Consider the following 113,764-nt stretch of genomic DNA (forward strand, 5'->3'; position numbering starts at 1 on the left):
TAGCTTGGACCCTAGGACATATGCCTGTGGTGTTTATATACTAGGATATGCTTAGACAAGTAAGTTATAAGGAGTATTTTAAAACTTGGCAACTTAGATCAACTGATTTGGGATTGCCAACTGAAAGTCCACAATAAAGAGCAACCTAGCTACACAACATTTAGTGATCCAAAGAGATGCTGGGCATCAATGATCCTAGGAAGAAAAAGGTGAGCCATGTGTCTGTGGTGAAGAAATGTTGAGTGAAATTAAGCCAAAGGCCACTGCAACATTTGCCACCAAGCCTTCAATAAATAATAAGCTCTTTATGCAAAAGAAAAAAAAGAAAAAAAAACTAACAAGGGAAATGAGCAAAAAGTGAGGAATTATAGCAGCAACCTTGGTGAACCCTTAAGGAAACATTATTTGTTTTGACAGCAAGTAATAAATGGGCTACTTTTGATCTGCATAAAACCCCATAGACCAAATTCAACTATCTGCTTAATAAGAACATATATACTTATCTATTTCATTCTATCTTCTCTTGTGTTTGATGCTTGCTTGGGGACAAGCAAGTTTTAAGTTTGGTGTTGTGATGACAAGTCATCTTAGCCTAGTTTCACTAGTCTTTTTCTTTGTTTTCATTAGGTTTTATGCACTTTCTTGCATTCTAAGTAAGTAATTTGGAATGAAAATGCATGACTTCTTTGAATCAAACAACCACCATCTAATTGATGCTAAATCATGAGGTTTAGGCTAAATTTAATTGATTTTTAATGATTTATAAACCTTGTGAATTTGGTGATACTTTGATTGGTTATTTTGATTAATTGTAGGTGAAGAAAAGAAGAAAAGAAGAAAGCGTGGCCTAAGAAGCGTGGCCCAAGGAAGAAAAAGTGTGGCCAAGGAAGGAAGAAGTGTGGCACAACAATGAAGGAAAACCATGAAGCTCTCTCCAAGAGCACCATGCTCACCAAGGGAGCGCTACATTTTCCCTCAAGGGACCAAGGCACAATGCTCTGCTCACTTTGTGAGTTGAGCACAATATGAAGCCAAGAAACAAGGAAAGGAAAAACAATGCTCAGCTCACCAAGTGAGCATTATCGGGCTCTCACAAGAAATAAATCAAAGAAAATAAGTTACCAATGCTTGCTCCAAGGATTGAACCCATGACCAAAGGGGGTTGGGGGAGCGCTACTCACAAGGGAAAATGAGCCAAAAATGGCCAAATGCATCCTCCAAGGTTCGAACCAAGCACCTAGAGGAAGCAAGGAGCAAGGCGCCACTTCCTTCACCAAGAGAAAAGCTTCAGCGCATGCTTCCCTCAAGTTTCGAACCAAGGACCTTCCCTTGGATGCCTCAATGCTCAGCTCACTTGGAGAGCTGAACGCTACCCATGGTGCATCACACAAGCATCTTGACACGGGCCAGGGAAGTGGAGCGCGCATCTTGACATGGTCCAGGGGCACAAGGCGCGCAACAATTTTCAATTTCTTTTCATTGCTTCTTCTTCTACTCTTTCTGCAATTTACTCTCCTTTATTTCCTTTGCAATTGTTCTTGTTGGATCAAGGAAGAATTTGAGATCTAGACTTGTTATCTAGTCTCTTCCACTCCTGAGATCTCAACCTCTTTTAAATTGCTACAAATTAAGCACTGCTCATTTTCTGTTTTAAGCATTCAAAGCATTTTTACTCTTCTGTTTAAGATCTACTTCACTGCAATTCAATCTTCTCTTTTATGTTTAATACAGTTTACTTATTCTTGTTTAATTTCTGCAATCCCAATTCCCAATCCCTTTTACAATTCAAGCAATTTACATTTCTTGCACTTTAAGCTTCAGCCATTTATATTTCTTGCAATTTAAGTTTCTGCACTTTATATTACTTGCACTTTAAGATTCAGCTTCTTTACTTTCTTTGCTCTTTAGTTTACTGCAATTCTTCCCTCTCCCTTTACATTTCAAGCAATTTAGCTTCTGTCAATTATAAACCACTCAACCAATACTTGATTCGCTTGACTAAATCAACCACTAAACTAAAATTGCTCAATCCTTCAATCCCTGTGGGATCGACCTCACTCATGTGAGTTATTATTACTTGATGCGACTCGGTACACTTGCCGGTGAGTTTCGTGTTGGATCGTTTTCCACACATCAGTGTGCAGCGCTAGTTAAATTGGTTTTTACTTGATCTGATGTTTAGGCAGTTAGGAGGGTGACTCAACCCGTCCAAGTAACCGAATGATTGAGTTTTTGGTAGAATTGGCTGGGTTGAGTCGCATCTGATCATTAAGTTTGATAGCATAAAAAAAGTTTAATAGAGAGGAGCTCCTCCAACGTCTATCTTATTGCACCAGAGTCATGTGCATAGTTTGATTTCGTTGTACATCTAATAATTCAAATAATAAAAATAATTTGTCATTCTTTGTCCTTACAATTTGTCTTTAATTTATTTATTTATTATAAGTATGCGCTTTTTCATTTTCATATTGACTCAACGGTGATATTTTTCATCATTATTGGAGTTCTGTGTGTAATCTCAAGTGTGGAAGAAGAGTTAGAGAAAAAATCGGAGATTCAAATTTAAGTTTTTCTAATTTATTTTTTTTTAAAATCACAAAACCTACTTACTAATTTGGATTTTCAAAATTTTTTTTAATACAAAATTAATCATCCGATTTATACAAAATGAAAAAAAATTCACCTAACACAAATTAAAGACTCCAATTTGTGATGACTCCAAATTCGAATTTTTTAAATTCAATATCGGAACCTCCATTTTTTTCCAACCCCAAAAATGGACCTTCTAATTTGCACTTTCAAATTAAAAAAAAAGGTCCATGTCCATAAAAAATACGCAATCAATCCATAACAATAGATTATACGATTTTTCAATCCATAACAAAAAAAATTAGTCATAAGTACGAGTTTTTTAATGTGTTCATAATGTATTATTACTAGGACAGTTGTTTATGTTGATGAGTGCCATAATTTACAGATTTCAAACCAAAATTTCATATTAAACATTGCAACTAATATAATTACCAATTCCTTCAAACTAAATTAAAAAGGAAAAAAGAAAGAGAGAGAGTAATGCTCCATACTATTTTACAATTTTAAGTTAATGCTAATAAAAAATATCTTTGTTGACTGTGCATTCTTTAAAATGTGTATAACTTGTTTATGTCCGTTATATTATTTATCTTTAAAAAGCATTTATTGGCAATTTAAAAAGTTTGTACTTTTTTTATACAAAATACATATAAGCAAGAGCTCTTAATTAAAAAGTCTTATTCACAAATTTAGTAAGATACAAAATGAATTTTGTTCATTCTATATTTTTACGAAATCATTCATTTATCTTACATTTTTCTTCTTTTGTACTAGTTCATCCTATATATTTTTAATTACATACCAAAATATTTAGTACTAAAATTAGAGATTAAAAATAGTCATAACTTGTCTCTTTTGACTTTTGTTTATATTTATTAATTATTGTTTAAATAAATATATAATATTAGATATAATAAATATATAATTATAAAGATTGTATACATAAAATTATATATATTTTTTTAGTTAGATATTATAAGTGTTAAGTTGAATAAAGTAATTTTATTCAACTTAACACATACAATAATTTAATTTAGCTCAGTATAATGCTCAATGTTATGCCATATTTTTACTTTTGACATAGAAATATAAAAGTAAGAGTTTAATTTTAATATACTGACAGTATAAAATATTTTATATAGTTGTACAATCACATTTGTTTTTTTGAATGACCATTCATACGATCAATGAAAATAGTAAATTTTTATGATGTGATGTGATTAGATGCACATGTAAAACTGTTTTATGACGATAGTGCATCAAAATTAAATTCATAAGAGTATATATACTAAATAATAATGCTTTACAAGCCGTGAGTGCACTTTTATTTATCATAGTTTTTCTTCATCTCACTTACACACTCTTGCTTCTTCTTCTTCTTCTTGTCCTCCTCCTCCTTTTTTCTAATCTTTCAATTTCGTTATTGTCGATTGTCGTTGTGGTTACCACCTCATCTTCCGCCTTCTTCTTTTTTCATTTGATTTCTTCTTTTCCTCCTCCTCCTCCTCCTCCTCCTCCTCATCCATCGTCATCATCATCATCGTCATTGTTGGCTTCTTCTTATACGTAAATAACACTGTTCATTCTCTTTCGATTTTTTGTACTTGTTCATCTTAATGTCGCTGCGTTATCTACTTATTTTTTCACTTATTTTTTCTCTCTTAAAATTTGTAAATATGCAACTCATTTCTTCATGAAATAAATTTTTACTGCCATCACATCATTTAGTTGAAAATTTTAGTGTTAACGTGAAGACATTTCGTTATTATTCTTTAAAAATTTATGTGTTGTTTTATTTTATCTTCTTCTTATACATAAATGTAAGAACCGGATTTTTTCACGAATAAAATAATTTAAATGCCTAAAATAAATTCCAGAAAGTTAGGATGAGAACTTGGAGATTTAAATATGATTTTTGGACTCAGTAGGTCCTTCCGAGTCAAAAAATGTGTTTTCTGTGAAAAATCGTGAAAAACTGCGAACCGACAGTCGAACCGGTTCAAGTCTGCCCAGTACTGTGCGAGGAAAAGTGAAAATAATTAAAAACCTTAGAAAAATATTAGAAGTCGAAAACCGGGCGTTAATTTTAAAGGTTTGGCCCGAAGTTGGGCCAAACAGGCTAAAAACGATAACGGGTTGGACCGGGCCAAAGTTGGGTCCAAGTCCAACATATATAAGGGTTCATTAATGAACCCAAACACCCATAACACACTCAAACACACACACACACCCAGCCGAAGAAAAGAGGGAGAGGAGAAGAGAAGCACTATTCACTTCAATCTTCCCAAGCTCATATCTTAAGCTACAGAGCTCTGATCGCCGCACCGTTTGCGGCTACGCGTTCCTTGTGAAGAGTTCTACAAAACCCATATAAGAGACTGGTAAGTAAAGCTCGAATCTCTCTCAGTTCTTCTCCTCAAAGTTTTGAGTTTTAGGGTTTTTGGCTAAGTGAGGTTTTGTAATTTTTTGGTGTTTAGGTACACTCTAGCCTTTGATTGATGTTGGTTTTGGCTTCCAAAACTGTTGGACAAGGTAAGAGGCATTGAAACTATTGTGAATTTTTAATTATAATGAGTTCTAGGTTGATTTGTGATGATTTATGTATATATAGCTTGATTATGGTGAGTTTGGAATTTGTTGAGGATTGTTGATGCTTGTTGGAGATTCTTGGTGGCTTAGATTGTGATTGAAAGCTTATCTTGGGCTCAACTTGGGGTTTTGGTGCATATTGGGATCGGCTAAGGTATGGTTTCGGTTTTCTCTATGTAGTATATAATATTCATGGACACTTAGGCTAGTGACCCATATGATAGGTTTGGATTTGAATGGTTGTTGAGTTGTTGATTGATGGTATGAAATGAATTATGATAAAAAAGATGATTGTTGAGTTTGATAAATAATGATTAATAATGATACGATGAGGATGAATGATGGGTGAAGTTGGGAAGTGAATTATGTTGCTATTATGATATTGATGTTGATGAATTGGTAATATAGTTGGAAAATTGTTAATGAGGTTTGATGATAATGTGATATATTGATGTTGAGATTGTGTATAAGGAAAGGTGAAGAAAAATGTGGTAAGTTTGGTGTAATATGACATAGAGGGTTGATTTGGGTGGAAAAATGGAGTTTGGAATGTGTTTGTTTGGTTTTGGTTATGTTTTACAAAGAAATTGTGAAAAGTTTGATTTTAGGTAAAAGTTGATTTTTTGTGAACTTTGTCTGATCATAACTCCTGTCTCGGTTTTCAAAATTGATTGAAATTGGTTTAGAATTAAAGTTTATTGAAAACTCTTCAAAATGATATAAAGTTTGAAAATTTTGAAATTTTGTAGAGGAAGTTATGATCATTCAAAGTTGTGTAAAAAAATTGAAATTATGCAAAGTTGCAGAATTTCAGGATTTCTGATATGTGCGCATGCACAGCCTTGTGCGCACGCACAATCCTGCAAAAATCTTACTATGTGGGGACGCACAGACCTGTGCGTATGCACAGGCAGGAAGGGGCTCTCTGCTTGTAGCGTTAGCACAACTTGTGCGCGCGCACATCAATAAAGAATTTCGACCTGTGCGTACGCATAAGTCACAAGTCGGGAAGAGTCGTCTGTTGGGGGTGTTGGCACATCCTGTGCGAGTGAACAGACCTTACAAGTTTTAGTACCTGTGCGTATGCACACCCCTGTACGTACGCACACCCCTGTGCGTACGCACACGCCCTATTTCACAAATTTAAACTTCGTTTTTAACTATTTCACCTTCCCAATAAGGTCTTAAGCTTCTATAACACCATTTTAAGGCTTTTGGGCTAAATTTCGAGTATGAAAATATGGGAAATAAGCTAAGGGTTTCAGTTGATGGTTATTATGAAAATTTAGCAAACGGAGGTTTAGGTTTCAGGTGTACTGAGAATGGGCTTGGTGGAGTGAGAAAGACGAATGGAGATGTTAGATTGACAGTGGTTGAGATGAGTCGAGGACTCGGAATGAGATGACGGATCCATGGCCTACTGAAAATGTTTTCTGAAAAACACTGATATATCATTGTATATTGAGAATTATGAGACGCTATGCGCCCGGCAGGGATGGCGGTTGGATCCCACCTGTCGAGGTAGCGGCGGCGGCGTAAGGACGGTGGTTCGTCCTGCTTGCGTTGAGATGTGAGGTCAGTGGCAAAAGTATCCCGCTCACATCCCTTCGGATCTCTAGAGCGTATAGGCGCAAAATCCTGGATAGTGATTCGAGTACTATATCTCAGAAGTTCCCAATGACGATTCCGAAGGGCGACATCTCCATGGAGATGTGTCGGGTTAGCAGTTGAACCGACAATATGATATCACAACCAGTAGGACAGGCATTCATCATATGCATTTTCTATCTGTTTGCTTGCTTTTTTCTGACTTGTAACTGTATGCCTATTTGTATAACATGTTTAATTGCTATCTGAGTTACTTGCTTTATATGCTTCTACTTGTGGTTTACTTGCATTGTATATAATTGTGATTTCTGTTGGGATTGAGGAGGTTCGGAAGGCGGTGGCGATGGGATCACACGGAGGATAGGTTGGTGAAGGCTGTGGGACAGCAGAGATCTGTTAGACTAAAAAATCCTTTAAGTTAGATTACCCCTTTTCATACTGCTAAGGTTTTAATATTATGTTGAGGTTTATATATGTGCTCCAATGTTTTAGTATGCCTTAAGATTGAATCTTGTGATGGATATGAAGTCTAGGATTGCCTTTGGTGTCCTGGGGTCTTATATCCTACATCACTGAGCACTGTTACCATACTGAGAACCTCCAGTTCTCATACCATATTTCTGTTGTATTTTTCAGATGCAGGTCGCAGCCCACCTCAGTGAGTTGTCTGGTTGGTGACAGAAGCGGAGGATTCGGATACTTCTTTTTGAGTCTTTTTTATTTATTTTGTATATGTCTCTCACTTTTGTATTTTGTCTTGCCTAGAGGCTTGTATTTGAGAGAACAAAATTTGTATAAGCTGTTTTACTGTTAGGTTTCTGTTGGTCTGCATATGGCTAGCCGGCTTAAACTCCGCGAGCCATGACTAGATTCCTATGATATTCTACTATTATATTTTGATATATCTTATATATATCTTATGCTTTAAGTTAGTAGCTTCGTTAGTACGTTTTGCGCTTTTGAAATCCTGCTTTGTGCCATATCTTTCATCGAGCTTCTACAATGTATTATTTCCTTCTATATATAAATATGTATAAGCCTTAGAACTGTCGTAAGTTCTGATTAACCTTTGCCTTACGGCTAGAGGTAAGGTTTAGGGTAATTAGGTTGTTACAATAAATGCCGCTGTTCATTCTCTTTCAAATTCTTGCACTTATTCTACATAATTTCGCTACATTATCTACATATTTTTTACTTATTCTCTTTTCTATTAAAATTTGCGAATCTGAACTGAAGTTTTCATGAAATAAGTTTTTAGTTTTATCACATCATTTAATTAAAAATTTTGAGACTAGAGTGTAGACATTTTGGTGTTATTTTTTAGATTTTTATGTTTTGTTTTATATATGAGATCATTATTCAATTCATTAAATGTGTAATATTTTTTTAGAAAGATTCAATATTTTTTTTGCATCGTATTACTTAACTTTTTATGTCAATTTTAAGTACTTTTAGTGCTATCAATATGATCTTTAGTATTTAATTTATTTTCTACACACTCTATCATTGTATTTTGGTACTATCTGTTTTATTCACTTCACATCATAGTTTTTATTTTTTTTAATTCAATATTTGAACTCAAAATTAATTGACTAAGAAAATAAAAGTTTATATTTTAATATTTTTTTCATGCTCATTTATAAATGAACAACTTAATGCTTTCTATTTTAAAATACACGATGTATTTTAAATAAAAATAAAGTATATTTTTATCTTTAAAATTTGTTAAAAACTTAAAAAATATCTCTAAATTTTATTTTATTTTAATTTCATTCTTAAAGTTTTCAATTTGCATCATATATACTCCAAGTGAGCGGTGACTAATTTTTCAAAAACTTTTAAACTAATTTAACAATAATTTGACAAGAATAACCTTTAACATAAGCAAATCAGTCATAGTTAAATCACAAAAAAAGAATCAGACATAATTGTTATGCATTATTACTGATTAGTTCTAAACTTTCTAAAAATTTACTAGAGATATACTTGATACAAATTAAAAACTTTAGAGATAAAATTAAAACAAAATAAGATTTAAGAATATTTTTAAAATTTTGACCAAAATTTAAAAGAAAATTTTATATTTTATATTTTTCCCTTTAAATAATTAATTGAACTTTTCTCCTATAATTTTCCTGTCTTCAACCAATTAACGGGTTAGATAAGGTTGTAGCATTTGTTACTCTACTTACTACAACTATCACATCTTGCCCATTCATTTTAACTCCATTCTCCATATCAACGTCATCAGATCTTAAAAGAACTTTGATTTGACAAGAATGATACGCTCACATTGCACCATGCTACTAATTCTCTTAAATTCCGAGAAACTGAAGGGAATTATAGGCAACCCAAATTCAAAAAATGCGTTGATGTATTCTAATGGCATCTGATACATCAGATGAACATCATTTCCCTCAAGTAAAATTATAATTTTGCTCATAGTCAATTTATTTAAAGCCGCTATCGATGTTTACTTTTCATTTGCAAATGAACAAAGAGCATATGCCCATATATGATAAAGGAAAGACGGAAATTATAATGGGCAAAACAAAAGGATAAACAAAGACAAGATACAAACAAGAACTTTGCTACGGCAAGCCTTGCGCTTCTAGCAGCAGCATCCATCTCCTTACTTGATTTTTTCTTCTTCACAGATGCAACTTTCTTATGCCACTCTTTCACGTCAGTTACAGGTGCATCCTCTGCCTTCCCCGTTCCAGCAGTTTCCGTAGTTGTCTTTCCATCAGCCACAGAATCAGGCAGGTTTTGGCGATTCTTTCTGCTCCTTTGAAGATTTGTTCTTCTTCTTCTTCTTTGCATTTTTGCTATCACCGGTGGCATTCTCCTTCTTTTCTAACTCACCGTTGCGATCCTCAACCTTCTTCCTTCCAGGACAGGTAAAAGATTCCAAGTAAGAAATTTCTATATAATCAGTCATCTTAGCAGGGCTTGCAAATGTATTGGCGAACGTTTGCATGAACAAATTCAAGCCTCAACTTAATACTTTAGATATTTAAATAGCATTCTTGTAGCCAACATGGTTAAATCAATAACAAATTCCGAAAAGATAGATACCTCCTTGAAAGAACTAAGATAATTATAATATCTTTTTTCCTTCTTTTTTCTTTTTTTTTTTTCACAAGATCAAAAACATCATATTACCATGGGAGTCAGCCTGGCTTCCAGGTTCTTTTTGCAATCCTAGCTCTGCTAAAACAGCTTCAAGCTCCTCAAGCTCTTTTTTCTTCAATTCCTTCTTTGAAAGTTGCTCTTCAGTTTCCTTGGTAGACAACGAAGGTTCACGAGGTTTCTTAACAACAGTTTCAGGTTCTATTGGCGCTTCTAAATCATTTTCATGTTCATCCTCAGCCTCATCAAGGCATCATCAAGGCCTTCTATCTCACTATCGCTTTCCTGCTATTAAATCATTCACATGTCTTGCAGTTAGTCAATGTGAAGCTCAATGTTTCAATGAAACAATAATAACCATCTTCTATGTTATTAATTTGCCACTAAGGCCAAAACAAATTAACAATTAAGTGCCCAGTTATGCAGCTTTCAGCTTTCACTACTCCAAATGGGACGTGAAGGGCAAGTCCATGAAGAATAAAGGCTACATTATATCATCTACGTTAAACATTATAGTTATGGGTGAAGGCACAATCATTTTAACTATGCAACATTGAACACGTGGAAACTTGAGCTTGAAGAACCAAATTGCAAATCCGGAAACAAGAATAACAAATTGGCAAACCGACCAATAGCCATCAAATGCATATTAATCAGATTCCAAATCATTAAACCGAATAAATGACAACTCAACAAGAACATAGATATTCGAATTAGCAAACCTACAAGCACAACGTCATCACATCCAAGCATACCAGATTACAGATCGTTAGACCATTAACACAAATCACATAAATGACAATTCAACAAGAATCATAAATACCTTCCCAGAGCTAGATATCCAGAACAAGACCAGAATCCAGGATCCTCATTATCAAACAGAATATCCAACATTATATCTTTAAGATATAAAAAGAAACACTCAGCTTTCTTTCCAATCATGCATGCAATAACATTCAACACAACTCTTTCTCCTCAAAGACACCATTATCAACCCATCCAATCCAACCTTCAAAACAGCATTGCCTAACACATCCAACTTACAGAACACAGACAACACAATCAAAACACCTACTGAATAACATCCATTCCAGTTCGGTTCACCTCGTGGCAAATAAATGTGAGAACATGAACAGCTCAACTAATCCACATTTTCCAAGTCTAGTCGCTATCCATGCCACACGACTAACGGATTCAAAAATAAAAAACACAATAATAAAAGAAAAAAATTACACACTCTCGGCTTCAAGCCAACGATCATCGCCATCCACAGTTAAAAAATAAACGATTCAAGCCATTGCATATCAAGTTTCAGCAGTAGTGATCCAACTCACATAAATAGAATAATCCAATTAAAAAATAAATAATGCTCAAAGTTTTATGTTCACCTCAGCATGGGCCTCGGATTCAGCTGCAGCAGCAACAGGAGCGCCCCAAACGGATTGAGGTGGAGCGGTGATGGCGTAGTAGTCGTCATCATCCTCGTCGTCAACGTCAGCCCATGACTTCGACGTGAGTGGCGCTGGGGCCAGAAAACCTCCTTTTTCTCCTGCTGTTGTGCGGCGGAGGAAGCGGCGGTGGAAGAGGACGAGGAGGCTCTCCCCTTGGATGAAGCCTGTTCCTTCTCAGAATCTCAGGCTTCTTCTTCTTCTTCTTGAGGCTTCCGAGCGTTGCGAACACGTTGGAGCTGTTTATGACCGGCGCCTCCTCCCTCCTGCTCCCTCCTCCCACCATTTCCAATCTCAAACTCAGCAGCGACGGCCCCGAAACCACCGCGTTTCAACAGCTCCAGTGAAGGGACAAGATCGGAAATAAAGGAAAAAGGGAGAAACTCTAGGGTTTGTTTTTGTTTGTTCCTTGTCCGGGAGAATGGTGATCTGAGAAGTGAGGAATGTAATGTGGATGATGGAGTTATAAAAGGGTGCGTTAATTTGAGTATAGAGATTGAAGGGTGGGGCATGAGGGGCGGGGTATCAGAAACGATGATTATGTGTGTCTTCCTCTTACTCTACAATTTATATTACAATGATTACCGAGTCACTGGATTATTAGTTTAACCGGTGAATCACAGATTTAACCGGTTAATTCGATTATAATTAATTAATTATATAATATTTAATTTTTTATATCAAATTAATTTATTGACTAATTCATTAATTAATTAGAATCTATTATATTATTTAAATATATGTTAAAAATATTAATATTAATAGATATTATATAATTATTAATAACAAAAATATGTCATTGATTAATAAAAATTTTTTGTTTATCTTTTTTAATTTAAATATATTTAATAAAGTTTAATTTTTATTTTAATAATTATATATAATTAAAAATAATTCTTTTTTAAAAAAGGTAAGTATAAAATAAAAGATAAAATAAATTAATATAAATACTATTCATTATAATAAAAAGATAAAAAATATCTTAAATTTACATGACTAAAAGAATTAATATACAAGTGGTTAATTATGATATATCTAGTAGTTAGTAATATATTTATTTAAACACACCATATACCACAGAGAAAACTTGCCCCAATGGTTGCAAGGGCTCTTTTTCAATTTGAATACCTCAAGTTCGAACAGCACCAGTTCATTTACTTATTCGGTTTAAATGTAAATGTTAACCTGGATCGGTATGTACACCTCTAATTACAACAGTGTCATCCTTTTGCTAATTTATAGGGCTTATTTGAAAACAAAAACTAATAGGCCTGGAAGGATTTTAAGTTTTAACCTTACACTAATAAACTTTTCGAACAAAATTAAGTAATTTTTTATTTTCATTTTATGAATTTTTTAATATTTTTTCAGTTACATAAGTTTCGGATAAAAATATTTTTTACATTTATTTAATAAGTAAGATCTAACTTTTTATAAAAAATGTGAAATATACTTTTTATAGTTTTATATATGATTTCTTTTATTTTATTATATGTATAATACAATCTAATTTATATATGCTTCAAGAAAAAAAAATATATCGATAATTTAGTTATTGAATTAAATTGGAATGAAACTATATACTTTTCAAAAAAACGAGTCTTTTAATTTAACAAGTTTTTTTATATTAATTTTATAATGAAATGAGATGAGACATTGAAATAATTATTATTTAAACTGAATTAAATTATCTCAATTAATTTTTTTAAAAATTTTGAATTTTGATAAAAATCTTGTTTTTTAATTAATAGTGATGTGGTGTAATATATATATATATATATATGGGCATTTAACCAAAAAAGAAAAAGATGAATATTATAACAAAAATGAAAATTCATTTTCTAGAAGAAGGAAGATAGAAAAATAATTTTTTTTATGTCGTAAATATTATAACAAAAGTAAATTTTTTAATTGTGTGAAAGATATAAAACTACTTTTTTTTATATTGTTTAAAGAATTTAGTTATACACATATTAATATATGATATAATTTTTTATATTTTTATTTAAAAGTGCTATATTTATATAAATTAAATATTTTAAATAAAATATAATTAATAAGACACATTTTTTTTATATGTTACTTGAACTATTAAAATATAATTATTTTTTTATATTTTTTAAATTTTTATGAGAATTTTTTTAAAAGATTTTAAAACATCATAAAGCAAAGCAAAAAAACTTCGATTTGAGAACATCTTATTTTTCACAATTTTTTCTACTTCAACTACAGTCAGATACTTGATTTTATTTTTTTTTCACGCATCTCTTTCCTTCAGAAAGATATTTTTTCACTCTATTTTCATTCGACTTCAACAACTTAAGACATTCACTGGATTTTGAAAAAAAATCTTTTAATTTCAAACACTACATCCTAAATACCCCAAATAAAACATCCATATCACTGCCGTTGACACTACCATTATAACATTTTACACTACTTATAAGGATTCCATTAAAAATCAATTCATCAATTCCAACGGCCAAACTTCTCCATATCCCCAACAAAAGCCCGGCCGATGCCATTTCCGCGGACTTCATCATCCAATTCGGTGTGTGTTTGGATTACAGTTTACAAATGGGAGTTTTGCATAAAATTGATTTTGCAAACTTGATTTTGATCAAAAGTAAGTTTGTGTTAAAGTGATTTATGTTTGGTAATTTTTGTATCAAGATGGATTATAGTAAAATAAATGTTGTTTGGCTTATACCATTTAAAATCACTTTTAGATAAAAAATTACTAAAATGGACATCAACTTAAATTTTTTTTTATATTATCCTATTATTTTAATTTAGATATTTAAATACATCTTATTAGTTAATTTTATAATAAAATTAATATTTATTTACTAAAATAAAAATAACATATAAAAATAGATAAAATATATTTTTAAATAAAAATAAAAGAATATTTAATCAAATATGTTACATTTTTAAGTATTAAATGTTACTTTAGTATTTTTTACATCGTACTCTTGTTCTAGTCCTCTCAATAATCTTATTCTTAATATTAATTTGGAATTCAACGTTTATGATTTTATTATTATCTATGATTAATTTTTTATTTAATTTATCTTTTTTAATGGAATCATAATCTATATTATAAAAAATTACACTAAAACATAGTATACGAGAATTACAATTATAAAAGAGAATACCAAAAATAATAAAAAAATTAAATATTTACTTTATAGTGATCGAAACAAATTTAAAAGTTCTTGATGATCTTTTTATATAATATATTTTTAAGTATTTTTGGTACTCATTTTTTAGTATGTTATAATTTTTTACTATTATTATTTACAGTTAATTTTTTGTTTAATTTACTTTACCTAATAGAATTAATAAATTATATTATAAAAAGATAATAACAAACATAATACAAAAAAATCACAATTATAAAAGTATATAATGTCAAACAAATAGTTGAAAATAAAAATAAAAATAATAAATAATAGAAAATAGAACTCATATAAATAGAAATAACAAGAATTTTATAAATAATACGATAACATTTATAAAGGATAAAGTTGGTAAAAGGTAAATAAATTGTTAGTATCTATGGCTAAAAGCCAGTTAAGAAAACACAGAAGTTACAAATAGTTGCTTCTTGTAAACGTGGTTTTGGCAGCAAAATCACCTCTGCGTTTATGAGAAAAAAATTTGCCAAACCAAAAGTTGAAGTTTTCAAGAAATTTAAACGTGTTTCTTCCCTTTCAACGGGTTTTCCAAACACACCCTCACCCATCTCAAAGAGATTTTGGCTACTATATGATGGTACGACCGTCATACCTAATCACACTAAGAGACGTGCATTTGAAGGGCGTCCCAGAACCACCAGAATCTAGACTACAATGGACGAATCTGACCCAAACAGGTCCAAAAGATATGGGTTTTGTAGATAATCCAGCCACACATGTAGGAGGTGTCCCCAGAAAAGAGTGAACATCGATTCTACATCTGCCAGTAATATATAAGGTTGTGGTTATTTATTGTACTTTCTTAACTTTCAGACCCATGTTGCTTTATTTTAATTCCGTTGTCCATTATATAGTTTAGTTTAGTGTTAGTCTCCGTTGTATGGTTTAAGTTAAAGTTAGTGTCCCTTGTGTGATTTAATTTAAAGTTAGTGTGCCTTGTGTTTTTTTTTTATGTTGATGTTAGTGTACCAGTGATGATTTATTTTAATGTTAGTGTTACTTATGTGGTTTATTTTGATGTTTATATTCACTGTTTATGGACTCGTGTTATAAGATGGATTCACCGTATATTGTGAAATACAGAATATCAATAAAAATCATCTGAATACAAAACATAACGAAAACAGTCACATGGGCGCAATACGACCAACATAACATCACTACATGAAATACATAACAACAAGAATTATATAACTACAACTGAAATACATAACACAAAATGAAATATGCGCTCCTCAAAATTCAGAAGAGATGTGATCCAGTAAACGTCTGATCTGTTATGCTCTCTGAATTAGAGAGATCTCGTTTTCGTCACCATCTTCGTCTCCGACCTGTTCCACCTCCTCCAATATGTATTTCGATGATGTGGATGGACCAGGTGTGAACTAAGAGGTGTCCCACCCAACACAAATATATCGTCTATAAGTTCAATAAGAGACTTATTTAAAATCTACGTTTGGCCAACTCATCTTTCTGCATGATCATGCTAATCTCGTCAATAAAGTGTGACCCATAAACTACGCACTAAATCCCTCGCTGCCGAGTAAATTCAACAGCATCTGACCTGGGCTGATGTCCGGCTGACTCTCTTGCATAGCCTCATCATTCTTAGGAATCCGACGAAATAGTCACCAAATCCTCGTCCGGACACATTCCCGCCTGCCTCAGCTCCTCCACACACACCACCGCAACCATATACATGGCTCTGGCCAACTGCCTCACCTCTATCAGCCTGGCCCTCACCTCCTCCAGGATGACCACCATCACCTCTACCATAGTGGCCCCCGTAACCACCTCCACCACCTCCCTGATCTCCCGTCACCACCGTTGTACCCTCCTCCACCACCACCACTTCCCTGACCCCGTCGTCACCTCCATCGTCTCCATCATCACCACTTTCGTCCTCACCGCTACCCTCATCCTTTCCGCCTCTGCCTCCACGTCGGCCTCTGCCTCACCACCACCTCTAGCTCCTCTACGGCCGCGACCCCTCCCCCCTCGGCGTCCAACCATTCCCAACCCTTCCCACCAAACCCCATTTCCGATTCCCATCCTCAAAACTTAAAGTTTTTATCTTTTCTTCATTTCATGTTGTTTCCCATTTTGTATTTTCTAGCTTTGCTTTTCTTTTTGCTCTTGTTGGGTTAAATTTGTCTTTTGGTGTGTGGGTAATTTTGTTGAAGGAGCAATGCTAGGGAGTCAGCAATTTTTGTGATTGTTAGCCATCAACTAACCATCAATGATGATTTGATGGTGTGAGATTTCATCCAATGGCTCACCTTTTTCTGCTGGTTACATGCTGGCCAAAATTCAATAAAACTGCTGGCCCCCTATACTTTTCCTTGTTGAAGTGTTGTTCATGAGTGTGTATCCCTCATTTTAATGTTAGAAAACAAAATAATGCAGAAGAATCAAAAGACGTTTGCTACTATAGTCTTTAGTATTCTTCCCTGTACCCTGTGGTTCAGTTTCTGGAAGGAGAACTACTCATAGTGTGTTTGTATTGCAACCCAGGTGGACGCTTTGCCTCAAGGGAAAAAGTATGCTTCTTTCCTTCAAAACCTTAACATTTGTTTCAGTGTCATTGTTGATGGCTGTATTACTTGTCTCTAATTCTAATTATCTACCATAAGAAAAAATAATAGTTACAAACTTAGACGTAATTTCTTCGGGTTTTGAAATATCATTTGTTGATATATTGGCATTTGCTTTGGATTTTGGCTTTATATGTAACCAGATGAGCCTTCTAAAGAACTTCCGAAGTTTTCTGTCAAACTTTTTCTTCATTCCAGTGGGCATGTTGCAGGTTTCACATGCTAACTTCATCAAGAGTATTGAACTTTATATTTCTATTGAAAATTTTGAATTTTCCATAATTAGGGGCTATGTCTTTGACCTTGAACAAGTTCCTGTATACTCATGCTTTATAGGCTATGTTTCATGGCAGGCAATAATTTCTGTTTTTCGGAGAAAGAGAAGGTTCTAGGAGAAATATCTAATTATAAAGTTCAGGTGTTCTTGCCTGGCTTTTCCGAGGTATAGCTCGTCCTTTGATAAGATCGGTAGACTCCTTGAGTGGACCAAGATATACGTCGGCAGTGGATGAACGGAGAGGGTGGGTACCTGCAAAGGCATTCCGACGCTCAAGTTAGTGTCAAGTGGATTATAGATCTTAATTTGGAAAATGTGACGTACCTTTCTTAGCTTCCTCGTCCGCTTTATATTTAGCGGAAAAAGGTCGGCCGTTTTCCCTAGGTTGTAACGCCTAGGAAGAGGATTAATTGTAAATCCGACGTTATTGATTTAAAGTTGTTTATGGTTATTACGAAATCGTCGGTTATGATCGGGTTTCAGGCGTTACCGAGCTATAACTTGAAACCGATGTTTACTGGTCATATCACAGCCCCCAAGCTTGACCTGACTTTAAAGAGATAGGTTGAGCTTTATGAGAGGCGAGTTATAGCTCGGTACCCTGTGCCCTCAGATCAGCATATCTCTTTTAAAGTTACTAATAGGTAACTGAAAAGACTGGTTACTTTAATTATTACTCAAGTCTTTGAGAGATGTAAAACTTTTAATTATTGCGTTTCCTAGATAGGTTCAAGTTCCGAGACTTAGTTTAAACCGTTGGTACTGTGCCTCATTTAATAGTATTGATTTTCATCATAGGTTGAAAAGATTTGAAGAATCTGAAGGGGTTAGCACTTTTCTTCTTTCAGCGTAGTGGATGTTGTGATTCAGAAGCTTTTAAAAAGTATGAGTACCAGAGGTTAGTAACATTCCCTCCTCTTTCATCTTATGTTCACTTCTTTCCTTCTGAAAAATTCATGGATGAGAAGAAATTAAAATTGTTGCCCAAGTTTGGAGAGGAAGAGTCGTACGACTGGGTCGATGATGATGTCAAAATAAGGGCTTCTTTGTTTTTAGATAAGGATAGTGTGAATGATGTTAAAGTAGCTAGGATAGTGAGACCTGGTTTTCGCTTGGAATTACTGCCAAGCAATCGCTCTGATCGCGTTTTCCATAGGAAAAAGGACTTTGAAAACTTTTTTATGTATAGTTGTGTATTAGAAGAATTAAGAGTTCGACTCCCATTTAGTCAGTTTGAATGTGACATTCTGAAACAGATGAACTGCGCTCCTTCACAGATCCATCCCAATGGGTGGGCGTTCATAAAGTGTTTTCAGATTTTGATGGATTTTCTGGAAATAAAAGCGGAGCTGGAGTTGTTCTTTTCATTATTTCAAGCAAAAGGGGTATGGAAAGGATTGTGGGTAAATTTGAACAGCACACCTGGTTTCGCTATTTTTAAACTATATAAATCTTCCTTCAAAGATTTTAAGGAGATGTTTTTGAAGGTGAAGTCAGTGGATGAGGATTTCCCATTTTATCTAGATGAACACCTTGGGGAGAAGTTCCCCTTGTATTAGTGTTGTCAGCCACAACACATCTTGGGTCCTGAACTGATATCTGGCCGGAACGAGTGTATTATTTCTTTTCTGATGGAAATGGTAGCTAAGGAGGGATTGATGTCTGTGTCAGGATTGCTTCCTTGGGAAGACGATAAGTCTGCTGTGATAGATTACTTGGGTGAGATCATCTAGGTGTACCTTGTTTTGGTTTATTTTTGGTTGAATAACTATTGTTCTGATATTATGTTTGTTTTTGTGACAGCTGGTAGATTTTTTGGAGTATCGGCTTCTACTCTTAGGGCTCGGCTTAAATCCAAGAATTTTGAAGGTTCGTCTTCAAATGCTGAAAGAATGGATGTTGGGGGTGAAGTTGACCAACCTCCACCTAAGAAGAAAGGGATTGTGTTTAAGAAGAGAAAAACAGAAATGACTGTTACTACAGGGGAGCAGGATAAGGAAGGTATTATTCATCTTGACGACCTATCCAATTTCAGTGCAAAACAGGATAAGCTTCACGTCTTTGATAACGATGGAGATGGATCATCTGTTTGGTGTCGTGGCTTTCCATTCAACGTCGTTGCAGACGAGGTTGTCCAAAGTTCTTCAGATATATCTCGGCTGGAAGAAGCCGGGGATGTGGGAGTTGATCAGTTTCTTCAGGTTAGCCTATTCTATTCGTTTTGATCAACTGTCTATATTGTAGATTTTTATAAAGCTAAATTTGTAATTTCAGGTATTGGGTTTTAGGTTGGCTTGTATTGGCCGAAGTCAAGAGAAAAAACACAAGAAAATAGTTACTGAGGCTGAACAGGGTGCTGTTTTGAAGGAGCAACTGTCCTCCAAGGAATTGGCATTGACTGAACTAAAGAAAAATTATGCTAATTTGGAAAAGGAATTGAAGGTTGAGAAAGAAAGTGGTGAAAAGGCTGCTGAGTTGTTGAAAAAGAAAGATATTGAGCTTGAAAACATAAACAAGCGAGTTATCGAGCTAACCGCACAAATGAAGGAATTTGAAGCAAGTAGAGAGGGTGACATTCTTGACGCCCTTGCTGAAGGCTTTGATCGTGCTGTAATTCAGGCGAAGTTTCTTATGCCTGGTGGTGATTTTGCACCTATGGATCCGAGTAAAGTGGTTCGGGATGGTCAGCTTGTGGATGATGAAGAAGTGATCGAAGAAGGCGGTGATAACTTAGCTAACTAGTTGTTTTATGTACTTTTCGGTAGTTTTTGCTTTTGTTTTGGGGACCATGGCCCATGACTGTTTATTTTGTTTAAGTGGTCTGCATAATTAGGTTTCGGACGACCCTAATTATTTTGTCTGATACCCATGACAGGGGTTTGTGAACTGTATGTTTAATCTGTTGGGAGGAGTATTTTGTGATCTGATGACAAATTTCCCCCATGATAATTATCGGCAAATTGAAATTGAGTCTTAATTAAAAGGAACATGGTAAAAATACTATAAATGTAGTTAAGTTTTATTCAAAGCAATACCTTAAAAACTTAGCTCAGGCAGGCTAGCCTCGTTAAAACCTCCTTGAGCAAAACCCTTTTTAGGAAAAATCTCAAGTGAGGAAAAAGAGTACTAGCATTCTGCTTTGCCTTAACTAAGATATTGCTTTAAAGAACTAACATTCCATGTACTTGGTAGTATAGTGCCATCCAATTGTTCTAGTCGGTAAGCTCCTCTTCCGAGGACTTCAAGTATGCGATATGGGCCATCCCATGCTGCTGCTAGCTTTCCATGGGAAGATGGTCGACGAGCTTCCTCAGTTTTTCGCAGCACCAGGTCGCCAATGTTGAAGGATCTTGGTTGCACTCGTTTAGCATGTCGTCGGCCAAGTTGTTGTTGTAAAGCTCTGAGGCGAATGGCTGTTGTATTTCTAACTTCTTCTATTAAGTCGAGCTTTGCTTGTCGGGCTTGATCATGATTCTCTGCTTGTGTTCTTAAGGATTGTTGTGAGATTTCCAAAGGAATCATTGCGTCAGACCCATATACCAATCGGAATGGGGTTTCTTTAGTGGATGTGTGTACTGTAGTGTTGTAAATCCACAGTACTTCTGGAACCAGCTCAGCCCACAGTCCCTTGGCTTCGTCGAGCTTTTTCCTCAAAGCGTGCAAGACGACCTTGTTGGCGGCTTCAGCCAAACCATTAGATTGTGGGTGTTCCACGGAGGAGAAGTGTTGTTTTATCTTTAGGTTCTGCAAAAAATCCTTAAAATTATGGTCGGTAAACTGTCGACCATTATCAGTGACAATATGACTTGGGATTCTAAATCGACATATGATATATTTCCAAACAAAGGATATCATCTGCGAGGATGTGATTCTTTCCAAGGGTTGTGCTTCAATCCACTTGCTGAAATAATCGATAGCAACTACCAAATACTTCATCTGTCTAGGTGCAGTGGGAAATGGACCGAGGATATCGATCCCCCACTGGTTAAATGGCCAACTCACTACAGATTGATAAAGTTGCTCGGCTGGGATGTTGCTGATCGGTGCATGCTTTTGACATTGGTCACAGGTTCGGACCTTCTTTCTGCTATCCTCCCACAAAGTCGGCCAATAAAAACCAGCTCGAAGAATTTTTTGCGCCAGGCTTCTTGCCCCCGAGTGTATCCCACAAATTCCTTTGTGAGCCTCGGCTAACACAAGGTCGGCATCATTCCTGTCTAAACATTTCAAAAGTGGTCGGGAGTAACTCTGCCTATACAGAACATTATTAATTAATGTGAAGAAAGAGGCTTGTCGTCGGAATCTTTTCTTATCTGTGATTTCATCCGGGATAGAGCCCTCTTTTAGGTATTGTATATAAGGTAGCTGCCAACTTTCTTCAGTTAGGGTGTTTAAGATGCTAATAGTATGTATGCTTGGTTTATCTAAAGTTGATTGCAGTAGTGTTGCGGTGTGTGCTTGTGTAGTGGCTAACTTTGATAGAATGTCAGCCCTATTATTTTGGTCCCTGGGAATGTGGTGAATTTCTATGTTTGAAAAATTGTTTACCAACTTTTGGACAATGTCTAGATATTTTAACAAAATCTGGTCTTTGGTTTGAAAGACTTGATTTACTTGTTGGACTACTAATAAGGAATCACAATAAACCTTTAAACTGGTAATGTGTAAATCAATGGCTAACCTGAGCCCAGCGACGAGGGCTTCGTATTCGGCCTGGTTATTACTGGTCTTAAAGGAGAACCGGAGAAAATGCTCGAGGATTATACCTTCAGAACTTTCTAGTAATATTCCTGCCCCTGACCCATGGGGGTTCGAAGCTCCATCAACAAACAGGCTCCAATCTGAGTTCTTTTCTTCCATACACGGCTGAGTAAGTTCTGCCACAAAATCAGCTAAGTACTGGGACTTGATAGATCCTCTCGGCTGGTATTGGATATCAAATTCGGAAAGCTCAATGGCCCATTTGATAAGTCGTCCTGCTAATTCTAGTTTTGAGAGGATCTGCCGAAGAGGTTGTTCGGTCCTGACGATTATGGTGTGTCCCTGGAAATATGGTCGGAGTCGTCTTGAGGAGAAGACCAAGGCCAGCGCGATCTTTTCCAACCTTGGGTAGCGAAGCTCCGCGCCTTGCAGTGATTTACTTACAAAATAAATCGGCTGTTGGACTTTCTCCATTTCTGTTACAAGGACAGAACTAATTGCCACATCAGTGATAGACAAGTATATATACAAAGGCTCATTGGGCTTTGGCTTTTGTAAAACAGGTGGTTTTGAAAGGAATTGTTTTAAATGTTGAAATGCGGTTTCACAGCTTTCAGTCCATTCAAAATGTTTTGTGTTCTTTTTTAAACATTGGAAAAAGGTAAAAGACTTTAATGCCAAACAGGGTAAAAATCTGGATAAAGCCGCGAGTCGCCCTGTTAGCCGTTGGACCTTCTTTAGTGTTTTTGGACTTTTCATATCAAGAATCGCCTGACATTTCTCGGGATTTGCTTCAATTCCTCGGCTGCTGAGGATGAATCCCAGGAATTTTCCTCTGCGGACACCGAAAGCACACTTTTCGGGATTCAATCTAATATTGTAACGTCGGATCTGCCCAAAAATCTCAGCCAAGTCGCGGATATGAGAGTTGCCGACCATGGTTTTGGCGACCATGTCGTCCACATAAACTTCGATATTCCGACCTATCTGGTTCTCGAAGACCTTATTCATTAGTCACTAATATGTTGCTCCTGCATTCTTTAAACCAAAAGGCATGAGAATTTGATTATAACCAGAATAAGCGTCCATAAAGCTCAATGAACCATAACCACAAGAATTGTTAACTAAATTGTCAATGCAAGGTAAAGGATAAGCATCTTTAGGGCATGCCTTATTTAAGTCAGTGAAATCGACGCACATGCGCCACTTACCGCTACTCTTTTTTACCATAACGACATTGGCGAGCCACGTTGTGAATCTGATTTCGCGGATGAAGTTAGCAGTAATGAGCTTTTTAACCTCCGCGAGGGATGCAAGGCGTTTCTCTGTGCCGAGGTTTCTCTTCTTTTGCGAGATTGGGCGAGCTTCTGAATTAATTGCCAACCTGTGTGTTATAACGGATGGATCTATTCCGGGCATGTCTGCGGGGGTCCAAGCAAATAGGTCGGCGTTCTCACGCAGAAATGTTACAAGTGATTCTCTTTCCTCTGTACTGGCCGAAGTTCCTACAAAGGTGAATTTCATGGGATCTTCGGTTAAGGGGACCTTTGTCAGGTCCTCATATGGCATAGGGCGGTCTTCAAAATCGGCTCTTGGATCTATTTCTGTCAATTTCGGCAGGTCTGGTTGTATGGAGTTGACCTGCGCCATGTTGTTCTTTCTGATGGGCTTCAGGCTTGTGTTATAGCATTGCCTAGCTTCATGTAGGTCGCCGTGGATGGTTGCCACTAAATTATCCTGCACAGGGAACTTAACACAAAGGTGAACCGTAGACACAATTGCTGCAAATCTATTTAAAAATGGTCTGCCTAATATAAGACTATAAGGGCTGAAGCAGTCGACAACAAGATATTGAATGTCTTGTGTCTTAAATAATGGTTTCTCACCGAGTGTGGTTTCTAACCACACGGAACCCAAAACGGGAACTCGCTCCCCAGAAAATCTGACCAAATCTCCACTGTATGGTTGCAGAATTTTGTTACTTAGCTTCATTTTTTCAAACGTGGTGAAGAATAACACATCGGCACTACTCCCGGGATCAAGAAGTACTTTGCGGACTATTAAATCTCCCAACTAAACAGAAATTACTACTGGATCGTCATAATTAGCCTCGGTATGAGTAAAGTCGGTTGACCCGAAAGTCATTTCTGGGAAATTTTTGATCGGTTGAGGAACCTTAGGAGCATCCGTAACGGCCAACATGGCCCTATAAGTTCTTTTCCGAGCCGAGCTTGTATGTCTGCCTCCCGCATATCCTCCTGAAATACAATTGATAATTCTTCTGGGTTGGGCTGGTGCCTTATCTTTTTCTTTTGATGAGGGGCTTGCTGCTGAAGGGTCGGAAGCCGAGGTTACATTCTTCTACATACGTCCTGCGATAAACTTGTCGAGGTGACCTTGTCTTGCGAGGCGCTCGAGGAGATCTTTAGCGATCACACATTCATCGGTTGTGTGCCCATGTTTCTGATGAAAAGTGCAATATTTGGATTTATCAACAGTCTTGGACTCCGGGTAAGCGCCGGCCTTACGTGGAGGCTTGATTAATTTGGAGTTGAGTATTTCTTTGATAATGTCATCCCTCTTTGTGTTGAACTGGGTGTATGACTCATAACGTGGAACGGGCTTAAAAGCTTTCTTACTATCCCGGGGTTTATCATCCTCCTTGAGAGCGGTTGATTTCTCTGCTTTGCGGGCCTGCCGAAGCTCTTCAACGTCTATTTGTCCCTTGGCTTTTTTACAAAATTCTGCCAAGGTTTTTGGTTTACTCACAGCGATTGTTTCTTGGAATTTGCCCGGACGAAGGCTGCTTTTGATGGCATGGAGATGGACCTCGGGATGAAGGTCGGGGATTCTCATGGCGACCTTTGTAAAACGGGTAATGTAATCCTTCAGGCTTTCTTGTGGGCCTTGTTTGATGGTCGTCAAGTAGTCAGAATCATGTAAGTATATTGCAGATGCTGCAAAGTGATCCTCAAACTGCTTAGCCAACTCGTGGAAACGCGATATTGAATCTACAGGCAAAGAGCAAAACCAGTCAAGTGCAGGTCCATCCAAAAAGGAAGGAAAACAACGACATAAAATAGGGTCGGATGCACCGTTAACGATCATAATAGATCGGAATATTTTAATATGTTGCTTCGGGTCTCCTAACCCATCATATGGGGTCAAAGTTGTTGGCAGGGTGAACTGTCTGGGGAGTTGAAAATTCATTATCTCAGCCATAAATGGGCCAGCAGAATTGTCACGCTCTTCTTCCTCGGCGTCTGGTTGGGTTTCTTCGGTTCGATGGGCCTCTTCTCCTTCCTGCTGGGGTGTTTCGGAAACATGGGTTGGTATTGATTGACGCTCATGATTCTCTTCTCGGTTATGATGATCATTGTTGTGCTCTAGCCGAGCATTAACTAGTTGTGCGATTTGATTCTGCATTCTTTGATTATCCTCCGCCATTCGTTGATTTGCTTGTTGAAGCTCGGTCACCATCCGTAGGAGCTCGGATGAGGTTGGGGGAGGAACATCAGCCATTAATGTATTTTAAAGATGTTTTGGGACCTCTAAGAGTGGTGTTTCAAAGTTTTCGGCCCCACGGTGGGCACCAAATGTTCTTTCCTGGCTTTTCCGAGGTATAACTCGTCCTTTGATAAGATCGGTAGACTCCTTGAATGGACCAAGATATACGTCGCCAGTGGATGAACGGAGAGGGTGGGTACCTGCAAAGGCACTCCGACGCTCAAGTTAGTGTCAAGTGGATTATAGATCTTAATTTGGAAAAAATGACGTACCTTTCTTAGCTTCCTCGTCCGCTTTATATTTAGCGGAAAAAGGTCGGCCGTTTTCCCTAGGTTGTAACGCCTAGGAAGAGGATTAATTGTAAATCCGACGTTATTGATTTAAAGTTGTTTATGGTTATTACGAAATCGTCGGTTATGATCGGGTTTCAGGCGTTACCGAGCTATAACTTGAAACCGATGTTTACTGGTCATATCATCAGGTAATAATTCTTCTATTTTCATTTTCTCTATAATTGGGAAACTGATGTTATTATTTTCTATCTTAATAAGAATCGAGCTTGGCTTATATAATTTCTTTGGGGGGAAGCTGGTCAAGTGTTTGGGATTCCATCCATATAGTAGCTGTTATAGCAAAGTAAATTTTTGTTTCGCAATATATATTTTTCCATGTTGATGGTCCTTGTGCCTTTGTCACTTTGGCATTATTCCATCCATATTTTTGTTTTGCACCTGTATCTCGAGACTAGTATATATAGCATCATGCAGTTCTGGTTATTTATGTTTGAGCTAGTTATGGAACAGAATTCTTGTATGTCTCGAAAATATGCTTATTTTGGGCATATATAATTATTTTCTATTTACATTTTATAGGGTTATTGATATTCAAAAAAGTGGACTATGGATTTCTTTTGTTTGAACTATGTGATTGTTGTTTAGATTATGAGTATTTTACTAAAACTTCCACTTTGAAAATGGTTCAAAAATTTGCTCACCAATTTTTATTGGTAAGATTGTGATAAGTTTTCTTTCTAAAATTAGGTTATTTGACTTGGAGATGGCAATATGTGCTCACCATCTTTGGTTTGCGTTTGAGGTGGTAAAATCTAATCAACATTGGTTGTTTTTTCTTATACCGCAGTTGGAGGTAGTAAAAGCCAAAATCAAGTCTGCTAAATCAAAAGATAAGTCTGAATCTCTTAAATTTACTCAAAAGAATCTGATTAACAAGGTTTGCATGGAAGAAGCACTGAACATATCTTGACTTGTACAAGTTGTTTGGAAGTTTTTCTTATTATCTAGAACTATAATAGGTCTATAGTTTTTACTGCAACATTTTCTCATGCCTTGGCCAATATTGGAGTAGTTTAAATCATTTTGACTGGTATATGATCAAAACTGAATCATGATATATTCGATTCCAGATATATACTAATTGCAGATGCCAAGATTCCTGCTGCTCTTGAATATCTCGGAACTGTCATTGAGGTATTGCTCCCCTCCACTGCTTCAAAGCAATAAAATGTCAATAAAGAATTTAGTGACTGCATCTGTATGTACTACAAGAAAGTCAAGTTAGGTTCTCAACTTCTCTAGTTTCTCACCTATCTCCTTGGATTGGTGTGCTTGCATGATGCATGGTTAAATTGGTCTTTTCTAATTGCTTTTGTTGCAATCGGTACCCCTTAGTGTAGGACCCTAAGTTGAACGAATTAAATTGGCTGACCAGTGTAGTGAAAATGTCAGCATATGACATGTTAATACGTATGCCACAACTATTATTGGTGTCAACGTTGGCTGGTCTGAGTGGTTTAGATTATGTGTGAATTCTTATATTTCATCCATGTTCCAGCTCCCCAAATCATTGTGTATGCATAATTTGAAAGTTTGATTGCTTCAATTTTTTTTTTCCTCTTGCTTCCATCTTTCTATTTCATTTGGGCTATCGGTGATTGTCACGTGCAATATGTTGTGATCACTTCCGGCAGGTTGCAAGTTTTTTATATTTGCGCACCATCAGTCAATGATAGATGCGAAGACCAGTTCAATTTTACTCTTTTTTTTTATATTGAAAATCATAGCACTTACCAAAACTGTTGAAAATTTCCAGAAGAAAAAAGTGGGTTGCATCCGGATTGATGGAGGTACACCAGCTGCCTCAAGGCAACAATTGGTTACAGATTTCCAGGAAAAGGATTATATCAAGGCAGCTGTGCTATGGTGGTATTTTTGGTTGTGCATTTCTTCCATGTGTTTCCGGTATAAGCATTTTTTCTGTTGTCTTGGTTAGTATTTGTGCTTGAGATAATGATTTCATGTGACACGTTATCATGCAGCTATCCAGTAAAGCGGGAGGAGTTGGATTAACTTTAACTGCTGCAAGCACAATTATCTTTGCAGAACAATCCTGGACTCCAGGTGACCTAATTCAGGCCAAAGATCGTGCTCATAGAATTGGCCAGGTATTCTCACACTCATTAAGTAGAAAGGAGAGAGTTGTTACTAGTTGCATGACATCATTAAGAAAACAGATAATTTCAAATGAAAATGAACTCTCATATCTAAATTTTTGAGTAGCAAAGACAACATGTGCTCTTCTGTTATTTTGACTAGTTAGTTCTTGTTTACATGTCTCATCAGTAAATATATACTAGTTGATAAATGATACGGTTGATGACATCATTTGGTAGGTTCTGTTATTTCTATAGTCTTTCGCTGCTTGGTATAGCATTGACTTAACATTTATTATGCATTGATGATCTAAATTTTTACGCCTTAGGGATGTGGTGCAATTCAAACCGGATAATTTGGGGCAGGTACATTTCTACATCTTCTTGAACTATCATATGTAATGCAAAATGTACATAATGCTTAGTTTCAAGGTTTTTATTCTGGTTTATATTTATATTTTGTCAAGATCTATACTCGAGCAGTATTTGAAAGTTACTTTTTGATGTTTTTGAGGAACCATTCTGAATTTTAGTTATTGAAAAATCAGATGTTAGATGCCCATGAGAACACCTTAGCTGTGTCAAATAATCAGCCATTAAGTAACCCTGCAAAGCATACTACTATCGGGCATAGCCCTTCAAAGCAGAGAACTCTTGACCAGTTTGTCAGAAGATGTGATAACGTGGTTAGGTCGGAAGTCAGAACATCAGCCTGACCGGAAACGGCCCTCTCGGTCATGACTTGCGAAATATGCAAAATGGATTTCCATTTTCAGATACATGGCCAATGGCAAGTGAATAGGAACTTAAATGTTGATGTCTACATGCAGAAGTTTCCCTGTAGTATTAACCAGATGTGCTTACATGGGGAATTCACCTGTGATGACACAAATGCCGTTTTGAAGCTGAAATCCATTGTACAACAAATAATAGATTGAGTAGAACTGGCTACACTAAACTATGTTACTTGTACTGGAGATAATGGTTTGAATATGTGAAATATGTATTGGAAGAAAATGTTGATAAAGTCACCCATTAGATTTTAGGTTTCCACTTCTTGTTCTTAACTTTTTGCTCCCCTATGTTTTGTTTTAGTTTGGGGCTCTGTACAGAGTATGACATTATCATATATGAATGAGACTTGTAAATTTCTTTACTCCATATGCATGTATCATTATATTTTGCAGCACTTCAGTTAAAACTGATCACCACATTGGCTTATTTTGTTTAGGAACATGACCTATTCTGATAATGTTACTTTTCTCCCTAAATTCATACAGAATGACATTATAAAAATAACATCATTATTTTTCTTTAATCATTTAGAAACTTGATTTGAATTTTTGTAACCTAGTTTGCCTTCATCATCATTCTTATTATTTTTCAAATGACTCAAATAAAAAATTTAAACTAAATTTTTCAAACAAGAACAATTCTAACTTTATGTGAAACTTCAACATGTTTCTTTTGACATAATATGTGCGGGCTATTAGTTGAATTAATTATTTAAAATGCATCATGTATTTTGAAATGAAAAGCAGTGAGTTGATCATTCAGCAATAATGCAAATATCTCAAAAAGTTTTGTATGAGCTAAAGAGAATATAGACACAACTCAAGCAATATCATATTCATATAGAGATTAATATTTAATTCATTGTTCATTCATAATCCTATTGAAAACGACTAAGGATGATAATAAGCCACAAGAAATGTTACTAAAACGGAGTTGTCCTGTGCTGAAATCTTCCTCCCTTAGTAGGTGGCCAAACAAACGCATGGCGGATATAATTAGTAAGCCCACAGTTCTCCATGGTGAAGACACTCTTCCTATGGACAGTCACTTGTAAGAAATCTCGCTCCATGGGAGGAGCCCCACTGTCAAGTTGCAATGCTGCAACGTCCTTCAACATGGACAGTGTGAAAACTGAGATGCAGTGCGTCGATGAATCCGGTTCGAAATGCAAGAGCTCTGCAGAGCATATTGCACACAGCTTCCCGTTGCCAAGGTCAACAAAATTGAATCTGCCCGGTTCTTCCATTGGAGGTTGAATACCCTCAAAACCCACATCAAGGTATTGGTATAATGCGACTAGGCCATTCTGGTGGTTAACGAGAATGGTAAGGACCTTGTCCAAATGTGTATGAGGAGATTCCATCACATACTCATGTGTAAGGCAAACGGTGTAGTTGCTGCTGCCAAGACCGGGAAGGGACACAGAAATGTGTGGGAAATAAGTAATACGACATTGGCCCCTGCCGCTGATGATCCTACCCTTTCTGAAGTTCGAAAGATTGTTATCAGCGGCAGACATATCCATCCAAGTCTCTTTTATGGGGTCGAAGCGGGCCAAACAGGAGTCTCTCTCCGTGGATGATAAAAAAAAGAGGTTGTTGTCGAGGACGAACATGGTATTGTCGACACGTGGCTCGCTAATGATGGCCCCAGGAGCCATTAAGGGTTTCCAAACTCTAGAACCAGAACAAAGAACGTAAAATCCAGATGAATATTTGAACCGTCGCCTCAGATTTATACAGAAGTAAACATCGCCTGAGCCTGGCGTGTTTGCGATGTATGATTTGTGAAAAGGAAAGGGTGCACCATCCAGTGATACCGTAGGGGCAATTCTGGACTCCTCAAATTTGATTTCGTAGATTGTCCAGGAGACCAGATTCACAATGGAATCGGATTTGCTTCTGCGAATTTCAGGCGGCAGGCTGGTCCGCTCCGACGGCGCCATATAGATCTTGGAGTCGAACTCGAAGGGACACATATCATGACCTGGAAGATCCAAATACATCTCGAACGGTGGTGGAGGCAAACAAGTCCAATCTTTGACATCAACTTCTTCCTTTAAATTGCTCAGTTTGATCACGATCAACTTTCTATATGTCATAAGGCAAAGGCACGCTTCATTCGCCATTTCAACCTTCTCAGATTTTCGTCTTTTTGACTCAGCAGCATCCAATTCCGCCATCACTCTCTCCGATCGATCCAGATCGGTGGTGCTGCGGCAGCAAAAAGCTAGGGTTAGGGTAGAGCACTAGAAAGTTAAAAGACGAAAGATGGGGATCTTGACGAGCGACCAGGGTTTCGAATACCGACTTATTCTCCTTATACATATATATACTAGCTTAATTTTTATATTTTTATTTTTAAAATTATAAATTTGATGGAATAATTTAAAAATTAAAAATAAAAAATATTTAAAAACATATAAAAATTTTAATATTTATTTAACTTTAGAACGTATAAAAATTATAAATTTGAGTTAAATAATATATTAAAAAAATTATGTGTAACAAAATAAAAATAAATATTTATAAACATTAATTACAAATTAATTATTTATAAACATTATTAAATTTATTTATTTATTTCTTAATAGTATTTAATTTAAAATAAAATATTCGTTATTTTCATGTATAATTTTAATAGATAAAAAATATTTAATTTTTTTAATTTTATATTTAATTTTTTAAATTATCTTTTATTTAATTATTTTTTTAAATTATTAATTTATATTGTCTTTTTCTGCTTTTCGGTTTTCTTCTTCCATTTTTTTCACCTGATTATAATTAATTATTATCATTATAGCAACTTTTAATATTTTCTATTACTTTGATTTATGACCTTTTATTCGGACAACTTTTAGGCGAAAGCTAGTGCACTCTAGGTAAAGTAGGGAGTGCAGCACTCTTTAAAAGTTAACCTACTATCAAAAGTAATTAGGTAAATTAAATTTATTTATTATTGTTATTATTTTTTTTATTATGGGGTGAACAAACAAACCGACACTAACAAAAAAAACTAATTCGCTCGTTTAACAGAGGACTATCTTTACACAAAAAAATACCCAGAACTCTTTAATAGAGGACTATCTTTTAAATTATTAATTTGTATTGTCTTTTTTTACTTTTTTGTTTTCTTCTTTTATTTTTTTATTTGATTATAATTAATTATTATTATTATAGTAACTTTTAATATTTTCTATTACTTTGATTTATGATTTTTTATTCGGTCAACTTTTATGAATTATTAAAATTTTACTTAAAATATTCCTTTTTTATGTGTCTTTTAAGACTTTAAATTTGTATTTTTTAGTATGTTGTTGAACGATATATTGTATGTAATTTTTACATCAATTTTTAATGAAATTAAATTATAAATCAAGTTATTTTATGTGTATTTTTTAAAATTCTAAAAATCGGACTTGATTGACCGATTAATTGGATTAATCGAAAACTTAAAATACTAAAATTATATGAACTTGAAAAACATTCTTGTACTAGTATTTCTCTCCAATTGTTCCCCAAAAAATATAACTAGAATTGCTGAAGTAAAAATTAACTTAAGATTCTATTAAATAAACAACAATACTATTATATGTCAAGATAACATTGTTCTTAATTTATTAATTTTTTTTTTGTTCAAATTTACTTTATATGTTGGGATTAGTCTAAGTAAAAAATTTAGGTGGTATGGACATTGGACAAGTAACAATTGGTTTGCAGATCTTAAAATTTATCAAAAATATTTATGTTGGGAGGCTCAACATTTACACATACACTACATAAATACTTAATATAATCCTTAAGATCTAGATTTCCCCATTTTAATCCTTCAGATAGAGCTCTGAGCACTTAAAGTGGTCCTTAGACATATTTCTAGTGATGAGTCATCACCGGAGCGCTAACGTGGCCTCTGTTTACCACATTGGAGGGGTCCAACGGCTATCTGAGCTGGTCAATTTCCAATTTGTACCCACGTTGATCCTTTCCTTTATATCTAACCCTAAATCCTCAAATTTTCGTAAACTTCATCTCATCTTCTTTTCCATCGCTCTCTATCTAACTTTAGAAGCTCTTTAGCAGCATATGTGGTTAAATCCACATTCCGGTGGGATCTGCAAGCATAAAGCATAGTCCCTTAAGATATCACAAATTTTCCATTTAACCCTTCTATTTATCCTATATTCCATGCCAACTAATCCAAGAACTAAACAGAAACAACAATACTTTTTGAGGGACTAATCCGAATCTGTATTGCAAAAATAAATGTTCCATAAACAACATATTTGTAATAGATTTGAGCTCATTTTCCAAATAATGCCATTATTCTTTTTTGGCGTGCAAGATCCAAATCTGTTTGCAATGGAATCAGAAAATATTTATGACATGAAAGGGTAAAGAACATCCAATTCAGCAGGGCCTCAAACACACATGACACGTCTAATGTTGGCTTGTAACCACACTCAATCGGTCTACCACTTCAAAATACATTCATTTGCAAGCCAACTTTTAAAATTAATTGCAGCTAATCAGAACGGGGTAGAAATTTCAGCACAAGAGAACCTCTTCAATTTCTGATCTTTCTTTCAAGGGAAAATGAAATGATTTTTCAAGATTAAGTGTGTGTTTGGATTTCAGTTTGCAAACGAGAGTTTGCATAAAAGTGATTTTACAAACTTGCTTTTGATGAAAAGTAAGTTTGTGTTAACGTAATTTATGTTTGGCAATTTTTATATCAAAATTGATTATAGTAAAATAAATGTTGTTTGGGTTATACTATTTAAAATCATTTTTAGATGAAAAATTACTAAAAGAGACATCAATTAAAATAATTTTTTATATTATTCTATTATTTTTATTTTTATTTTAAATATTTGAATATATCTTATTAATTCATTTTATAATAAAGTTAATATTTACTTATTAATTCATTGTTATTCATTATTCTATTAAAAAAATATAAATTTTGGATATATATATATATATATATATATATATATATATATATATATATATATATAAAAGAGTATTTAATCAAATATGTTACCTTTTTATACCATACTCTCAATAATTTTATTCTTATAAGACTTTTTTGATATCCAACATTTATAATTTTATTAATACTTATGAATATTTTTTATTTAGTTTGTCTTTTTTGATGGGATCAATAATCTATATTATAAAAAAAGTTACAATAAAATATAATATATGAAAATTATAATTATAAATTTTACATAATCGAATAAAAAATAAAAAATTTCAGCCAAAACAAAAATAAAGTATAATAAAATATAAAACGAGAATTCATATAAATTTTTATTATTTATGACTCTTTTATTACTTATAATTACTATATAATAAAAACAAATAAAGTACAATAAAAATAAAAGACAAAAACAAAAAAAAATTATACAAACATAGTATATAATAATTACAACCAACGATATATATCATATGAACAAAAAAATTATAATAAAAAGTAAATAAAATTTATATGAATATAATCAAATAAAAAAATAAAAAATTTTATACATAACATAAATATAATACAATAAAGGATAGAAAAAATAATTTATATAAACAAAACATAATAAAAATTAATAAAAATAAAATTTATATCAACAATAGTTGTCATATAAATAAAAAAATAAAAATATAATAATAGAAAATTAAAAAAATAACATCAGAACACTAAAAAAATAATATAAAAAATATTTATCATATAAATAAAAAATACAATAAAAAACATAAAAATTAAAATATGAAAGAAAGAACTAAAAAATATTAAAAAGAAAATTAAAATCTTTACCTTGGCAGTGATGGAAACAAATCTGAAAAAGAGTTTGATAAAAAAAAAATTTTCTGTAACGAAGAACATAGAGAGAACTACTACTGTGTGAAATTATGTGGTTATAGACATCCTTTTTATAGAAGAAAGGAAGGGTACAATTGGTAGATATGAAATAGATTTGTTACTTAACTCTTCCAACGGTCATTAATTTTCCTAACGTGAACGCAGAAGCTTGAATTTTTAGCTTCTCATGAACGTACGTTCATAGGTAAAAGCAATTCTGGGTCAGGGGTTCCAAAAAATTGCCAAACATAACAATGTAGCGTTCAAGACGTTCAAACGAGATTTTTTGTTCCTCAACGTGAACCCCAAACACACCCTAAGTCGCCGGTAACTGAATCAGGCAATCGTGATTTGAAAACAATACTTTTCAATGAAAACAAACCTCTTCTTGAAGAAATAACTATAGCTCCAATGACTTCAGCTTAAAAAAGCCCTCACATAAATTTCAGCTTACCAACCTAAGAAAAACAAGTTAATTAGAAAAACTGTGTTAGGTCTAAACAGGGTGAACATTACATTAATAAAAGAATAGATTTTTAACCGTAGTTGTTGCTGGCAGCTTCTTTTTCAACGGTTGCTTCTCACCCATGGATGCTCCAACTCAAAGCAAGATCATATTCCTGAAAGACATTAATATTTAATTCATTGTTCATTCATAATCCTATTGAAAACGACTAAGGAGGATAATAAGCAGGGACGAATGCACCATATAACTTGTGGGGGCAAGTGCCCCTACTAACATTTTGAAAAAGTATGTTAAAATATATGTATAAATATATATATGCCCCCGTTAAAAAATTATACTTGCCCCCACATTAAAAAAAATTACCTATTAAATTTTGTTTTAAAATATTTTAAGAATTTTGTTAACATATGTCATAAGAGTCAATTTTAAAAATACCATAAAAAATGTTTGACAAAATATTATTGATTTCTTTTATTTTCAATATATTAATTATATTAAAAATTTAAAAATATTTTATTATTATTATTATACTCTAAACATGTTCTCTTAAGATATAAGTTAGTTAACTCTTTTTATATATATAATTTTTAGAATTGAATTTTGATATATTATTAGTATAAAATAAATTTACACGTATATCCAATTACGTAATGTCATATCATAAAAAAATATTTTTTATATTAATCGTGTAAATGATTATCTAAAAGAACATACGTAATTAAACAACCATATAAAATATTTTTATGTCGTCAGTACATCAAAATTAAACTCTAATTTTTATCTAAAAGTATAAAATAAAAATATTCATTAAATTAATTTAATAAAAATAAAACATTACTAGCAATAGCATTATAAATTAAGAATTTATTTAATTAAAATTTATATCCTTGAATTTTTTAACTCAAAATTTATTATTATTATTATTATTATTATTATTATTATTATGTAGTTAATTTATAAAAAATTGAATTAATAACTACGTTATTAGTTATTAATATATAATATTGATAATTAATAAATAAAAAATTATTTAATATTTTTATGTTACTTATTTTTATATGTTTTGATATGTTTATCCGATTTTTTTGTTATTTATATATATATATATATATATATATATATTTTGATTTGCCCTCACGACCTAAAATTTCTGGATCCGTGACCGATAATAAACCACAAGAAATAACAAGAAATGTTACTACAATAGAGTTGTCCTGTGCTGAAAGCTTCCTCCCTTAGTAGGTGGCCAAACAAACGCATGGCGCATACAATTAGTAATCCCAGTAATCCCACGGTGCTCCATGGTGAAGACACTCTTCCTATGGACAGTAACTTGTAAGAAATCTCGCTCCATGGGAGGAGCCCCACTGTCAAGTTGCAATGCTGCAAAGTCCTTCAACACGGACAGTGTGAAAATGGAGAAGCAATGCGCGGATGAATAGGGATCGGAATCCAATAACTGCATAGAGCATATTGCACACAGCTTCCCGTTGCCAAGGTCAACAAAATTGAATCTGCCGGGTCCTTCCGTCGGTGGTAGAATACCCTCAAAAGCCACATCAAGGTATTGATATAATGCGACTAGGCCATTCAGGTGGTTAACGAGAATGGCAAGGACCTTGTCCAAAGGTGTATGAGGAGGTTCCTCCACATACTCATGTGTAAGGCAAACGGTGTAGTTGCTGCTTCCAAGACCGGGAAGGGACACAGAAATGTGTGGGGAAAAAGTAATACGACATTGCTCACTGCGGCTAATGAGTCTACCCGTTATGAAGTTCGAAAGATTGTTATCAGCGGCAGACATATCCATCCAAGTCTCTTTGATGGGGTCGAAGCGGGCCAAATAGGAGTCTCTCTCCAACTCCCTGGACGATGAAAAAAAGAGGTTGTTGTCGAGGACGAACATGGTATTCTCGACAAGTGGCTTGCTAATGATGGCGGCCCCAGGAGCCATCAAGGGTTTCCAAGCTCTAGAACCAGAACAAAGAACGTAAAATCTAGATTCATGTCTGACCCGTCGCCTCACTTTTATATAGAAGTAAACATCGCCTGAGCCTGGCGTGTTTGCGATGTATGATTTGTAAAAAGGAAAGGGTGCACCCTCCAGCGTAGGGTCAATTCTGCCCTCCTCAATTTTGATTTCGTAGATTGGCCAGGGGACCACATTCCCCATGGAAACGGCTTTGGCTCTGCCAATTTCAGACGGCAGGCTCAAATCGTCGGTCTGCGCCATATAGATCTTGGAGTCGATCTCGAAGGGACACATATCATGATCTGGAAGATCCAAACACATCTCGAACGGTGGTGGAGGCAAACAAGTCCAATCTTTGACATCAGCTTCTTCCTTTAAAATTATAAATTTGATGGAATAGTTTAAAAATTAAAAATAAAAAATATTTAAAAACATATAAAAATTTTAATATTTATTTAACTTTATATCGTATAAAATTTTTAAATTTTAATTAAATAATATATTAAAAAAATAATATGTAATAAAATAAAAATAAATATTTATAAACGTTAATTACAAATTAATTATTTATAAGTATTATTAAATTTTTTTTTAATAATATTTAATTCAAAACAAAACACTTGTTATCTTCATGTATAATTTTAATAGATAAAAAATATTTTATTTTTTTAATTTTATATTCAATTTTTTAAATTATCTTTAATTTTATTATTATTTTTAAAATTATTAATTTATATTGTCTTTTTTTGTTTTTTTGTTTTCTTCTTTCACTTTTTTTTTATCATATCATAATTAATTATTATTATTATTATAGCAACTTTTAATATTTTCTATTACTTTAATCTATAATCTTTCATTTAGTCAATTTTTATGAGTTATTGAAATTTTACTAAATTTTTTTGTGTATTTTGAGATTTTAAATTATTTATACATTTTAGTATGTTATTGAGTGATGTATTGTAGGTAATTTTTACATCAATTTTTAATAAAATTAAATTGTAAATCAAATTATTTTTTATGTATTTTTTAAGATTCTAAAAACCGGACTTGATTGACTCATTTAATTGGATTAATAAAAAATCTAAAATACTAAATTATATGAACTTAAAAAATATTCTTGTACTAATATTTTTCTCCAGTTGAAATAAAAAATAATTTAAAATTTCATTAAATAAACAACAATACTACTATATGTCAAGATAACATTGTTCTTAATTTATTTTTTTTTTTTTTACATTTACTTTATATGTTAGATTGATCTAAGTAGAAATTTTAAGTGGTATGGACATTGGACAAGTAACAATTGATTGCAGATCTTAAAATTTATCAAAAAGATTTATGTTAGGAAGCTCAACATTCACCTGACATACACTCACTCTGTGACGGTGAGCATAATAAAATAATTCTTGTTACAAAACTAAAAAAAAAAAAATCATCGTGCCAACACGTTACTTATGTTCAAACACTTTCCAACATTTAACAAAAACAAATCGTAATATGTTTGTTCATTTTTTTTTATACTAAAGATAAGAAATTCGAATTTGTAACCTCTTAATTGAGTGTGGAAAGACTATGTTATTTGAGTTATTACTCATTGGCACAACCTCTTAATATGTTTGTTCGTTTATTAGTGTACAATCATGATTCTATATTTTAAAACATAAATTTAAGCACAGTAATTATTAGTCTTTGTTTGTTACTTGACCCAACTCATTTATTCAAGGGAAGTATAATTCCACTTCAATTTTATACAATAAATACGACAAAAAAAATAATTAAAAAAAACATATGATAGAGACATAATCTAAGAAAATACGCATTCTATAAACAATGACATCTCATCTCACGTTAGGTACCACGTGTCTTTATTCAATTATGATTTATGAAACTTACTTGCAAAGTTTGCTCATAATATAAGAAACAATTATATTGCGGAAAAAATTAAGTTGAGGAACCATCCGAACTTGAAACACAAAAAGAGATCAATCCACCACAACAGTAAAAAATATCTATCACAACTCAATTTTTCTTTGCTCGTATTATATAATTTATTTCTGTAAATGACAATCAAAAGAGTTGTTTGTAATATTTTAATGTTCAAATTAATGAACATGAACATGTTATAAATAACTTCCAATATTGTGCTCTACACAACTTTCTATAACATGAGAAATATAAAAGTATATATGTATTTGTATATAAAGTTATAAACAGAATCTTACTACTTGGTATATTGGCGCCCCTTCCCACTGGGACGCTCTTGGAGTAGATCTTATCACCTTAACACAAAATGAAGCCTACAAAATTTGAAGCATGGACAATGTAACCAAAATCAAGTGTGTATGAGCATATTATTAATTCAATGGTTCAGTGTACATTATACAAAACTGACTATTAAAATCAACGAAAAATTACAAAACTTAGATTTAACTACACAAAAACTCTAGTGGAAAATCAGAAACATAATTGCAAACCTTAACAAAATTATCACATACTGAAAATGGAGAACCTAACAGAAAATCGAATAACAATCTCTCTTCATAGAGACGGAATTCAACAAAAAATTAAAATTATTCAAAATTACTGATAATTACCCACCTCAAAGACACAAATTATGCGAATCCGTGAGAAGAAACCATGGAAAGTCGTTGCGTTTCTTAACATAAATTACCTCATTGGCCCTGGATTTGACCACCAATTCATTACTACCGAAAATCTCTCCCCAACTATGCTCCTTTCCAAGTTCAAACGGAGAGAAGCCAAGAAGAAAAAATACATTATACACATAAATATAAAGGTATGAAATGGAAACTGGAATGCTTATAAAGTGCATTATCTTCACTAACCGTGTGTTATATTTTTATGTCATGAAAAAAATATAAAATTATGAAACATGTTTATATCTTATGAGGATTGATCACGTAACCATTACCTAGGACTTGTGCAAATTGTTTATATCTTACAACTACAATCAAAGCATAAGGGTTAGTAGAAAAGGATCACCAATTCTCAGGAATTTCAACTACTAAAAAGCTTTGTAACTAAATGCCCACTTGACCCTTATTGAAAACCAAGTTTCATTCCAAAAACAAGTTCCAATCAGTTAATACATTTATATGTTGTAAAAAGAAGATAGAGTCTAGAACATTTTTGCTTACCTTTCTCGTTAATGTTGCTTGAAGTTAAGGAAGACCATCATTGTCACTATAACGATTAATAGAAGGTTTCCGCACAAGTTTTTCACCTTGTCTAATGGCTTCTTTCGGTTGCTGTCACTAAACCACACCCATAAAATGTTCAACAACCCCATCATGGATCACACGTTAAACAAAAGTAAGGATCAAATAAGATGTAAAAAATTAATTAAAACACCAATTATTCAGAACAGCAATTAAATCCAAAATATGATTAGTAAACTTCAAATCAATAGAAATAATACATAAAGAATAAAAATTTGATAGTCTTTGGAAGTAAAAAATTCTGTCTATCGTGAGAAAAATCATATAAAAATGCAAAAAACTTATTTTTAAAATAGTCAAAGTTTCCACCTTCTCAACAAATTTTTATTGCCGTTGTCCCAAACTCTTTAATAAGATTAAAGAACACATACCGATATCCTATTTTTGATACAAAAAGGGTAACCAAATAAATATGAATACATGACTTGAGTTTTAAAGTATAAGACAAACTAACAAAGTAGAAATAATTTTCCAACAGTTCATACTATAGTAGATGTCTTTGTACATTTTTTCTTTTTGCATGCCAGTGATCCCCAAATTAAATTATTTATCGCAAAAAAGAGATATGTTCTCTAAAATATTGGTTATAATACAAAATTATACATCGGTAATAAAAATAAAGTTATGGTATAAAAGAAGAACCCTAATTCAAATTCTCGTGTCTTTTTTCTTCCTTTTAATTATAAAAGAAATCTAACAAAATCTGCATATTTGATTCGCTTATAAAATTGATCCTTAAATAAAACATATTTCTTAACCCATTCAAAGCTTGATAACATAAGCAATCATCAATGTCTTCACCAATAGAAAAATTTTAACTATCTAAAAAAAAGTCTAACAAATATCCAATTTCTAAAAAACAGATTAATATCCTGATTGAAATACTAAAAAAGTTCTCTGGCAACTTTAAATTAATCATTTAACACCTATATAAAGTTCAATAAAGTTCAATCTTGCATAGTTAAAATGATTGTGTCTTCACCCATAACTATAATATTTAACGTAGATGATATCATGTAGCATGGACTTGCCCTTCACGTCCCATTTGGAGTAGTGAAAGCTGAAAGCTGCATAACTGGGCACTTAATTGTTAATTTGTTTTGGCCTTAATGGCAAATTAATAACATAGAAGATGGTTATTATTGTTTCATTGAGACATTGAGCTTCACATTGACTAACTGCAAGACATGTGAATGATTTAATAGCAGAAAAGCGATAGTGATGATGCCTTGATGATGCAGAGGATGAACATGAAAATGATTTAGAAGCGCCAGTAGAACCTGAAACTGTTGTTAAGAAGCCTCGTAAACCTTCGTTGTCTACCAAGGAAACTGAAGAGCAACTTTCAAAGACGGAATTGAAGAAAAAGAGCTTGAGGAGCTTGAAGCTGTTTTAGCAGAGCTAGGATTGCAAAAAAAACCCGGAGACCAAGTTGACTCCCATGGTAATATGATGTTTTTGATTTTGTGACAGATAAATAAAAAAAAGAATCGCGCATCGTGTGACTTCCTTCCCCTTCTTCTGTTCAGTCAAATTCAAAGATGGAAACCCTGATTCCCCGAAAGAAATCAAAGAAAGAAACCCTGAACCCTAGCTTCTCCAACAACACCGTAAGGACTGCCGCCATCCGTCGGGCTCAGGCACCACAGTCGTCGTTTAGTCGTCTGCTCTTCTTCCTCATTCGACAATCGCACCTTCTTAGCATCTCCTTCGACCCTCACTTCCTCGGCAAAGCAAAATCTTCTCTTCTGCCATTCTGCTCCGTCCAGCCATCGCCGCGTCACCACCTTCGTCGCATCTGGTTGAAGCCGTCGTCCCCATTGCGCTCTTCTGTGCTCGTCTTGCGTGCCCTGGATTGTACTTTTTACTATGATTATTGTTTTAATTCGTTTACGATGGTTAAATTGTTATACTGTGATTATTCTTCTTCAATTATTCTTGTTATTAATGGGGTTTAAGATTCTTGACCATATTTTTGTTAACTCAGTTATGTTATTGTTCTTATTTTTTTTCTGTGAATGTCTATTCTTGATCTTGTTCCGTTGTTATTTTGCTAAATTATTGGATTACTTTATTTTAGTTAGCTAAATTGTTGGGTTGCTATGTTAATTTGCTAATTATTGGGTTTTGTTTTAATTTGCTGGATTGAGATTGAGACTGAGATTGTTCTTGTTTCTTGTTATTGAGTTGCTGAATTTTTTATTTAGGTTTTGTTTTTTGTTCTTGATAATTTGCTGGATTGATATTCTTCTCTTACTATCAGGTTGCTGATTTTCTAATCAAGTCTTATTCTTGTTAAATTGCTAAATTGTTGTTGCGAATCTTTGAGATTGAGAATGTCCATGTTTTGCGTTGCCATCATTGAACCTTGAATTTGTTACTATCTTATTTAAATAATTACTTAGCTGAATTCTTTTGTTACTGAGCTCCACCCTCCTCTGCTCCAGTTCTGCCATGCTCCTCGCTCCTCTACTCCAAGCCACCTCTTTTTCTAGTTTTGCTGTATCTAGTCCTCCGTCGTGCTTCCTCACTTATGTGCCCTGAAAGGTATTTTTTACTGTGATTATTGTTTTAATTGGTTTACGAATTGTTAGGTTGTGATTACTGTGATTTTTCTTCTTCAATTATTGTTTTTATTACTATAGTTTAGGATTCTTGATCATGTTCTTGTTAATTCTGTTGTATTGTTCTGTTGTCCTTGTTTTTTTTTGAATAAAGAGTAAAGTATTATTTTTTTCCCTAACATTTGGGATAAGTCCCAAAGTTATCTCTAACGTTTTAAAATTGACTCAATGTTGTCCTGCCGTTAGGGATCCGTTAACAGAGTTGACGGCAGGACGAAATTGAGACGATTTTAAAATATTAGGAACTTAAATAGGACGAAAATGTTGGGGATAAAAATAATATATAGAAATAAATCTTTATTTTTCCTTCAATAATATCAATTTTTTTCGGGTTAAGTTCAATTTTGGTTCCTAGGGGTCAAAAATTTGTTTCGTCCCCAACTTTTTTTTGGCTACAAAATGATCCCCAAAGTTTCAGTTTGTTTTAAATTGTCCTTTTTACCAATTTTTTTATTACCAAATTACCCTCATTAAAAAAATTATAAAATAAAATAAATATAAAATAAAAAAAGAAAAAAAAAGAAAGAAAGGGATACAGAGAGAATGGGAAGGGGGAGAGAAAGAAGGGGGTGGGGGCGCGAGAAACGGGGAGGGGGAGGGAAGGGAAGAAGGGGGAAGTGAAGCCGTCGTCCCGCTGTCGTCGTCGTTGCCTCTTTCCTGTCTAGATCAACCGCGACCCTCTCCCCTCCTTTTCTTCTTCCCTGTCTCGGATCTTCTCGAACCAGAGCTCACCGCCGGTGAGCCTCTCCTGCTTCACCATGGCGCAGCAACGTGGAGCCTCCCTGGATTTTAATTTTCTATTAAAAAAAAGAAAAAGGGTTACATGGGAGAAGGAATCAGGGGCGGGGGAAGAGGAAAGAGGAAAGGGGAAGGGGAAAGAACGTAGCTGCCGCCACTGCCGCCGGTCCTCTCCCCTCACCGCTCGCTGTTGTTCTTTCTTACTCGCCGCTCTCCTTGCTGCTCTCCTCGCCGCTCATCACTGCTCCACTCCTCCTCCTCCTCCTTCTTCTTCTTCTTCTTCATTTCTTTGTGAACTGAATTTCTTATTTGTATTACATAATCTAAATTTGTTGTGGAATATATTCTGATTTGGAATATTTGATTTTTGTTGTGAAATTTATTATTCTGATTTTTGTTGTGGAATTTTTTTGCTTGTGGAATATTGAGTTTGTCTATTGAGATCATATAGGTTTTGGATATGTTGATGTTACTGCAATGTCATGCTATGTTGATTAGGTGAATTTCTGCTTCTGATTTGGCTTGAATTTAGAATTTTGATGCTGCTTAGATCCATTGTTGTTCTTCTGCGTCATTGTTGTTCTTCTGTGTTTGTGCATCTGCTTCTGGTTAACGTTGAGGAAGAAGATGGGTGTTGAGGAAGAAGAGGGGAGGGAGGGGTATTTTCGTCCGACGGACGATTTTAAAACAAACCGAAACTTTGGGGACCATTTTGTAGCAAAAAAAAGTTGGGGACGAAACAAATTTTCAACCCCTACGTTAGGGACCAAAATCGAATTTAACCCATTTTTTTACTATACATAGTATTCAATTATTTTTTAATCACATCTAAGTAAATTACACATAATCATATTACTTTCATTTTAAATAAATCAAATTTTTTTATAATTTTACTCTTAAAGATTTTTAGTTATCATGAAATTTTTGTAGAATGAAATATAAATTATACTTTTTGTCTCTAATGTATCAAAAAAATTTTAAAATTATAAAAAAATAAATTTATTTAAAATGAAAACAATGTGATTAAGTGTAATTTATTTACATGTAATTAAAAAATAATTGAATACTATGTACAGTAAAAAATTAATATTATTGAAAGATAAAATTAAATTAAGATTTATTTTTATGTATCATTTTTTCCTAACGTTTTCGTCCTATTTAAGTCACTAACATTTCAAAATCGTCTCAATTTTGTCCCGCCGTCAATTTTGTTAACAAATCCCTAACGGTAGGATAACATTGAGTCAATTTTAAAACGTTAGGGACTTAAATAGTAGGATTGAAACGTTAGTGACAACTTTGGGATTTACCCCAAACGTTGAGGACAAAAACGATACTTTACTCTTTGGATAAATTTTATTTTTTTGGTTAATGTTTTTGAAATTTTTTGAAATTTTTCAAAATTAATCTTAACGTTTAAAATGTTTGGACTGTGGATTAGTATCAATGAAGAACTATAATTGGTATTTTAACAAAGCTGACCTCAAAAGAGTAGGAAAGAGCAAAGCTATCATTTCAAATGCATCATTGCGCAGTAGCGGAAGAAAGGTTAAAATTTTAGAAGTATCAAGTAATGACGGCAAAGAAGTTGAAAGACATAAACGCTGTTTTTAGACTTCTTTGACTCTCATCAGAACTTTTTTTTACAAAGACTTTTTTGTTTGTTTCGAGAACAATGGGGAGACATTAATTTTTATTACGAGAATTATAACATGAATTTAGCAGATGTTTAGGTTCAGGATTGGAGATAAAACACTCATTACCAGAGTCGAGGGAAATTTTTTCCTGATTTCATGGGCAAAAATGCCATTGATACGGACGAGATGCCATCTCTAAAAAAACTCGATATGTTCTTAGATTTTTTTATTATGGTGAGTTAATCTATTCTTTTAATTAATATATAATTTTTATTTAAATTTCGTATATATTTTATAATTTATTACCAATATTTCAGATGTAGATTATGGAAGCTGTTATTTTGTCATCCGTTTTTTTTAGATTTTCAACACACATGTTATTGTTTTCTTTTGACCAACCGATGTTTATAAGAAAATTTTGGTATGCCATCGGTGTGCGAGACGCAAAAGCGACTTCGATACTATCATATATATATATATATATATATATATATATATATATATATATATATATATATATATATATATATATATATATATATATATATATGATAAATTGGCAAGATGGAGTGAACAGAAAATTATCCGGTGATAATACAAATTTTAAACTGTGCAAGTGCAAATTATAGTTATGATTCTGGTGAGTTTTTTCGATTTACAAGAAACTGTATAGCACTATAGCTCACCTTAAAATTGTGGTCAATTATTTTTCTATATTTATACTTTTGAATTTAATTTAACTATAGTATTTTGATATTTTCACAAGAATAAATATTATCTAAATATTGTTATTTTTTTAAAATTATATACTAAGTATTATTTTATTTTTTTATATAATTTTTTTCTAACAGCCTAATATTAGGATGTGTCAACAATCTGCACGTCGCAGTCCATCGTATGTGTTTGTGGTAGCGAAAATTTATATTTTTGATATGTTAATCCAATTACAATCTTGGATTCAGCCATTAGGGCATATCAAAAATATAATTTTTTGATGCCACAAACATGATTCAAAGCAGCGTATGAATCCTCAATCATTCTCGCTCTCAATCATTTTCACCAAAGTTTCAGCTTGTTGACACACCTCAACATTAAAAAATTATATAAAAAAAATAATACTTAGTACATAATTTTAAAAAATATAATATTTAGATAATATTTATTTTTGTGAAAATATTTTTATTTTGAAACAAATGAAACTCGACACATGAGAGTGGAGCATAAAACAGACAGATACAAAAACAAATCTAAACACAAGGTTAACAATCCTATGTCATCTTCGGCATTGCCATCAACAACCAGTAGGATCAATACCAGTCCACTCCTTGTAGCTCAAAAACGTCCTGTTCTGTATGACATCAACAGTTACCTCTTTATTGTTGAAAATTCTGTTATTGCATTCCAACCAGACGTTCCAAATAACCGCAAAGAACCCAGTAAGCCACCTCTTCTGCTCCTCTTTTCTATTGGGTGTTCCATTTCAACTCTCAAACAAGCCTTTAATGCTTCCTAGGACAGCCCAATCTCTATGAAAACATCTCAACCAGACGCACCACACCTGCCACGTAAACTCACAGAACACAAACAAATGATGAACACATTCGATCTCCTTTTTACACAAGACACAAATACTATCATGTTGGCGAGTTATGCCTAATCTACTCAACCTTTCTTTAGTATTCACTCTACCGACTAAAACAAACTAACCAAACAGTTCAATTCTAGGCAGAACCAACCCTTTCCAAATCGAACTTGTGAAGCTATAACTCGTAATCTCCTCCGAGAGAGTCTCCAATTGCAACACCTGCAGAAAAGAGTTAGTAGAGAAAATACCTTTATTATCAAATTTCCAAACAAGATTTCTTCTCTATCAGCTGATAGCTTCACTGGTCTTAACATATCATGAAGTTGGTGAATTAGTTCCAACTCCCATTGAAACAACTCCCTCCTCTAATGGAAATTCCAAATTCACTCTAAGCCATCCCAGAACCCGCAATACCCTATCACAGATCCTTACTGGTTTGAAACAGAGAAGAGCCTTGGAAAATGTGCTTTCAAAGGACCACCATGGACCCAGTTATCTTCCCAAAACAGTGTCCTTCGTCCATCACCAACCTCCATTGCCAGCCCACTAATAACTTTTTATTTTACCTGTTGTGCTTTTATATCCAACTGACAGATCTCTTTCCAGGGACCATCCTTCACCGGTAAAGTCTGACTAGAAAACATAACCTTGGGATTCAAATTGTTACATGAACAGACAATCTTCTTCCATAACGGACACTCTTCCCTGGAAAACTGCCACCACCACTTAAACAGCAGTGCTGTGTTCCTGAGCACTACATCCCCGACCCCCAACCCCCCAGCCTTTTTAGGTGCCTGAACCACTTTCCACTTCACTAGAGGTATACCATTGTTACCATCCTCCTTACACCACAGTAACCTCCTCTGTAAGGCAATCAACTTGTCAGCCACCGCCTTCGACATCTTGTATAGGTTAAGATAGTATATCGGCAGGCTATTCAACACTGATTTAATAAGAACTAGCTTGCCTGCTTTGTTTAGAACATTCGCTTTCCATAAACTGAGCTTCTCTTCCACCTTATCTATGACCAGTTTCCAAGTCTTCACCAAACGCGAGTTTGCTCCTAGAGAAATCCCGAGATACCTGACAGGTAAAATAGCTTGCTTGCACTCTAGGAGGCCACACACATGCTCCACCCACTCCTGCTCACAATTAACTGAGATCAGATTCGACTTATCAAAGTTGATGCTCAAACCCGACATCAGCTCAAAACAGCGCAACAACCTCTTATAATTCACAATTGTCTCTGTCTCCGGAGGCAAAACAAGATAGTGTCATCAGCGAATTGGAGATGTGACAGTTCAATGTGATCTCTCCCAACCAGTAACGGATTAATACGCCCATTCCTTACAGCTTCCCTCAGCATCCTGTGCAACACACCCACCACAAGAACAAACAAAAGAGGAGACAGTGGATCTCCTTGTCTTAGGCCTCTCTCCATCTTAAACGGCTTGGATGGAGAGCCATTTACTAGGACTGACATAGTGGCCGTACTAAGACACTCCTTCACCCAACTTCTCCATCTTTGCCCGAATCCTATCTTCTGTAACACAATATCCACAAAACTTCACCTGACTTTATCATATGCTTTCTGAAAATCTAGTTTTATAATTGCCTCCTGAAAATATTAAAATACTATAGTTAAATTAAATTTAAAAGTATAAATAAAAAAATAATTGACCACAATGTTAAGGTGAGCTACCGTTCTTTGCAAATCCAAAAAACTCACTAGAACCATAACCATAATTTGCATCATTACCGGATAGTTCACTCTTTTCATTCTATCTTGCCAATTTATCATATATATCCAATATCGAAGTTGCTTTCCAATTGCATCTCTCAAACCGATGGCGCGCTAAGATTTTTCTTAAATATATTCATTTAAATATCGGTTGGGCAACAAAATAATGTGTTTGAAAATATATGAAAAAACGAATGACAAAACACCCGCTTTCATTATCCACACCTTAAATAATAGTAATAAATCATGAAATATATATGAAATTCAAATAATAACCATATACTAATTAAAAGAATAGATTAATTCACTATAGTAAAAAAATCTAAGGGAGATGGACCGAGATTAAGTGAAAAAAATAAAATGTTATGTAAACGCCTCATCTCATCCTTAACAATGGCATCTTTGTCCATAAAATCAGGAAAAAGATTTCCCTCAATTCCAGTCACGAGTGTTCTATCCCATTTATTATAAAATTATATTGGCCTATTTTTTCATGACACATGTTCTTCTCTTCGTATAAATTTAACCGAATTCGTAAAAATTATTTGAAATAAACCTTGAATTTGTTTAATCTTGAGTCTAAACATCTGCTAAATCCATGTGATAATTCTCGTAATAAAAACCTATATCTTCTCATTATTCTCGAAAAAATAAAAAAGTTCTTGTAAAAAAAAAGTTTCGATGAGAGTGTCAAAAGAATCTGAAAACAGTGTTTTTGTCTTTCAACTTTTTTGCTGTCATTACTTAATACTTCCAAAATGCTAACCTTTTTCTACTACTACGCAATAATGTATCCAAAACAATAACGGTCTTTTTTTACTCTTTTGAGTTCAACCTTGTCAATATACCAATTATAGTTATCTATTTATATTAATCCCAGTTGAAACAAATTAAACGATCAATTTTAAAAATTTTCGAAAACATTAACAATAAAAAATAGGGTAAAGTATACTTTTTGTCCTTGAAATTTGACAAAAATTTCAAAAATATCCCTAAGTTTTATTTTGTTTCAATTTTGTCCCAAAAGTTTTCGATTTGCATCAAATATACCCCTAACGACTAATTTTTCAAAAAATTTAAAACCAATTCAACAACAATTTCATAAGAACAACTCTCAGCACAAGCAAATCAAGCATAATTTTCATGCATTATTGTTAGATTGGTCTTAATTTTTTTGAAAATTTAGTCGGTAGGGGTATATTTGATGCAAATCGAAAACTTTTAGGACAAAATTGAAACAAAATAAAACTTAGGGGTATTTTTAAAATTTTTGTCAAACTTCAGGGACAAAAAGTATACTTTATCCTAAAAAATATAATTTACCCAAAAAAAAATAAGGACAACAGAACAACAACATAACAGAATCAACAAGAACATAATAAAAAATCCTAAACCACAGTAATGACAATAATCGAAGGAGGAGAATGACAATAATCGAAGGAGGAGAATCAGAGTAATAACAACCTAACAATTATAGTTCTCCATTGATACTAATCCTAGTTGAAACAAATTAAACGTTAAGATCAATTTTAAAATATTTCGAAAACATTAACGACAAAGAATACTAGTGTAAAGCCCGGGCTAACACCCGGACCAAATATTAATTCATTTTAAATTTTTATTGATATTTATTCATTAACATTAAAGTTATTATTTTTAATTTAAAAAAAATTATAATAAAAATTTATTATATAATGCATAAACTTTTTTTTTCTGTTTATAGAGACTAAAATAATTTTGTTATTTTTGTAGCTCATATTAATAGATTTCACTTAAATATAAAAGCTATTATGTTTATGTTTATAAATGAATATTATTACACTATTATTGTTATAAAAAATTAAAACTTTAATAAAAATAGTTTATATTCGAATCATACAAACAACAAATAGTAAATAAATGACATTTATTTATATTATTAGACTCCTAACATATAGTATGTATTACGCGTGAATTATGTGCTTAATTTATTTTATTGTATCTATGTATAATTTAATTATAAGAAGATTAATATATATTTATTAAAAGAATTAATTTACTTACTATACAGAGAAATTAAATAATTAATCTCTTTTATTATATTGATGTTTAATTCGATTAATAATTTTTTTTAAAATGGTAAATTTAAAACACATTTTTAACCAAATTTAAAAAAATAGATAAATGAAGTATTATGAAAAGGTAAAATTAACTATTCAAAAAAAAAATTTAGTATGTTTCTTGCCATTGGTGCATACTGCTTCGTAAATCTATTTTTTTTGGTTTTCTTGATCTATGTGCAAAGAAACTTATACATGAATAGTAAAATTTGTTATACGTTGTACAGATTGAATGGTTAATATTCTTTTATTATATTAATATTATTAATGTTTAATCAATTACAAAAAATAAGTATATGAAATTTAGAATGGTTACTATTAATTTGTATGTTTAAATTTTTTTTCAAATGGTAATTTTTAGAACATATTTTAACTAATTAAAAAATAAATAAATAAATATATTAGTTGTTATATAAAGATAAAATTAACTATTGAAATTGTTGCTCTTTATACATTATTAGACTATACTTATTCAATATTTGGACTATTTATTTCAATTTGGATAATTATCCCAAGTTAATCTTTAATATATATATATATATATATATATATATATATATATATATATATATATATATATATATATATATATATATATATAAAACCAATATGTATAACTTGAATAACTGAGGTTAGCATTTAGAAATTTAAATATATGTTTATAAAAAATAAATATTATTATGTACTCTAATATATTGTGTATCATTTTAAAAGAGGTTAATATTTTAATTAAAAATAATAATTATATTAACTAAAATACAAAATACGTAAAAAAAATTATTAGTACACTAAATACTTTTGATACATGATAAAAATATAGTTATTATTAATTAATAAATATTTAAAGCATTTTTAATTAACAAAACAAAAAAAATCAGTGTATAATTTTTAAAATACTGATGCCAAAATAATATTTATTATAAAAAATATATACATTGCCAAAATAACAAAAATTAATCAATTAATATGTTTCTTTTAAATATTCATTACTAATAAATTCATAAATATATCTTATCTTTTATTGTAATATATCATTTATCACCGAAAATTTTAAGCTGAAATATGACTGGAATAAAAACTAAACTCCTCAGTTTATTATTTTATAAATTTATTACTCACTCCATCATATAGTCTTTTCCATTTGCTTGACTGATGCTAAAATTTGGTCAGAGATGATGAACAATAATTTTTTCTGTCTTCTTATATGTGAAATTGAACGAGTTTATTTGATCTAAAAACTTTTAAATTTTTAATATACATCATTTTTTAGTAAAACCTACAAATATTAAGATACCAAGAGGTTAGTTTCTTATTCAGTTGACTTAGTATAAATGAATTAGACCTAATACTTATATGAATTAACTTCTTGCCAATGTGCATCTCTCGTTGATTATTTGTCACTGGCTCATGCCTAGTTATTACTAAAACTACTATTTACTTAGTTTTCTGGAATCAATAATTGTGTTGCTTTTTTCCTTCTGAATTTTTATACCACTGATAGCACCTCCGGAATCTTCAAAAAGAATTTTTTTCATTCTTTGCTAGTTCATCAAATTATTCTTGATAGGAATCATTTAAGGACATTATGTGATAGGTAATACGAACCAAATAAAAACTTATCACTCGTATACATGACAAAACCTAAGATTTCAGCAACTCTTAATTTTAACTAATAATAAAAGCTTAAGCTAAACTAAAGATAAAATCCTTAACAGAGGCAAATACTCATATCTAAGGACACAGTTCCCACATATTTTAACACAAATATATGCTATCAAATTATTTTCATGCTTTTTTTTATAAGTTCAACTTACCAACGCCAAAAGACAGCCAGCAAAATCAATTCCACAAAGTACATCGAATGACAAATTGATACAAAAAGATAACATAAACTAAAAGCAAAAATGAAAGACTGTTACAGCAGTTTTTCTAAACAAACTACATATACAATAACCACTCGACCATTACATTAAGATCCTGCACAGCCTCAAAATCATCTTCTATTCACCACTCACCCACCCCTTGCGAGCAAACATGCTTCATGTCCATTTCTTTTAAAATTTAAATCTCTCCCAAGTTCTTTTGTTATGATGAACATTCTTAAAGATCTCTTCTATTTTTATCTCCTCATTCATAAAAATACTTTTATTTTCTGTCTTTTAATATTTGGTGTATATCATGGAGGATGAATAATAAGTTCAAAATAAAAAGAAAAAACTAACTTCTCAATTTTGAAACGAAAATAGATAACCTCCAAAATCTAAGGTTTTTTTTTTTTTACCAAATCAGTACAAAATTGCATTAAAACAATTGCAAATAGATAAAATTTCAAAATATTCAATTCTTGGTCCCTAGCATAGAAATGTAGCTAGTGAAAATAGCTAGCAAACAAATGAATAAAACATTAAGGTCAACTTTAATTCACATTATTTCAAGCGTATGCCAGAATGATGCAACAGTGAATAGGTACTAATAGGAGTATTTTTATTGGAGAAGGGTGTCAATAAATAAACAAAGCAACTTTTATGAAAGAAAAATTTACAAAATAAAAAATAAATCAACATATATAAATAATAACAAACCTCACCATAGAAGTAAAGAAAGAAAGAAAAGTAAAAAACATATGTGAGCATTCAAACCATTACTATCATGCATTCAAAGAAAGAAAAAGCATATGTGAGCTAGAATTTCCTCACAAAGACACATTACTATCACACAAATGAAGAGAGCACCTTTTGTTTAGAAAAGAAGAGAAAACTTTTGACATGTATAAAAGTATATTTTTCAAGTTTATTGAATGATAGAAAAATGTCAGCAATTGACATTTTAATCGAAAGAAATGCGTTAGACTTAAAAGAATGTCAAAATCCAGGAAAAGCTTCAGTGAGAATTGCATACACTTTAATAGATACTGAAAAAAAAATATTAATACTCTACGGTAGATGCAAAAGCTTTAAAGAGTAATAAGCTAAGTTTCAAGAAACCAATTTGCAAATAAAGTATAATTTTTTTGTCAATAAAATTAACTTGAACAAAGTCATAACATATTAATACATGAAGACAAAATAATTATTTTACAAAAGATCATACTACCTGTCTGATTTTCTCAATAAAATTCATACTTGTACTTCTGTCTCAGAATTTTTAATTAAAAAATAACAAAAAATCAATTAAAAAATAAACTTATCAACAGAGGTAGTCGTCATTACCACGAAATTGAAGTTTGAATGGAGAAAAGCATTGCAGCCGCAATGGTTTGTTCATTGCTTTCATGAGCATTGGGTTTTTCACTTCTTCCTATAGCTTTATGGTGTATATCACAGTAAAGAGTAGCTTCTGGATTCTGCTTAATTGGTTGTTTTTGGATTTTATTCTGTATTTATAATTACCATAACAAATAAATTAAATTTATGCATATCTTCTAGGAAAAGTAAAAAGATAAATGTTTGACAAATACATTTATAAAAAATAGCTCATGCATGAGTTGTTTAATATGGGTAAAAAACTTGTAAACTCTATTTTATAATGTATTTGGGCAAAAAAAAACTTTTTTCAAACATTGGATATTCAAATACCTCTATTAAAAAATTAGGATTAATTATGTGAAGAAAAAGTGAGAATAATTTTGAACTAAACAAAAGAACCCCTTCAAAGTCCATTTAAATTATAATTACTTACCTTAAGAAAAAGAGCATTACACGCATATTCTTCTCAATGCGTTTTGCATTAGACATCAAGAGATCATCTCCAACTAATTGCACAACATTGTAATAAGTAGAAACAATTCAAATAAGATTCCTTATGAATAACTTCTCATTGGTAACATGCCAATATATTTCTAAAACAGCCCTAAAAATATGAATAAAGTTTCTTATAACTTTACCCCTGTTTTATGAATTTCTAATAATGAAATCCTAATAGTGTCCCGCTCACAGATACAACAATTGTTAACAAATGAATATTGTAAGATTATTCTAAAAATCAAACCATGAAAGTAAGCACGATGTGAGATTATTATGTTATAAGTTTATAGGTCTCCCATGATAATAATTACTTGTGAATGATAGGCAGCATCACTACCTTTGAATCACAAACTTTCACCTGCTAAAAAGGCAAAATGATACAATCAATTTATTGGCACAACTAAGAAAAATACTTAATTTATATTCATTTTACAGTCACAAACTCCCAGCAATATTTCCATTCTAAAACACATGTATATCTATGAGTTAAACTCCCTTTCTAATACATTTTCCTTGTCTTAAGTAAAACTATTTGATTGTTCTTATTATATATTGAAGAGTGCATGTATGAATCTGCAAAATCGTCTCACCTGCTGAACAGCTTTCACGGATATAAAACTGATTATTTATGACCTGTATAAACAGCATCAGCATCATCAAGCTCAAGTAATTTGTTTATAAGTTCCTTGTTTAGGTCCATAGCTTCCTCGTCTACCTTGAAATCAACAATAATAGCCATCAGTAAGTTTTTTCTAATTACTTTTCATGTTAAAAAGTTGTACACTAAGAATATTTGACAGACTAACTATATGAGATATTAAACCTGCAACCTAGGTTGTTTGAATGATGAAATTTATATATGCTATATCAAATTAATTAAGCATATGCTATTTGCTATAACCAATTGGTACAAACCTCAATTGTAGCATTTGAAAGAAATTCAGAGCTTTATTAGGTTCAAAATTTATGCCTTCTCCCGGCAACTTTTACAGTATAGTAGCATAGTTATCGAAAGAATCTACAATTTTATAATACCTTGGAAAAAAAAAAATAAATGCTGGTGAAGATGCAACAAAAAAAACAATAGAAGCTGGAATTTACTTTATGCAGACAAATTAATCAAAACAAACTAATGTATACTAAACATAATAGAAATTAACTCGTCACAAAAGTACCAATTGATTGCAATAATCCAAATATTTTTACCAAAATTTTAAAATAGTAATATTCAGATTAATAAAAAATCACAAAAGGCCTTTTTTCCAAAGCAAAATTATATAAACTTTCAAAAAATATATAAACAGAGTTGGAAGGCCATGAATATTTAAGTCTAGAGCAGCACAAACAGCAGCACAATAACAAAACTCAACAAATTTATTCAGAAAAAAATTCAGGTTAATCAAGAACCACTACATATATAATATAGAAATACCATTTTGGTCTCATTTTATTCATGATAGAAACATGAAGAAATTACCTGAATAGCAAAATATTTAAAATTATCTAAACAAAGTAACAAATAAGAATGTCTTAACTGAAATCATAGATAGGATAAAAAATTCTATTTGATTTTTTTTTCCACCACCAAACACAACAACAAAAAATGAGGTATATATAAGGAATTTGTAATAAGTTGTTGGGATGAAAGATTACCCTTGTGCAGTTTCTGATACACCTGAGGCTTCCCCAACAAAAAGCCACCTTTCATTGTTCTCTGAGAATAATAAAGAGTAGCATGCGGCTGATCCACGAAATTGTAGGACCTTGTTCTTGTTAATGGTGCCAAAATCAGCCTACATACATAAATAGATATTAGAATATATTAAATGATCATAGATGAAGAATAATAACTGCATTTGGGTATGGGAATTGTGAAAAAGATTGCTCTCCATAGATTCGAAATTGTTTTTGCTTTTGAGTATTCACAAAAGAAACAGTAAAACTGATTAGAACATGTTAATAGCATGATGATTAATTCAACTTAGGCATAATTTGGTTCATAGATTAAGTTTGCAAACAAATAAACAATAATTGATAACATGCACTAAGCTGAAAGCAACTTATTAGTTATGAGCGTATGATCAAGTCATGACATTGCAGATCATGCTAAAACTCAATATGCACACTTCAAATAATTAGCATAAACCAAACAAAAAGTGCAATCATAGAAATCAATCATTTGCACAATTTACAAAAGCAAAATCAACAACTCAAAAAAAAATGAAAAAAAACTAACAAATTCTACACCTTTTATGTTCACACGGAACTGATTCAATCACAATTTCATTTTCACTATATATATATAAGACTTACATGGTACTATAGTAGATCGAACACTCATATCCAAGAGAAAATTAATTTATTAAAGACTGATATCACAACAAACAGGCCTTGAATCCCTTTTCCAATTCCTGAGCCAAACCATGAGGATTAATGTTAGAAGAAAATAAAATAGGCAACTCTGAAACCATGTGAAAGAAAATAACAACACCTATCCGGGATGTAACTCAAATAATCATAAACCCATTTAACCAACAAATTTAGGTGTTCATTATTTCATTCCTCTACATAGTGCTAAAAGTAAATCAAGAGACAGGAAAAACAGCTGTAATCACAATCCAACACTATAATCAAGAGATAGGAATTGAGAATAGTAACCTTTTCCAACATAGAGAACCCAGAGACGGCAGCGGAGATGGCACAGAGAAAAAGCATTCCAACATTCTTGAAGTGGTCAAAACAGTTCAAAAATAAAAATCGAAAGCATAAATGTGATACGTAAATTCCAAAATCCACTGGTGTGAAGATGAAATACTTAACTCTTTAGGGTTTTCTATCCGGCGGTGACCACAGCAAATAACAGGCGGTTGTGGCGGTTGTGGCAGCAGAGGAGCTCCCTCCTCCCCCGCGTTCTCTGCTTCGCGTCTCCCTCTCTACTTTTCTTCTTCCATTTTTTTTCTCTCCCCTCTTTCTAATGAATTTCTTCTTTGGCAGTGGATCCAGCAGCTGCAACATTCTCTGTGATGGCTTCAATTTTTTCCTCCGCCGAGAGTATTGAATATGGAGATCTTATCAAAAAAATTCAAGAGCTTTTGCTTTCTATTCAAGATCTTACCAGTGAAGCCAATGGTGCTGCTCTACTGACTGAGAGTGTGAGTGAATGGTTTGAATCAAAAAATTAAGTTTGGAATTTTTCTTTTGTTTACAATTTCCTGGCAACTCCAAGATTTGAAAATATTTTAAGAATGAGCGCCTTTTTTCCAAAATTGGCACGACGAAGCGTTAGAAAGAAAATTGAAATGCTGCTGCATTTGTAAGATGTTTGCATATTGGGTTATTGTACATTGGTTAAAAACTTTTTTATTTTTATAATCTCCGTTGTCTTTTTTTGGAGATTAACATTTGTCATAAATTTAGCTGCTCCATTTGTCAAGAATCTAATCATGTACTGCTCTCCTATTATATATAGAGATAATTTACTCAAAAATGACAACAGAATAATAACATGATCAAGAATCCTAAAGCACAGTAATAACAGTATTAATTGAAGAAGAAGAATCACAGTAATAACAACTTAACAATTCGTAAACCAATTAAAATAATAATCACAGTAAAAAATACCTTCCAGGACACAGAGGTGAGGAAGCACGACGGAGGGCTAGATGCAGCAAAACAAGAATTAATTATTGTTGTTAATTTGTATGATTTTTGATAATTTTTTTAAGTTAATTTTTTAAAAATAATTTTGTTGATTGTTGATGGTAATTATTAATTTTGTGTTCTAAGTTTTCTGAATTCTGTAATGGTTAATTTGTATTCTAAAGCTATATGTATCATTAGATTGTTGCTGATATGAATACAAATTGTGTAAATTTGTTTTCAATAATGAGTTATGAGTTTTCTGAGTTCTGTAATTGTTAATTTTATATTTGAAGCAGTATGTATCATTGGATTGTTGCTGATGTGAATAGAAATTATGAAAATTTGTGTTCAATAATGAGTTTTGAGTTTTCTAAATTCTGTAATTGTTAATTTTGTATTCTAAAGCTGTATGTATCATTAGATTGTTGCTGATGTGAATAGAAATTGTGTAAATTTGTGTTTAATGATCAACACTTGGTTGTTGGGTTACTGTATTTTAATTTGCTAAATTGTTGGGTTGTTGTGTTTTAATTTGCTAAATTGCTGGGTAGTTGTGTTTCAATTTGTTGGTGGATTGAGATTGAATTGGGTTGATGAATTTTCTATTCAGGTCTTGTTCTTGATAATTTTTAAAATTGAGATTTAGATTGCTCGTCTCTTAATATTGGGTTGCTTTTTTCTATTCAAGTCTTGTTCTTATTAAATTGCTAATTTGCTAAATTGTTGTTGCTATCCTTGAGATTGAGACTGCCCTTGTTTTTTGTTATTGAGTTGCCATCACTGAACCTTGAATTTGTTGTTGTCTTGCTCAAATAATTACTTAGTTAAATCCTTTTGTTAAAGCATGTTGCTTCAATAAAAGAATTTAGCTAAGTAATTATTTGAGTAAGACAACAACAAATTCAAGATTTAGTGATGCCTCAATCTCAAGGATAGCAACAACAATTTAGCAAATTAGCAATTGCTATCCTTGAGATTGAAACTGCCATTGTTTTTTGTTATTGTGTTGCCATCACTGAACCTTGAATTTGTTGTTGTCTTGCTCAAATAATTACTTAGCTAAATTCTTTTGTTGAAGTAACATTTTTCAACAAAAGGATTTAGCTAAGTAATTATTTGAGTAAGACAACAACAAATTCAAGGTTCAGCGATGACAATTCAATAACAAGCAGTCTCAATCTCAAGAATAGCAACAACAATTTAACAAATTAGTAATTTAATAAGAACAAGACTTGAATATAAAAACAGCAATCCAGTATCAAGAGACGAGTAATCTAAATCTCAATCTTAAAAATTATTAAGAACAAGACCTGAATAGAAAATTCATCAACCCAATAACAAAGAAATAAGAACAATCTCAGTCTCAATCTCAATCCACCAATAAATTGAAACACAACTACCCAGCAATTTAGCAAATTAAAACACAACAACCCAACAATTTAACAAATTAAAATACAGTAACCCAACAACCAAGTGTTGATCATTAAACACAAATTTACACAATTTCTATTCATATCAGCAACAATCTAATGATACATACAGTTTTAGAATACAAAATTAACAATTACAGAATTCAGAAAACTCAAAACTCATTGTTGAACACAAATTTTCACAATTTCTATTCACATCAGCAACAATCCAATGATACGTACAGCTTCAAAATACAAAATTAACAATTACAGAACTCAAAAAACTCAGAACTCATTATTGAACACAAATTTACACAATTTCTATTCACATCAGCAACAATCTAACAATACATACAGCTTTAGAATACAAAATTAATCATTACAGAATTCAAAAAACTTAGAACACAAAATTAACAATTACCATCAATAATCAACAAAATTATTTTTAAAAAATTAACTTAAAAAAATTTATCAAAAATCATAAAAATTAATAAGAATAATTAACTCAGAAGTATAGATTAATCATAATTAATTTCAAAAAAAAATTAGGACTGAAGAAACAATGGAGGAGTGCTCACTTGAGAAGACAAGGCAGCCGAGTAACAGAGCCTTCCGCGAGGAGGTGATGGCCGAGCAGTTAAATGGAGGTGACGGCGAGGAGGACAAGCGAGCAGAGACCTTCGCGTTTCGCGTGAGACAGAGCGAGATCGGAGAGGGAGAGAGAGCGAGCTTGAAGAGAGAGAAGCCAAGCAGAGACATCCAGGGCGGCGACGAGAATAAGACCGACGATGGCACCCTCTGTCACTGCCGTCGCCAACGACCACAGAGGCGGGCTTCCCGACGAGCACATATATACGGTGATGAGGAGAAGAGTAGCGGCGGCTGATAGGGCTTCGCGACGAGCACAGAGAGAAGGTGAGGATGAAAAGAGTGGCGGCCGCTGGGGGGTTGACAGTGGCGTATTTTGGCAATGGCAGAAACCATATCCTCTTCAAGAGTACGCAGTTGCTGAGAGCTCATATCATCCATATCCAAGCTACCCTCCCCTATCCGACTCCTGTTCCAACAACCATCAACTTTCATTTAGCGTACCATACTAATAAGTTCAAATAATGGTTTATTTAGAAAGATTTATATTGTATCTTACCTGATCTGTCTTCTGAGCTTATTATTAGTATCTTTGAGTTTCTTCAAATTCTCAAGCATTTTCTGCACGGAAAACTAAATCAGAAAACAAGAAAAAAAAAATAGGATGTAAAAGTTGAGTGATGATTTGTTAAGTTGAACCTCATAGTGAGAATGCCAGAGATCGATATCTCCCAAAGTTTTCTGATACGGATCAATGATCTTCTTTGTGCTGGTTCCAGAAGTACACAAGATAGAAATGAATATAAATAATTAAAATAAAAGAGAGAGATTATGATGATTTAAATTATGATTACCTAAGGCCAGGGCTGATGTATTCATGCATCTTGTTGTTCTTGGAGAACATGATGAGCGAGACCTTAGCATCACAAAGAACACTGAGTTCATGAGCTTTCTTGAAGATACCATTCCTTTTCTTTGAGTATGTAACTTGCCTGTTGGTTGGGTTCTGGATGAGCTTTATCTCAATCTTTTCACGAGTCACGACCCATCTGATCTCTCCCTCTCTTTCTTTTTTCCTTGCTTTCCTCCTTTATGGATCTTGTTCACTTATTATTATTCGTTCCCTCTTTTCCAAACACCTACCAATATTAATAGAAGGTGTGGTGTGTGAGAGAGAGAGAATAATAAAGCCAAGAGAGTAGTAACTCGCACGCCACAAAGCAGCAGTGAACACCCTTTCTATATTCGGAAATCCATGCTGCCATTCATAAAGTAACCGTGGACTCTAACTCCTTATACCCTCAACCTGTGTAAAAAGCAAACTCCCCTTCCCTTACTATTATTACTCCCAACTTCTAATAATTAATAATCCAACCACCTCTCCATATTATTATTATTATTATTATTATATACTTATTGGTTACTTATGGGGCACAGCATCACGTATCTGATGTGTTAACTCAAGCGTGTGTACTTTTTGGTTCGGGGGACACACAGGTTTGTGTGGTCTAAATCAGAGTTGGGATATGGAGCATTAAAAACTATTCACTAACTAATGTTGGCAAGGTGAGTAGGTGACAATTGTTAAGTTGAATCCACTGTATTTTGTAACCTTGTACTTAGCTAGCTAGAGTATAGTTTCGTGCATTCAGTTCCGTCCCTTCTTTTTTCTCTCATACTTACTTGCATTATATTATTGTTTGTCGTTATTATACTCAAACCATATCATTTACTCCAAACCCCAAACATGTTATCACAACAAGTTCATATCCGGTTTTCAGAACCTTTAAAACAATAATCACAGTAAAAAGTAGGAGTGTGCATGGGTCGAATGAAATTGGGTTTGATGTAATCAAAATCTGGTCCAAAATATATACGAAGCTTATTTATTAGACTCAAACTCGGCCCTAAACCCGATGAAACTTATACACTTTCGAGCCACGGTTATACCGGGTAAAAACTAGGTGCCGTTAACATTACATTACATTGATACCTTCTTATAAGCTAGCATGTGAAAATATCCAAATTTCTAAGACTCCAACCATTATTTAACATAGTAAAATTCACTTAGAAAAATATAACAAGAACCAACTCTTCTCTAAGATTAAAGCATAACTATAATCAATACTAATATTGTTTACTAACACCAAATATTTAAATCAATACAAATAACACAATATTATGCATTAATCTAAAATCTTATGCATTTTAAACATAAAACATTAACTTATAATCTTATAATAACTAATAACACAAAATATTAAGGTTTACAATACTTAAATTCCACATAAGAAAATCCATCATCCATCACTAATAACACAAAATATTAATTGTGTATGATGATCGGGCCACCGGGCCGAGTTCGAGTGACCCGAACCATGACTCGGACCCGACCCGAAATAATGACCGAGTTTATTTTTGAGATCCTTATACAGCCCTAAATCCGTTGAAATCATACCAAATTAGCCCCTAAAGTGTTCGAGACCGGGCCAGATCTTCAGGCCGGGTCAGGCCATGCACATCCCTAGTAAAAAGTACCTTCCAGGGCACGCGAGACGAGCGCAGTGGGGCCGACGGCTTCAACCAGATGCGACGAAGAGAAGATTTTGCTTTGCTGAGGAAGTGAGGGTCGAAGGAGATGCTGAGAAGGTGTGATTGTCGAATGAGGAAGAAGAGCGAACGACTGAACGACGACTGTGGTGCCTGAGCCTGACGGATGGCGGCGGTCCTTGCGGCGGTGTTGGAGAAGCTAGGGTTTCAGGGTTTCTTTCTTTGATTTCTTTCAGGGAATCAGGGTTTCCTTCTGTTAGAATATAATTAGGATCAATTAGAATTATTTAGTATATCTGAATATTTATTACAGAATATTACGTCCTTATTATTACGATTCTCTTAGCACCTATAAATACTCTTCTATATTGTATCATTCTAGACAACTTGAATAAAAAATTTGAATACACTCAATAATATATCATCCTTTTTCCAGTTTAGTCTCTTGTTCTAACATTGTATCAGAGCCATGATATCCTCTTTAAAGAGAATAGGTTGTTTTCCTTGTGGTGAAATCACCGTAGTTTTTGCATTTTTTATTATTATATTGTATCATTGTAGACAACTTGAATACACTCAATAATATATCATCCTTTCTCCAGTTTAGTCTCTTGTTTCTAATACCTTCTTTGAATTTGAGTGAACAGAAGGGGAAGGAAGTCACGTGACGTGCGATTCTTTTTTTTCTAGGAAAATCAGCCGGGTTTTGGTTCCGTCCAACCGGCCGGTTCAACAGGTCATGCATGGTTTTTAAAATTGCGGTTTTTCCATTTGAGTCGAACTGCAAATGCGTTCGGTTTGTGGTTGGACCGATTCAACCGGTCAATCTGTCCCAATTTCTAGAACCATGATATTTTAAGTAACAAAATTATTCAAGGTTCAATCAGTAACAAATTCATACCAGTGATAATTTTCAGCAACAAAAATACTTGTTCAGTGACATTTTCAACAACAAAATCAAAGTGTAGTAATCTATTACAGGAATAAAACTGAAAAAAAAGAACAAAAAAATTTGTTAAAACTCACCAAATTGGGAGCGGCTTTTGGTTGCGTGAAGAAAGTTAATGGTAAGACTCGAAACAAGGAGACGACAACGACGACCAGCCTCGGAACGACGGAACCTGCTGCTTCTGTCACTAGCGACTATGAGCGAAAGGAGGGGTGCAATTGAGTGAGAGGCAGTAACAAGAGAGAGAGCAATAACGACAATCAATCCTAAGACCTGCTGCTTTTGCCACCGGTGATGCAAGCACAAGAAAGGTGTACGTATGCGATTGAATGCAAGACGGTGATGACTAATGACAACCTTAAATGTGAGAGCTAGTGAGCCATAGTGAGAGAAATGAGAGAACTCGAGTTTTAATGAGATAGTGATGAGAGGAAGTACACGTTTAGGGCATAAGGTTTTGATGAAGAAAAACGACTTTGTTTTTGAAATTAAAAAACAAAAAAAAAACGTTAAGCATGACCCGGTCCAAGTTATGTCACTGGTTTTGACAAAAACTGGACGGGTTAAATTAGTTTTTACCAGATTCGATGTTTAGACGGTTAGGAAGGTGGTTCAACCCGGCCAAATGACCGGATGATTGAGTTTTTGGTAGAACTGATTGGATTAAGTCGAATCTGATAATTATGTTTTATAATATCAAAACTCAAAAGAGATTAACAGAAAGAGCTCCTCCAACATTTACCTTATCGCACCAAAATCGGTCATTCATTAAGATGAGTGTAATGTATTGATATGAATAGTTTAATTTTCTTGTACATCTAATTGTTCAAATAATAAAAAATAGTTTGACATTCTTTGTCCTTACAATTTGTCTTCGATTTATTTATTTATTACATTCACCAATCAATATAAAAAAAGACATGTTCCTTATAAGTATATGCTTTTTAATTTTCATATTGACTTAACAGTGGTATTTTTCACTATTAGAGCTCTCTGAGTAATTTCCTAATGTGGAAGAAGAGTTAGAGAATACATGGGAGATTTAAATTTGAGTTTTTTTAATTTATTTTTTTTTAATTCACAAAACATACTCGCCAATTTGAGTTTTCAATTTTTTTAATACAAAATTAATTCACCAAACTTGTACAAAATAAAAAAAATTCACGCAACATATAAATTAGAGGCTCTAATTTATGATAGCTCAAAATTCGAATTCTTCAAATCCAACATCAGAGTCTCCGTTTTGTTCCCACCTCAAAAATCAATTCTTTAATTTGCACTTTTAAAAAAATAAAATAAATCCATATTTAAAAAAAATAACACGCAATCAATCCATAATAATGAATTACACAATTCTTCAATTCATAATAAAAAAAATTAGCCATAAATATAAAATTTTTAATGTGTTCATAGTATTAAAATAAAGATATTTCGTTGTTATTCTTTAAAAATTTATGTGTTGTTTTATCATATATGTCGTCGTTTTTTTATAAGTAAATGTCACTGTTTATTCTCTTTTAAATTTTTTGCACCTGTTCTACTCAATTTCCCTACATTATCTACATAATTTTTCACTTATTCTCTTTTCTATTAAATTTTGTGAATCTAAACTCAAATCTTCATAAAATAAATTTTTATTTTTATCATATCATTTAATTAAAAATTTTAGAATTAGAGCGAAGATATTTAGGTGTTCATTTTTAGATTTTTATATTTTTTATATATAAGATAATTATTCAATTCATTGAATGTGTAATATTTTTTTAGAAAGATTCAATATTTTATTGTGTCGTGTTATTGAACTTCTTATGTCAATTTTAAGTCATTTTAGTGCTATCCATATGATCTTTAGTATTCAATTTATTTTCTACATACTGTATCATTGTATTTTGATACTATTTGTTTTGTTAAATTTATATCATAGTTTTTTTTTATTCAATATTTAAACTCAATTAATTGACTAAGAAAATAAAAGTTTATATATAAAAAATTAATTAATAGATAGTATATATATATATATATATATATATATATATATATATATATATATATATAAAGAAGATTATTATATATTTTATTATATAAATGTGGAAGTTTTTTGTTCAAAAAAATATACAATAGATAAATACAAAAAATATAAGTTTTTTATTTATTAGGATTAATTATTACTAGCGGCTCAACACGATTCAGTCGCTTTTCTATTGTTTTTAAGAAATGAATTTTATTTTTTTTGTTAATATATTATTCATTTTTTAAATTTATTGATAAGTATTTTTTTATTTTAATATTAACGTAATCTTATTTATATCATATTTTGTTGAAATGAAAATTACTATAAAAAATCTTTAAAATGTTAAATTACAAAAGCACACAATAAAGAAATAATATAAAATTGTCATAGTTTAAAGTTGGACAAAATACATAATTAAACCAAATGAAAGAAAAAAATTACACAAATCAACCAAAATGACATAGATTTTCCAAAAACAGTATGTAATTCAAATGAGACTCATTTGAATTGGACAAACCAATACTAATTCGAATTAGATCAATTCGAATTAGTAGTGATTCATGTAAATTGAATTGGGCCAATTCGAATTATGCATATATGTAGTCATAAGATAAATCGAATAACATTGATTCAAATTATAATTCACGGGACTACTAGTTATTTGAATTAGGTTGCTTCCAATCATGACATCAATGGTAAATAGATACAATCCAATTCGATTTACTAACAAATTGAGTTCCATGTATAAATCGAATTTAGACTATTAAATTTAATGTGAAATTAATCTATATAAATATTAATTAATTTTTATTATAAAAAATAGTACTTTAACTTATTAGTTTTTATACATTATTTTTCAAGTTAATAAATAAGTAAATATTAATTTTTATTATAATAATAAAAATTATAACATACTAAAATAAGATACTAAAAAAATATAATATAATATTAAAAAATACTAAAAAAAGTATAAAAAAATTATAACAAATTTAAAAAAATAATATTATAATTTATTATTACATGTACTCTTGATTGTATTTATTATGGATATTATTAAATGTAATATTGCTTGAATATGCATACGAAATACAATAAAGAGTACAATAAAAATTATATTTAATAATACCTATAATAAATATTAAAAAATAATAAATATTTTCTAAAAATAATTATAAATATTTTCTATAAATTATTAAAAAAACTCATTATAAATGTCACGTTATGTTAAATTTATTGAGAGTAATTAAAAAGAGTATTAAAATATATTATTTTATATGTTATTTTTAATTTAATAAATAAATATTAATTTTTATTATAAAAAAAGTATTTAAAAAGTTGTTAAATTTTTATATATTATTTTTAATTCAATTTATTAATAAGAGTTGAAATTAATTTATGTTTGACAATTTTATATTAAAATTAATTTTAATAAAGTAAATATTGCTTAGATAATATTAGTTAAAATTACTTTTAAATAGATAATTAATAAAAAAATATGATATTAAATTATAATATTATCTTTTTAAATTTGTTATAATCTTTTTTTATATTTTTTAGTATATTTTTTTATATTATATAGTATTATTTTCTAATATTCTATATTAATATGCTATAATTTTTTACTATTATAAATAAAAATTAATATTTATTTATTTATTAACTTAAAGTAACCTATAAAAATTGATAAGTTAAATATTTTTTATAATAAAAATTAATATAAATTATATAAGTTGATTTCGCATTAAATTTAATAGTCCAAATTCGATTTATATACAGAAGTTAATTTCACTCAAATGAACTCAATTCATGTTCACGTTGAATTATAACCAGAATTCCTCACCATGTAATTCGAATCAGATAGATTCGAACTCCCCAAGACTAATTCAGTAATTCTAATCGAGGTTATTCGAACTTCTTATTGCATTGTTCGAATAAGTGTGATTCGAACTATTCACAATGCAAACTTTCGCACTAATTCGAACATGCTTGATTCGAATTACTTAGCTTTTTAGTTTGAAAGAGTTTGATTCGAATTATATAGAGATATGTTTCTAGTTGATTCATGTCTCATTTTTTTGTTTGACTTAATCACGTAAATTCTCATGCAAGGTGGCTTAATACTGCCATTTGTCTTTTGAAGTTCTGGTTAATATATGAGGTGAAATATTCGATAAAGTAGATTTTTATTCTCAATTATGCTTAAATATACAAAGAGTATTTTCAAAATAATAATGTTTATTAACTAGAGCTTTAAACTATGACACTTTTATATTACCTTTTTATTGTGTGTTTTTTATAATTTAACATTTTAAATATTTTTTTATAGTAATTTTTATTTCAATAAAATATGATATAAATAAGATTACGTTAATATTAAAATAAAAAAATATTTATCAATAAATTTAAAAAATGAATAATATATTAATAAAAAAATAAAATTAATTTCTTAAAAACAATAGAAAAGCGACTGAACAGTTGAGCCGTTAGTGTATAATAACAATTATTGTCTCATCGTCACTATTATGTTGTCTTGTTTTATTCCCTTTCTTTGTTTTCTTCTTCAATTAACCACAACCGCAATCAATTACTACGGTACCATTATGGCAACTCTCATTTTTGTTTTATCACTTTAATTCATAACTATACATTGTGTTAACTTTTGAGTTGTTAAAGATTTGTTAAGAGAATTATTTTCTTGTTTGATTTAGATATCTTGATGTACAACTGTTATATGAATATTTATTTTTCATACTTGTTTGTTAAATCATATTTTATCATTTTTAAAAAAAAATTAAGATATCAAACTTTCAAAAATTTGTATAGAATAATTAAATAAAAAATAAAAAAAATCTATAAACTATCTAATTTTTTTAATATATAAAATAATTAAATTTAAATTAATTTAGATATAATATTAAAATTATTAAATTGTTATTATGTGTAATAATAAAAATAAATATTTATAAATTTATTTATTTTTTAATTTTAGTTAATCTAAAAGATATAAAAATTGGAAACTAACTAGGAGCGAGAAAGATCCGTGTTCCAAAAACAATCATAATAACTTCTTATGCTTGTAATTATTGTTAAACAATACAGTCAGTCAGTCACGCATGTAAGAAATTTTTAGAATTAATTAGCTGAGAGTTGAAACTTGAAACGAAATTCAAAGAGGCTTTCAATTTTTACTTTTCAGAGAGTCGTACGCTGCCAAAGGGCAAAAAGCCAAAAAGATACTGCTGCATCATGCTGTGCGAGATAACTTTTGCAGTTGGATAAGGGTACAATTTTAAAGTTAGATATATATACTAACTTATAAAAGAAAATTTGATGATAAAATATAGGCAAATTCTCTAGTATGAATGTCCAAAATAATCCATACGTCTGGATCATGCGTGTCAATCTTCGGATTCTGACGCGTGTATGAATTGAAAGCACCGCATTCTGATCGTCCTGATGCAAGACAGTGACAGGAGCAGGAAAGAGCAGTGCTTCTCAGTAGTAGTCACCTTTTGGTTGCAGTGATTTTGTTGCTAATGACAATTTATAATTGTTAATCTTTTTTGACAAGTGGGCCAAAGGATGAGCTGGGATTTTTGTGGACCATAATGTGGGCCGCTAGTGCTTGGTTTTTAAAATAGTAATGAAATTCTCGAAATGATGCATTATTTTTTATGTTTAATTTGGTTGTTATTTTGGAGGTGTTCTTCTATATGTCCAAAAAAACCTCATAGCAATGACCCAAAAAAAAAAAGAAAAGGAAATAATAGTATTCTCGATCAATTTTTAGCTCTAAAAATATTAGAAAAAATAAATAAGACTTGTAATCCAAAAATTTTAAAACTCTAAATTCCTAAATTCAATAATCCTAAATTTCTTAATATTGCTTTAGCAATATGGTAATATCTTGAGTATTACTCGTCTAACACCATTAATAATATCGATACACATACATTTTTTTAAGGAGACATATTTCAATTATTTTTATTGTAATTTAGCCATCAGTAGTTGAAAATAAAAAATTGAAGGAATTTAATTGAGAAATAAAAAGAGAGATCACTAGTAGTCAAATTGAACTTATGCTATAATGGCTTAGTTTGGAGAGTCTAGTAAGTAATAATAGTGTTTCTTTTTCTAATTTATTTTATCTTAGTGCTTGGTGGTATTGCCATTAATTGCACTAAAGCTATGGTTATTATTTGTATTATTTATGGAAATCGTTTCTCATATGTAATGTCTTTTCTATGAAAAATAGAAAATAAAAATTAAACTGGTACCAGAAACTAAAAAGATGAATGAACTCATGCGGGAAAGAGTAAAATGAGTCACTCTTTTCTTTATTAAAAATAACCTAGAAAAATATATGCTCACAGAGTCACAGCTCACCCTAAGATCACCAAATTCTCTTATTCTATTTCTTTTTACGCTCATCCAAAAAAATGAAAAATAGAATTTGTCAACAAAGTAATATTATGACTTCTCTTTTTTTTTTGGGGGTCATTGCTATGAGTTCCTTTTGGACATATAGAAGAACTCCTCCAAAATAACAACCAAATTAAACACAAAAAACAATGCAGCACTTCAAGAATTTCATTGTTATTTTAAAAACCAAGCATTAAGGCCCACATTATCGTCCAAAAACTCCATCCAGCTCATCCTTTGGCCCACTTGCCAAAAAAGATTAACAACTATAAATTATCATTAGCAACATAATCACTCCAACCAAAAAGCGATCACTTCTGAGAAGCACTGCTCTTTTCTGCTCCTGTCACTGTCTTGCATCAGGACTCTCAAAATGCAGTACTTTCAATGCATTCAATTCATACACGCGTCAGAATCCGAAGATTGACACACATGATCCAGACGTATGGATTATTTTGGGCATCCATACCAGAGAATTTGCCTAAAATATATGGTAAAGATGTAAATTTATAGATTTTTTTTGTATGGGATAAAAGAGAGATTAAAAAAAGGTAAGACTTACACTTTGAATAATAATAAAATAATAAAAAATAATTATAAAAAAATTATTTTTTTATACCACTTCAATCTGTATAATAGAATGTCCTAAATTTGATTTGTAATTTTAGTTAATATGAAGAATAATTTATTTTTTAACTAATCCTAATAGTGAAGTCCCAACAAAGGGGACGTTAGCAAGTGCTTTGTTAAGATTTTTTAGTATTTTGTTAGATTTTTAACAGAGTTTTTGGTATCGTCAAGGTTACAATGTCAACGTTAATTAAATTTCAACACAAATTTTAGTGTGACAAAGATAATTTACGTAATCTACATGGCTGAGGCAAGGAGGGATGAAGATCGGATCGAAGAAGGCAACCGAAAAAGAGGTAGGAATGTGATTCTATTGGAAGAGGCAGACATATCAGAAGATATTAACGCTTGCTCCAATAGTCTCTATGGCAGACTCTTTGCTTCCAAAATCTTCTCAGTTGGAACCATGGGGAATGCTTTAAAGACTATATGGGGAAATCTTGAGGGATTTAGCGTGAGTGACAAATGGGACAATTACTTCTAATTCTATTTTAATAAAGAGGTGGATGTCTTGCGTGTTGAACGTGGTTCTCCATGACTATTCAAGGATTACGTGCTCCATGTCAAGAGATGGAAGCAAGATCAGAACGCTGATGAAGAGATTATTTCTAATTTTTCAGTTTGGGTTCAATTTGGGGGTTTGCCAGAATCGTTTAAAACCCTCGAAGTTGGGCGTAAATTGAGAGAGAGAGGCTGGACACAGTGTTGGAGGTAGGTAAATTTCAGATGAGAGGCAGAGAAACTAGGATTGTAAAGGCCAAGATCAATATTGAAGCTACCAAGAAACTGATCATTGTTGCAGGACCTAATAAAAAGGAGGTAGAGGTGGCATAGCGCTATGAGAGACTTGAAAAGTTCTGTACCTACTGCGCAAAATTGGGGCACGAGGTGAAAAAATGCCATGATCTGCTGAACGACACAGAGTGTGATAGGGTAAAAGAGGATGACATTGGCGAATGGGTTAAAGCCAGCCAAGTGGAAATACGAATTAACTCTGAAAGAGAACAAACATTCAACAACTCAACCTAGAATTAGAATAAGGCTACTCAACGTAAGAAAAAGCCGGTCTTAAACTGCTTATTGGAGGAATTTGCAGGGATGTCAATGCAAGAGGAGGAACAAAGTTTAAAACCACAAAACACTGGCAACAAGGCAGCACCTGAGTCACCTCAATCAGCCAACTCTAGAACAGAATGCATGGAGGTTATCATAGCTGCTCAGTCCAATGCCAAGGAGGATGAAAGACAACCTATGCAATTCACTATGGGGCAATGTCTCACGACAAAAGAAGGCATAAAGTGGAAAAAAATTAGCAAGACAATGTGCTGGAGTGTTGAATACTAAAGCTGGATCTAAAAAAAGGTTGAATGTCACTTCTTATGGTACATCATGGAAAAGTTAGGCTTTGATGCTAAATGGATTAACTAGACTAAGGAATTGGTAACGACTGTTTCTTACCCTGTTGTTGTGGAAGGACAACCTTTTGGCTACTTTAGGCCAAATAGGGGCATCCGACAGGGTGACCCCCTATCTTCATATCTATTTCTTTTTTGTGTTTTCTTCTTACTACACAAGGTAGAGCAAAACAGATTAATTTAAGGAGTTCAAATTAATCGGAGATGCCAAACAGTTAATCACCTTTTGTTTGCTGATGATTCAATCTTTTTTTGCAATGGTTCACCTAATACAAGCCAAAGTATTTTGGAATTGCTAGAGATCTACGAGGATTTTAGTGGACAAAAAGTCAATTTGAACAAGTCGGTCATCTTTTTCAGTCACAACACACCTCAGAACACAAGACTAGCAATTGCGCAGATACTAAATATTGAACATATCGGAGCCCAAGACAAATACTTGGGGTTGCCCTCCATAGTTCAGAAATCAAAGAAAGCAACCTTTGGAGCTATCAAGGATAAAGTTCAGAAGAAAATTATGGATTGAAAAAGAAGTTTATTGTCTTCAGGTGATAGGCACATGCTATTGAGAGCGGTGGGGGAAGCGATTTCTATTTACACACTCTCTTGTTTCAAGCTCCCAGACACGCTGTTAACTGAGATTCATAGCATGTTCACACAATTTTAATGGGGTAAAAAAAGCGCAGAACAAAGAATGATTTGGATTAAATGGGACATAATGACGAGACCGAAGAAAGAAGGAGGATTGGGATCAAATACCTAAGGGCACAAAATTTGACCTTATTGGACAAGCAATGGTGGCGTCTAATGAAATACCCTAATTCTACGCTGTCAAGAATGTTCAAAACTAAATATTTTAGATATACAGATTTCTTACATGCAGAGATAGGAAGTATACTGTCGTGGGACTGGAGAAGTGTTCTTGAAGGCTGCAAGGTGATTGAGAAAGACTTGTTATGGAAAATAGGCTCTGGTGCTAATGTCCGCATCTTCCATGATCCCCGACTCCCACCACCATTGCCCTTTAATGTCCCTCAATTTGCAGTCACAATCCCACCGAATCTACAAGTGTATTATGTTAGTGCGCTACTAAATCCTGATAGAAGTTGGAACAGAAACCTGATTAAGTCAATTTTTCCAATTGATATATGCAATAAATTTTTTTCCATCAAACCAACAAAGGAAGAGGATGAAGTTAATTGGTGCTGGAAAAAATCTGGTATATATGAAGTTAGGTCAGGATACAAAGTTGCTTATAGGTTCTTTCATTCTCCAACTTCATTGATGCCTCAGAACATACAGAACAACCGAGTATGAAATAACATTTGGGAATTGAAATTACCTCATAACATTAAGATTTTTTTTATGGAAGAGTCTTCATGAAAAGCTTCCGATTTTACAACAAATTCATAGCCGGTTTGCATCCACCCCTGCCACTTGCACAAGATGCATGCTGAAAGATGAATTAATTTCTCATGCCTTGTTCCAATGCCCTTTGTCTTCAATAATCTGGAGTCTAAACTTAATAACCCCTGACTTATGACAGAGAGAAGAGGAGATCTTCATTAATTGGTGGCAACAAGCCTTATCTTGGGCAGCGGCTCAAATCGAAGGTAGACAAAAGATCCTCTTCATCGTAGCGCTATGTTGGAGCACTTGAAAAGCAAGAAATAGGTGTGTCTTTGAGAAGCTAATAAGTCCAGTGCCGGAGATAGTGCAAGAAGCCAGCAGTCTACTGCATGAACTCAATAGCCATAATGAATGCTAATAATTTCTCTTTATTGTTACTTTACTCTTTCTTAAGTTATTTGTTTTCCAATCATATTTGGTGATAATCAGGAATATCCAACTTTTTTTGTACTTCCTTATGGAAATATTCTTATTTTATAATAATAAAATAATATTTATCTTTGAGGAAAAAAAAGTAGATAAAAAAATTTATATTTAAATCGCTCTTTTCATTTGCATAATTTTAATGGCTAAAAAACTTGAATTTGTAATAATTTTATATTCAACATTTTAAATTATCTTTAGTTTTATTATTCTTTTATAATTTTTTATTTTTGTTTTTATTATTCTTTTTTCTTACTGATATCTATCTACATATTTATCATAGACTCACTGCCACTTTTATATTGGCTTGTTCTCTCTTCTTCTCTTTCTACCTTCTCTTCAATCGCAATTAGTTATCACCATATATTAATTCATAATTATTACACTCAAAAAATCTTGTAATACTTGTGTGAATCATTTACACTCCTATGAATATAACGAAAGAATAAACTTAACTTTTTCTATTATGAGTATTTTTTTATTATTTAAAGCACATAAAATCATATATTTTTATTTATGATAAAATTTAAAGTTAAATAATATTAGTTTTTATGTTTAACAAAATCAAAATAAAGAAAAAAAATAAGGATAAAAACTAAAAAATTAAATAACTCTAAAAAGGGATAATGTCAAATTTTATGTCATTATGTATGAGAATAATAATTTATTTTATTATATTTATTTTTAAACCAAATAACAAAAAAGTTAAATTTTATGTTCGTTTTTTTGTTATTTATTTTACTTATCTATATTTGTTTAAATTAGACTTTATACTAATTGAGTCATATTTTTTTCTTAAAAAAAAAGTTATGAAATTTTATGTTTTTATAGGAATACATTTATTATTATATCATAATTTTAATAATTAATGTAAATTTTAAAAAATTGAATAAATTTATATTTATTTTGATTACATTCAAGAGTGAATTATATGTATTTATATAGTCAAAAAATACACTTAACTTCTTCTATAATATCTAAGTTTTTTAATAATTTAATTTATAAAAATTTCATCTTTTTATTTATCCTAAAAATTAAAAATTAAAATTCATATTCATAGTTTTGAGTAACAGAATTAAAATAAAATATAAAAATAAACCTTGAATAAAAATAAAAATACAAAATTTTGAATTCCAAAATATAAAATAGTTAAAAAATAAAAAATTACTTAAATATAATTTTTTTAAGGCACTCTATGAACTTAGATGAATGAATATTATATGCAAAATGAATCATGATATATTGACACAAAATTATTGTGTGTAAATCTTTAAAAAAAAAAATAAACATCTCTTATTAATAACAATATTGGAACTTAAAATTTGAACGCTAATTGATATTATATATTGTGTAGATACTTCGATTATATTAAAAGAGTATACTAATAATTTAAAGAAAAAAATTATTCCGTATAAATTTATTTTTTAAAAAAATTATTCTTGTTGAACTATTTTTCTTTTTATTCCAAACATATTTTAAAAAAAAAAATCTGTAACAATAATTTATATCTAATAGGAATATCTTAAATTCTTAATGGGAAGATTACTGTAAAAAAACCAGTAGAATTTTTTTATTTAACGTAATTAACGAAATAATTTTTTTTAATAATAAACCTCTCTTTACGAGTAATATTGGAACTTAAATTTATACATCAATTATCATTATATATTGTATAAGTATCAAGAGTATATATTAAAATAGTATGATAATAATTTAAAGAGAAAATTTTTTTTGTACATTTAATTAAAAAATTACCTTATTTAAACTATTTTCTAAGTGGAGTCATGGTCTAAGTGTACAATGTGTATAATAGGCTAAATCTTTGGTCCAATATGAATAAAATGAACATCATCCATACTATCTAGAATAACCATCCGAGTACCGGAGATAATAAACTGATCCAACTCTTGACCTTTCGGATCTAGAGCTATGATACTATGTTATGAAACCACTCATCCCAAAAGCTCAAGCTGATAGAAAAAAGTAACACTAATGAATATATCTCTAATACTGAATCGAACATCCCTAAAGCTCCGTTGTACACATTGTACACTTAGACCATTGGCTCTCTATATTTTCTCTTTTTATAATCTTACAAGTGAGAGTAATCAATTTTTTTAAATTACTTTGACGGTTAAAAGTGAAGCAATTACATTATTTTTTAGTGGGTTAATGCAAAATTTACAAAACGAAACTGAATATGTAATTTTAAATTTTAAAAATAAAGATAAAATAAAAAAATTGAATTAATAATTGCGAACAATAGCTTAATATAAGAGTCGGATCTTGCTAATCTTCCTTATTTACAAGCCATAGTTAAAGAAACACTAAGACTTCACCCTGTACTTTCACATATAGCAAGACAATCAACCTCTAAGACATTTGTTAATGTCTGTGGCTATTAAAAAACATGGTTTAAAGTGGCAAAATTCATAATCATTGGCCACTATTTTGGGCTTTAAGCCATGCTTTTATAACGGTTATTTATTCTGATGTGGCCATCCAATTCTCTATGGCCATACTTTTTGAAATTTATTGTGGTGCTATATTGTTGAAGTTGCTTCTAAAAGCCAAAAGCGTAGTGTATAATGTAGACTTTTCGACTATGTTTTTAAAGTAAGGAGATTTTTTTATACACAAGGCCACACTTAAAAAGTACACCTTATTAAAACGGACAATGCTTTCTAAATGTTTTTTTTTGTTGCCACATTTAAATACACAAAATAATTTTCAACAATTACGGAATCTTCTTTCGTTAGCCACTAATAGTAACGGTTAAAATGAAATGTTAACTTACACACGTGATCATTAAGTGTGTATATGTGCGAGTCTAATAAATTAGTCTCGAGAGTGAAATATAAAATAATCTCCAAAAAAGATTAAAAAAAATCTTAAAATAGTCATTGAAATTTTTAAAAATTCCAACATAATCTCTTTGAATGTTTTTAATCTTTTTCAAAAGTCAACATCTTATAATATTTTTATTGATTAGAATAATAAATATCTTTAAAAAATACAATAAATAATATAAAATATAATAAAATATATAATAAAAAATGCATTTACTAACATTAAAATATCATAAGAAATAACATTATTTGATCATTAACTTATGATACCTACATTGAGATGATGTAAAAACTATAATAACAACAATTAAATTTGAGAAATAGTGTATTATGACCGTTATATTTATATACTTAATCTTTTAAGATATTGGCACCAAATAAACTTAACAAAATATTTTTAAGTGATAAAAAATTTTTTTTGGCGTAATTGCTAATTATAGTAGCATAAATAACTTTAATTACAAACCTATTTTGTACAACATTACAACTAATGAATCTCAAAACTTTATAAGAAACATGAATATATTTTTTTTAGATTTATCAAGATATTTCTTTTTTAAGTGTTGCAAAGTATTAAAAACTTCACATTGAAATTTTATAAATCATTCACAGTGACCTTATTATTAACAAAAAATTACAAATAACTTCATAGATAACTTGATTTGTATTGCACACAAGTTTTAAAATATTACCTTCATAAACATTTATACAAATATTTTTAATTATTTATATAAATAATTTTATGTTAAATGGAAGTTCTCTTATCTCTTCAAATAATATTAGTTCATTTTTTTATCATTAAAAAATAATTATAAAATATAGAGCTTACAAATTAAATTAATATCCTACTTTATCAAAAATAAATATGAATCCATTTATTTTAAATTATATATATATATATATATATATATATATATATATATATATTTGAAAAAGAGTGCTTTTTCAAAATTATTTCATAATTTATTTTGAATATACATAAAATTTTTTTGTATATATATATATATATATATATATATAGATATATATATTACAAATTAAAATTTATTAATCTAGATGTTTCGAGAGTTTTTTAAAATTGGGTTATCTTTTGGGTTTGTATGTGAGGCCCAAATTCTCAATGGAGCATATTCTGACTTGAATCACGTTCTGTGGCCGTCGTCCGAGTTGTTTGTGAGAAGATGGGGGGTGATACTTATAAAATACTCCGACACTTAAGTCAGCAAGAGGCTTAGCAAAGTTAAGTATATTGGAACTCAATTATACCTGAGAATGTCAATGTATTAGGGGAGGTTATAACTCTCTCAGGAGAGAGTTATCATCCTGTAATGTTCTTGTCCGACCTCTTAAGAGGTCGGTTATACGGTGCATGTCTTTTGGACTTTTTGTATATTTTTGGGCTTGATTCAAATTTTTGGGCCAGGTATGAACACTAGAAATAAGAGTAAATGTCATTTTCGATCCTTAATAAATTGCTCGATGGACTTTATACCTCCTAAATATAAAAACCCAAATCAGTCCCTATCTATTTAAAATATATGTACGTTCCAGTCCTTGCAACTAGTTCCGAGTAGGTCCCTATCTACTTAAAATATATCTACTTAAAATAAGTGACTTGCTCGGAACTAATTGCAAAGACTATAACGTACATATATTTTAAATAGATAAGGATCGATTTGGGTTTTTATGATTATTAGGAGGTGTGAAGTCTATCGAGCAAATAGTTAAGGATCGAAAAAAATATTTACTTTAGAAATAATTATATATAAATAATTCAAAAAGACTATTTTAAAATTTTGTAAAAACTTTGTTGAGATCTTTTTAATTATTCGATAACTGTTTTATTTTTTTATATTTTATCCTAGAAACTTATTTGTCCATATCACATATGTGAACATTTAATGACCATACATGCGTTAACGTTTTATTTTAATAGTTACCGTTAATAATTAATAAAAAAAGTTATATTATCTAATAAAAATAAATATTAAAAATTATTTTATGTATTTAAAATTTAGAATTATAAACTCTTCAATTTTGAAAATCAGACATGTTTAATTGCTCTATAAAATTTTAAAGAATTTATATATTAAACTTGAAAGAGAAATGGAGAAAGCGCTGACTCTGTAGGGTTATAGAAAAGCACTTATCAAAAAAGGAAAAAAAAAGGTTGGTTAATTAATCCATCTTTAAAACTGAACCACGAAAGTCAATATCAAATGTGGCAGTGAACAGTAATAATAAGCGATTAGTGACCTTAATAATAAATTAAGAAGGAAAGAGGCAGTGGCGGTAATTGTTTTGTTGCTGCTTATGCTTCTTCTCTTCTTTTTCTTCTTCTTCTTCTTATAGATTGTTGGAGACTCGCAATATAATAAAGTCTTAAACCTTTAATTTTCCGTTATTCGAAAGACGTTAGATTAGCCGTTAGCGTTGTAGTTAAGCAGTTAAGCTTAATCACGCACATGCACTGTAAGCTCCCTCTCTCTTTATTCTAGAACATTCCTCTTCTCACTTCAATTCCTTTGCTTCCGATTGTTGCAGGATCCAACTTCTTCCAATTCTCAATTCATAATCCACGATTCTTACTCTTGTTCCTGATGCTCGCGCCTTATTGATTTTTTTTTTGTTTACTGTTGGAAGGTAAATTTAGTTGATAACGGAGGAGATGCGAATGATCGTTGCCAAACGATGAAGAAGGTGAGGAATAAGATCGGAAAGTATGAGGTTGGTAGAACCATCGGCGAAGGTACATTCGCCAAGGTCAAATTCGCCAAGAACACCGACACCGGAGACAGCGTTGCCATTAAGGTCATGGCTAAGTCCACCATTCTCAAGCATAGAATGGTTGAACAGGTCAACCTTAAGCTTTAGCCTTCTTTGTTTACTTATCTTGCCAATTATTGTTAATTGTTCCTTTGATTCCTTTTGTTTTAAGTCACGCTTGGTTTTTCATTTAGCTTGAGTTTATATCAGCCAGGTTACCGATGAAGCTAAATGATTTAGGGTTACCAATGCTTCTAGGGTGACATAAATCAACATTACACAGTGTTGCTACAAACTCTTGGTGTAGCTAAGAGGTGGCAGTAAATTTTGCAGTGTATGAGGATGTGCATTGCAATGCTTGTGTGTAAATGTGTTGCTGATGTTTTTATCCTCCATAAAACCAGCAAAGTGTTCTCTCATGATTATGCTGCTTTTCAGTGGGATTTACATTGCATGCAGTCAAAGACATTCTGTTTCTTCTATCTGTATGCTGGACTTTTCATTTTTGGCTGAATAATCATGTAGCTTGTTTTACTAAATTGTTATTTTGATTCTTTCCCCCCTTATGCCACGTGTTTTCTAACTTGAACCGTGTAACAGATTAAAAGAGAGATATCCATTATGAAGATTGTCAGACATCCAAATATAGTTAGGTTGCATGAGGTATGTATAATATGCTAATACATGACAAATTTCATTGTATTTCTTTATCTTATTATATTTCTAAAGCTTCTTATATTTTAGGTTTTGGCCAGCAAGACCAAGATCTACATAATTCTTGAGTTCGTAATGGGAGGGGAATTATATGATAAAATTGTAAGAATTTATATGCTACTTGTCTATCGGATATGCTGGAGATCGGTTCTGCTATACTCATCTTGAAAATTAGCTTGACATGCAAAGTTTTTTGCTTGATGTGTGTACGGTTGCACCCTTTCTGGATCTGTAGGCTCAGCAGGGAAAGCTTTCTGAAAATGATTCTAGGCGCTACTTTCAACAACTTATAGATGCTGTTGCTCATTGTCACAAGAAGGGTGTGTACCACAGAGACTTGAAGGTGAAAGATAATATATTACAGATGAAGTTAACTATAATCTTGCAGTAATTTTTGTTGGCCTTATTATGTTTTGATCCTGAAGAAGTTGTTTTCTTTCTATTTATAGCCTGAAAACCTTCTTCTTGATGCATTCGGAAACTTGAAAGTATCTGACTTCGGATTGAGTGCATTGACAAAGCAGGTAAGAAAGTACTCTATTTGTGAAATGGAGATGAAAGAAATGATTTTTCGTACATTAAAAAGGAGCAGAGTCATTTTATTGTATTGGCATATTATTGTGCTTTATCTTTGGAAAATGTTTTGGAGATGGCAAATCTGACTCCTGGTTTTTTTTTTCAAGGGTGTTGATGTTCTCCACACGACGTGTGGGACCCCAAATTATGTTGCACCTGAGGTAAAGTCAAGTATGCAGTTCTGGTCTGTTATATATATTATCTCGATCTTTTGCTTCTTTTCCTTGGGGTATAGGTTTTAGTTATGTTATGGGAAAATAAGTCTATATTTTGATGCCCTAATAGCTGTTATTAGTAAACCCATTACCTTAGGACCAAAGTCATTCTTAGCTTGGTTCAATATTTCAGAGTATATTTTATTTGGTGCTCGAGTTTCTTACGAAGTGATCTTTTGTAGGTGCTAGGCAATCAAGGTTATGATGGTGCAGCAGCTGATGTTTGGTCATGTGGAGTCATCCTGTATGTTTTGATGGCTGGATATCTTCCTTTTGAGGAGGCTGACCTTCCTGCACTGTACAACAGGGTATTCTGCCTCTGCCTCTCTTTAGCATTGAAATAGAGACCTCAAAGAGCTAGTCAGAATAGGCAAAATGTGTTGTGAGTGTCATGGAAAATAACAGTTAAAGATAACCCTATGTTGTAACAATGAACAATGTCAGAAGGCATACTGTCAACAATTATTTAAAACTACTAGGAGCTTTGTTTACAATTGCAATTTTCAATATCAAACTAATCATAATGCTAGAAAATTCTGTCTCTAAACATAATAAGAACATGGATAATAACTCTCACGTATTAAATGAAATATTAATCTAAATTTACTTAATAGTAGAAATTGGTTGACATTGAAGGGAAAAAAAACTTTGGTTACCTTACTCTCTCATTTTAGTATTATTCTTACTCAAGTAATTTTTTGCATGATGTATTGTACCTTGTACAATATGGATGAACGATATGCACTCTGCTTCTGTGCATGCTTATGATCTAATAAAGGATCTTTTAGTTGTTGTCTGGATATCATGAGGAGCCCGTTCTGATAGACACACATGCTTAGGAGCATGTAGTGCTATAGATTAATAAGTAATAACTGCTGCTTTTTCTTTTAAACATGTAGATCAATGCTGCAGAGTTTGTTTGTCCATTTTGGTTTTCTGCTGGGGCAAAGACATTGATACAGAAAATTCTGGATCCTAATCCTAAAACAGTGAGTACATTGGTTTATTTATTTTCAACTTAGATTTATTAATTGGCTCAGTTACAAGCTATGTGCGTTATGCTATGTATGAATTGAAATTCACATGGATCTCTGCTCTTCTACCATTTAGTCAATGCTATTTTGTGAGCAGAACCTTGATCAAAATGCCATTGCTTTGAATCTATTTAGTTCTTAAGATAGTTTTATACTTTCATTAGGATTTGCACCTATGGAAATTTTAAGCCTGATTGGTGATATTTTCTTAGAATTTCATGTATCATTTAATATAATTCTGATAAATGCAGCGGATGAAAATTGAAGAAATAAGGAAAGATCCATGGTTCAGGAGAAACTATGTTCCGGTCAGACTTAGTGAAGATGTGGAAGTCAATTTGGATGATGTTCAGGCAGTTTTCGATGATATTGAGGTCTGCTCTTGTTTTTGGCACTGTTGTTTAATTTGTTATTGTTGCATAGAAACATCTGATATGTGAATTCACTTGTGAAGGATTGAAAATGTGGAGAAAATATGTTCATTCATGATAGGGTAATGATACCAGATTACTAGAAAATGTATAATGATAACTTTGCAACATCCTTTGATCTCTGATAATTACGTAGTTATTGTTCCTTGATATTTATTTGAGCAATTAAGTTGCTGCACCCGTTATCCAGTGGTAGCATGTTGTTTCTTCTCATTCACTGCTCTAGGTATGCTCATAAGTTTTGCTGTTTGACAGGACAAATATGTTTCTGAGAAGTCAGAAAGTACTGAGGGAGGTCCTTTGATAATGAATGCATTTGAGATGATTACCTTATCTCAAGGGTTGAATCTTTCACCGCTATTTGACAGGCGTCAGGTATTGTATCCAAGCATATTCTTTCCTCAAATTCATGGTTCCTTTTTGGGGCTTTTGTTGATTCTGTGTTTTTCAAGGTTGTCGGTTGCATTGCTTAAACTGATATTTCCTTTTTTTACTTTCCTAATAGGATTATGTGAAGCGGCAAACCCGTTTTGTTTCACGTAAACCAGCAAGGGTTATAATTTCATATATTGAAGCTGCTGCAGAGTCAATGGGTCTTAAGGTCCATTCTCGTAACTACAAGGTATCACTCTGCTTGTTCACTTCCCATTTGATAAATTTTGGATACTTTTAAATAAATGCTGAAGCTGATAAGAATTGGTATTGTAATGCTCCAACCATGATCTTTCTCATAATTCAGAGCAGAGTACAGTGATCTATGGCAACAATTTCATAAGTTATTTATGTCCAATTAGCTTACTTCATTTGTAGTGAAAATAATTGTTCCAATAAAATTGGTCCTTTATTAGGAAGTCCCCAAGTAAGGTTTGACATTCAAAAAGTGACGATGTTGGGTTGTTAAATCCTTAGACTAGTTAGAATTTATTTTCTTTCTTTTCTTTCTTTTTCACTTTTTTCTGTTGATTACTAATATAATGTTCTTACAGATGAGGCTTGAAGGAGTTGCTGCAAATAATGTTGCTCAATTTGCAGTGGTTTTGGAGGTAACTTGTTGCTTCTTACTGCATTTTATTATTTTCATATGAAAACTTTGGTTTCTAACCATAATTGAAATCTTATTCTTTTATCAAAAAGGTGTTTGAGGTTGCACCATCACTTTTCATGGTAGATGTTCAAAAGGCAGCTGGTGATACTCTCGAATATCACAAGGTTAGTCCAGATATAGGTACACGGTTCACCACAATTGAACAGATAATAACAAGTTCCCCATTCTTCAATGAATGAAATAATGTTATGCTTGAAAGTTTTTGATGAATCGTGCCATCCTGGATTAAAGAGAATTGAGATGTTATTTGACTTATTTCCTTAAAAAAGATTTATTTGTTTGTGCATATAAATAGGCAGTTAACATTTTACACTTTCTTTAGTTTTACAAGAATCTCTGTGGAAAATTAGAAAGCATTATCTGGAGACCGATGGAGCCAGCTCCAGATTCTGGTATGCTTCGACAAATGACTGTATGATCCAGTTCTTGGGAGTATGATGGTACTGATAAATTAGAAGAAAAAAAACACCGAAAGCTGCGGATTGTGCTCCATTAATCTACCGAGAAATGGCATGTTCATGGCCATCATAAGGCAATGTACAGTTTGTATGATATGTGTTGAGAGAGAAAGGGTGTCACTGTCAAATAGAAGTGGAGAGCCCCTGCATCAGAGTTTATGGTTTTTGTTTGATATAAATAGAAGCCTGTACTGAAGCTACCCCCACACAATCAGGTTCTGGGAGAATTGATCTTATATATATTTATCTAGAAATAATGAAATCCCCCTGTTGTTTTTCGTACGTCCAGAGGTCTATCTTTAAGATGAACGAGAGGATTCCAGAGATTGACATGAACAACAGAGAATATCAAATGTCGAACTTCTGGATTCTGGTGATATTCAATTTGTTTTTCAATTTTTTTTTTTCACACACATTGCACTAATTCTCCACTGGAAACTCGAACCGGATATGGAGTTTATGAGCCTCATGAAAATATCCAATTATCCACTGGCCTCATGGGTCAAGGCCTTACTATGATATTTTAAGTGACAAAATAATGTTTGGGCCATTCGTAAAAAAATAAAAAGTATATTATTAGTGATGAGACCAGTCTAGTCTAGCTCAAAAGATGGATTTGTATGTTTACCAAAAAAAAAAAAGAAAAAAAGATGGCATTCTATATTCTGAAAACTCAGACCAAAAAGAGGATGACAAAAACTAACCATTATTGTGAGCATTTATAAATTAAGAAAATTTTTAAATGTTTTTGGAATATCAGTATTGTAATCATTTTAATCATTTATTTCAATTAATATAATATTATATACATTTTTTATAATTAAAATCAACCGCTAAAACTATTAAAATATGGATATTCTAAAAATATTTGAAATTCTTTTCTTAAATTATGACTAGAATTTAATTTTTATACATCAAAATTTAATATAATCAACACTGCATTGTCACATCAGTAAAGTAAGTAATTTTTTAACTCCTATAATTAACGACAAAAGTTTTGCACTAAAGATGAAAAAAATGAACATTTGAAACTCTGATACGATACGTTAAAGTCAGAAAACATGCACAGTAATCTCCGTAGTACATAACCGTTGCGTCATTTTCGTAACATGAAATGTCGTCTAAGTGAATTTAATGGTTACGTACAGGGCAGTTAGGATCAATAACTGAAGCACCTCAATCCAAACACGTGGATCATAATTCCAAGTTCAGTTCAGAAATAAAATAAGCTCAAACTATAATATCACCACCACCAAGTTGGTTCAGTGCTACCTAAATTCATCTTTTCCTTTCAACTTTGAGTCTCATAATAGAAAACAGTTTGTGCTCAAAGCTATAACCCATGTTGATCCTTATATCTAATTTTACTTTATGTTGGGGAGAGTCAATTTTCCTTGATTTAAAAGAATTCTTTTAAGCATGTGAGGATTAACTAAAGTGAAGAGATCGATAAAATAATAAAATAATATTTTAGTTACTTTTAATTTATAATTTTATTATTTAAGAGTCTCAAATTAAAATATTATTTAAAATTATGCTACGTGTATACCAAAATCAGTTACCAAAGTTAACTACCAGTATAAAATACATGTTGGAATACAAATACACATTGAAAATAAATTAAACCATACATGTATTTATACACCAATACATTGGTGTTTGATTTTAATAGCTGATTTTGGTGTACGAATAACATTTTTTTATTATTTTATCATTTTTCCAACCCTCCTATTTTAAAAGAGCTTGATTTAAGGGAAAGAAAAGCATGACTGCTTTACACAATAAATTTTGTTTTTGACTCAATTAATGTAGGCTATGTTGTTATCCCAGTGGCCATGTTACTTTTATAGCCAAAGCAGTAAAGCAGAGAACCAAGATGTGGCCTACCTCATATTAAATAAAATCCATGATGATCATGGCAGGCATATGTTTCTTTCTTCCTTGGAATTAATAATCCAACTAACTAACTATAAGATCATGATTAGACTATATACTAACAGTTACCATATAAAAATAAATTGGAACTACTAAGAATAAAGCTAATAGTAAATTAAATTAGTAATATAATACACTCCTAAACCAAGTTTGTTGGGTATTGATTGATTAATTTGGAAAGGAGAGAATGTTGTGAATTTGGGTTAATACTAAACAAGCACCTGGCACACTAAAAATTTCCCCCAAGCTCAAAGTATATAATTGAGTATGCCACTATAATTAGGCACTATACACAGTATACACCCAAATGTTTATCATCAAAGTTTTTTTTGTTTTTTATTTTTTATTAAGGTTCAAAGAACTTGTTACCACATTTGCACTTCCATGACAAGAGATAATAGCCTTCATCTCTTGGAGCAGTTTCCTTGTGAATGTGGCCATCTCTATGGTGAGGAGTGATAACAAGAGCAGCCATGCAAGGTCTGCAGTTCAAGCATTTGTTGACACACCTTGGAGGCCTTGATCCTAATACCAGCTTCTTTTGCATCAAACCATTGTTGTTGTTGTTGTTGCTGCTTGAACTTGAAATTGAATTTGAATTGGAAGGTGACCCTGCTATGTCCAAGAAAACACAACAAGAACATGAGTTAGACCAAGAGACACTAAGATAAAGTATTTGGACAATGATGGTTTTCTTTGTTTTTACCTGAATTAGAAGGAAACAAGGTTAGAGAAATGATGAGAATCATGGTCACTGAGAATTTTAGTCCATTGGGGTATTTTTTTGAGGATTCCATAGTCTAAGGAGGAATAATAGAAAGAAGGAAAAAGTGTGAAGTGTGAAGAGTTTTCTTTTCTTTTTTTTTTTTTAAGGGAGAAAGATATGGAAAGTAGGGATGATGAGTAGTAGGGGTTTTCCTTTGATCATTGATGCAATGAATCTCTCATCAAATTTTAAGGGGTCCCAATTGTTGAATGAAGAGTTTTGGTGCTTCTAATTTTTAATTTTTTCTTAAGAGGAACAGGTACTATGACTTGAGGTATTCAGCGTGAATGACTGAAGTCACAGTTTCTTTTCATATCTTTTGCTGGAGTGAATTGACTACCCTATGCTAACTTTTGAAATAATTGAAGGTACTATACCATCTCTCTTTTGTCACCATATAAGGGTGTGGCTATAAGATTTTGGTCATTTTGCATTTGGCTCTGCTATACTCTTCAATAATACTATATATCACTATTAAATTCTACTACTTCACAGTATTTTTTTTCCCCTCTAGTCTTGTAACAAATGCAAGTCAAGAATACAAATTCAGATTATGGCCAATTCAATCAAGATTTTTCTTAAATGGACCACTTCATTCAAATCAAGCTACAATTCCAGTTTTCATAGGCTTCCAATGCTTGTTCCTATTTGTATGGTTTCATGTAGCCCCTCCATTGGCTCTCTTTTCCTATTTTTGATTTAATAGTTTTTCTAAATATTTAAATACCAAATGAACTTAAAATAGATATAAGTTCTTCGTTTAATAATTAGAAAGTTTCACATACTACTCCTAACAATGTTGTACCATCATAACCAACAAGGATTAGTCCAAGTGGTAAATGACTCGCTTAACCAGGTCTCGAGTTTTTTTTTTTTTTTTGGAGTTCCATTTAAGAATTTGTCACTGACTAATAGGTTGTTGCATGTACAAGAAAACAAAAGTTTTCATTACAATTAATTCACTTAAAATGTGATTATTTTTGGGCTGTCTCTGATGAACAACTCCTATCACAGAAACAAAAATTTTCATTAGATTAAAATAAAATTAGCCACTATAGCCCAAGTCCATGAGATTTTCTTAGTATTTTGTATTTTTTGCCCATAGATTAGGCCACAGAGAAAACCGCCATTTATTAATAGAGTCTGTTAAGAGTCTTCCACTGACAATTATGCAACAAAGAACAGAACACACCCACCTGCCAGTGTACAAACTTACAAGCTATAATAATATATATTTTGATTGTTTTATGTCACACTATATAATCATATACCAGTTCAAATTTAATTGGTTCCATCTTTAACACAAGGGTCAATGTAGAACAACTTTGTATGTATGGATGATATTTTATCAAATCACAAGTTGGATAACAAACTGAACCACAACCACCTAAGAATTTTCCTTGGCAGATATATGTGTATATCAATGAGGAATTGAAAGATTAGATGAAAGATTCCACTGACTTAAAGGACAGGTGGTGTCTTTCAATGTTTTTTGTGTGCCACTTTGTGTCAAGGTTAGAAGTATTAGTTAGTTGTAGGATACCCTTACCTCAACCTAGCTATAGAGAACATGACATTACACTATACACAAAACATGTTCAATGCTGATCAAGTTGTAATTACATTACATACATACATATGCACATGAATAAATAACAGATTAAGTTTGTGAAATCTTGTCAAAGGAGAAGAAAACAAGAAGGCTCCTCCATTATTATTTGTTAATAGTGTTTAGTAAAGCAGTGAAAAAGATGGCAGTGGTGAACCACATGGCAAAAGGCAAAGGTTATTCCTTAGGGTAACCCTGATGATAATAGTAGCATAGTGATTAGGTAGCTGTAGCTGAAGGCACATACAGAGAGAGAGAGAGAGAGTAATCAGTAATGGTTCAATTCAATGGTTGTGTGAATTGTGATTCTGAAAAAGGGTCCATTGTGGTTGGCAGCAGGTCCCGCCCGTTATGCTTGGTGCTTGCCTTTTAAGAGTAGGACAAAGTGGTCACTCTAAGAAAAGACTATATATATAAATATATATAAACAATGCACCAACTATACAAAATATCCTTTTTTTCCAACCAGACAGATTTTCTCACAGAAGAATCACTACCCCTTGGAAATCTTGCTATTATAGATATCTTATCTTACATCAAGAAGAAAGCTGTTGTTGTTGTTGTTGTTGTACAATCATTTTGTGGTGGCACTTGGCTCTCATTGCACAGCACCATCATCCTCCTCTTCCTGTATGATTTGTGCAACTTTTGTCCTCTTATTTTTGTCCAAACTAATATGTCTCAACCAAATTCAGATATATTTTTAACTTCTACTCTTTCATCTCTTTGAGTATGTACACAGCTCAAAGTACTTTTCTATACTATCTTTGCTTTAACACATCCTTTAAAACTGAATTACTGAGGTTTTAGTCTTGGATGATAAAAGGTTTTAAACTGCATTGACGCGAAATGCTTGTGCACCAGACTTGTTCTTTTTATACTCATTCTCCCCTAGTCTGAACACCTGGGCATCCATGACACCATAACATTGGGGCAACAATGCTGTCATGGTAACTCATGAAGGTGAATTCAGCTAACCTCAACAAATGTACACTCCTAGTTGTAAGAAAAAATCAAACCTTGGAGGTAAAGGGTAAAATATAATATGTCCTTTTCCAAACCAATACCAAATTGACACGTTTACCACATATCTGTCCATTCATATAACTTCTTTGGAAACAAGACTCCTCCCATGAAATGAAAGAAATATATATTTCTTAACTAGAGAATTGAATGCAGTGCTTAATCCTGACATGAAATTAAACTTTCCTCCAAATCCAGTTCCAAATGTGGGATATAACTCGATTATAACACAAAGGTATAGAATATACAATAATCATATATATATCCTGGAAACTGGAGATTGCATTATTATGAAAGATAAACCAAGTAGTTTGCTGAGTACAATTCATAAGCAAGAGAAGCCTACAAGAACAAGGACTGGACTATAAAAAGAACAAGAAAAAAAAACAACCCAAAACTTGGATTGTTGTGGCAGAACAAATGAATGCCCTGTCACACCAAAGCCCTTGAATATGAGACATCTACCCTTAGGATTGAACTAAACAACCAGAGCGACAAGACAAAAAGAAACAAAGCTTAAGTCTAGCCAACATCATAGTAATGTGCGACAGAAGCTCAAACACAAGGTACATAACATCCAGAGGGACTATAAGCAATGCACCATCAAGCAGTGGAAACCATTAACCAAAAAGACTTAGTAACTGTATTCTCAGGGGAACATAGCAGTAAAAGTGAGTGGCCTGCACTTAGCCGAGGCCAAAAAAGGGTTGTAACAAGCATATTTATGTGTGAATCATGCTTGCAAAAAAAAGGGGTTGTGTAAGGTACATGCCAAAGTTCCCTGGAAAACAACTAAGCCAACAAACCACCACCAATCCACCATTGATAGGTGCATATCAGCCCAAAAAGTATGCTGAATGTTACCCCTTGTTGAGTTCTTTATTATATAGCTCAATGCATCATCATGTAGTGTAGTGTAGTGTAGTGTAGAGTCCTCCAATTTCCAGTTCCATTTTCTTCAACTCTAGTTCCTTTCCTGAGTTTATATACTTCTATTATGATTGATTAAGACAGAATATCACATCTCCACAGATTCTCCACTAGCAAATCAATTGTGCTGCTGCCAATTGAACTGCAGTGTTGAAGATTCAAACCCAACAAGGTTTGGCCCAACTTTTTCAGGAAAGGCACACTCTTGTTTGACACATCAGAACAGCCAGACAAAGAAAGAATTTGTAAACTAAGCTGCGTGGCATGAGATAGAATGGATACACCTGCGTCAGTGATGGCACACTTCGACACGTCTAGGTCGTTGAGCAGCAGGCAGTTGTCTGCAATCGCAACCAAGCTTGCATCGGTGATTTTCCAGCATCCATCGAGATTTAATAACTCAAGGGTTCCACCATGTAGCTTAGCCAAGGCTGAAACAATGCTATCTGTCAAGTTCCAGCAGCCGGTAAGGTTCACCTTGACTAGTCCTGCCTCGCAATTCTCCAATAGAGGGAGAAGGCCAGCATCTGTTATGCCATAAAGTCCAGTTAGATCAACATGCTGAATCTGGGGACACAATTTTCCAACCATGGCGAGGCTAGCACTACTGAAACCGGGGCAGTTTTGAATAGTTAACGACCGAAGAGACTTGCAAGGAGATAGCATGGATACTTCCACATCAATATCCTTGATTCCCATGCACTTCACAAGGGTGAGAGATTTCAACTTTGGTTTGATGTTTGAAAGGGCACCAATGATCCCAGACTGGGTAACCCGGTTACACTCCTCTAACTGCAAGCTCTCAAGAGACCCTGCAGCCTTGCCGAATGCTATAAGTCCACTGTCAGATACAAAGCAACACTTGCGAAGGCACATCTGTTTCAAATTGGAACAACCCTTGCCCAAAGCTTCGATGCTTGCATCGGTTACCCCTCGGCAAGAAGTGATGGTTAATGAAACCAACTTCTGCAGACCTTGAGCAACACCCATGACCCAAAAGCCCCTTTCACTGATATTTCGGAGACCACATAGAACCAAATTTGTGATTGCCTTTCCATAATGTCCAACAACAGCCAGAGAAAAATCGGTGATGTTCAAGGCCTGAAGTTTTACCCTTGATAGCTCAGAAGCCGATGATAACAGACTAGATACTCCATGATCCCCAACAAGAGGACAATCCTTAATAGAGATTGACAGTAACTTGGGGCAACACCTTGCAATTGCTTGCAAGCCTTCATTACCAATCTTCGAGCAAGATTCAATGTTTAAGGTTGTCAAGTTGGGGCATCCTTCAGCTATTGCAATCAAACCCTTGTTGCTGATTGAGGAAGATAAGCACAAGTCAAGCTTCTCTAATAGATGGCATCCCTTTGCTATTTCAGCTAGACCTTCATCACCAACAGATGATACATTCCACAGAGAAAGTGATCTTAGAGAAGGGCAACCGTGAGCAACTGCCAAGAGGCCAAGATTCGTGACACCGCGCACCGAGTTGCTTCCCCTAATAGAGAGCTTCCCAAGTCCCCCATGGCCACTAGTCCCAACAGCAATTGCAGCAAGCCTTACATCGGTAGCTTTCTTCCCTTCCAAACACCTTGTAAGGTACCCATCTTGATCCTCATCTGAAGAGATCATTTCAACATTTGAAGAAGCAGGCCTCTCGATTTCGGCCTTGCAGATACTGCTCATAAGCATAAGCCATTTTTTAGAAACACAAGCACATGAGCTTCTCTCTTTGGCACTAGGGAGCCGTCTGAATATCTCGAAGAGACACTCATCAGGAAGGGTGTCAACACTAGGCTTTTGATCTTTCTCATGCTCATGGTTGTTAAAGATAAAGGGGGCACTGATCCGAGCTCGCTTGTTAGGAGGGTAGTACACATCCACATTGGAACCGATAGTGTACAATCTACCCAAATCCATGGGACCAAAGGAACTCCCAGGATAGAGTTCATCATCGCCTGAAAAAATCCATTCAAAAAATCTGAAATCAGCCTCACAAAAGATTGCTCCAACTCAATACATGATAGTATATCCTAGAACCAAAACTTATGTTCATCTAATCTCTTATCATATATACAATATTTGAGCCTTCAGCACTATACTTTATAAGAGATTACTATCTCTATTACCAGATCCAAACTCTCTTATTGCAACAACTAGCTTTAGGAAAGTTGTCTCTATTCTAAGTATATCATCCAACAACATCCTAAAAGATCTCTTCCTATCTATACAATCACAAACTTAACCTATAGATTGAATCAAGCATATCATAACTAGGAAACTAACTGAACCATGGATCAAAGGCAAGTAAAAAGAGAAGAAAAGCCAAGTAGAAGGCGTACCACTGTAATTAACAAGGGTAGGCATGTCGAAAAGCAGAAGAATCCAAGTGACAGCAGCAGAAAGTGAAAGCAAAACAGCCCAGAATCAGAAGAAACAGCAGCAGCAAAGACACAGAAGAAGAAGAAGAAGCAGATGAGAATGAGAATGTGAAGAAGGTTCAATAGCATTTGAGAGGGAGGAACCCCACGAAGCAGGGCAAAAAAGGAAGAAGATTTGGAATGGTTTGATGAAGAAAAGGTTGAGTTTTGAGAAGTGGGGGGAATGAATGTTATATATATATATGAGATGTGTGTGCTGCAAATGTTATGAAAAGGTTATTATATTTGGAAAAAAGAGGGAAAGATAGGTGTCGTCCACAGGGAAGACTGAGTGAAACAATTAAACAAACACAACACACGCACAAAACATAGGTTGAATGCAATGCAACTATGCCATTCCAACAATGCATTGAATCCTCCCTTGAAACCGGGTATTCCCCACCCTCCCTCTCTCTCTCTCTCTCTCTATTAGTCCAACCAAACCAACTACCTCAGCATTTGTGAAATTCTAAATACCATTTCCTAGAAGATAATACAAGGAACCGCCTCTCTATCTACATATACTTTACCTTTTCTTTTTTTGGATTTAATTAATAATAAAAACTCAATTAATTTCTTGTAAAGATAATAATTAAAAGTTATTAATAAATTTAATTAAATTATTATTTAATAATTATTTATTATCAATTTTATATGAAATTAATTATATTTAAATTTTTATCTTAATTAATAATAATAAAATTATTATTTATTATGATTATTAATTACTTTAACTGTTTGCATGGTTGGTTAAGTTGCCTTTGAGGGGGATCTAGATTTGGAGGTACAAGTTGAATTGTTAGTTGTAACTAACCCCAATACATGAACGTCCAAGTACAATATCATGGTCTCTGTACGTTACTCTCTCTCTCTCTCTTGCTTTTCATGTTCCTACTTCCTACCTTGTCTTGATTCAAAATATTACTGTCAACATTTTTTATTAATATTAGTAAATATTTTAGTTATTATTTTATTATAATTTAAAATTTAAAAATTTAAAATTTAGTCTTTAGTATTTAAATTTGATTAAATATTAATAAGAAATAATACATTTTATTAATTATATAACATTATTTTTCCTAATATATATGTTAGACAAATAATTGAATAAATTTTTAATAAATTTTATTATAAAAAATAAATTTTAAAAATATCCTTTAAAATAATGAATCGACTAATTTGTTTGGCAAAAATATATTTTAAAATTTTTTAAAGAATAAAAATTTATTTGAAAACAAAATATCTGATATGAAATTTTTTAAGAATTAATTTAAAGTTTTCTTATATTTATTATAATTAAGTTAAATAAATAGTGAAGTTAGGTAAATTAGTGTGGTTACTTCAAAGAATTAATTTAAAGTTTTCTTATATTTATTATAATTAAGTTAAATAAATAGTGAAGTTAGGTAAATTAGTGTGGTTACTGGTTGAAGTTGGGATCTTATGTTATTGATTCGGCCACCTTTTCTTTGGTTACAAGCTAAGCATATCTAATCTACGGTATTGCATTCCAATACCGGTACAGGCACTTGTTTTTGTTTTCTGTGTTCATATACACTGCTTGTACAACTTTTCCCAGAGAATATCGAGGTAAATTATTTTCTTATTTATGTAACATAATTTGACAGAAATTATTTTTAATATAAAAATAAAGATAATATTTTAGTTAAATATTAATATTTAAAATATAATATAATATTATAAAGGTGTAAAAAATAGTTAATACAATATGTAAAGAGTGTGTTGCTGATTTACTGTAACTTGATATGTGTTTATTACACATTTTGTATGTTGGTCAAAATATTAACACGTGTTCAACACGAACACACATACAGTATATAGATTTTATCCCTACTTATTTATAATTATACAAAATAATCATATTTTTAACAAAAAATACTAATATTATAAAAAAAATTAGTCATAATTTAATGATTATTTATTTATTCGTTTATTTGGTACTATTTTCTACAATATCGTTTTTCGGTGGAAAACAAATAAACGACGTAGTAAATGCCGACTTTAATTTTAAAATTGTATATCCGGGTTATTTTTATTTTTAAAATTAAAAAATTATTTTATTTTAAATCAGTCCCAGCTAATTTTTAATCGCGTAATTTAATTCTCAATAACTATTAATCACCAAATCCGTTGTTAACTTTTATATTTTAGATATATCAATTTTCACATTAAATTTTAATAAAAAAATTAAACAATCAATCGATTTTATTGTTATTTAATAGAGATATAACAATTCTTAAAAAAATTTGTTATTTTTAAATTAGTTCTCCATAACGAACAATCGAATATAAAAATTGATTTGTCTAATGAAATAAAAATTAAGGATTGATTTATTGATTAAAATTTATTGAGAATTAAAAAGTACAACAGAATTTTGTTTGAAAAAATGATTTAGAATATTACGCTGTAATAAATTTTTGTTTGCGTATTCTAAATTGATTTTTTACATTTTGAAGTTTTCAATAATTTTATAATATAATATATTTATTGAAGAAATTATTTTAAAAATTTTGGGCACTTATTAATTAAATTCTTTTTGTTTTTATTATTCTAAGTTTTTGTCGTCCAAATTTTTAATTCCTATGAGCACCGTATAAAATGAATTTAAATATTTGCATAAAATAATTACTTTATTTTGTCATTAGTCATTAAATTTATTTTTGTTATAGTGTCTTCATACTTTTACTTTTTGTTTTGTATATTGGGTTTATAATAATATTTTTTTGAATTATAAATTGTTAAGGTATTAATCATAAATGTGGCACTGATTAATTTGAGATATAGAAATCAAATTCTCTAATTTCTGAGAAACACAAAAATCAAATTATTCGATTTTTGGAGTACAACCATCAAAAAGTCCGATTTCTACTTTAAAAAATTTTAGATAAAAAACTCAAATATAATAATTTATATACCTTCCGCAATTTAAAAAATCTCTCAAAATTATAATTACAAAGAAAATCACCCCTCTCACCTCCACCCAAAAAAATTAGCCTCATACTTTTGCTCATTTGTCATACATGTTATGTGATATACAAAATACAAGGACATTGGCCTCTAAGAAAAAGATGACATTGATGTAATATGAGTCTAAATTGGTTAACACACTTTTTTCAAGTGTGTCACTAGAAATGAACAGGATAGCAAAAAAAAAAAAGTCATTATAATTAATTAAACTATTTTTTTTATTTGATGCCAATTAAATACAATTATAATAATACTTCTTTAATTGTAAATAGTAGCTTGAGAATTTTTTTTTCCAATATATATATATATATATTATTTTTTGAGATAAAAAGAAAGAAAAAAAATTGCATAGAGTAATTTTTTATTAAAAAAGAAAAGGTTAATGGTCAAATTGATTCTCGAAAGATTGTACGATCGTCATTTTTATCTCTAAATTTTTTTTTAATCAAATTAGTTCTCGAAACATTTAACATTAATCTCGTTTGTCCTTCCATTTATAGGCTAACAATTTTCGTTAACAACAATACACGTGAGTCGTTAACTGACAGGGTGTGTTAATAGTTGTGTATCTAATTAGAAGTTGACAAATATGTTCACTATATTATGTCAAAATAGTCTCTATCTCCATTTTATAAACCCTAATCCCAAAATAAACAGAGACATTAATCCATCTTGATGAGTAGTGTTGCAGTGGTGTAGAGACATTATCCAAGTTTAGAAGCCACGATGTGGATCGCCGGTAGAGGTCGAAGTAGTGGATTGTCACCACAATCGCTGTGTAGTTTCGGTTCTAGCTCCTCCATGCGAAGAAGGAGGATAAACATGGACAAAATCTATTTTTGACGGCTGAAAACTATTATTAAGAAATCTGAAACACCAGAAAATTCAGAAATGTTATTTCACACTTGTCTAATATATCGAGTGAGTTTAAATTGGTATGAATTATAGCTTCTTGAACCCCTTCACCATTAATGTGAGATTTAATTTTTTTTCACTTGGTATGTGTAGAAAGGTAGCTACTATAACTACTTTAGTTGGATAGATGATAATGAATATAAAGTTTTTGAAGTTGCAAATGGTGGGGCAGAAGCAGAGTTTGAAGTTGAGAGTGACTATAAAAATTGGAGAGTGAAATTAGGTTAGAGAATGAGTAGTTTGAAAGCTGGAGTCAGAGTAGTTAAGAAGTTGCTTATTTTCATGTTTGTCCTAATAATAGTGTTTATGTTAGTGATTATAAAACTTTGTATGTCATCTGTGAGAAAGTAAAAAATTTGTAAAAGCATTGGTGATCTTGTTATTTTGTTGGATCTTGTTAAGAATATTGGTGAAATTTAGTAAATGAGGTTGGACATTTTTTCTTATCCATTAACAATCATGTAACCTGAATTTTTTGACATTATTTTAACTAATTTTTACACAACTCTAGAAATAAGTAAATAAAAATAAACACTTAATCTCTCATAAGATAAATTAAGTCTAATCATATATATTGAAATCCAAATATTTGCATATCCATATAAGCATGCTAACATAGTCTTTAAAATAATACCAATCCTATTAACCAAGTCTTCATAATATCAAGCATAAGTTACCTAATTTTGGGTTATACCAAAATATGAACAAGATTGTACAAAATACTTAACAATATGTCTATAATGCATAAAGCTTCTAATTCTTAGCCCTTTACAAAATACATAATTCAGCCCCTAACACACAACACATTTTAAACATCTTTATCTTTCTTTCTCGGACGTTTGAACCGGGAAGTTGACACAAAAGTCATTAAACTAGCTAGTTTCTTTGCAGTAGTAGAACTGGTGTCCTTGAGTGTTTCAACCGAAACCGAAATTGTTACAACTGCAGTCGGTTGTGGTGAGGCTGGAGTTGTTGCTTTTCCTTTAACAACATGAAATTTTGGAGGCCTTGATCTTACTTTGTCTTGCATTTTATCATCATGACAAATAAAATCAATTCACTAATCATATTCACATTATAGAACATTATATTTATAACAAAAAATAGATTATAAATAAAGTATCAACTTGAATATAACAAAGTTCATTGCATATCATCTAAATCGATATCTCATCATCTTCAATATCCTCATAACTAGAGTCATCCGTATCAATTACTTTATCAGTGGCTCTGCTAGATGCAAGCCTAAACCTCTCCTTGATTCTACATTTCTTTGAACATGAATTCTTGGCAGTAAAAATTTCACTATCACTATCACTAGAACTCTCATATCCATCTCCCAAGATTTTTGAAAGCTTATAGAGACTATATTTGATATTCTCGTACAAATTATGAGAGTCATTATCCTCCTGAAGTGGAGCTAGAGTAACAACTCTACTAGTCCTTGTCATATTGGTGCTCTTCACTAGTTCTTTATTTTTATCTTCAACAACATACTTTTTGAAAAGGTGAACAGTGGGTTGGGAATGAGATTTTTGAGGGTTGGCTATGAGTCTTTCGTAGTTGAAAATGAATTTTTAAGGGTTGGCTAGAAGACTTTGATGGCTGAGTGAGAAATTCAGGGACTGGTTGTGAAAAATTAATTGTGTTTTAGACTATGATTTGGGTTGAAACATGAGCTGTGATTTGAGTTGTGATTTAGGTTGACACATGGGTGGTGATTTGGGCTGTGATATTGGCTGTGGTGGTGTATTGTTGGGTTTAGACATGAGCTGTGATTTAGATCTTAAACAGTATCTCTTATTCAACCGGAAAGTATTTATGGCCTTGGGTATATAGGTGTTGTTGGTCTCTAGTATAACTAACTCATCATCATTCTCACTTATACACTCCACCATGTGTGGCTCTGAGACTCTATGCACAAAGTAAATGTTGATCAAATTGTGATTCTTTCTGTAATCCTTCACCATTTCCAATAAATCAGCATCTACTTCTAACTTTCTCAACCCAATTTCAAGCGACATTCCGGATACTTTCTAGCAACAACCGTTCACCTCTGAATATCCTAACTCCTTATAATATCCCTTTACGAAAAAAATATCTAGAGTATCCTCTCAACTCCTGTTAACACATTTGTATTGCCTGATTCATAAATTTTTTATCCACTTTCGACATTCTTAAACTTTCTACCATGATGAAAAACAAATGTCGTTGGATGATTTTCCATCTACAAATTAAAAATAGCAACAATAAATTACACAATATAATGCACTTTGTTTTTCATTATTTTCATTTTTGTATACAATTTATTTATGTTTCAGCAACAAAACTCCAATAACTACTTTAATCTAAAATGAACATCATCTCACCAAATCTTGCCTTTTACATTAACTAAACAAACAAAAAATTTCATCTATCCACACACATAGCATTCAGCCATATAAAAACAGAGCATCCAAATTTTTTAACATACAAAACATTTGAACCATTACAAAATTCTAGCAGCAACTATTCCCAACACAAAAACTCTAACCCGAAATCAATCAACATTCAAAATCAACGAATATCATACCACATATTCATACAAAAAAAAAGAAAAAAAATGAAGAAGGAACTCGCAGTGCAAGGGAACTTACTTTTTACCGGAGACGGCGCCTACCACCGCAGAAGAATGGTGGCCTTCAGACTGCGACGAGGAGGAGCGGTCGCATTGCGAACGGTGTTGCCGATTGTTGCTTTCACGGCTGATCGGAACAGCTTCGTCTTCTCACTCTATTTCGGTAACTCTTCGTTGATTTTGGGTGAAAAGGAAAAAAGTGTAAGTAAAAAAGAGAATAGTGGTAGATTAATATAAGAGTTACTTCAATAATGGGCCATTTATGCAAAATAGTATCATTTTGATCTTGCTGAGTTGTCAGTTAACGGCTCACATGTATCGTCGTTAACGAAAACTGTTAGCCCATAAACGAAAGGACAAACAAAATTGATGTTAAATCTTTTGAGAACTAATTTGATTATAATTTTTTTAGAGACAAAAATAACGATTGTGCAATCTCTCGAGAACCAATTTGACCATTAACAAAAAAAAAAACATGTAACACATATTGCATATACTCAATTTAAAGTGTCTTTTAATAATATGGTCATTTTACAAATCAGTGCATCCGATTTTGTTATGAAAAAGTAATAAATTTTATAATATTAAAATTAGAGCATTTGATTTATTTTTTAAAAAAATTAAATATTAAAATTAAATTCTCTAATTTTATTTTTAATAAATAAAAAATTAAAAAATTAAAATTAGACTAACAGATTAGTACGAAATTCGAAAAAAAAAATTGCATACACTAAAATTGAATCTTTTAATTTTATATTCTTCTGTCCTTCAATAAATTTGACCGTTAGATTTTTTTAATAATAATTTTAAAAGAATTAACACCATATCAAAAAAATCTACCAATCATTCTAATAACAATTGATAACACAATATTTTTATCCATATAAAAAAATAGCTAAGAATTTGCACCTAAATAAAGAAGAAGAAAGAAATTTCAGAGAAACCCGAAGGAATTGACGTGCGTACTGCAAGTACATCAATTTGACCTTCATTAAGTGTATTTAGTCATCTTTTAATTAACCAACAAAAACGACAAAAGTAATGAAAATGTGATTAATATTGGGTGTGCGTAGGGGAGGGGAGGCTCATTTTTGGGATTTAATTATTAATTAATACTCCCTCTCCACTAATTAAACTAACATTGCTTCAACAATAACCAATATTGGGTTACCCTAACAATAATAGCAAAACAAATACTATGTGCTTCCTCGCCTTAATTACTTATTAAGCATGCACATGGAATGCAAACATTATTATTAATTAGTTACACTAATCCAATTTACTCTCAAAATTTAATTTAGTGATTCACAGTGTCATCTAAATCTAATACATTAATATTTTCGTTCATCTTTCAAATTTTCTTTCTTTTTCTTTTTTTTTATTTGCATTGTCTTAATGATTGTTTATATAATTTTGTTATCATGATTTAATGATTAAGTAAAATCATTCAGACTATCAGAGACTTTCTATAACAAACATTAAATGTTATAAATATTAGAAAGCACAGAAGACCAATTTTCTGTTAATCAACTTCCGCCTATTTTTTAATTTCCTATTTTTCGCTTAATATATCTTTGTCTCCTCTCATCTTTTTTTTTTCTTCTAAAGATAGAAGATTCGAATCCGCGACCTATTAAATGACGCGACCTCTTAGATATGAGTATGAGAAGACTATGCCATTTGAACTATAGTTTATTGGTTTGTTTGCTTTCATCTTCACTCTCAAACACAAATTTTTCTATATATCTAAAGAATAAATATAAAGAACTATAACTTTTAATTACAAAATATTAATTAATTTTTTATTATAAAATTACTTTTGATTTTTTATTGTTTGTAAGATTTAAGATTTAAACTTAAAATCTATAATTTAAAATTAAAAATAAAAAATTGTGTAATATTTTTGAATTAATAAAAATTGTTCTTATATCATCAAATTTATGATTGTATTGATGAAATATATTATGATGAAATTAAGACCACCATAGATAAATATTCTATTTTTCTACAATAACAAACTATTAATAATAGAGTTGTTGTTAAATGAGATATATAAATAGTGAATAATAAATTAAAAATAGATGATAAATTTTAAAATTAAATAATATATAAAAAAATAATTAATAAAAAAAATTAAAAAACTCTTTGATAATTATTAAAAAATATATTTATTATTAAAATTATTTAATAGTCTAAATGTTTAAGAACCATCTAATCCTTTGTCCAGTTACTGATATTGATGATTGCCCTAAATTTTACTTTTAAGAAAACATATACAACCTAATTAATTATACATATTTTGGATTTTTCTTAGAGCATATATGATATATCCTATTGACCAATCCGGTATTCAAGTTCCTCATATATATATATATATATATATATATATATATATATATATATATATATATATATATATATATATATATTCATTTTCGTAAAATTTTAATTGCGCATGTAAATAGAAAATTAAATAAACTATGGATTATTTGAGAAAATAATAAAATAATTAATAATAAGCAAATGCTAGTGGTAAGTAAATTTCATCTAGGAAGTTTGAGTTGTTGTTATTTATTTATTGTATGTATTTTAAAATAAGTCAGATAAAGACTCTTAAAATATAATTTTTTTAAAGATATTTTTTAGTAATTAAAATTCAATACATATAATCAACTAAATCATGCTATTTTTATTAAAATTATATTAGATAAATTGATTTGGCCGAAAAATCAATAAATCAAATATTGAACTGATCTAAATTAATATTTTTTTAAGAAAATGACTACAATATTTCTATTATAAAGAATGACTAAAATACTCTTATTACATATATTTTTTAATTTTGAGAATCATAAATCTTAATCCTATGACAGTACAAAAAAAAAAGAGTTAGGATTTAGAATTCTCAAAATTTTAAATAATAATAATAATAATAATAATAATAATAATAATAATAATAATAATAATAATAATAATAATAATAATAATAATAATATTTTAGTTATTTTTTATAATAAGAATATTGTAGTCATTTTTTATAAAAAAATATTTTTTGTAGATTGATTTAATATATAATTTATCGATTTTTTAGTCAAATTAATTTATCTAATCTAATTTTGACAAAAATAATATAACTTAATAATTATATGTATTAAATATTAATTATTAAAAAATATTTAAAAAAATATTTTAAACATCTTTATCCAAATAATTCTTTTAAAAAAATGAGGTGGTCAAATATATATATATATATATATATATATATATATATATATATATATATATATATATATATATAAAGAAAAAAAATGGGTTGATTGGAATTTGTGTGTTTAATGGGTAAAGAAGAATTGTAGGCAGGAAAGAGTCAATTAATGTGCATCATAAGTTGTCAAATGTCAAAGTTAAGTTTCCCTAAAATGAGTCTGCTGGGAGAAGGTGAGACAATTCACTGAGCTTCTTTGACTTAGAAAAATATGAAGATAGTGATATATAATTATATATATTAATTTTGATATATTATCAATGTATAAATTAATTTATACGTATATTTAATTATATAATATTATATTAATAAAAATAATTTTTTTTTATATTAAATATGTAAATAATTATTTAAGAAAATAATTATGATTATACGATTATATATAAAATATTTTATAGTGTCAGAGGGTCAAAATCAAATTCTCTGCATATATATTTGAATAAATATAATTTATAATAATTGATTTATTATTTGAAATTGTAGAGATTGATGATACTCAGCTCTTGGACAATAAATATGTTACGATGTACAATGAATTTGATTTTCCAGCCGTTACGTGCAAGTTGTGTAGGGTCCATTGCATGGCCCTGTTGGCCTCATTCTCATTATCATCAAAATTATATCACTGAAAGGGACCTAATATTATTAGTGGCTGAAGAAGAATTCAAAATTGAATTACATAGTTCCAAGACGAAAAGGAAAAAGAAAAATCAAAACAGTAGGGGGTTAGAATCAATGGATCTATTTTTATCTTTAGGCTATACTACTATATTCTAGATGCATAATAAATTAAGTTAATAATAATGTCCCAACTTTGGCTTTTCCTGTTTTAGTGATGAATCTTGTGGCGGTGACGATTATTAAATTAATAAATTAATTAATGAATGGCTGCTTTTGATTAAGGATTCATTATACGTACTTTGCCGTTGCCTACTTTTGCACTTAAAGAGAATAATCCAAAGAAAAGTTTGGTGCTTGTTTTTTTTTTTTTTTTTGGCATAAGATGCAAATTAGATTAGTCAAATGGATATAGTTGTTTTTAATTTGGTAATGTATTATCATCAACATATATTTAATTTGGTTGGGTTAGGGGAAGTCATTTATTCTTACTATGGATGGCTGGATGGTTCAATTCATTTCCCTTAGTGGATGATACATTGTATGATATAATTAAAAGTGAATGCTAATAATATATTACATTTGTAATATACATAGCTGGTTGTTTTTACTAGAAATATATATACATTACGCAACTATCCTAATGATATAGATGTGACCCCCTTCATTCATTTGAGAAAAAAAAATCCTAAATGGTTTTTAACAATTACTTTAAAAAGTAATGAAATTTTCAATAAAAAAATTCTTTTGAATTTTTTATATTTATTTTTATGAGACTGATTAGTGTCTGTATTAATATTGACAGAAAAATTAACCAATTTCACAAAATTAATAAATATCAAAAATAAAAAAATATTTTTTTAATTTAAAAATTTCATAGTCTTTCAAAAAAATTATCAAAAATCGAATTAGATATTTACTTTTTATTTAATGTCAACATCTACGAATAATTTTTTTTTAAAATTTTTATTTTCTCTTTAATTTGTTATGATTACACTATTTCAAAAAATTTAAGCTGATAAAAAATATATAAATAATTATATTTTTAATATATTTTTTAAATTTTTTTTAAAATTTACTTGAATTTTTGTATAATTTTTTTTATTTTATACTATTTTGTTTATAGATTAAGCTAAGGAATGACTCTTAAATTTTTTAAACATACAAATTTTGATACCATGTTATGATATTATTATTTTTAAAAACTTAAATTAATAAAAAAAACATAGATATTTATATCTCTAACACAAATTTTAGACTTTCATTTCTTTTAATTTACTTCAATACAAATTTATACTTGTTTTCATTTCATAAATTAAAGCCATAATGCAATTTTTTGGGAGAAGTACTTTTTTTTCCCTGGATTGAGATTAAGAAATTAAAAGAAACAAAAATCATTTAATTGTTTTACAAATTTAATTGATACATGTTAATGTAAAACATTTTTATGCGTATATTTATTTATTTATATTAATAAAAATATATAATTATTTTTTATATTAATTACATGTATAATTAAATGATTATGTAAAATATTTTATATTGTTTATACATTAAATTTAAACTTTTATTTTAAATGTAAAAAATAAAAGCCAATAAATTATAATTCAAATGGTATAGTCTTTCCATATTTATCTAAGAGTTGGTGGATTCGAATCTCTCTATTTTTGATAAAAGAAAATAAAATAAAAAACCTCATGTAAGATAAACATAAACCTTTTAAAAAAGAGGTTCTCTTAATTAATCAAAATATTACAATAGTCAAAGAATTGGTGTGCATGTATTATGAAACACACGAAATATAGATTCGAGAAAAAGAGAATCTCAGAATCAGTATCGTACACGCATGGAAGGAAATAAGGAATGCAAAGGTTAATAATTATGCGATAATTCGTCAATAGTGGAGTTTGAATATATAAATGACACCTAACATGCTAAAAAAATTTACATCAATCAATACAAAAATACGTAATATATACAATGGAAAATTATTTCTCTTATTATTATAATTAACCAATAAAAGTGTACATTAATTGTAGTTGTAGTTTTAATGAGATTTAATTTTTAAAATCAATAAAAATGAAAATGAGGCGAATGCTGACTCATATATGAATCTTATGGGCTATGAATCATGAAAGAGATGGAAAAGGTAGGGTTTGAAGTGTTTGTATTATTAATAATATGATATGATTCCCTTATTTCAAGATCAATTTGACAAGAGGGGTCTATGATTAATTTCATGAGTGCCAACAACTAACTACTAACACGTAAATAATAGAAATATCGCAATATGGGGATGGAAAGAAAATACTCTCAAAATGTCCATATCCATTGTCATTGCCACTCCACTTGCTTTTCTTATCGTTCTCTTCATATCTTTCAAGAAAAAAGATTTTTTTTCCTTTTTTAATTATTTAAAAATAAAAAAATAAAAAACCTTTTCAAAAATGGTTCACTATGATAGGTTATGTTGGCAACTATATACTACTGTGCTTAGGAGAAAAGTAAAGAGTGAAATGTTTTTTAAAAATTAAAAAATAAAATATTTTAAATTTTAAATTATAAAATTAAATCATTGATATAAATTATAATTAAAAAATAAATTTTGTTTAATTAAAATATACAATATTTCTTATTTAGTAAGAAGTGTTTAAGCCTAAATTATATTCAGGTACATGTAAATTATAGGATTAAGTATGATTTTAATCCTTAAGGTAGGGGTTGAAAATTTTTTTCGTCCCTAACCCTTTTTTTACTTACAAAATTATCCATAAGTTTATTTTAACTTAGTTTTTAATCGTCTTTTGGATCAAAATACTCTTTCCCTTCTTTCCCAAATCAAGCAGAAACAGAATCAGAAGCAAAACCAAAACCAGAAGCAGAAGTAAATGCAACAACAACAAAAATACAACAACAACAATAGATAATGAAACCAAAAAAATAACAACAACAAAAGAAATAGAAGTAGAAGCAACCATAAGCATTGTTAGAGAATCATTAGAATTAATTAGTATCGTATTAGTATCATATTAGTATCGTTTATATTTATAGCATATCTGTACATTAATTGTAAGATTCTATGCCTTTATTACGTTGATTCATCTAGCACCTATAAATACCTCTTATATATTGTACATTTGATCAAGCTGAATAATACACAACACACTTCTCTCAGATATCTCTCTTGTTTCTAACATGGTATCATGAGCTTAGGCCTTTTTTTTTCTCCATGAATATTAGTTCATAACCCCCCTTGTGTCTCTTTCCGGTAGTATTTTTTGGCCTCTTTTTTCGTTCCCTTATCGACGCTTTGGTTCGTCACTCCCATGATCATCTTGTTCATCTTGTCGCCGTGATTCCATCGCAACCAGAATCGCCGCCACAAGTCGCTGCCACGACCATGTTGATCTCCCTTCCAGATTCCACCCGTACCTCTTTGCCCTCCTTTTTCGTTCCGTTTCCGACATTTTCGTTAGTCACCGCCACCACCGAAGCGTTGTTCTCGTTGTAGGCTTTCCAACGCCACCAAAATCATCGCCTGCAGACGTCGGACGTGCCGCCACACGCTGCCCAAAGTTGGCTGTCCGCGTTCATCAGTTCTCCTTCCAGACGCATCCAGGGCCGTTGGATCAGCGCCCCAGATCGACGGATACGCTTCTGCCACGTGTCACGCCGTAGCTCTCCCACCCAGGCTTGACCCGCGCAATGGACCCGTATGCCCGAGCCGACCCGACATCTGACCCGTACGCTAGTTCATCACCAACGTGTATCCTCTAGCCACTCAGGTGCTGCCACGTGTTGTACGGTCGCTGACGTGGCGCTGACGTGGCGCTGACGTGTCAAACAAGTGGGACCCTCCCTAAGATTTTTTGGTGAGCTTTTTCCGATTCCGCGCTCCGTTTTCTCATTTTCTGCCCCGAATTTACACTTTTTCTTCTTCCCTTTGCTATTTCTTCTTTTACTATGGAAAAACCAGATGTCTTTCAGCCTATCCCTATTATCCTTAATGGCTCCAACTATGCACATTGGGTTGAAGCTATGCGAGGATTTCTTAAAGGGCGAAAATTATGGCGATATGTAACTGGTGATATTGCATGTCCTGTTAAGCCAACTGTGACTGACAAATCCAAAGATGGTACCTCCAAATCCACGGAGGATGCTGAAAAGGAGAAGGACTATGCAGAGAAATTAGAAGATTGGGATAGTAAAAATCATCAGATTATCACTTGGTTCCGCAACACTTCTACTCCTGGCATTCATTTGCAGTTTGGGCGTTTTGAAACTGCTAAAGAGGTATGGGATCATTTGGCAGAATGTTACACTATTTCTGATCTCTCTCATCAGTACCAACTACTTAAGGAACTTCATAGCCTTAAGCAAGAACGTGGCCAAGCAGTTTTTGATTTTCTTGCTCAGATGGAGATTATTTGGGATCAATTGACCTCTTGTGAGCCTGTTCTTAAGGATCCCATTGATGCTAAGGCATATGAGGATTATCGGAACCGGACACGTCTCATCCAATTTCTGTGGCACTTACTGATGACTATGAGCCGGTCAGGGCTTCTCTTCTTCATCAGAATCTCTTGCCTAGTCTTGAAGATGCTCTTCCTCGTCTCAAGTATGAAGAAACGCGCTTGGGATTGCTTCGTTCTAAAAGTGAAACTGTCTTTGCTGCCACCGACAGAAAGGGCAAAATCTGTCGCAACTGTAACCGGCCTGGGCATTCCTTCTCTGACTGTCCTTCTATTGAATGTCGTAAGTGCAAACAAAAAGGCCACATTGGCTCCAACTGCCCGAAACTAGTCTGCCATTATTGTAAGCTCTCGGGTCACTTGATTGCTACCTGTCCTACTCGACCACCACGTTCAGATCAGAACAAGTATCAACCTCGTCCCAACAACTCTCCGCATGTGCCTGCCTCTACTGCTGCTGCTGCTACTGAGTCCACCTCTTTCACATCTCACAACACACCTTCTGTCTCTCCATCAGATATTGAAACCCTTCTTAAGCAACTTCTCTCTTTTTCTGGTAATAGCCCCGCTACTCTTTCTACCCCTCCAGGTAATTCTAAATGGTATTTTGACTCTGGTTGTTTCAATCATATGTCTCCTCTACGTCATCTTTTTTCGTCGTTGTCTTTCACTACAAATGCACCTTCTGTCAACACTGCTAATGGTTCCCTCTTGCATGCAACACATCACGGGATTATTTCACAGTCCAATATTCATCTTTCTGATGCTTATTTTATTCCAAAATTAAATTTTAATCTTATCTCTGTTGGTCAACTTGTTGAACTCGGTTTTGATGTCATTTTTTTTATTTCTGGTTGTCGTGTACAGGATCGTCGGATGGGAAAGATCATCGGGACTGGCTATAAGGTCGGACGCTTATTTGAGATCGAGAACCTTCATGTTCCCTCTACAAATCTCTGTGCTGTTTCCTCTCCATCTACTCTTCACCTGTGGCACCGTCATCTTGCCCATAGCTCCTTAGAAAAATTGCGTCCTCTTATCTCTACGGGTGTTTTAGGTCAAGTTCAAAATGAGTCTTTAGATTGCATTTCTTGTCGCACAGCAAAACAACCTGCCTTATCCTTTAATAATAATTCCTCTATTGCATGCTCTCCTTTTGATCTTATTCATTCTGATGTTTGGGGCCCCGCTCCCACCGCTTCTATGGGAGGGGCTCGATATTTTGTTGTCTTTATTGATGATTATTCACATTTTACTTGGGTTTATTTGATGACTAATCGTTGTGAATTGCCTCAAATTTACATTAACTTTGCCACTATGGTTCGAACTCAGTTTTCAAAGGTCATTAAAATTTTCAGACGTGATAATGCTATGGAATATCGTGACTCCAAACTTTTAAATTTTCTCGCTGAACAGGGTACTTTGTTCGAGTTTTCTTGTCCTGGTACCTCTTAACAAAATGGCAGAGCTGAGCGTAAACACCGTCATATTCTTGACTCTGTCCGTGCGATGCTTATTTCCTCTTCTTGTCCTGAGCGTGCTTAGGGTGAAGCTGTTCTCACTGCTGTTCATGCTATCAATAGACTCCCTTCTTTTGTTCTTGGTAACACTACTCCCTTTGAGCGTCTTTATCGTACTTCTCCCGATTACAGTTCCCTCCGTGTTTTTGGTTGTGTCTGCTATGTCCTTCTTCAGCCTCATGAACACAATAAGCTTGAACCTAGGGCTCGCATGTGTTGTTTTCTAGGTTATGCTTCTGAACATAAAGGTTATCGTTGTTGGGATCCTATCTCTCACCGTATTCGTATATCTCGTCATGTTGTCTTCTGGGAGCATCACATGTTCTCTAGTTTTTCCTCTTTTGAGTCCATTCCTTCTACTCCGTCAGCATTTTTTACTAACCCAAATGTTGATCTCTTCTCTAGTGATGATACTACAGGGTCTATCCCAACTCCATCCCTCGAGGCTCCTGCTCCACCACCTTCTCCATCTCCTGATGACTCCAGACCGGACGGCGATCCCACTCATACCGTCATGCCTCCTCCTCCCACTCGTTCTTCTCGGGTAAGAAATCCACCTCCTCATCTTCTTGATTATCATTGCTTTTCTACTATTCTTCATCAACATGAACCTAAGTCATTCAAAGAAGCCTCCACAAATCCAAATTGGCAAAAAGCAATGCAGGAAGAAATACAGGCACTTGAAAAAGCACATACTTGGGATTTGGTTGATCCTCCTTCTGATCAGGAAGTTGTGGGCAGTAGATGGGTATACAAGATCAAGACTCGCTCTGATGGCTCTATTGACCGTTATAAGGCTCGCTTGGTTGCTCAAGTTGCACGCAAGAGTATGGTATTGATTATGAAGAGACTTTTGCGCCTGTTGCTCGCCTTACATCTGTTAGAGCTCTCCTTGCCATTGCCGCAGTTAAAAAATGGTCTCTCAGTCAGATGGATGTGAAGAATGCATTTCTCAATAGGGACTTGAAACAGAAAGTCTATAAGAAACCACCTCCGGGATATCCTTGTCCTTCTCGTAAGGTTTGTCTCCTTCGCAAGGCGCTCTATGGACTTAAGCAAGCCCCTCGTGAATGGTTTGACAAGTTCAGCACTACCATATGCAATCTTGGTTTCACTTCTAGTCCTCATGAGAATGCTCTCTTCATTCGTAAAAGCGAACAAGGATTTGTCCTTCTACTTTTATATGCTGATGACATGATCATTACTGGAGATGATGTTGACGGTATCTCTGAACTGAAGACCTCACTTCACCATACCTTTGAGATGAAAGATCTTGGTTCTCTCAGCTATTTTCTTGGTCTCGAGGTCATCTCTACAGATGATGGCATCTATCTCTCTCAGGCTAAGTATACTTCAGATCTTCTTGCTCACGCTGGGATTACAGATAGTCGCACTGAGTCTACTCCTATTGAGCCTAATGTTCGATTTACTCCTATGGATGGCACTGCTTTGGATAATCCGACTCTCTACCGACAGTTAGTTGGTAGTCTCGTCTACTTGACTGTCACCCGACCAGACATTGCCTATCCAGTTCATGTTCTCAGCCAGTTCTTGTCAGCTCCTCGTACTACTCACTATGCGGCAGTTCTGCGCATTCTTCGCTATGTCAAAGGCACTCTATTTCATGGCCTTTATTTTTCTGCCCATTCCTCTTTGACACTTCAGGCATACTCCGATGCTGATTGGGCTGGTGATCCCACTGATCGTCGTTCCACTACTGGTTACTGTTTGTTTCTTGGCGACGCTCTCATTTCTTGCCGTGCTAAGAAGCAGACCTTCACCGCTCGGTCAAGCACAGAAGCTGAATACCGTGCCCTCGCTGACACCACTGATGAGGTTCTCTCGGTTCGTTGGCTTCTCGAAGATCTGGGTGCTCCTCAGTCCTCTCCTATTGATGTTTTTTGTGATAACCGCAGTGCTATTCAGATTGCCCATAATGATGTGTTTCATGAACGCACCAAACACATTGAGATTGATTGTCACTTTGTTCGGCAACAAATTCTCATTGATGCTATTCGTCTCATTGCTGTTTGCACACTGGATCAGACTGCTGATATCTTCACGAAAGCTCATCATCCGACTCGTTTTCGGACTTTGTTATCCAAACTCAAGCTGGTATCCTTAGCTCCCACTTGAGTTTGAGGGGGATGTTAGAGAATCATTAGAATTAATTAGTATCGTATTAGTATCATATTAGTATCGTTTATATTTATAGCATATCTGTACATTAATTGTAAGATTCTATGCCTTTATTACGTTGATTCATCTAGCACCTATAAATACTTCTTATATATTGTACATTTGATCAAGCTGAATAATACACAACACACTTCTCTCAGATATCTCTCTTGTTTCTAACAAGCATAAACAAATCCACAAATAAAAAAATGCAACAATATAATAAACAAAAGAAATAGAAGAATTGGAACACTAGGAAGCACAGCGGCGAGTGACGGCGAAGAGGACGAGGAGCAGCGGCAACCAGCTAGGACCGGTGACCGAGCGGGGAGGAGGAGTAGAAACGGCGAGCGGTGCGCGACGTCCACTCTCGTGGAGCTGCTAGCATTGACGTCAAGCGAGGAAGAGGAGGCGAGATCCTGCGGCGAGGACCAAACGACGAGCAGCAGCGACAGCTGCGGCGGATTCCCATCCCCTTATCTTTTCCACATTCCCTTCTCCCTCTTCTTCCTTGAACCCCTGCGTTATTCCCTTCCCCTTTAACCCATTTTTTCTTTGTTTTTTTTAGTCAGGAGTAATTTGGCAATAAAAATTAAAATTTTGGTAAAAATGACGATTCTAAAATTAAGTTAAACCTTAAAGACGATTTTGTAAACAAAAAAAATTGGGACGAAAAATTTTTTTAGCTCTTACCTTAGAAACCAAAATCGTACTTAACCCTAAATTATATGATAATTTACATGAATAAATAATTTGGAGTTAAAATTACATAAATGTTTTAAATCAATTTTTGTTACTACTAATACAAAATATATATACATATATATCGAATCAACTTTATTTGATTTATTATGTATGTATTGTACAGTAATAAATCAAATCAAATACTACTCAGCCTACTAAATTAAATTATTTAATTCGATTTACATTTAATTATCATAAATCGAATCAATTTACATAAAAATATTTACAATAAAGTGTGTAACAAAAATTGATTTAGAATATCTGTGTGATTTTTGTTCTCAAATTATTTATTCATGTAAATTATCCTAAATTATAAGTCAAAATGCACTAACTTATTTAAATTAAGTAAATAAAAAATTAAATAAATATCACAAATAAACTTTTTGAAAGAGTTAATAATGTATAGTTGAACACGAAAGCATTCTCCTAGTCAATTGCATGATATGAGATATTTTTTGTAGCCCATAGTGTCAATCAGTGAAAAAGAGACCTTATCAACGCTATCATCATATATATGCTATTATTTTCAATGAAATTTAGCCCATAGTGTCATGATGCTCTGTTTCCTAATTCCTATAATTTAATTTTACATGGAATGCACGAAATGAAATGATAGTCCACATACTAGTCACCTATCGCATTCTTGATTGCGCATTATCGAAATTTACACTCTCCATTAATTAATTGATCATAAGATCTTTTTTATTTTCTTTTTTTTCCTTTTCTTTGTAAAACACGCAATTGAAATATCATTATGAATGTTGCATCATCGATGAATTAGAATGGGGTTAGACCATAAACCACGAAAACTAAACCATGCATATTATACACCAATAGGTATGGTCATAAATATTTATTTATTAACACACATAAATGATTAATAATACTATGTGTTTAAGTTGCGGCAATGGCCGGTTGAGAAAGCTAGCTAGCTAGTACAATATAATTTGTATGATATGGTATATGGGACTAGAAACATTGGACCTTCTTTTTTAACCATCTTGTCACGTTCCCACTTGCCTCCACCTATAATTAAGCCCTAGCTAGTAAAACAATTAAAAATAAATTAAAGGACCTAAGGTCCTGAATTTAATATATATAATTAATCTCCTTAGCTTGCAGGGCCTAATAACTAGGTCACAACATAAATTAAATGAAATGCATGCATACTATACATTCTACGTATATATCTAATAATAGTATATATGAATTAATACTTTGGGTATTTTTGAATGACACTAATTAAGTGACAACTTTTGGAATTAAAAAAGGTAGCTGGACATACATGCCAGTCAGTCTCACACTCTCACTTATCTGTACAAGGGTTGTCCACCTTTGCTTGGTCCACAATTTTTTGTTTGTTGTTTTTTTTTCCTTCCATCCTTTGATTTATTTTTTTCCAAATAGGAATGTTAATTAGTATATTGGATTTAATTCCTCAATTTGGATGACATCTAACTGGCATGTAATATAAGTGATCAACTTGATGTATGTAAGTGTATTATAATAATTGCAAATTTGTAATGGCGGATTAAATTAGATTCTATGTGTGAGTCTCTATCATTGCCCTTTATTGGG

The 113,764-nt window shown here is 32.1% G+C and overlaps 3 protein-coding genes, 2 long non-coding RNA genes and 1 pseudogene across 56 annotated transcripts; 2 read left to right on the forward strand and 4 right to left on the reverse strand.

Moving 5' to 3' along the window:
- Nucleotides 1–9,145: 9,145 nt before the first annotated feature.
- On the reverse strand, nucleotides 9,146–13,894 carry LOC114924996 (uncharacterized; annotated as a pseudogene).
- A 13,533-nt stretch (nucleotides 13,895–27,427) lies between these two features.
- LOC112702792 (uncharacterized) lies at nucleotides 27,428–29,258 on the forward strand. Of its 3 annotated transcripts, none has more exons than XR_011867191.1 (5): nucleotides 27,428–27,635; nucleotides 27,758–27,867; nucleotides 27,984–28,109; nucleotides 28,427–28,463; nucleotides 28,646–29,258. It is a non-coding gene; the product is annotated as an uncharacterized lncRNA (long non-coding RNA). The 3 variants fall into 3 exon arrangements; XR_011867185.1 differs by having other exon boundaries at nucleotides 27,491–27,635; nucleotides 27,758–27,879; XR_011867179.1 differs by having other exon boundaries at nucleotides 27,503–27,635; nucleotides 27,758–27,906.
- A 3,454-nt stretch (nucleotides 29,259–32,712) lies between these two features.
- Nucleotides 32,713–35,343, reverse strand: LOC112778377 (uncharacterized). The gene is made up of 3 exons (XR_003190572.3): nucleotides 35,284–35,343; nucleotides 35,125–35,200; nucleotides 32,713–33,003 (listed from the first exon to the last, which is right to left on the reverse strand). It is a non-coding gene; the product is annotated as an uncharacterized lncRNA (long non-coding RNA).
- A 19,271-nt stretch (nucleotides 35,344–54,614) lies between these two features.
- LOC112756850 (agamous-like MADS-box protein TM6) lies at nucleotides 54,615–61,604 on the reverse strand. 50 transcript variants are annotated; one of them, XM_072200677.1, is made up of 12 exons: nucleotides 61,080–61,581; nucleotides 60,925–60,994; nucleotides 60,785–60,846; nucleotides 60,216–60,694; nucleotides 58,208–58,244; nucleotides 57,407–57,730; nucleotides 57,245–57,310; nucleotides 56,900–56,997; nucleotides 56,240–56,379; nucleotides 55,502–55,621; nucleotides 55,177–55,301; nucleotides 54,615–54,947 (listed from the first exon to the last, which is right to left on the reverse strand). In XM_072200677.1, exons 1-4 carry the CDS (start codon nucleotides 61,127–61,129, stop codon nucleotides 60,439–60,441), a joined length of 438 nt encoding a protein of 145 aa, XP_072056778.1. In that variant the 5' UTR covers nucleotides 61,130–61,581; the 3' UTR covers nucleotides 54,615–54,947; nucleotides 55,177–55,301; nucleotides 55,502–55,621; nucleotides 56,240–56,379; nucleotides 56,900–56,997; nucleotides 57,245–57,310; nucleotides 57,407–57,730; nucleotides 58,208–58,244; nucleotides 60,216–60,438. The 50 variants fall into 50 exon arrangements, with proteins under 50 accessions (XP_072056778.1, XP_072056787.1, XP_072056780.1 ...); XM_072200686.1 differs by lacking the exon at nucleotides 55,502–55,621 and having other exon boundaries at nucleotides 55,177–55,297; nucleotides 57,407–57,592; XM_072200679.1 differs by having other exon boundaries at nucleotides 54,615–54,944; nucleotides 55,177–55,297; nucleotides 57,245–57,592.
- A 17,400-nt stretch (nucleotides 61,605–79,004) lies between these two features.
- On the forward strand, nucleotides 79,005–84,560 carry LOC112702799 (CBL-interacting protein kinase 24). The gene is made up of 15 exons (XM_025753979.3): nucleotides 79,005–79,356; nucleotides 79,528–79,740; nucleotides 80,251–80,313; nucleotides 80,395–80,466; nucleotides 80,600–80,707; nucleotides 80,814–80,888; nucleotides 81,048–81,101; nucleotides 81,338–81,463; nucleotides 82,055–82,144; nucleotides 82,441–82,563; nucleotides 82,876–82,995; nucleotides 83,126–83,242; nucleotides 83,607–83,663; nucleotides 83,755–83,829; nucleotides 84,048–84,560. The coding sequence occupies exons 2-15, from the start codon at nucleotides 79,576–79,578 to the stop codon at nucleotides 84,141–84,143; spliced, it is 1,341 nt and encodes a 446-aa protein (XP_025609764.1). The 5' UTR covers nucleotides 79,005–79,356; nucleotides 79,528–79,575; the 3' UTR covers nucleotides 84,144–84,560.
- A 5,218-nt stretch (nucleotides 84,561–89,778) lies between these two features.
- On the reverse strand, nucleotides 89,779–93,364 carry LOC112702814 (EIN3-binding F-box protein 1). The gene is made up of 2 exons (XM_025753996.3): nucleotides 92,792–93,364; nucleotides 89,779–92,407 (listed from the first exon to the last, which is right to left on the reverse strand). The coding sequence occupies exons 1-2, from the start codon at nucleotides 92,814–92,816 to the stop codon at nucleotides 90,522–90,524; spliced, it is 1,911 nt and encodes a 636-aa protein (XP_025609781.1). The 5' UTR covers nucleotides 92,817–93,364; the 3' UTR covers nucleotides 89,779–90,521.
- Nucleotides 93,365–113,764: the final 20,400 nt, after the last annotated feature.

The sequence above is a fragment of the Arachis hypogaea genome, chromosome 1 (genome assembly GCF_003086295.3).
Source record: "Arachis hypogaea cultivar Tifrunner chromosome 1, arahy.Tifrunner.gnm2.J5K5, whole genome shotgun sequence".
NCBI classification, from domain to species: domain Eukaryota; kingdom Viridiplantae; phylum Streptophyta; class Magnoliopsida; order Fabales; family Fabaceae; genus Arachis; species Arachis hypogaea.

Excerpts from the sequence above, each read along its gene's own strand:
- LOC112702814 (XM_025753996.3), bottom strand. The coding sequence starts at position 92,816 with ATGCCTACCCTTGTTAATTACAGTG. Across the intron at positions 92,408-92,791 it reads TACCCTTGTTAATTACAGTG|GCGATGATGAACTCTATCCT; the intron begins GTACGCCTTCTA and ends GGATTTTTTCAG.
- LOC112702799 (XM_025753979.3), top strand. The coding sequence starts at position 79,576 with ATGAAGAAGGTGAGGAATAAGATCGGAAAGTATGAGGTTGGTAGAACC. Across the intron at positions 79,741-80,250 it reads AGCATAGAATGGTTGAACAG|ATTAAAAGAGAGATATCCAT; the intron begins GTCAACCTTAAG and ends ACCGTGTAACAG. Across the intron at positions 80,467-80,599 it reads GGGAATTATATGATAAAATT|GCTCAGCAGGGAAAGCTTTC; the intron begins GTAAGAATTTAT and ends CTGGATCTGTAG.
- LOC112756850 (XM_072200684.1), bottom strand. The coding sequence starts at position 61,129 with ATGTTCTCCAAGAACAACAAGATGCATGAATACATCAGCCCTGGCCTT. Across the intron at positions 60,995-61,079 it reads TACATCAGCCCTGGCCTTAG|CACAAAGAAGATCATTGATC; the intron begins GTAATCATAATT and ends TTCTGGAACCAG. Across the intron at positions 60,847-60,924 it reads TCTGGCATTCTCACTATGAG|AAAATGCTTGAGAATTTGAA; the intron begins GTTCAACTTAAC and ends TTTTCCGTGCAG.